Source organism: Scardinius erythrophthalmus, assembly GCF_964197995.2.
Source record: "Scardinius erythrophthalmus genome assembly, chromosome: 6".
In the NCBI taxonomy this organism is placed as follows: domain Eukaryota; kingdom Metazoa; phylum Chordata; class Actinopteri; order Cypriniformes; family Leuciscidae; genus Scardinius; species Scardinius erythrophthalmus.
The window spans coordinates 1,076,144-1,196,143 of record NC_138226.1 but is presented as its reverse complement, the minus strand read 5'-3'; the positions used below and the strand labels follow the sequence as shown (position 1 = coordinate 1,196,143).

The 120,000-nt window shown below is 37.4% G+C and overlaps 3 protein-coding genes across 3 annotated transcripts; 1 reads left to right on the top strand and 2 right to left on the bottom strand.

Moving 5' to 3' along the window:
• Nucleotides 1-5,911: 5,911 nt before the first annotated feature.
• mospd2 (motile sperm domain containing 2) lies at nucleotides 5,912-38,850 on the bottom strand. Its single transcript, XM_081369648.1, has 15 exons — nucleotides 38,577-38,850; nucleotides 38,431-38,488; nucleotides 37,251-37,406; nucleotides 35,681-35,767; nucleotides 35,320-35,474; nucleotides 28,372-28,432; nucleotides 27,743-27,781; nucleotides 27,393-27,517; nucleotides 25,946-26,119; nucleotides 13,535-13,650; nucleotides 11,039-11,132; nucleotides 10,286-10,382; nucleotides 9,225-9,348; nucleotides 7,835-7,937; nucleotides 5,912-6,562 (listed from the first exon to the last, which is right to left on the bottom strand). The coding sequence occupies exons 1-15, from the start codon at nucleotides 38,607-38,609 to the stop codon at nucleotides 6,422-6,424; spliced, it is 1,563 nt and encodes a 520-aa protein (XP_081225774.1). The 5' UTR covers nucleotides 38,610-38,850; the 3' UTR covers nucleotides 5,912-6,421.
• Nucleotides 38,851-38,903: 53 nt separating this feature from the next.
• On the top strand, nucleotides 38,904-49,200 carry fancb (FA complementation group B). The gene is made up of 10 exons (XM_081367892.1): nucleotides 38,904-39,004; nucleotides 40,920-41,830; nucleotides 43,521-43,676; nucleotides 44,372-44,464; nucleotides 45,134-45,262; nucleotides 46,050-46,228; nucleotides 46,848-47,209; nucleotides 47,754-47,982; nucleotides 48,117-48,507; nucleotides 48,848-49,200. Exons 2-9 carry the CDS (start codon nucleotides 40,943-40,945, stop codon nucleotides 48,505-48,507), a joined length of 2,427 nt encoding a protein of 808 aa, XP_081224018.1. The 5' UTR covers nucleotides 38,904-39,004; nucleotides 40,920-40,942; the 3' UTR covers nucleotides 48,848-49,200.
• Nucleotides 49,201-53,324: 4,124 nt separating this feature from the next.
• On the bottom strand, nucleotides 53,325-89,872 carry glra2 (glycine receptor, alpha 2; the record flags this gene model as incomplete). Its single annotated transcript, XM_081368036.1, has 9 exons — nucleotides 89,758-89,872; nucleotides 83,285-83,418; nucleotides 79,326-79,393; nucleotides 72,387-72,610; nucleotides 66,092-66,174; nucleotides 65,066-65,203; nucleotides 64,638-64,852; nucleotides 61,735-61,884; nucleotides 53,325-53,564 (listed from the first exon to the last, which is right to left on the bottom strand). Exons 1-9 carry the CDS (start codon nucleotides 89,823-89,825, stop codon nucleotides 53,325-53,327), a joined length of 1,320 nt encoding a protein of 439 aa, XP_081224162.1. The 5' UTR covers nucleotides 89,826-89,872.
• Nucleotides 89,873-120,000: the final 30,128 nt, after the last annotated feature.

Genomic DNA, 120,000 nt, shown 5'->3' with positions numbered 1-120,000 from the left:
TCTTAGTAGCCTACACCAGGGGCGTAGCCAGAATTTTATTTTTGGGGGGGCCAATCTTAAAATGAGGGGGCAACTAATATATTTAAATATATAGGCCTATATATATATATATATATATATATATATATATATATATATATATATATATATATAGGCTATATATAAATATAGCCTAGGCTGGCGACATAGCTCGGCGATTATTATCTTTAACGTGAAGTAGCCTACGAGGGCGATTATAAAGTGTCAATCATGTCATCTTACTCAGCAAATATATAAAGAGTTTGGTTCCAAAATTAAATATATAGCCTATATATATTTATAGGCCTATATATATATGCTATATATATATATATATATATATATATATATATATATATATTTAGTTCCCGCAAAAATCTGTATTGTAGGCTATCTGGTCGGTGTTAAAGTCCATTTTTAATTTTTCGTAAAATGCGATATCCGTGCAGTCAGCGCACCATTCCACGCTTTGTAACCCGTAACGGCGGCGCTTTGAAAAAACCCGGCATCCTAGTTTCCCTTCTACTTTGTAATCCACGAAATAATAATAATAATAATAATAATAATAATAATAGCCTAATAATAATAATTTTGACGGCACTGGTGACTCTATGGTGGTTTCTGCGGTGGGGGAGAAGCCATGATCGAAATCTAATAATTTAGGCTACTTGAGGAGATTAAGAAGATGAGGCACGCGGGAGGAGGACAAAATCTCGACTGTTGCTTGTTCTCACCATAGACTGTAAAAAAATGGTTCTCACACGACAGCATCAAACTTCTGTCACGCTGAAATTTTGACCCCAGGGGATCTTTTGAAAAACTTTCAATTGTTTTACTCAAAGTCAACGAAAAACCAAGCAGGACCAAGCCATTTTACAGCTGATCGCTGTAAAAAAAAGTTCAGGAGGTATTTCTTAGGGATGGTGATTTAATGTCGGCTATTTTTAGTCCAGTGCCTGTATAAGATTAGTATTGACCAAGTTCCGAGGCTGTCATATGTGGATCAACTTACTTTGTTGTGTATTTCAACAGTTAAAATATGAAAAATAATTTGTGTATTGATTCAATGGATTAATTGCATTTTGGAAAAAAAAAGTGTCATGAATTTATTGCATTTTGAGGGGAAACTAATCCTTTATTATATTTTAGAATATTTGAAAATCAAATATGGATTTAAATGTTTTTTTTTATTATTTTTATAACCTAAATATGCTATGTGAAAGTTTGAAACAAAAAATAGTGGTTTTCATCTTTCCACTCTCTTGGTAAAGAAAACACATTATTACTCAAATTAATCATAATGGATTTAAATGTGTGGTCATCACTGGTTGTGAAGGCGGTTCATCAATTGCAAACAAGTCATTGCCCATTGTGCCGATCTGAGTCGAAGTCTCACCGCTATTCCTGTGATGAAATATACGTTTCTGTCTCCTAGCCGCTTCACTCGCTGTCGTCTTGTAGTAAGCTGAAGCAAACTCAGATGTAGATGGCTTATTTTCTCCTTCTCGCTCATCTTTTCGTGCGTAATATTGCACTTTGCACAACGCTGCCATTCACCGCATGAACTCTCGATAATCTTCACGCGAAGATGACGGCATAGGTTACGCACAACACGTCAAATCAAGTTTGAAAACAGCCGCATTTTACCGCGCAGTATTTTGATTGGTCAATCTATCAATTAGACTAACACATCAACAATTTCTTATTTTTATTATTTTATTTTAAGCAATCAGAAATATGAGGGGGCCGGACATGTAAATGAGGGGGCCTAGGCCCACCCAGGCCCCCTCGTGGCTACGCCACTGGCCTACACTGTAAAATAATTGTACATATTGCTGCATTAAATGAAGGCCGCATTAAAAGTGATGAATTGCTTTGACTTGTGAAAGTGAAAACTGATAAACTTATGTTAATGTAAAAATATTTTGCCATGAGTTATTGATCACATTTTCCCGAGTGTAGTTCATTGTAATGACATTGTGTTTTCCTCTTTTGTGCACTTTTACATAATACACCAACACTTGTATCTGTTCCCAAGAAAGTGGTGGCTGAAATATGTGCAGTAAGTGGACATTTTCTACCTTTCCAAAGGAAAGAAAGTATAAGACCTTGTAATGTCCATTTGTTTCCATTGCACTGAATAACCCCTCTCAGATAACTGTCATATGGAGGAACTAGCCTATCTACAAGTGCATAAATAACTTTACTTCATTTATATGCTTTATGGCTGCAATATAAGTTGCAGGATTCCACATCTCCAGAAAGGCCTACAGAAGAGTCTGCACAGACAGAGGACACATAGGCCTACAGGTGTATAGCCAACTTTTCCTTTTTATTTGTTGCATGAGGCATGTGTCTAATATCTCTTGTTGCAGGCACTTTACCACTGGCTTTTCTTTACATTTAACGGCTCTGGACTCACCCAAGCGGCAACCTCCCCGTCTCTCTCTTGAAACCAACACGGAAGTGAGTTAAACTGTAATTCGTTGACTGGCCGCTTGAGGCTGTTGTCAGAAGTGAGTCAAATCTGTATCTCCCCCATGTTAAAATGACCAACTTTACAGCAGAAAAAAACGTGTTTAAAGCCTGGTGTCTGTATGTGGATTTGGTCTATACAGCTAATTTTGCCCTTCATAACAACTGTGAGGGGGGTGAATTATTTTATAACTCGTCCGTTTAGTTGATTAATATTTAAATTTAAGGGTGTGGCCAAGCCACTTGAGTGACAGATGGATTGCCGCTGTCAGTGCTAGCCGTTTGTCTGCTGTTACTAGCCGTCACTTCACCTCAGCAATGTTAGCTGCTGAACTTGCCATCTCTGCAGTGTTTGTGCTTTTTTCGGGATTATCATTTCATACAATTTTAATACTTGGGTAACGTTACAAAGCTCACGTCTTTGGATTCCGTCGTTATCGTTCGAGAGAACAACCAGCGCTGTATTTCAGTTGTTTTCCTCTGTGAACATGCACTAATGGATCATGGATGTCTGACAATTTCGTTGCTTTTTGGGGTTTTCAAATCTAAAACGTCAATAAATGCTCGTTCGTTCTGCTCCCATGGAACAGATGGATAATATGCTTATGTAGGTTACCGTCAGATGAAATCATGCGGGCGTCGGCGATTTCTCCGTCCGTGAATGAGCGCGGATTTTCTAGCGCATTTACTTGCACTTCAAAGGCAACATATCTATGGTTTAACGGTTAAACCATAACCCATTTGAGAGACGGCCAACATCAGAATTTAAAATGGACTGAATAATCTCTCTACGAACTTGAGCGATGCCGCGCTGACGGACCATGAAAGAGTGACGGACATGTATGCACATAAATCACTGTCACACACAAACACTCTTGAAAGACACAGTCTCACTTGTAGCCATGTCTTTTAACTATTACAATATTTCGAAGGGCATAAATAGGAACGTTTAATTGGCTTTACATCATCAGCTAACTCGATCACGTCGAGCTAGGTGATTTCAGATAGCCAGGCTCCTCAGCTCCACTCACGCCATTTTCTGTTATCCGGGAGTGAGGGAGCAAGGCCAAGATGGCGACGGCCGGCTCCGCCCACTTTAGGCTTCAAAAATGCTCTTCAGAAACCTACGGGTGACGTCACGGACACTACGTCCATATTTTTTTACAGTCTATGGACTCACCCCTTTTGTTGCCCGTTCCCGGGGGCGGGGTTTATGTAAATTCTAGGGTTGGTGATGTCACTTACCCGGGAGGAAGCTCGTGTAGTCTCTACCAGCCGTTTGTTGTAGTCCTTTTCTGTAAAAGCAAATATCTCCCTTTGCTTTGAACTTTGAGCGTTGTAACTTTGCAGATGTTGTTTATGATCAAACAGCAACATTACACACTAACTAAAGTTAGAAAAGTCAAATCATAATCAATATAACTCTTTTTAAAAATCAACCTAACTCTTTTTTGAACTTTTATTCCAGCTTCATGCATTATTTTCTGTGTAATAGCGCCCCCTACCGTATAACAGTGAAAACACGGATCAGTGGCGGGAAAGGGTTAAAAAAACTATCTAAAGCAACACTTGTTCCCGGGAAACACGCGCTGGTGTGTCGCCAGGGCAACAGCTGCTAATATGAGCCATGATTACAGGAGTCAGTCTCTCATTAACTCTCTGTTGGTCCGTCAGCTTCATTAGCGACTCGAGTGAGTCAGTTTAATCAGAAGAACAGCAGGACTGAACAGTAATCAGCGAGGAAATCAAGAGAACAGCGTTATAAAACACACTGTTGTGATTCTGTCTTCTGATTGGCCAATGCAACACTTTCATATTTCTGCTGAGGACTGTGAAGCGATTAATCGCATCCGAAAAAAGTTTGTTTACATAATATGTGTGTGGACTGTGTCTAATTATTTTTTAGATATAAATACACACTTATGCATGTATACATTTAAGTAATATTTGCATGTATATATTATTTATATTATATGAATATATGTATTTTATATATAAAGAAAGAAAAAAACTTATATATTAAAAAATATATACATGCATGTGTGTGTATTTATACAAAATAATTCTACACAGTACACACACATATATTATGTAAACAAACTTTTATTTTGGATGCAATTAATTGTTTTACAGCCCTATTATTAAGTTTTCGATCAAAGAATTGGGTTTTGGCGACTTTTTATTAGTTAAATATTAACCCTGTAAAGTCTGACTTTAAAATAATACTCAGAAATGTATACATATACATATATTTTTTAACTTTTTAGACAAAATTGCACTTGTTGTGCATCATATCAGGCTTTTATGGCTCATATAGTGAGAATACGGAGGACATTTTATTTAGAGCCTCAAACTGAGCAAAATTAAGCTGTTTTATATTAATGTGAAATGCTGATGCTTGTAATGTACATCAGTGAGATCTTATAACAGTAAAGCAGGACTGCAGGAGATCCAGTGCAACGGTTTGATCGTGTGTGGGATTTATAGGGTTAAGAAACACACACACACACACATTCCAGTGCAACCAGTGTCGTTTAATATGTGAAAATGTCGTTTGGGATTTCCTTTTTAATTGTGCATGAGCTGCTCAAACTTGACCTCTGACCTTTTGACCCCAAACACTGCAGTCTCTGCTCTTCATTGGCTCACTGTACGTGACGAATCATAACGACTCCAGATAATGAGATATAATATATTTGAACACTTTAAAACATGTTTTATTATTATTATTGGGAATCAAAACACTAGTGTTCACTTCACAGAATCAAATGTGAATCCCAGAAATGATCACTTTGTCAAGACAAAACACTTACCGTCTTCAGGTTTTCCAGGTTATTAATTAAAACTATAGAATAACTTGAATAACTACAGAAAGGATATCAAAACAAACTACAGTTTCTTCTTCTGTAATATGAATTAGTCTGACAATAATAACAGGATTTAATGGAGTTATCACACAGAAACGGCCCAGTTTAAAACAAATCTTGAATATTTACTTGATGAGAATCCTTTAAATTACTGTAAATGATTTGCCAAGAAAGTTTCTGTATTTTGACTTTACTGTAGTGTGATTTATTAAAAAATGTATTTGACTTTATATGTTCTTTATTCTATACTTTATTATCCTTCCTATAATAATAACACATGGGCTGACGCATCATCATTCAACATTTAACATTCAATCATTCAATCTAAATATGTTACAATTTAAAGGTATAGCGGAGGATCTTTCCGAATTTTAGATAAGACCCGCCCTCTCCACTTTTTGAAAAGTTTGATTGATTCACCAGAATGATTGACAATTAGGAGGACCAATAGTATAGGTGATCCACCCGGAAGTAAAAAATCCTCCACTATACCTTTAAAGTAAATACATTAATTTTATCGAGGCACAAAAAAGCACACAGAACAGTGATGATAAAAGTGTCGACAAAAAGTGTCATTTTATTGTTTATACATTCATACTTTTATAAAATACTATATATATATTAAAAATTGAGTTAATTACATTTGCATGATATTGAGAATTTTACACAACGTGTTTTATAAATTAATCTGGAGTATTCTCTGAGAGTGAGTGATAAAAACACATGATGTCGTCCGGGACCGGTTCTGATGACATCATCGCGGTGTTCTGGGTAAAAGCGCACAGTGACCCGATATATATTAAAAAATCAAACTGAGTTAATTACATTTGCATGATGGTGTTTTATAAATTAATCTAGTGTATTCTCTGAGAGTGAGTGATAAAAACACATGATGTCGTCCGGGACCAGTTCTGATGACATCATCGTGGTGTTCTGGGGTAAAAGCGCGCAGTGATGACATCATCGCGGTGTTGTGGGTAAACGCGCGCAGTGATGACATCATCACGGTGTTCTGGGTAAACGTGACCCGGCGCGGTTCAGTCTTGAGCGTCGGGCCGGCCTCAGGACGTCCACAGCGAGTAGGCCGTGGTGAAGCTGAGCGCCAGGAGGAACGCCAGCAGAACCAGCAGAACCTTCTGCGTCCACACACACCAGTCCAGCTTCTGCTCCAGCCGAGAGTTCGTCAGCATCACGCGCATCAGCTGAGGACACACGAGGACACACGAGGACAACAAGAGGTTAATGCTGGAACATGCGGCAGATTCACTCCTCCTTCTCTCGGGTCGTTTTGACCACAAACTCATTAAATACATTTTTTTTAAAAGTTAAACCTGGAGTGTTCATCAGAGGGTCCAAGACTTTTGATGCACTTGAACCACGAATACACCAAAAAAAAACATTTTTTTTTTATGTATTTGAGGAGTTTTGTGGTTGAAATTTAAAAAAAGTAACAAACCCTTCCCTCGGGTCGATGACTCCCTTAGGAATGAGTGGAATACGAGGAATACTTCAGTACACATAGAAAAACATAAAAATGTTGAAAATTCAGGCTAAAACTTTACCAAAAAACAATTTTATAATGTCTACATGTATGGCAAGCCGTTTTAGCTTAAATTGTACCCAGCGTTACTCGTCATAATTGCATTTTTACTAGTAATAATTCAATTAGAGAGCTCTACAATTCAATTATTACTAGAAACAATTACATTTAGAGAGCTCTCTTATTCAGTTGTTACTAGTAAGAATGCAATTGCAGAACTGTTTAATTCAATTACAGAGCACTGCAATTATACATATCTTTAATTCGTTTTTTTACTAGTAACAATGCAATTGTAGAGCTCCGTAATTAAAAATGAATGGAAGTCAATGGAGACATATGACTAGTAAAAATTCATTTGTAGAGCTCTCTAATTGAATTCTTACTAGTAAAAATGCAATTACGACGAGTAACGCTGGGTACAATTTAAGCTGAAACGGCTTGCCATAGATGTGTATCTGATGCACACTGAAGGGAACTGGCTTTAGGACCCAGAGGAACAGCTCATTTACTCCATATAGAGATATAAGGCCATCTAGAGTCATCAAATGTCACCTTATATTATTATTTTCCACAAGAGGTCGGAAAATAAACACAATGTAAGATATTTAGAGTTGAATTAAAAGAGTTATGCATGAAATTGTGAGTTATTTTGAATTTAAGTTGAAAGGATGTGAGGAATGTGCTTAAATTTGACTATTTATTGATCATAACTAGTCATTTAAAGGTAAATAAAAGAAAAAATCTCCCCCCAAAAATCGCATTAAGAAAAAATATCAAAATTAACTAAAATTTGCTTTCTGGATAAAAAAATAGTTTAGTTTAATTTTACGGCGAGGGAAAGATGTTACAAAGTGCGAGGAAAGGATAATCAATTATTAACTAAAATAACCTTTCGCCTAATGAAAGTAAATGGAGTGAGTGTTGACGTTCTCACCATCGTCTGCAGATCCTGATGCTCATTGGTGGACGTCACTGACGAACTATCAAATGAATTGCTCAGAATAGACTTGGGACTCTCGAGGACGTGACAGCGCAGCCTGTGGGAAACATGGGAAACGGCGTATTAATGTAGTTGAACTCGTGGTTAAAGCAGCGAGAGCGTCACTGAACAGCGTCTCTCTGATCTCAGTATGCATCGATTATGATATTTATGCATTAGTTCTGACATAACTGCTGTCGCATTCCCAGTCTGATCGCATAAACCCACTCAATCTCCAGTTGAAGATTCATGGGAAATATAGAGCAACTACAAACCGGGCTGAGGTGAGGCTGGGTTTGTGAGAAGGGAGTCCACTAAGGGCTTAGCGAATGTGCTGGTGTCGCCCAGCCCACAGCTCTTAGTGCGACTCTTTCCCTGTCTCTAGTTGACCTCAGGGAATGCGTGAGAAGGCGACACCGGGTCCTCGAGCCGCACCCAACTGCTGGCTGGTGAACAAGAGGTAGCTGCAGGTTGCAAGGCTGTCCTCTGGAGGGATCCCGAATGAAACGGCTGGTCGGTCCACTACAGAGGGACCAGCACATTCCCCGGGGAGCTCCACCGGCTGCGGTGTAAGAGAGGAGGGAGGTTTGCCGGGCGGATTTTCCCTCACCGTAATCCTCAGATCACCCAAACCATGCGGCACTCCAGGCTTCCCCTGGGAAGTTGACCCAGCCCTACCAAACCAAACTGTGCAGCCCTAATTCTCTGAGAAGTGGTTCTGTGCATATAAATACAAACCCTGTCGCCTAATTCACTATATGTGCATTTGTTCACCTTGACATTTGTTCATGAATATGGCAAACCAAACATTATTCAGACACCAGATATCATTATTGATATTTCTTCACTAGTGTGATCAGGACACTACAGTTCATTTCTGTAAGTGAGGAGAGCAGAATAAAGTAAACTGTGAGATATTACACCCAGATATTCTTCATACAGAGACTACCAGTGACATTTGGGAGCAAAACTGATTGGGACACTTTGAGCTGATGATGTTTTGCTGAAGTGTGTTGTCTTTAATTGCTAATGCTCTTTTTACACACAGACTGAACACAATGAAGCATTGCTTGGTGATTGGTTGAGCTAAACTGGTATTATCTAATTGTGTAGTTAAATTTAACAGCTGACAGATATTCAACATAATTCATGTGTGAGACAGTCTAACAGAAGGACGGACAAAACCAGTCAAATATCAACTGAGTTCTGCTCATATTTCATTACCGTTCTCTAAACTATAGCGAATACACTGAGATAATGTGAGACATGTTGAAGGTGTGTGAATAAATTGTGGTTTGACTGTGTGTGTGTGTGTGTGTGTGTGTGTGTGTGTGTCAGACGTCACCTGTGCTCCATGATTTTGGCTTTTGAAACCTCCTTCCAGAACTGGGATAACTCTGGGACTCCGGAGCCGCTCTCCGTTTCTGCTGCCATGACCAGGAACCGGTCCTGAGGAGACGCCTGGAAGCCTGACACACACACACACACACACACACACACACACACACACACAGACACAGATACACACACGCACACACATCAATTGATGCCGTAGTAGATGAAACACTATTCAAAATGATGTCTTGTTAAGATTATTTCACGCACATTGCGTTGTTAATGTGAAAAAGGGCGGGAAACGGCTCTTCCTGCTGAAGAAAACCCTCTCAGGTGGAGGAAACAATCGTGCAACGACACACTTGACCAAACCTGCACATCGGTCAGAGCTCAGCGTGTGTGAGTGTGTGTGTGTGTGAACGCTCGGATCAAGCTTTGATCAAGATTTATATTCGCTTGCGCCCTCTTGTGGACACAGGAGACAACACAGTACTTTTATCCTCTAACATTAACGATTGTCTTTAGAATTCTAATATAATTAGAATTTTGCTAATATTTAAGAAAGAAACTGGAATTTATCTGTTCAGCCACACTGACAGCCCTAGGGTTACGGTTAGGATGGATCTCATGTTAAAGTGTAGTTAGTGCACGTCCCATTCCTCTCGCCACTCGTTTAGTAAAGATTCGGAGTCGGTGTGACGGAGTGATTTGATATTTCACTGCTTCCACATTAATAGCCTCATTTGCAGTGATATCAGCATGTTCATATCTTGATGAGACTGACCAGGGCGCACTAAGACTTAAGTGGAATCCGTATGTTCATTTGGCTGCAAGCTATTTTACAAATATGAATATTTTTCTTACACAAACTCATGGTGTTGCTTCTGAAGGCCTTTATTAACCCCTCAGAGCCTGTGAAGTCCGTTTATGATGATAGATGCACGTTTATGAGCTTCGATCTGTTGGTTGTGATCCACTGCCATTATTATGCCACTAATTTTCATGTGAAAGTGAACTATCCCTTTAAGACTACAGACAGAACGTTTCTGTAATACTTCTGTTCATGTTCACCTCCGTGAAGAGAGACCACGATGTCCACACTGGATCCGGGCTCACAGCTGCTGTTACTGGGCTTTACCCGGTACTTCTCTGGAGCCGTGGTCCGTACCTGCGCACACACACACACACACACACACACACCACAAATGAGACCTAATAAAGCTACATGAAGCCTGTATTCTGGGAAGGGAACGCTGTCAGAATGTTGTGCAAACAAAAGCCTCTTTTGTAACAGAGCTACTGCTAAACTACACTAAACCAATAAAACACAGAACAGGCTCTGATTGCACAAACACACACACACACAGACTTATGAACTTCCAAAGAAGTGTTCTGCAAAGCGCCTGAGTTTATAACAGTAGACAGAAGTCGAGTCTCGAGTCATTTATACAGCGCTTTAACACTATAGAGTTTCACAGCAGCTTTACAGTGATAACAGGAGATTACAGTAACAGAGAGTGTTCAGGCTTTACAGCAGATCTAGAATAAAGTTATTGTCCAGATAAAGTTAGTTTGATTGATTCACTTCCGTTGTAAAGATCATTAGTTGTTAACTTAGCAGCCGCTAACACGTTAAAATGGTGTAGTATTTATGAATTTGGTTGTTTATTGGTTGCGAGTTTGCTTGAAGTGAGACTCCGCCCACACACTCTTCTGATTGGCTGTGATGTGTGATTGATTTAGTCGCTTCTGTTGTGGACAGATGAACTGTAATCGCATCACGTCTGGTCGGGATACACTTCGAAAGTGATGATTGAGTCTCACCTTAAAGGCCACGTGGTTTTTGGTGACATTGTTGAGGACGATCAAACACCTCTTCTCTGATTCTTTAGCACCGAAGCTGAGCTCCTCTGCTGGACTGGAGGAAAACACACACACACACACGATTATCAAGAACGCACACACAACCTTTACTAACGGTTAACAGAAAAGATTCATTTCTGTGAGTCGGTTCAAACTGTCAGTGAACTGATTCAAAACTCTGATTCATTGTAATTTGAGAAATGTTCTCTGAAATCTCCATGTGTCATTTTTCATATATTGTAAATATTTAGGGACGCACGATATGTCGGCCACTATATCGGTATCGGCCGATATCGGTTCATTTTTAATGTTATCATTATCAGCCCAATAGGAAAATTTGTCTGATATATTAAAGCCGATAAATACTGTATTATGTCCTTCAGCTGAGACTCTTCAGATGCGACTGTTCATCATGATGGCTTTGAATTGCTTGAAATATGATTGGAATCACTTCAGAAAAGGAAAATACAGTAAAGTGCAACAGTCCGTCATATCGGCTACATAATATTATAAGAACATCATTATAATTATGTGTTTGAGTGTCGCTTTTACTGGTGAGACTTTTGCTTTTGTAATCAGGCTCTCAAAAATGACACAAATTTTGATTTACATTTATCGGCCGATATATCGGTTATCGGCTTTTAAATATAAAGAATTATCAGTTATCGGTATCGGCCAAAATGTTCCTATCGGTGGATCCCTATAAATATTGCTGTTCATGACTATTTATTGTGATATTGGTGCATATAAATGAAAATGATTAAATATGACTCTTACTTTAGTAAAACATGCATTGATTATTTTAAGTAGATTGTGACAGTATTTTCCCTGAACGCGAGCGCAGTGTGCAGTGTGTAGAGTGCAGTGTGTAGTCTGCAGTGTGTAGTGTGTAGTGTGCAGTGTGTAGTCTGTAGTGTGCAGTGTGTAGTCTGCAGTGTGTAGTGTGTAGTGTGCAGTGTGTAGTCTGCAGTGTGTAGTGTGCAGTGTGTGGTGTGCAGTGTGTAGTCTGTAGTGTGTAGTCTGCAGTGTGTAGTGTGTAGTGTGCAGTGTTGAGTGTGTAGTGCGCAGTGTGTAGTGCGCAGTGTGTAGTGTGTAGTGTAGTGTGCAGTGTTGAGTGTGTAGTGCGCAGTGTGTAGTGCGCAGTGTGTAGTGTGCAGTCTGTAGTGTGTAGTCTGCAGTGTGTAGTCTGCAGTGTGCAGTGTAGTGTGTAGTCTGCAGTGTGTAGTCTGCAGTGTGTAGTGTGCAGTGTGTAGAGTGCAGTGTGTAGTGTGCAGTGTGTAGAGTGCAGTGTGTGGTCTGCAGTGTGTAGTGTGCAGTGTGTAGTCTGTAGTGTGCAGTGTGTAGTCTGCAGTGTGTAGTGTGCAGTGTGTAGTGTGCAGTGTGCAGTCTGTAGTGTGTAGTCTGCAGTGTGTAGTGTAGTGTGTAGTCTGCAGTGTGTAGTCTGCAGTGTGTAGTGTAGTGTGCAGTGTTGAGTGTGTAGTGCGCAGTGTGTAGTGCGCAGTGTGTAGTGTAGTGTGCAGTGTTGAGTGTGTAGTGCGCAGTGTGTAGTGCGCAGTGTGTAGTGTGCAGTCTGTAGTGTGTAGTCTGCAGTGTGTAGTCTGCAGTGTGCAGTGTAGTGTGTAGTCTGCAGTGTGTAGTCTGCAGTGTGTAGTGTGTAGTGTGCAGTGTGTAGTCTGCAGTGTGTAGTGTGCAGTGTGTAGTGTAGTGTAGTGTGTAGTCTGCAGTGTGTAGTCTGCAGTGTGTAGTGTGTAGTGTGCAGTGTGTAGTCTGCAGTGTGTAGTGTGCAGTGTGTAGTGTAGTGTAGTGTGTAGTCTGCAGTGTGTAGTCTGCAGTGTGTAGTGTGTAGTGTGCAGTGTGTAGTGTGCAGTGTGTAGTGTAGTGTGTAGTGTGCAGTGTGTAGTCTGCAGTGTGTAGTGTGCAGTGTGTAGTGTAGTGTAGTGTGTAGTCTGCAGTGTGTAGTCTGCAGTGTGTAGTGTGTAGTCTGCAGTGTGTAGTCTGCAGTGTGTAGTGTGTAGTGTGCAGTGTGTAGTGTAGTGTAGTGTGCAGTGTGTAGTGTGTAGTGTGCAGTGTAGTGTAGTGTGTAGTCTGCAGTGTGTAGTCTGCAGTGTGTAGTGTGCAGTGTGTAGTGTGTAGTGTGCAGTGTGTAGTGTGTAGTGTGCAGTGTGTAGTGTGTAGTGTGCAGTGTGTAGTGTGCAGTGTGTAGTCTGCAGTGTGTAGTCTGCAGTGTGCAGTGTGTAGTGTGTAGTGTGCAGTGTGTAGTGTGCAGTGTGTAGTCTGCAGTGTGTAGTGTGCAGTGTGTAGTGTAGTGTAGTGTGTAGTGTGCAGTGTGTAGTGTGTAGTGTGCAGTGTAGTGTAGTGTGTAGTCTGCAGTGTGTAGTCTGCAGTGTGTAGTCTGTAGTGTGTAGTCTGTAGTGTGTAGTGTGCAGTGTAGTGTAGTGTGTAGTGTGCAGTGTGTACCTGATGTGAAGTAATGTGCCCTTGAAAGTGGTTGTGGGTTTTCTCGCCCCCCTCAGTCGTCCAGGTTCTCCTCGGTCGAGATCATCTGACCTTTGACCGTCTTCAATGAAGTTCACCTGTGAAACACAGAACATGAGGATGCTTTGTATTTTCAGAATGTGATAATAATGGAAATGCATGACATCAGGTCCGCTTGTGGCGCATGAATGTGTTCAAATGTGCAAAAAATCAACAAACTGATGAACTTTAACATTTTACAATCAAGAAATCATACAAAAGGAAGACATTTAAAGAGAGGCTTACAATGCAGATAACTATATATATATATATATATATATATATATATATATGTAAAAAAAAATTAATAGATAAATGTGCTTTTCATTTTTAATGAAAGTTATGGCAACAAAAAAAACAGTTAAGCAACAAGTAAATACCAATGAGATCAATGATCAATGCATCACTAAAGTCAAACATTATGCTAATTTCAATGGTTTTATGATTTTATATTATGGTATTCATTATTTATTTATCTGGAAATTAATGTTTTGTATATTAAACAGTGCAATTCATTTGTCAAACATGTTGTTGTTGATCTTAAATATATAATTTGAGTAGCAACATTTATGCAATTACTGACGTCCGTCTTCACCCTTCATTCAAATATTATTATAGATCTTGTCGTCATATTGCGTAGTTGTGTTTGCGGTCGATTGTTTTATTAGTGATAACGCAATGGAACGAGACACATTTCTGGCACATGCAAAAATAAGAGAGAACCAACCAAATATTTGATAACTGTAATGGTAAAAGTTTACTTTTTCCTGTCAGCTTTTTGTTTTTCTGTGCTTTTTTTTTTTTGCATATAAAGCAAAATGTTTAATTCGAGTTATGGAGAGTAGATGAAATGCCACAGAGTTAAGCAGGACACAACTTTACACACATGAGCAGCAACACAACGTGATTCCCAATAGGATCAGCAACACAGAACAAAGGGCCAATGTGAACACGCCCTCATGTCATGTGACTTCACACACACACCACTTAACCCTTGCAGGAACTTTTCTCCACTTCAGTCTCGAGCCGAACACACACACACACACACACACAGACACACACACACACACAGACACACACACAGACACACACACAGACACACACACAGACACACACACACACACACACACACACACACACACACACACACACACACACACACACAGACACACACAGACAGACAGACACACACACACACACACACACACACACACACGTGGGAGAAGCGAAACTGCTGAACACACACTTTCTTTGGGCTCGTGCTGCAGAAGTGTGTGAAACAAAGTTGAATCGAATGTTGGCGTGACCGAACCACAGATGCAGTGTGTCGGGGGTTAAACGGTCAAAGGTCACATCGATTGAACAGGCAGGCTTGATTTGAAATGTTCTGGACTTTATTCAGTGTTTGATTGAAAATGTAAAGAATTAAACAGCTGAACTAGATTACATGAAATGTTTCCACACAAGATTACATCTTACAGTACGTCAGCAAATCAACCAATCATCATTTATTGGTAACTCTTTTACAGTAAGATCCCATTAGTTAATGTTGGTTACAGTGTTTAGTTAAAACACTCAAGCTGATCATAGTTAGTTCATTAAACAATATTAACAGACACAACTTCTGATTTTAATCAAATATTCATCAATTTTGGAATTAACAGAACTATTGCTAGTTCATGTTAACTAATGTGAACCTAAAGTGTTACCTGTTAATTGATCATTAGTGATGAAATGATTATATTGTATTATATATATATATATATCCATCTTTGGCAAACACTCAGTATTGAATCACAGTATCGATCAGAAAAATCACTCATAATAAGAACAAACATTTTCTAAATAAAAACAGATCTAATATATGAAATGTTAAAAATGTGTAAAAGTCACATTCATCTTCACCTGGACGGAGTGTTAGTGCTATACTAACAGTAGCTGGAGACACAGACGCTTGAGTGTTAGAAATGGTTAATTATCATAACGATACAGTAATGAAGAAGGCAGTCACATGACAGTGGTGCGCTCTCAGGGCTCCGACACACTCGTCGCGTCAGCGGGAGATCAGCTGCGTTTCTGAAAGCACTGAATCTGTCCACAAAACCCACAGTTTATCCCTCTACGGCCTGGAATCCACTGATTCGCTGAGTTTCTGACAGTCAGACTCAGGAAATGTAACCATAATTGTGTTTGAGGAACCAGAATTATGCTTTTAGAGTATTTTTTTTAACAAGCATTAATTGGTTTTTACTGTATTCTATTTTTTAAGCATTATTTATTAAAAAAAATCTTCGCTCTGAGTATGTTTAACTACATGCGTTCATAAGAAGAATCGGTAACTACACTGATTTAAGTCTTTTGAGTCTTAAAGCGTTCATTTTAAATAAAAATACAGATATTTTGAAGAAATTTGAGGTTCAAACAACACTTCAATTACTTTCATTATTTGGACGAAAAACACCAAGATGTTTTTGAAATATCATCTTTTGTTTTCCACAGATGAAAGAAAGTAGCGGGTAATCGAATCATTCATTCAAGAGATTCGTTCAAAAACGCTGATTCATCCAGTAATGAAACAAGTATTTGAGTGAGTCATTGAATCATTCATTCAAGAGATTTGTTCAAAAACACTGATTCATCCAGTAATGAAACAAGTATTTGAGTGAGTCATTGAATCATTCATTCAAGAGATTCGTTCAAAAACACTGATTCATCCAGTAATGAAACAAGTATTGGAGTGAGTCATTGAATCATTCATTCAAGAGATTCGTTCAAAAACACTGATTCATCCAGTAATGAAACAAGTATTTGAGTGAGTCATTGAATCATTCATTCAAGAGATTCGTTCAAAAACACTGATTCATCCAGTAATGAAACAAGTATTTGAGTGAGTCATTGAATCATTCATTCAAGAGATTCGTTCAAAAACACTGATTCATCCAGTAATGAAACAAGTATTTGAGTGAGTCATTGAATCATTCATTCAAGAGATTCGTTCAAAAACGCTGATTCATCCAGTAATGAAACAAGGATTTGAGTGAGTCTCTGAATCATTCATTCAAATTAATTAAACATTTTCTAAATGACTAGCAATGAACATTTTGTCAGAACCTCTAGTAAATTACATGTTATTTTGTTGTCTGTTCAGAATCATGGGAGAATCACATCAAATTCGTTATTCTCAATTTATCCAGGATTGTGCAGGATCTCTTTTTACACATTTGATTCAGACTCGCGTCTCAGATAAAACATTTTCATTTTCTGTGACGTTGCAGATTGAAATGAATCTAAATGGTTTCATAATTGACTAATTTTGCAAGATATTTTCGCTGTAGAAATAAAGCTGACTTGACTTGTAGATTCAGAAACGCAGATGCTCAAGGACCGGTTCTCGATCTCCGACAACAGCAGACTTTAGTGTGTTTGAGCCCTTATGAGTTTAACATCAGAACACAAAAATAACAATGTAAAACTGCAACAAAAAAAAATTAATTTATCTTTGATTGATCAAAGTGAACAAACCCCGTAACCAGACGGTAGTTTGTTAAAGAGAAATCAATGGAAGTGATTAAAATCATGTGCAATGCCTCTGAAATGCTTTAAAACATCTGAAACGGGAGCGTTGAACAAACACGAGCGTCTTGAATGGAGTTGAAATGGGATGGACGGATGAATCTGGTTTCGCTCTGGAAACTTCAGGCACTTGAGGGTGTAGAAACATCTACAATGTCTTACCCGTCCTTGTTTTAGACACACAGACAGAGAGGGACATCAGAAACACATGCTCGAGGAAAACGCAGCGCATTGAGGAATCCTCCAAATTCTTATGGAAAAAAGAGTTAAAAGCCGGGAATCAAATCAAACATGAACCTTTGATTCGAAGCAAAATATAATGTTAGGAAACTTGCAGTCGAGAATCAGTTGCTCTGTGGAGAATGACGGGATTTTACATCGGAGTTGATTAGAGCTGCACGATACTGGGGAAAACTGACTTTGCGATGTTTTGCTTTTCTGCGATTATATATTGCGAAATGAATATACATGAATATACAGTTGACTATACTTTACAACACGCAATTGCGACTATCACACAATTCTGACTTTATAACACGCAATTGTGACTTTATAACACGCAATTGTGACTTTATAACACGCAATTGCAACTTTATATCACAAAATTCTAAGTTTATCACACAATTCTGACTTTATAACACGCAATTGCGACTTTATAACAAACAATTCTGACTTTCACACAATTCTGACTTTAACACACAATTCTAACTTTATAACACGCAATTGCGACTATCACACAATTCTGACTTTATAACACGCAATTGCGACTATCACACAATTCTGACTTTATAACACGCAATTGAAACTTTATAACACGCAATTGTGACTTTATAACACGCAATTGCAACTTTATATCACACAATTCTAAGTTTATCACACAATTCTGACTTTATAACACGCAATTGCGACTTTATAACAAGCAATTCTGACTTTCACACAATTCTGACTTTAACACACAATTCTGACTTTATAACACGCAATTGCGACTATCACACAATTCTGACTTTATAACACGCAATTGTGACTTTATAACAAGCAATTCTGACTTTCACACAATTCTGACTTTAACACACAATTCTGACTTTATAACACGCAATTCTGACTTTATAACACGCAATTGCGACTTTATAACAAGCAATTCTGACTTTCACACAATTCTGACTTTAACACACAATTCTGACTTTATAACACGCAATTCTGACTTTATAACACGCAATTGCGACTATCACACAATTCTGACTTTATAACATGCAATTGTGACTTTATAACAAGCAATTCTGACTCACACAATTCTGACTTTAACACACAATTCTGACTTTATAACACGCAATTCTGACTTTATAACACGCAATTGCGACTATCGCACAATTCTGACTTTATAACACGCAATTGTGACTTTATAACAAGCAATTCTGACTTTCACACAATTCTGACTTTAACACACAATTCTGACTTTATAACACGCAATTCTGACTTTATAACACGCAATTGCGACTATCGCACAATTCTGACTTTATAACATGCAATTGTGACTTTATAACAAGCAATTCTGACTCACACAATTCTGACTTTAACACACAATTCTGACTTTATAACACGCAATTCTGACTTTATAACACGCAATTGCGACTATCGCACAATTCTGACTTTATAACACGCAATTGTGACTTTATAACAAGCAATTCTGACTTTCACACAATTCTGACTTTAACACACAATTCTGACTTTATAACACGCAATTCTGACTTTATAACACGCAATTGCGACTATCGCACAATTCTGACTTTATAACACGCAATTGCGACTTTATAACAAGCAATTCTGACTTTATATCACGCAATTCTGACTTTAACACAATCCTAACTTTATAACACGCAATTCTGACTTTATAACACGCAATTGCGACTATCGCACAATTCTGACTTTATAACACGCAATTGCGACTATCGCACAATTCTGACTTTATAACACGCAATTGCGACTTTATAACACGCAATTCTGACTTTCACACAATTCTGACTTTAACACACAATTCTAACTTTATAACACGCAATTCTGACTTTATATCACACAATTCTGACTTTAACACAATTCTGACTTTATAACACGCAATTCTGACTTTATAACAAGCAATTCTGACTTTAACACAATTCTGACTTTAACACACAATTCTGACTTTATAACAAGCAATTCTGACTTTATATCACGCAATTCTGACTTTAACACAATTCTGACTTTATAACACGCAATTCTGACTTTATAACACGCAATTGCGACTATCGCACAATTCTGACTTTATAACACGCAATTGCGACTTTATAACAAGCAATTCTGACTTTCACACAATTCTGACTTTAACACACAATTCTGACTTTATAACACGCAATTCTGACTTTATAACACGCAATTGCGACTTTATAACAAGCAATTCTGACTTTCACACAATTCTGACTTTAACACAAAATTCTGACTTTATAACACGCAATTGCGACTATCGCACAATTCTGACTTTATAACACGCAATTGCGACTTTATAACAAGCAATTCTGACTTTCACACAATTCTGACTTTAACACACAATTCTGACTTTATAACACGCAATTCTGACTTTATAACACGCAATTGCGACTATCGCACAATTCTGACTTTATAACACGCAATTGCGACTTTATAACAAGCAATTCTGACTTTATATCACGCAATTCTGACTTTATAACACGCAATTGCGACTATATCACACAATTCTGACTTTATATCACACAGTTCTGACTTTATAACTCGCAATTGCGACTATTTCACGCAATTCTGACTATTACACGCAATTGTGACTTTATATAACACAATTCTGACTTTATAACTCGCAATTGCGACTATTTCACGCAATTCTGACTATTACACACAATTCTGACTTTATAACTCGCAATTGCGACTTTATAACAAGCAATTCTGACTTTCACGCAATTCTGACTTTCACGCAATTGACTATTACACGCAATTGACTATTACACGCAATTGCGACTTTATAAAGTCAATTCTGACTTTATATAACGCAATTCAAGACTTTATAACTCGCAATTGTGACTTTATAACAAGCAATTCTGACTTTATAACAAGCAATTCTGACTTTCACACAATTCTGACTTTAACACACAATTCTGACTTTATAACACGCAATTCTGACTTTATAACACGCAATTGCGACTATCGCACAATTCTGACTTTATAACACGCAATTGCGACTTTATAACAAGCAATTCTGATTTTATATCACGCAATTCTGACTTTAACACAATCCTAACTTTATAACACGCAATTCTGACTTTATAACACGCAATTGCGACTATCGCACAATTCTGACTTTATAACACGCAATTGCGACTTTATAACACGCAATTCTGACTTTCACACAATTCTAACTTTATAACACGCAATTCTGACTTTATAACACGCAATTGCGACTATCGCACAATTCTGACTTTATAACACGCAATTGCGACTTTATAACACGCAATTCTGACTTTAACACACAATTCTAACTTTATAACACGCAATTCTGACTTTATATCACGCAATTCTGACTTTAACACAATTCTGACTTTATAACACGCAATTCTGACTTTATAACAAGCAATTCTGACTTTAACACAATTCTGACTTTAACACACAATTCTGACTTTATAACAAGCAATTCTGACTTTATATCACGCAATTCTGACTTTAACACAATTCTGACTTTATAACACGCAATTCTGACTTTATAACACGCAATTGCGACTATCGCACAATTCTGACTTTATAACACGCAATTGCGACTATCGCACAATTCTGACTTTATAACACGCAATTGCGACTTTATAACAAGCAATTCTGACTTTCACACAATTCTGACTTTAACACACAATTCTGACTTTATAACACGCAATTCTGACTTTATAACACGCAATTGCAACTATCGCACAATTCTGACTTTATAACACGCAATTGCGACTTTATAACAAGCAATTCTGACTTTCACACAATTCTGACTTTAACACACAATTCTGACTTTATAACACGCAATTCTGACTTTATAACACGCAATTGCGACTATCGCACAATTCTGACTTTATAACACGCAATTGCGACTTTATAACAAGCAATTCTGACTTTCACACAATTCTGACTTTAACACACAATTCTGACTTTATAACACGCAATTCTGACTTTATAACAGGCAATTGCTACTTTATAACAAGCAATTCTGACTTTCACACAATTCTGACTTTAACACACAATTCTGACTTTATAACACGCAATTCTGACTTTATAACACGCAATTGCAACTATCGCACAATTCTGACTTTATAACACGCAATTGCGACTTTATAACAAGCAATTCTGACTTTCACACAATTCTGACTTTAACACACAATTCTGACTTTATAACACGCAATTCTGACTTTATAACACGCAATTGCGACTATCGCACAATTCTGACTTTATAACACGCAATTGCGACTTTATAACAAGCAATTCTGACTTTATATCACGCAATTCTGACTTTATAACACGCAATTGCGACTATATCACACAATTCTGACTTTATATCACACAGTTCTGACTTTATAACTCGCAATTGCGACTATTTCACGCAATTCTGACTATTACACGCAATTGTGACTTTATATAACACAATTCTGACTTTATAACTCGCAATTGCGACTATTTCACGCAATTCTGACTATTACACACAATTCTGACTTTATAACTCGCAATTGCGACTTTATAACAAGCAATTCTGACTTTCACGCAATTCTGACTTTCACGCAATTGACTATTACACGCAATTGACTATTACACGCAATTGCAACTTTATAAAGTCAATTCTGACTTTATATAACGCAATTCAAGACTTTATAACTCGCAATTGTGACTTTATAACACGCAATTGCGACTATCACACAAATTGCGACTATATCACACAATTCTGACTTTATAACTTGCAATTGCGACTTTATAACATGCAATTGCGACTATCACACAATTCTGACTTTATATCACGCAATTCTGACTTTATAACTTGCAATTGCGACTTTATATTACGCAATTCTGACTTTATAACACGTAATATTGACTTTATATCACCCAATTCTGACTTTATATCACGCAATTCTGACTTTATAACACGCAATTCTGACTTTATATCACGCAATTCTGACTTTATAACACGCAATTCTGACTTTATATCTCACAATTCTGACTTTATATCACGCAATTCTGACTTTATATCTCGCAATTCTGACTTTATAACAAGCAATTCTGACTTTATAACTCGCAATTCTGACTTTATAACACGTAATATTGACTTTATATCACCCAATTCTGACTTTATATCACGCAATTCTGACTTTATATCACCCAATTCTGACTTTATATCTCGCAATTCTGACTTTATATCACGCAATTCTGACTTTATATCTCGCAATTCTGACTTTATAACAAGCAATTCTGACTTTATAACTCGCAATTCTGACTTTATATCACCCAATTCTGACTTTATATCTCGCAATTCTGACTTTATATCTCGCAATTCTGACTTTATAACGAGCAATTCTGACTTTATAACTCGCAATTCTGACTTTATATCACCCAATTCTGACTTTATATCTCGCAATTCTGACTTTATAACAAGCAATTCTGACTTTATAACTCGCAATTCTGACTTTATATCACGTAATTCTGACTTTATATCTCGCAATTCTGACTTTATAACAAGCAATTCTGACTTTATAACTCGCAATTCTGACTTTATATCACCCAATTCTGACTTTATATCTCGCAATTCTGACTTTATAACAAGCAATTCTGACTTTATAACTCGCAATTCTGACTTTATATCACGTAATTCTGACTTTATATCTCGCAATTCTGACTTTATAACAAGCAATTCTGACTTTATATCACCCAATTCTGACTTTATATCTCGCAATTCTGACTTTATAACTCGCAATTCTGACTTTATATCTCGCAATTCTGACTTTATATCTCGCAATTCTGACTTTATAACAAGCAATTCTGACTTTATAACTCGCAATTCTGACTTTATATCACCCAATTCTGACTTTATATCACCCAATTCTGACTTTATATCTCGCAATTCTGACTTTATATCTCGCAGTTCTGACTTTATAACAAGCAATTCTGACTTTATAACTCGCAATTCTGACTTTATATCACCCAATTCTGACTTTATATCTCGCAGTTCTGACTTTATATCACGCAATTCTGACTTTATATCACGCAATTCTGACTTTATAACAAGCAATTCTGACTTTATAACACGCAATTCTGACTTTATATCTCGCAATTCTGACTTTATATCTTGCAATTCTGACTTTATAACACGCAATTCTGATTTTATATCTTACAATTCTGACTTTATAACACACAATTCTGACTTTTTACACACAATTGAGACTTTATATGAGCCAAAGCATTCTGAAACCGCTAACGCATATATTTACCTGGATTTGACAATCACACAAAGCCATATCGCAATATACATATTTTCCCCAATATATCGTGCAGCCTTATGGCCTGTTCACACCCAGGACGATAACTATAACCATAAAGATACAGTTCTAAAAAAAGATAATTCTAAATATGAAAAAATAGCAGTCCACAGTACAACAATAACACTAACGGCACAGAGAAACGATATCGTTGGCATCATTTTCAGAAAGATTTTTTTCAGCTGATGAACAAAAAAAACATTTACAGCCAATCAGAATCCATCCTGCTTTAAAAAGCTTGAGCATTTACAGAATAAACAGAATATCTCGATTCGTGAGTTGGTGTGGACGCTAATATAGTACTGTATCTTTCTTGGTGTAAACGGGCCTTTCAACTCAAAAATGAGTGAAGATCTCAATCACAAATCAATCATCTGAACCTGAGCTCATGCTGAGAGTTTGAGAGAGTCACATGATGAATCTGCAGTGATCAATGAGATGTTTGAGCGCATTAGCCGTCGCTATCATGATTAGCATGTTCGCTCAATGTGACGTCAATCAACACATCTGCTACTAACAGCACAGAAGATTTGATCAGATCAGAGCTGGGTGATGATGACGGATAACAGCACAATGCATCGCTTTGAAACGGGGTTAGTATCGTAAATATAAAGCTATTTAAAAAATGTGTTAAATAAAGCTGCAAAAAAATTAAATAAAATATAAATAGTTGAAAAACGTAAAAATTTAAATTAAAATAAAAAAAATTTTGAGAATAATCTTACATAAGTTTAAGTTGAAGCACTAAAATTATTAACTTGAAAAAAAAAAAAAATAAAACATAAAAAAAAAAAAAAAATTGCCCTGGCAATAAACTGATATGTTTAAGTTGAAGTATTAAAATCATTAACTTGTAATAAATCAACTAATACTAAACTAAAACATAAAAATAAAAGCATATAAAGAAAATCACAAAAATGAATTACCGTTTAAAAAAAAATAAGTTGCCAGCGTTTTTGATAATTTTCTTTTGTTGTATGAAAGTCTGAACATGCAATAAATCAAAACAAAGAACAAAAGCCTCTGCTTTTAAACAAAAAATCTAAATGTTTTATTCAAGCTTCATGCCTTCTTTTTTTTTATCAACACTGAATGTGTGGATCAGCTGCATTATTGCTAAAGTTAAAAACAAAATCTTAAATGATTTGTTTGTCATTACTTTTTTAAAATGTTTTAGTAAAAAAAAAAAACACATGGGAAAATACTGATATTTATCATTGAACATTTATTGAACATTGTCTAAATAATGCTAAAAAACATCACACATTTTATTATTATTTTTATTATAAATATTGTCCAGCCCCAGTTAGGAGTCGATTCACCTGATATTAACCTGATCACACGTGATCATCATCTCACTGAGAAGACAGCGAGAGATTAACAGGGAGAGTGGAGCTTCAGAACAAGGTCTCGGCCGCGTTATTAAAGCCGCAGCATCAGCATGCTTTGAGTTGAACTCACAGACGTTGTTTTGATTTAGAAGCAAATGCATGCGTTATTGCATGATTTAATCAGTATGAGAAGAATGCACAGAAGCTCAGAAGAAATAATCACTGTTAGAAACGGCTGTAAATCAGGCATAGAGGAGTTAAATCTCAGGAAACCGATCAGGAGCATGTCTGGGCCACATTTCAAAATCAAAAGAAAATAAATCATATTTTGCATAATTTTTTTTTACATTAGTTAATATGGACTAACTATGAGCAATATAGTTTACAGCATTTATTACCTTTGTTAATGTTAGTTAATAAATATACAGCTGTTCACTGCTTGTTCATGTTATTCACAGTGCATTAACTGTTAACAGATGCAACTTTTGATTTTAATAACGTATTAGAAAATGTAGAACACAAACTAAGATTAATAAATGCTGTAGAAGTATTGTTTATCGTTAGTTCATGTTAACAAACCGCATTGTAAAGTTTCACCAGAAAATTGCTAATATTTTGTGCACTTTTTTTTTTTACCAAGATCTAAAAAATGTGCGTTGCAAAAAAACGCAGCAAAAAAAAAAAAATCGTGCAAAATATAATTTCAAGTTCATGTAAAAAAAACAAATAAAAACGCATTGTAAGGTTTTGCCAGAAATTAAGTTGATGTTTATTGCACTATTTTTGCCTAATTCAAAAGATGCAAAAATGTAAAATGCATTGCAAAATAATCTTGCAAAATATAATTTCTTTGGATTTTGGGGGGAAATGTGACCTAGACGTGAGGAAACGAGGAATACCTTCTTTGGTCTGATGGATTGCTCAGCATTGAAACTGGACTCGAGAGTTTCTTTGGAGTCTGACTCTAAATCCTTGATGTCACTCTCATCCTCGCTGACGATTGGACCGTTTTCACAGATTGGAGACTGGAAGTCGTCGTCCGGGAGAGGCGGATAACTGTACTTGAACTGATCCTATCAGATAAAACAAAAGAAAATTACCACAAATCTTAAAGCCATATTTTACTTAAAGTCCCCCTGTGGTGTAAATCCAGCTTTTAATGTTGTTTATGTGTCTATGTGGTGTTTTTAATCTGCTTTAAGACAAAGCATGTGTAAGTTCATAAGTCGACAGCATTGCTGAGTATTTCCTCCTTAAAACTGCAGTGAACCAAAGACAGTCTCAAAAACACGCTTTGAAATCGCTGGTGTTTCTGACGTCACAAACTACCTTGTAACCAATCAGATCAACGTGTGATCGTCAACCAGTGGATCTCTGAACTGAGTGAGTGGAGGCGGGGCTCATTTGCATATTCATAGAACCGCGAATACTAAATGAGGCAAGGGTGTCGAGTTACATACAAGATATTTTAAGGCATGAAGACATTTTTTTCCCAGGGAAAAAAATTAAATATGTAATTTTGATGATCAAAGATGAGTTTTAAGTGATAAAATGATCGACTACAGGGGGACTTTAACACTACGGCTGGGCTGAAAATATTGATTCTTCCCTAAACATGATTTGTAGCGCGCCTCCCATCCAATAAATTGCGTTAGGCTTTGTTACTTTTGATATGAAGAAGTCTCAGCTTTCAAATACTTTCAATTTTATAACAAAATTCAAGCAATAAATGTGTGTTTGCGTCTCTTTAATGTGTGCTGACAGATCAGTTGTTGAACCGATCATCTCTTCACTACTAATTACAGCAGCAAATAATCATGAATGAACATCAGAAGGAAGATACAGAACAACTTACTGAAATCAATCATGTCTCATGTAATCGCTCAATCAGTGTTTGACACACACAAACACACACACACACACACACAACCTGTTGAAGCTCCACACCCTGAGCCGGGAGCAGCAGCTCATTTGCATTTAAAGGGACAGACACAAAAACAGCGTGTTTTTGCTCACCCTCAAAAAGAGACAATTTTAACATGCTATAAAAATATCTGTGGGGTATTTTGAGCTAAAACTTCACACACACACACACACACACACACACACACACACACACACACACACACACACACACGCACACACGCACACACACACGCACACACTCTGGGGACATCAGAGACTTATTTTACATCTTGTAAAAAGGGATTTTCATCGAAACGATTCATCGAAAAATCTTTTTTTTTTGCCCAGCCCTAATAGTTAGATTAGCTTGTGAATTGAAATGGAGACGTGACATTTGTGCCAAAGCCCAGTTAAAGTAATCCTCCTCTTATAATAACGTACCGTTCCTCCCATGTACGTGGGAAGGTGTTCGGGGCCGATGTACGTCTGGATGTCACTCTTGGTGACGAACTTGAGTTTACTGATGGCATCAGGGCCGAGCCACGTCTTCACGATCTTCCAGGCGGCTGCCACACACAACACAAGCCAGTCAAGTCACGTCACATGTGTTATACAGCGCTTTTTACAGTACAGAGTGTTTCAAAGCAGCTTTACAGAGATAACAAAGATACAGAGATAACTTTAATAATAGCGTCACAGTCCAGTCTTAAGTAAGTTCAGTGATGGTTCATAGTTAGGACAAATGAACATCATTACTCAGATCTGTCAGTTATCAACCAATCACAACTCACCGTTCATGATCCAGGGCATCTCGTACATGATCATTTTGGCTGTGATTAAAACAGAAAATACATAAATGTTTAGACAAACAAAGTGACTGTGGAAAGTTATATGTAAAATGAGGACATTTTGGAAATCTCTTTCTACAATACAGGGATTCCCAAACTTATTTCTGTCAGCCAATCCCTTTGAGCTAAAAAGTCCCCTGAGATTTTAAGTTAATATTTCGGTAATGCTTTACAATAAGGTTCATTACTCTGTTAACATAAACTAAGAATGAACAATACTTCTTCAGCATTTATTAATCTTAGTTAATACTGATTTCAGCATTTACTAATACGTTATTAAAATCAAAGGTTGTATTTGTTAACATTAGTTAATGCACTGTGAAGTGTGAACTAACATGAACAAACAATGAACAGCTGGATTTTTATTAACATTAACAAAGATTAATAAATACTGTAAGAAATGTGTTGCTCATTGTTAGTAACTAATGAACCTTATTGTAAAGTGTTACCAATATTTCAATAATTTATCAGCACGTTGGAATCTTTTTTTAGTATTTATTACACTTGATTTAATTATTGGCTTTTCATCAAGTCTGCTATAACAGAAGGTTGAATATACAGAATACACTCACAAAGAAACTTTGGATAGTACACTTTGAAGCAGTTAATGATGTATTTCACAAAGTCCATATCCTAGAAGAGAAAAACACGGGAAAGAACGTTAGACGCAGAGTCAAGAACAGCAGATTTGTGTTGCCAGGCGGGATTTGTCCAATTCAGAATTTATAATCCAAAAAAAAATGTAAGTCACAATTTAAGCTGATGGTGGCGCTAGAGAGTTTTAAGCAGAGACCCTAAATTTGGTGTGAATAATGTTCAGATCCTTTGCAATAAATGTGCCAAATTTCGTGATGTTTCTCCAAACGGTTCTAGGAGTTTTACATTTTTTTCATTGATTTAATGTCTATAATTTATAGAACTGGATGCAGAGTCCTGCACGGGTCCATTTTTGGAGACCCGCCCCCACCCGTACCCGCAAAGTTCAGCACCAGATCCGACCCGTCACCCGTCATAATATCAAAATGAAATCCGCACCCGCCCAGACCCGTTAATTTTCGGCCCGTTACCCGACCCGTGCCCGCGATAAATCACACACAAGCTAAAATCTATGGAGAGGTGGGGAGGCGTTCATAGGGTGCGCTGCCAATAACGCACCTAAAAGCTGTCACAAAGAACTGGGAAAAGTAATGATTATTAATGTCAAATATATCAAGGAGACATTTCAATTTTTTTATTAATAAACAAGTGTTTTCTGTGTCAAAGTTGAAGTTGACGATGCTGACTGACTCGCGATCTTCGCAGTAGTGAGCGCGCCATGAGAGAAATTCACATTACAGATTGCATAAGTAGAGAGCAGTCTGTTTTCTTTTTTTATTGTTTTGTTTAAAAGTAGACATTTCATGATTACTATTTCTCAGGTATGTGAGGCAAGTAGCTTATACGCTGAGTTGCGGTTCATTTAAGAGACGAGCCTCAAGTTCACGCGCCCTGCCTCGTGTCGTGATTATTGCCTGCTATATTTACCTCTTAGGCCTATTTATTTAATCCAAGAAATTGGTTGATGAAACATTGATTAAAATTAAGATACAATTAATACGAAACGAAATTCACTTTAAAGAAAGGTTTTCTACATAAACAAACTTAATGAAATGTTCAAAATCATGTCTGCCCAATTTGTCTCCCGATATTCGGGATCATCTTATCTTATTCATGCTTTTCACTTTTCATATAATCAACATGAAATTTAAAAAAAAATATATATTATTTTATTTAAACATGAATATGAAACTAAATCGTTTTTAATGACAGGGCTACAACACATACAGAACAGAGAAATTTAACGTCGGAGCATTGCCGGTGAGCATGTGGAGGGGGAGATAGGCTACGATTTTCGATCATTTATCGAATATTATTTTGCTTGATATGCCAATTCTTAATATTTGGTGTTTTTAATGTCTGTTTGAGATCTCTGTGAAAGTTTTAATTGTAGGTTCGTGGCCCTGAGTGTCGCGATTTCAGTTTCATTTCGCATACAGCCCTTATAATCATAGATGACGCCACCGGTTTTTATTTAAAAGAAAGACCGTATATGTTTGTATGTAGGCCTATATATGGGCAATTTATATACACAATACTTACTAAAATATAATTAATATCATTTTATTGCATTTGTATTAGTTGTTTGAAGAGTAAAAAAAAAATCGGTAGGTCTTAACACAAGTTCACTACCGGCAAGTCGGTCGGACTAAAAAGGAAAAAATAAATAAATAATTGGGTCGGTCCTAAATTGACAGGGTCGGTCGGGTTACGGCAAACAAGAATATTTTTAAGGATGGCCTGACTAAAACACATATTTGCGTATGTGTAATGGTAATTTAGACATACAAATATTGCACATATTTTTCATCCGTTACCCGCCCGCAAGGAGTTCATTATCCGCCCGCGCCCCCGCCCGTTAATTTTAGGAATGTCACAATCCACCCGTTTTAGCCACTTTTGTGCGGGTACCCGACCCGTTGCAGGACTCTGACTGGATGAAATGACGGTGTATACTGTAATTTTGCTATACCATTCATACCGCCGTAAATATATAATATAATATAATATAAATATAATATAAAACATGGATTTTGGGGTAAGAAGGTTTTAGATTAAAAAAAAAAAGTTTTCGTTTGTAAAGCATTTTATTCACTGGGATTATACAAAAAAAAAGACATCCAAATTTACCACCAAATTTATTTAAAATATCAAGCATTTCTCATTGAATTGTTGAATACTGGAATGTATTTCAGTGAGAGTGTTTGTTACTGACCCACTTCATAAAGACTAAACCGTTGCCTCATGTTAAACTATAAAGCTGCCATTAATCCATTAGTTAACTAACTGTTAAAGGTCACCACGGGGTCAGATCTAACCGCTAACCCATACAGCTCAACCAGCACTGAACACACACACTGATCAACACGACTAGTACACTGTGCACAACCGGTGAGTCCTTCTGATCTGAACAGATTGTGCAACCCTGGTGTTTACTGAGCGCTCGAGTAACCTTTAGCTCCGTTTGTTGTTTACGCTTACATTTGCTCTCCATACTCGTTCCTGGAAGCAACAACCTTTTGCATTACTGACTCTTCAATGAAAGATCATTACAAGAACACAACAGAATGGGTTTTATATGCAAGATTTATTTACTTGGCAAACAACTTCGCCTTTGTTGACTTTGGCTTTTGGCTTGCTTAGTTGGGGACATTTAATTTAATATTCATCAATATTATTGATCTCCTGCATTGACTCCATTACATGAAAACTGAGCTGAGCTGGACGATGACATCACTGTTTTCTCCAGAGCGGCTATATATATATATATATGCAATAAATTAATAACTTTTCTCAAATTTCATTTGAATTTCAATTATGAGATGAAAAGTCAAAATTATGACATTCTAAGTCATATTTATAACATAGAAAGTCGAAATTATGATATATTGAGACAATTATGAGATGAAAAGTCAAAATTATGACATTCTAAGTCATATTTATAACATAGAAAGTCGAAATTATGACATATTGAGACAATTATGAGATGAAAAGTTGAAATTATGACATTCAAAGTCATTTATAACATAGAAAGATGAAATTATGACATTCTAAGTCATATTTATAGCATCAAAAGTCAAAATTATGACATACTGAGTCAATTACGAGATGAAAAGTCGAAATTATGACATTCTAAATCATATTTATAACATAGAAAGATGAAATTATGACAGTCAATTATGAGAAAGTCGAAATTATGACAGTCAATTATGAGATAAAGTCGAAATTATGACAGTCAATTATGAGATAAAATCGAAATTATGACAGTCAATTATGAGATAAAGTCGAAATTTACATTCTAAATCATATAACATAGAAAGATGAAATTATGACAGTCAATTATGAGATAAAGTCGAAATTATGACATTCTAAATCATATTTATAACATAGAAAGATGAAATTATGACAGTCAATTATGAGATAAAGTCGAAATTATGACATTCTAAATCATATTTATAACATAGAAAGATGAAATTATGACAGTCAATTATGAGATAAAGTCGAAATTATGACATTCTAAATCATATTTATAACAGAACTGCACTAAGTGTCTGAATAATTTTTGGTTTGACTGTATTTTACAGAGAAGCGTTAAACCCTAGTCGCCATAATGAAGACACTTCCACATGACAGTCCTTCATATTATTAACATGCAAAACCAATTTACAGTCACATAAGATAAGCATTAATTAAAGCGCGCTGTAATTCTGGCATTAGGTTTGATTAGGCTGTGGCTCTGGCCGTTTCTGCGGCAGAAACATGAGACGAGGAGATCTGCTGTTTGACGGGAGGTTCTCTTGGATTAAGCGAGCGAGTTGGATTGACCGAAGAGATTTAAAGGCCACGTTAATCTGCGAAGTGTTAAAGCAGTGAAGGGCGTCTGTCCCTCCGCACCTTCGACTCGCACAGCACGTAATCATATTTATATAATACAGATAATGACCTTAAAATGACTGCCAGAGGGTCAAGAACGGCCAAGACTAATCAGAGCAAACGCAAAACGAGGTTCACGTTTCTTCATCGGTTTATGTGAGAAACATCCATGCACTCTTCAGACTCTGGGAGGGAAAAAAACACTAAAACTAATTCTGAACTATTATATTTGGCGGTAAGTAACTATTATTTGTGCTTCATGTTCTTTTGAAAGAGGAATGCTCTAAATATTAATGTTATTTGTAGTGCTGGGCAACGATTAATCGTATCCAAAATAAAAGTTTGTTTACACAATAAAAGTTCTGCTTGTATGTACTGTGTATATTTTGTATATATAAATACACACATATGCACGTATATATTTAAGAAAAATTTGTTATTTATATATAAAATATTTATACTTTATATAATTTAAATGTATTAATTATGTATAACTATATATACAGTACATGCAAATATTTCTTCAATATATATGTTCTTTTGAAAGAGGAATGCTCTAAATATTTGTAGTTCTGGGCAACGATTAATGGCTTCCAAAATAAAAGTTTGTGTTTACATGATATATGTGTGTGTGTGTGTGTGCTGTGTATAATTATTTTATATATATAAATACACACATATGCATGTATATATTGAAGAAAAATGTGTTATTTATATATAAAATATTTCTACTTGCGTTATATATATACAGTAGTCAACATTTGAAGTGGACCAAAGTTGTCCTAAGACAAAATTAATGCATAACTTTGATGAAAGATTTTGATCCACTTCAAATGTTGACTACTGTATATATAAATTATGTATAGATTACAGTATATCCATGCAAATATTTCTTTAATATATACATGCATATGTGTGTATTTATATATATAAAATAATTATACACAGTAAACACACATATGGCGCTTTTCCACTGCATGGTACGGCACGGTTCGGCTCGGTACGGTTCGACTCGGCGCGGAACGGTTCGGCTCGCTTCGCTTTTCCACTGCGTGGTACGACTCGACTCGGTACGGCACGGTTCGGTTCGCTTTAGCTCGGTTGCTTTTCCATTGCAGTTAGTACCGCTTCAAACTGGGTGGGACTGATCGTTATAGTTGCCGCCTCTACTGCCATGACATCATCGTAAAAGCGCCACATTTCAAACGCACAACACAGGGGATGGTGCTCTTGATTCTCGGCATGTGGATGTTTTTAAATTAAATTAAACGTTCTTATAATGGTTTACTATATGGAAGGAAAATTCTTAAAGTGTAATTAAACGTTGTGTTCATATTCTGGGCTCATCTGATTTTTTGTACATAGCATAGCCTACTTTGTTATGATTTTAGTATCATAATGATTAATAAATGCACGCACAATTATCCGTGAACTTGATTTGAACAAATGCCTTTCAACTTGTGTGTGCAAAATTCAGAATTAAATGAATGTGCAGCAATCTTTACAAATAGAGAGTCTAGGCCTAATGTACTGTTTTAGCCTACTGCCATTGAAAAAGCGCATTTAGTTAATGTTATGTTATTTTTTTTCCATCTGCCTATGTTGATTATGAAAAGTGAACAGCACGAGTAGAGAGACATGGAGTGAGTCAGACATAATTTTGACCACTTCATTAAGTTTTGTTTTGTAGAAAGCATTTCTTTAAAGTGAATTTCGTTTTGTATAAATTGTATCTTCATTTTAATAATTTTTTCATCAAACAATTGCCTGGATTGAATAAGATGCAAAATAGACAATTTAATCATTGAGGCGCCCGAGCGGTCACTTGCATTGTACGTTAACTGGAGCGCATCTCATCCTCAAATACACAAAGCTTGAAATGTCTTTAAACGAAATAATTCAAAACAAAAAGAAATAGGCTACTCTCTTATGTAATCCATTATGTGCATTTCTCTACGAATATGGCGATCGTCAACTTCATCTTTGCCATGCACAGACACTGACAGAAAACACTATTTTATAAATAAAAATCAGTGCACGCGTTTTAATAAAATTAAAACTTTAATTGTGATCATTAAAATAGCCTAATTGGATATTAAATATTTTGTGGCCAAGTTTTGCTAATTTATTAATAGTATAGCCTATATATAGGCTATATATAGGCCTGATTTTATTAAATTGAACAAGCGCAAAATTCAGCATTCAATCAAATATTCAAAAAGACTTAATAATAATGTTATTTCAACATAATATCTCGTTATTTCGACATAATGTGCGTGCAACAAGCAAGATGTGCATTTGTAAATCCGGGGACGCGTGCACTGATTTTTATTTATAAAACAGTGTTTTCTGTCAGTGTCTGGCAAAGATGAAGTTGACGATCGCCATATAGTAAACGCGCCTATAGAGAGAAATAACATTATTATTAAGTCTTTTTGAATATTTGATTGAATGCTGAATTTTGCGCTGTTCAATTTAATAAAATTAAAACTTTAATTGTGATCATTAAAATAATTGAATATTAAATATTTTGTGGCCAAGTTTTGCTCATTTATTAATAATATATATATATATATATATATATATATATATATATATATATATATATATATATATATATATATATATATATATATATATATATATACACACATATGTGTGTGTGTGTGCCCTCAGAAACTACAGCGTTGGCTGTTGTCTACTGGCTATTTAAATCTAGCGGGTTTGTCTCGTGCATGGTCTCGTGTCGCAAATACAATGACACTGGTAGTGACGATTCTGTCTGACCAATCAGTGATCTTCAGTGTTTTCACGTCACATTTTAGTATCGGTACGGTACGCTTGCAACCTCAACAGAGGTGGTACCATTTAAAGCGAGCCGAAGCGAGCCGTACCGTACCGTACCATGCAGTGGAAAAGCGCCAATATATTATGTAAACACAGATTTTTATTTTGGATGCGTTTTGTAGCATTTTCAGGATTGAAACATTTTTAGTCCTGATTTTGGTCATTTTATCTAATGAGTGTGTGGAGTAAAGTGAAGAACTCACTATATTACTGAGTCCGGACTCGGACATGTCGAACACGACCGTCAGTGGCATTCCTGGCTCTCGTTTAGCGTAGCGCTCCAACCAGAACGCCACATACCTCTTCTTATCCACGGTCGTCTTGGCATCCTTCACGTGGAGTTTCACTCGGAACCAGACTAGATTAAAAAAAAGTGTTTCAAGGAAGAAGAAAAAATCTATAATGTATGTTTTTGTAGTAAGTAAATCAATAAAAAAAAATCTATTTTCAGATAACTAAGGCATGATTTCCACAGTGTTTGTCACTGAATTTCTGAAAGCTTGTTTTATATTGCGATTAAGAACGGTGTTTATAACATGCAAAGGCGGATTAACCTCCACATACAGAGTTTGTTTCCCTCTCTGTCGTATCCGTGAAGGTAAACCGCACCGCTCTCGAACATCCAGCGGGGAATACTGCTCTCCACCAGATCTACAGGAGCAAGAGGAAAACCAAAACTAAATACCATTCATTCATCACATTCTTCTCCGTCATCAGAACAGAGTCAGTTTAGCAACACACTGAACCCTTGATAAGAGAAAACAACACGGACTGATTTGGTTTGTGGCAATGAAAGTTACTTTGTTCAACAAATCCGCTGAAATGACTGAATTAACACACTGAAGGTTTGAAGGACGGAAGACGGACAAGAAGAGGATTGTGCCGCTCAAGATCAGCTCAGAATACATACAATAATCGTCTCTACTGGAAAGGAAACTACAGGGAATTGTTTCTCAGGAGCACAAAAGAGTTACGATCCCATTGCCATTCTGTAAATCTCTATAACTGTTAAACAGACGAAGCATATAGTCCATAATCACCCATAAGGAACTCATGTTGTCATTGGGATCAAGAGGAAAATACTACTTCTAATAATAATGATAATAATATGATATGGACCAGTATTACAGGATCATTACAGTCTTTTGATCATGTCCGGCTTATGTTTTCTGAAATAGTTTTTATGGGGTTGGGAACTGTCATTAAAATAATTTCACACTGCAAAAGATCGTATTAGTCCTAAAATAAGTTTCATTTTCTTTTTGGTAAATGTGGCCTGGACATGTTTTGACAAGTCGAAAAAATTATGACATACTTAGTAATATTTATAACATAAAAAGTCAAAATTATGAGATGAAAAGTAGAAATTATGATATACTAAGTCATTTATAATAGATGAAATTATGACATACTAAGTCATATTTATAACATCGAAAGTCGAAATTGACATACTAAGTCATATTTATAACATAAAGATGAAATTCTGACATACTAAGTCATATTTATAACATAAAGATGAAATTCTGACATACTAAGTCATATTTATAACATAAAGATGAAATTATGACATACTGAGTCATATTTATAACATCGAAAGTCGAAATTGACATACTAAGTCATATTTATAACATAAAGATGAAATTATGACATACTGAGTCATATTTATAACATCGAAAGTCGAAATTGACATACTAAGTCATATTTATAACATAAAGATGAAATTATGACATACTAAGTCATATTTATAACATAAAAAGTCGAAATAATGAATGAGTCTGAGATGAAAAATTGAAATTATGACATTCGAAGTCATTTATAACAGATGAAATTATGACATACTGAGTCATATTTATAACATCAAAAGTCGAAATTATGACATACTAAGTCATATTTATATGGAAAGTTGAAATTACATCATATTTCAGAAATATTTTTATGGGGTTGGAAACTGTCATTAAAATAGTTTCACACTGCAAAAATTATTAAATAAGCAGAATTTTCCTTTTGGTAAATGTGGCCTAGACATGTTTGTTTTCACGAGATTCACGCAACAGGAACCGTTGAGCATGTGAGTAACTTCCTCATGTCAGCCTGTTTCTGTGAAAGAGCATCTCACACACACACACACACACACCGTTGAGCTGAAACTCTCTCCTCCACTGCAAGCTCTCGTCGATCATCTTCAGGGTGTCGTCCACCACGAAGTGTCTCCACGTGAGGTATCCCTCCAGCAGAGCGTCGTCTCGGAGGAGCTTCTCCACGTCTCGGCTGTCATATTTGTCTTGGGACTCTGTGAGATTGAGTTAGAGACAGCAGGGCACGGTTTCAATCAGCTGAAGTACATACACAGACATGCATAAATCTGTGTTTATGCATATAAATATATATATAATTATTTATTTTTATTTTTAAGGATGCACGATATATCGGCCACCATATTTAGTATTTTATATTTTTCATACTTTTGTTTTTGTAATCAAGCTCTCAAAAATTATATAAAAATTTGGATTTAGATTTATCGGCCAATATATCAGTTATCGGCTTTCGAATATAAAGAATTATCGGTTATCGGCAAAAATGTTCATATCGGTGCATCCCTATTTATTTTACACACATACTGACACATACAGTACCGGTCAAAAGTTTGGAAACATAACTATTTTTAACGTTTTTGAAAGAAGTCTCTTATGCTCATCAAGCCTGCATTTGTTTGATATATACAGAATACATATAAATAAATGAAAAAAAGAAAAGAAAAACAGTAATATTGTGAAATATTATTACAATTTAAAATAATGGTTTTCTTTTTAATATACTTAAAAATGTTGCTTTGCATCACAGCAATAAATTATTTTAAACACACTACTCTGACACTGCACAATACAAGTTAACCTGGTTATAAACTATTTACAAGGAAATGTAATAAAAAGCGTAACGTTACATGAGAGTATATTTTCATACTTCATCCCAGGAAATGTCATAAAACAATATATGCAAATACTGTAAGACTGACTTTTTGCACGTATTGCTACTTGTTCCTCACTAGTGCTACTTTAACAACAGCAAAACAAAAATCAACATTTTGATTAAAACATGAATTTTGACTTCTGACTGACAGTTGAATCCAACAGCTGTGATATCAAATATTAAACATCTGTTCTTATAATGAATGACACGTGATCCTCTAAAGTCCTAAACGTCATTGTGGATACTTTTTCATATTTAATATCTGAATTAATAAGCAATCATGAGATCAAGACTTCAGTGATGAATGTTATTGTGAAGCTTGAGAACTTAGCGCACTGCTAACTCACCCTCAACATACTCGCTTTTAAACCTCTGTCGTGTTTCTTCGATCTTGCTCTCGATGTCCTTTTGGAGAGAGTGAAATATTATTTATAAATCCGTTTCAGATGAGAATAAAACGCGAAATGCTTGTTTTGTTTAGCTGTGTGATTACCTGCTCTGATTCCGTTTGTCCTGCGTCCGCCATGATGGTGCGCACTGTCCGTCAGCAGTGGCCTGGTCTTCAGTGGAACTGACCGCAGACTCCGCGAAACTGGACGAGGGATGACGCCATGTTGGCTCGGAGATGTCAAACTAACCTTTGAACAGGCTTTTGCAGCAAGATAAAGTTCATCTGATGTGCTCTGTCAATTAAAGGCAAATGATTGCATCATGTGCACAATCTAAAAACAGTAAAAGCCTATGACAACATCACTTATTTGTGAAACGGTGATTGAACTGTAGCACTGTTTCTTTAAGAGATACCCGGAAAACGTGACGTGATGCAAACACGCGCGCACTTTGAGGAAGAGAAGAAGCGTTTGAGAATAATACACACACATATGCATTCCAGAGTAAAAACAGTGTGAGAGTCATGCAGAGGTACAGTATGAAACCAGTTTTGTCACATATTATTTCCTGGATTTAATAGTGTATCATATGCTGTATCAAATGGAAGCCCATTTCCGCCACATTAGGGGAAAAAGCATTATTTCGTAAACCATTATGACATAAAAAGTCTGAATTGGTGCATACTGAGTCAATTATGAGATGAAAAGTCGAATTTGTGACACACAACGGCATATTAATAACATAAAAAGTAGAAATTAGTGTATACTAAGTCCATTATGAGGTGAAAATTCGAAATTGACATACTAAGTCATTCATAACATCGAAATTATGACATAACGTTACTTTTGACATATATTTATAATATAGAAAGTAGAAATGATGGCAAACTAAGTCAATTATGAGATGAAAAGTCGTAATTACGACAAACTAAGTCTTAATTAAAACTTTGTCATAATTTTGACTTGGTATGTCTAATTTCGACTTATTCGACTAATTTCTAATTTCGACTAATAATCGATAATTATGATTTATAAAAGCATGATTTTATTTTCTTATGTGGCGGAAATGGACTTCCATATTAATATTAAAGGCACAATTTTCACTATATCAGTTGAAAACTAATTGAAACTAATAAACGATGTACATAAACACTATTAACTGTAACTTAATAGTGCATACAGAATGTTAAATATTCTATATTTGTTATTTTCAATATGTAAAAAAAATTATTGTAAAAGTTTATTGGTTCATCAGTGTATTGCATTGCATTATATGTTAAAACTACAGAGCTTTGATCATAAAACTAAGCATTAAAATATCATCTGACTAAGACATATTATTGACGGATATTGATTTTTATATGCAGTTTATGCTATACTGTTATAAAGATCTCATTGATTTACATTACAGGCATTAGAATTTCATATAAATATCAGCATTTTTTAATAAAACCGAGCTGTTTTTTCCTTCATATTCTCACTATATGAGCCATAAAAGCCTGATATCAAATGTGTCTCAACACAAAAAGTGAACTTTACATGAACTCCTTTCAAGATTTCAACCAAATTATCATCATTCTCAGTGTTATACTGTAGGGATGCAGCGATTTGAACATTTACGCCGATACCGATAACCGATAATTCTTTATTTTCGAAAGCCGATAACCGATATATTGGCTGATAAATTAAAATCCAAATTTTTTTATAATTTTTGAGAGCCTGATTACAAAAACAAAAGTCTCACCATTAAAAGCCATAACCCAAACACATTATAATGTTCTCATAATTTTATGTAGCCGATATGACAGACTTTTCAAAGTGAGTCCAATCATATTTCAAGCAATTCAAACCCATCATGATGAACAGTGCACATCTGAAGACTCTCAGCTGAAGGAAATAATACAGTATTTATCGGCTTTAATATATCGGCCAAATTTTCTTATCAGGCCGATAACGATAACATTAAAAATGAATTTTTATCGGCCGATACCGATATGGCGGCCGATATATCGTGCGTAGATAGATGCTTCTGATAAAGACGTCTGCCAAATGCATGATCTCGCAACTATTGTTTAATAGTAACCATTTATATTTTATAAATTTTAGATTGTTCGTTAAATTTCTCAGGTTCTTAGTATATAGAGCTCCTGTATTCTTTCTGTTATATAAACAATAAATAAATCCTTTTTTAGCACTTCGTAGCATTATTTGAAAATGAAACACATTATCAGCATAATTTTCAGAAGTATTAAAGAATGTAATCAAAATCGACAATGTTTTGTTGTTGTTGAATATTGCAGTGTTTATTCTAAATGATTAATCGTGCACATCTCATGCATCCCTATTAAACACAGAACGCTTTGCAAATGTGTCGTGTTGCAATGCTTTTCCTATCGAATGTATTCATGTTAAAGTTGTAAGTGTGTTTTCTCTTCTTTTTCCTCCAGCTGATCTTTCGAGTGATAAGACGATGGCGGCGGAGCGGCTCGTCTCGACGCTCGCGTTCGGGGGGGAAGTGCTGGCGTTCCAGTGCAAGAGTTCGAGCTCAAAAACCCGAGATCATCGCAAAGGCTCAGAAGTTTCTGTCCTCCGTCTTTCCTTCGATCAAACCTCGCAGACCTTCTCCGTTACAGATCATAACACACACCTGATCCACAAAGAGAACTCTTCGGAGACGCTCGTCGTTCACTGCGCTTCTGCGTTCGATGTGCAACTGAGGCAAAAAGTGCCTTGTGTTTTACTGAAAATATGCAAGAAAAGGACATCAGCTTTTAAATACATGCTTTACTCCATCGAAGGAAAGCTTCATGTTGAGTTCGCGTTACCGTACGAGATTAGAGACCATGTTTCAATATTGCAGGGTCCCACGTTGATTTGGAGTTATGAAAACTCAGTTTTCTACGTGTCGTCGCAGAGCGGCGGCGTAAAAGAAGTCCCGGTTCCTTTTAAATCGATCAAGTTTATTGGCGAACTTCCTCTTCGTAAAAGAAAAATAGTGATTCAAGGCACTACGACTGATTCCTCTGATGTGAAAAACACACTTTATTTCATCGAAGACGCCGACGGACGCTGTGACGCCGCATGCTTCGTGCCGAACGCTTACGTCTCTGTGGTGCAGTGCATGATGGTTCTCTCCGCGGAGGAAGACGGCGGCGGATCGTTTAAGTCACGTGTTCTGGCGGCCACGAGCACGAGACAGCTGGTCCGCTTTGAGGACGGACTCCCTCGGGATGTGTGCGCTCTTCCGTACGAGCATCCGCTGAGCGTTCAGACGGTTCACACGCTGAGGAACGAGTGTCTCGTCGTCGTGAGCTTCAGTCACGGGAACGTCTGCGCCGTGTGGAACCACACTTTCCAGGTCAGGTTTTTTTTTGTGATTTAAAAGCATTAAAGGTGACATATTATGCCCCTTTTCACAAGATGTAATATACAGTCAAACCAAATTTTATTCAGACAATACATTTAAATACATTTATTCAAAATTCCCCCCAGATCATTTATTACAGCTTGTCAAATTTGCCCCTTTTTGGGTGTGAGCAAAAACACGCCGTTTGTGTGTGTCCCTTTAAATGCAAATGAGCTTTAGCTCCGCCTCCGTTCAGAAGAGGGCGGAGTCTTTACTCGAGCTTCAGAAACTCCGGCAATAACAGAACAGGCCAATCTCCCTCATCCAGAATCCCAGAATAACCAGTAGCGAGTGCAGCCTTACGGAGAGACTCAGGAAGAGCTTCTGAATGTTAGTGGAGACATTTCTGTAGTTGTTGTGGAGTTACACTGATCATCTCATCATCATGTTGAACTTCTCCACAAGTGTCCACAGTTCCTGAGGTGTTTATAAGACAGCGGTGACATGTTCTGGTCAGTAGTGTTCAGTGCTCGTCTGTGCTCAACCACAGAACAGCTTCAGGCTCTGCTGGATCTTTATCAGTGCGTTAGAACTGGTCTCTGTTGGCGCGTGTGGAACCAAATGTCGGCTGGTGTGTGTAAACGTGCAGATTAAGGGCCGGGAATATTATAATGAGATCCTCTTCATACGTCAGAAGGAGAGCGAAATCTGATTGGCTTATTTTATAACATGCTTGCAGAGAAAATATTATTTACATTTTTGTAATTATTTTAATTCATATTACAGGATAAGGTTCTTAAAATTAGTTTTTTAACCTTATTAAAATTATACTGTACAATAATAAACAAAAATATTATTTCTGGTACCACTGAATTTAACGGTTTATTATTATTATTATTATCATAACTTTTATTATTAAATAATATTATATAACTATATAATATATAATAACTATATATTTGTATAATAACTATTATTAAATAATATTTTATAATTAAAAATAACAGATAATTAAAAATAAAGTATTGTGTGATTTGATTTGATTTTTTGTCTATTTATTGTATTTTTCTTTTATTTTGTTATTTTTTGTTATTTTTTATTTATTTTTTCATTACTTTTAATTATTTTCTTTTATTTTTATTTATTTAATTTTTTACTATTGGTGTCGACCAATATCATTTTATTTATTTTCATGACTTTTTCAGGTCTAGAAATCACACTTTTCAAATCCCCTCATGCGTTGTCCAGGTTTTCCAAAACCGTGGAACATAAAATAAAAGATCAATATAAAAATGTCAGTCGTTGAGGTTACAAATTAAAGTAAGGAGCATGATATAGGTGGTTTAGCTTTCTTTTGTCTCATTTTAAATCATTTTAAGTCGTCTTTCGTCTTCAATAAACGATAAACATAAGCAGACTGTGGTTCTTTGAGAGCTTGTGCTGTCAATCACAGCTCAGGAGTTTATACTGTACAGGATTTACCACTAAAACTTGCATTTAAAGGTTAGCGTTTCCACCGGAAACATTTCAAAGCAGAAGAAAATGTCAGATTATATATTATCTGTCTCGATGCATCGCAGCGTATGCTAATCCAGGAGCTCTTTCAAGAGACGAGAGGAACGTCTACACACAAACTGGAGTTAAACTTGTCAGTGTTATGTCTAATGTTTCAGTGTCCTGAAGTGTGTTGTGTGTGTGTCAGGTGGCGTGGTGTTGGACAGGAGTGTGTTCGCTGCTCGTCGACGACTTCGTGAGGTGCGGGTCGGATCAGATGCTGCTCGTGTTCGAGGACCAGAATGCACCTGGAGATCTGCTCAGGAACTTCACGCTCACCGATCTGTGCGCCGTCACTTATTCTGTGCGTCAACGGTTTCATTCTTAAGCTTTTGCTTCATGACACAACGTTTATATTGCACACCCAACTTGTTTAGCCTCTGTAGAGTTTGATAGAATGCACTGATATTTATTAAAGTCCCCCTGTAGTCAATCATCTTATCCCTTAAAACTCATGTTTGATCACCAAAATGACATATTTAAAAGTTTTTTTCCTTCTTCATCTCTTAAAATATCTTGAATGTAACTCGACACCCTTGCCTCATTTAGTATGCGCGGTTCTATGAATATGCAAATTAGCCCCGCCTCCACTCACTCCCTCAGCTCAGAGATCCACTGGTTGACGATCACACGTTGATCTGATTGGTTACAAGGTAGTTTGTGACGTCAGAAACACCAGCGATTTCAAAGCGTGTTTTTGAGACTGTCTTTGGTTCACTGCAGTTTTAAGGAGGAAATACTCAGCAATGCTGTCGACTTATGAATTTACACAAGGCTTGTCTTAAAGCGTATTAATAACACCACATAGACACATAAACAACATTAAAAGCTGGATTTACACCACAGGGGGACTTTAAGGAAATTGTCATTTGCAACCAGATTGTGTCAATTTGATACAAATTAACCATGTGATAAAGTACAAGACACTGACATTTAAATTAAATGCGTTCTATTAAATAAATGAATTTGCTCTTTGTTGTAACTGCGAGTGCTTTGCAGTGTGGACGATCAGACGGAGCCGTCCTGAACACATCAGACACAGCGCAGGAGAACTTCCTTCTCACAGTTCAAGCGCTAGAATCCAGACTGCAGGTAATTCAGCTCCACTGACCAGATAAAGCTCCAGTGGGGTTCTGGACACAACTCTGGGGTTCTAGACTCGTTTTAAAGAACACTCTCTATACAAGGATACATGATTCTAGTGATAAAGTATCATTGTTAGTTAATGCATTAATTAATGTTAAAAAATGAGAGCTTGTTGAAAATGTTACAATAGTTTTTATGTAAAAAAAATCCATTTTATTTTTATTTTGTTGTGTGTTATAGTATTTGGTTTTAATTTTAATTTTAGTAATTTTAGTACATCAAGTTAAACTGAATGAAAATGAGAATGTCCTAAATGGAAACTAGCTGAAATAGTAATTTGTTTCATATTTTATTTTATCTCAGTTTTGTTTTACTATTGTTTTTATTTAACTATAATAACCCTGTTCCAAAGCTCCAAGAAGTACACAATATGTATAATGCATGCATTTTTAAAAACAAAATATAATATAAAATGTTTAAAAACAAAGTAATTTTTTTTTTCAGTTATGCACTTGTAGTTGCATTCTAAAAGCATTTTTTTATACAAGCTCCAAAAAAGTTTTGTACAATAAAAGTATCATATAATGAATTTTTATTTGTTTTTAGACATGCATTGAGATATTCCTCTGAAATGTCTTCCTCTCTGCTGCTGTTCTTGGTTTGTTCTGACTTTAGAGCGGCCTGAACTTCCTTGAAGACCTTCAGAGAGACGTGGAGGTCAAAGACAGACTCATACTACAGTCTTTAGTGGCCTTGACTGACCTGGTATCAGGACGAGAACATGTGATATTCCCTCCAGAACAGGTTCTTCAACTTTCATAGTAATATCAAAATAAAAATGGATTAAAGATGGCCTATTATAAAGTGTTTTCAGGCTCTACTAGAACAGGTTTTCCTGCTTGAATGTTGATTATTCTCCTCATATTCTCCATTGTTGCGGCTCCTCTCTTCCCAGTCTGTCAGTAACACTCTGTTTACTTCCTGTCTCTTTGAAGCCCCTCCTTCTGAAAAGCACACTGTGCTCTGATTGGTCGGCTGGATCAGTGTGTTGTGATTGGTCGAGCGCTTCGAGTGTGTTTGGGAAATGTCCCGCCCCTTACCATAACCGCCAGTTTAACACACTACTAACTAACTCAACCAGGCCCCGCCCCTTTATTCTGCGTATTAATTATTATAATGAGGAATATTGTGACGTGTTCCCGGTAGAAACTTAAGACTACAATGGAGGCGTTTCAGGAGTTCACTGACACTGATATAGAGAAGTCGTCACTTTTTAATGCTCTAACTTCAACATTACACACTGAAGACAGATGAAAACGTTAAAAATCATAATAAGAGCCCTTTAAGACTAGTGAAAGATGTCTTCAACTGGTTCTTGAAGGTCGTGATGTTTGATCCACCGCTGAACATCAGAGACAGTGAAGGTTCTGGAAAGCGACTTTGTTTCTTGTTGTAATGGAGGGACTTTTTGATGCTCAAACATCAACACTACACACTAAACAGATGAACATGAATAGATGCTCTTTTAGAAGTGCTGAAATTTAAAGTCAACACTTGAACACTCTTTTTATACCCGGTGTGTGTGCCGTAGGAAGGGCTTGTTTCTCTGTGGGATGAAGATGATGAAGCTGGAGATGAAGAGCTCGATGTCTTGGATGATGGGATGGAGACTGAATGTGCCGAAGCTCTTCTGAAAGTGGACAGAGTTTGGCAGAGAGTCATTGGACAGAGTTTGATCGTCGGTGTCGCTCTGAAACCCACGAATAACACGTATGTCACGCGGATCACGAGATTTAAGTCTTTAAAAATCAATCCTAAGAATAATAATCAAGTTGTTTTCTACAATGATTTTCACTAAAGAATGAATCAGATTTAATCTTTTTTTATTTAAACTACTGTATGTTTTTGAAAGTCTCTTCTGCTCAACAAAGCTGCGTTTAATTGATCAAAAATACAGTAGAAATTGTGAAATATTATTATAATGTAAATCAGCTGTTTTGTATGTGAATATACAGTAAAGCTGAATGTTCATCATCATTACTCCAGTCTTCAGTGTCACATGATCCTTCAGAAATCACTCTAATATGCCGATAATCGGATAAATTGATGATTTGCAGATTTAGGGCCCTATTTTAACGATCTAAGCGCATGATCTAAAGCGCAAGTTCACTTAGGGCGTCCGAATCCACTTTTGCTAGTTTAGCGACGGGATAAATGGTCGGCGCTCCCGGCGCTGGTCTAAAAGGGTCGTCTCTATTCTCTTAATGAGTACTGGGTGTGTTTTGGGATTTACATGCGTTAAACCAATCAGAGTCTCATCTCCCATTGAGAATGCATCTGAATGCATCAATATCAAGACATATAATAACAGCTTTGTCTCTTCCGTCAGGTCTGTAATGAACATGAGTGTTTCAGTCGTGGATTCTGGAGCCGCTCTGGTTATAAACACTAAGATCCTGCAGTTTCCGGAGTCAGATGTGTGTGTTGCTCACGGCCCGTTTGATGAGAGGACGAAGATCAGGCGCTCCGACTGTCCCGGACCAACACTTGCTCTGGTCGCCGTCACTGATTTGGCTCCTTTATTAACCTCCGGCTGCGCCAGATGTCCCATCATGCTCCATTACAGCACCAGAGAATCATCCGGGTCTTCTCGGGTTTCTCAGTTCTGCGGGCAAATCTCAGTGGATCTCAAAGATATTTCCAAGGGGAAGTTTCATCCGCGTCTGTTAGAGGACAGCAAACTCAACACAGGTCAGATCCGGAAAGGAGTAGTTCACTTCAGAGATAAAGTTTCCTGATAATTTACTCACGTCATCCAAGATGTTATAGTGTCCAAGATGTCCAGGTCCAGATGTGAGTTTCAGTGCAGCTTCAAAGTCTCGACACGATCCAGCCGAGGAATAAGAGTCTCATCTAGACAAACCAGCGGACATTTTAGAACAAAATACACATTTATATACTTTAACCACTAATGCTGGTCTTGCACTCGCTGTGATGCGACACACATTACGTGATCACGATGAAAGGTTACCGATGTTTATCCATAATGTGAGCTAATAGTTTCCAATTAAAGCTTGTTCTCTCTGAGCTGCTTTTTTTTTATGTTTGTTTTGCATATATTGTTAATCTATTCAGTCAATAAATGGAAGTTGTTTGAGTTCTAAAAAATGCACACAAAAAAGCAACTAAAAAAAGCTAGACTTTCACCACAGGGGGACTTTAAATTTGATTTGATGTGTGATTAGTATGAGAGTGATGTTGATGTGTGTGTGTGTGTGTGTGTGTGTGTGTTCAGACGAGGCCAGAGAAGATCTGCTCAGTCTGACTGCGCTGTTGGACTCCTGGTTGTTCCTCATCGAGTGTCCGGATCACACGCTGGCGGATGTTCAGGGGTTTCTGCGCGGGTCTCTGTGTGTTTCGGTGCTGGACGTCGACCCGCGGGTCATCGCTGACCCCACTGACCTCAGGCTCTTCCACTGGGACCAGAGATCCCCGTTTCAGGCGCTGTTGAGCGTCCAGTGCAGGTGAAGACATCAGTGTGTGTCCGTTCATGAAAATACAGAAACACCTCAACAATATATATAACGATCTATGACAAACAACATATCCACGATCTTGAGAACCTCTTTGAAATGCGATGTGTTTTCCTCCTCCACAGAGACGACCTGCGTTTGCTGCAGTTCCTGCACTCGCTGTGTGACTTCCTGCCTGCGTCGCATCATATCCGGTTTCTGGAGAGCCCGAGGTCACACGGACTCGGGCTGGATCTGGGCCGGACTCTGGAGACGGAGATCAACACGGTAATACAGGAGCTGTCGCTCGTGCTCCAGTGTGGAGAGAGAGGAATGACGGGACCGGAGGAATCAGACCCCGAATCCTCAGAGCCGCTCCAGAGACGGAGGGAGGCGTGGCTTAGGGAACGGGGGCGGAGCCACACAAGGCTCCGCCCCCTGGTGGATGGCTCCGCCTACAGCAGACTCGTGGAGCGGATGATTGACAGGCAGCTGGACGCTGATGAAGTCGCTCTGAGGGAAGCGGCTCGTCTGTAGGTAAAGGAACACATCGCTGTCAAGCTTTAAACTTGTCAAATTAAATTGCTTTTGTTCCTCCGGTTATTATATGGATAATGTTTGTAATAGTGTGATAATGTAATGACTAGAGTTGGGATTTGACTAGAGTTACACTTTTTTGATGTTCTTAGGGTCAATTGTAGGGGATAAAATAATGTCATACCGGTTTGAAATGATGAAAGTGTGATTAAATGTGACAGAAGTGACATTTTTAATTGAATTATTCCTTTTAAAACAACTTGGTAAAGATGCAGGAAAAGCATGAGGAACATCACCAATAATAAAATAACCCATGTTACTTTGCACTTTCTCTATGAAGGAAAGGAAAGACTGAAGCAGTTGTTCTGCGTGTTCCGGCTCGCCGTCGGTCCAGAGCTTGAGTCTCCTCTTCAGACTCTGATCCTCCAACACTTCTGTGACACTTCCACAGAAAACTCTCCAGCTTTCCCACACGACCCCGTCGGTCCTGCAGGGGGACTCGTGATGAAACATGTTCAGATCATCCATATCTGTCCTTTACCTACAGGAAATATGTGTGTTTACTGTTCACAATAAATAAAAAGCTGTTTGTTCTCCATTGAAGACCTTATACATGTGTTCAAAGTTGTAAAGAAAGCAAATATTATTGGACTACGTTTGACCAAAATATATGGTTTTATTCTTTCTACTTCAAAATCAACGTCTCATTTTATTCAGTGTTGCAAATTTACATCTATATATAAATACGTGTGTGTGTGTGTGTGTGTGTGTGTGTAATATACACATATATACACACAAACATATATGTACATACACACACCTATATATACATACATACACACACCTATATAAACACACACATGTACATGCATAGACACACCTATAAATATACACACACATATATACACATCTATACACGCACATCTACATACATACACACCTATACACATTTAAACACACATATCTACATACACAGACACCTATATATACATACATACACACACCTATATAAACACACATGTACATGCATAGACACACCTATTAATATACACACACATATATACACACACATCTACACACATATACACATTTAAACACACATATCTACATACACAGACACCTATATAAACACATGTACATGCATAGACACCTATAAATATACACTCACACACATTTGTACACATACACACCTATACACACACATATCTACATAGACACCTATATATACATTCATACACACATACTGTATATGTACATACACACCTATATACAGTATACACACACATATCTACATACATACACACCTATATACAGTATATATACACACACACCTATACAGACACCTATATTCATACACACATGTACATACATAGACACACATACACAGATATATATATACACACAAAAACACAAAAAACTCTGACAAATGTCAGTTTGTTCGATGCTACTCTTGAGTTGATTGCATCAAATATTTGATTATTGTGTGTGTTTGTTTACTGTTGCTATTTCTGTCAGTAATCGCCCCCATGATGTGCTGTTTAATAACAGTCCACATGCGTCTCACTTAATCTGTGCACTTCATTTCATCCGCAGACTCTCTGACACCGACGAGATAACCCGTGTTTTCAGACAGACCACAGCAAATATTCATAATCATCCTCTTCAAGTGTCCTCGCAGCTGCCAGCGTTACCATGGCAACCAGCATCCGTCTCCGCCTGGAGATCGTGTCTGAGATCCGTCAGGATGGTGAGTGCGGGGGGCTTGGAACACTTTTCTTTTTTGAAGAATTTCTTTGTTGCATTTATTAGTTGAAAAAACAGCATTTTCACTGTAATAAGTTTTAGTTTGACTATTTAAAGACTATACATTAAAAACATTATATACATATATATATATATATATATATATATATATATATATATATATACATAAAAAAACACATATACAGTACTGTGTAAAAGTCTTAGGCATGTTAATAGAAACTGAGTGGATCTCAAAGATAAGAAATTTGATAAGTTAATAGAAGTTAAATCATAAATAAATTCAATGTGTGATTTTATTTTTGAAAGCATTCTCACTTTACAGCATTTTAACACAAGTGCCAGTACTCTTCACAGTACTGTAGCTTTGCAGGAAGGTTTCTTCAAGCGTCTCGGAGACGTTCCCGCAGTTCTTCTGGATTTAGTCTGTCTCAGTTTCTTCTGTTTCTTCATGTAATCACAGACGGACTCGATGATGGTGAGATCAGATCACACCGGCTGTTGTCAGACACAAATCTCACTGGATTATTAAAATTAATGGCAAAAAGAACGTTTGGAAACGTAAACTGATATTTCCTACTGACACACTACAGCAAAAGACATAAATAACTTACTTAAAAAACGGGGGTATTAACATGCCTAAGACTTTTACACAGTACTGTATATATGCATAAGAACACACACACACACACACATATATATATATATCTGGTACACTATCAATTCAAAAGTTTGGGTTCATTAGTTTTTTTTTTTTATTAATTAACACTTTTATTCAGCAAGGACACATTAAATTGATCAAAAGTGACAGTAATTTAATTGATCCACTGTATCAAATAAATATCTAGGGTTGTGTTTGTTTGTTTGGCCTCTCTGTATGCAGTGACGCTTTCCTTCCACGAAATGCGACATACCTCTAGTGTTGTTTCTTGCGCTGCGCTCCCTGTTATCGGGCGCTCTCGTGCGCTCGTTCACCGCGGCATCCGGCTATCCTTAATCTTCTTCAAGCGCACGAGAGCTACTGTGTCCAAAGTGCTGGAAAACAATAGTTTCTGTTGCAACTTCCAGTTCCTCTAAGCCATCTGGTAAATAACGACTATATTACGACTGTAAATAACGACTATCACTATCAAAGCCAGTTCCTAATGACATTATCCTGCAGGAAGTGACATCATTTTGTTTGTTCGACCTTTTTGATCAAATTACGGCACGGATCAGTTTGAGATCAAAATGAAACTTTGGCTCAACATTGCTCATTGTCTTTTCATCCTGTAAATAACCAAGTTGTAATTCATAAAGTATCTAGTCTAATATATAAATGCTTTTAGAGCAGGAATAATCCAGACACTTTAAACTCTTATCTTGGTGAACTAGTTTATCTTAAACTCTTAAGGGTTAACAGTAGTTATTGCATCACTAAACTGTTGCAAACTCAGTTTCTCAGCTTGAGTTACAGGATGATGCAACATTGATCACATGATCTGAGAGGATTTTACGTTAGTGTTCCTCTGCTTTAGTCTGGTGAACCCCTGCTGGAAGAGGCTGGAATTACACCATCTCTCTCCATTGACAGCCACTCAAAAGTTGAATTCTGATTAAATACATTTTTATGCAACTGCAAAACCACAAATATTTTAAATTACTCTTAAAAAGTTAAATGGATTAAAGGTTTTTGCAATATTTTTATTACCTAGCAATTTTTTTAAAATAATTGGCTCAGTAGACTTGAAATATGAAAATGTTCTTCGGAATATGCAGCATTTAATAGGTTTATGCCATTTGATAATGCGTCACAGCCATGAGAAAACTGACAAATCTACATCGTACCGTACATTAATGAGAGACAACGTGACAAAGATGCTTTTCATCTGCGATCTTCACTATTGTGTGTTCTTTAAAATACAAAGAAATTGAGACGACAGTGTGTGTGTGTGTGTGTGTGTGTGTGTGTGTGTGTGTGTGTGAGTGTGTGTGTGTGTGTGTGTGTGTGTAAAAAACACAATATATATTTAAATATTATTTTACATTTTTAAATATTAATATAGTATATATAAATATGACACTATTTTGTTTAAATCTATATCATGTAATACATATTTTAAAAATCGTATATCAAATTGTATATATATATATATATATATCAATTTAATTTACTTTTTAAAATGGATATTTAAAAAAAATTAGATTGTGAAATCTATATTAAACAATATTCATATTGTATAATTTGATATATTAATGTATGAATAATATTATATTTTAAAATATTATATATATATATTACACTATAATATATTTAATATATACAGAATATAAAATACATTAATAATTTAACATTTAACATAATATTTTAAAATATATTATTTATACATTAATATTATATCAAATTGTACAATATTAATATTGTTTAATATAGATTTCACAATATATGTATTTAAAATAGTGTAAGAATATACTGTGTATATGTATATATATATATATATAATATTATAAATATTTTCTATATAATATAGTGTTATATATATATTAAATTGTAAAATAACTATATAAATATTACAATTTAATGTATTTTAAACATATATTTTCAAATAATAATATTTTTTTTTATTAATTTGTAATTTGGTCATATTTCCTGACTTTTCTAACATTTTATAGTACATTATTTAATAACATATATTATAATATTTCTCTTGATTTGTGAATGACATATAACCTGAACATTGATGTGTTTAGTGAGATTTGGATATATGGTGTGTGTGTGTGTGTGTGTGTGTGTGTGTGTGTGTGTGTGTGTGTGTGTGTGTGTGTGTGTGTGTGTGTGTGTGTGTGTGTGTGTGTGTGTGTGTGTGTGTGTGTGTGTGTGTGTGTGTGCAGTAAATGTGCAGCTGTGTGTAGAAAGAGGAGGAGAGTGACGACTCGATTCATAAAAACTATCAAGATCCAAAAGACAATCATATAAAACAGTGTCTTTCGTATGAAACCTTTCAACAACAACATCAACACAAGCTGATCACGTACACGTCAGATATTCACGTTAACTCGATAAATGTCCTCGGTTTTCAGACTTTCCTGGCGCTCTCGTGTCGGATGATCTTGTATGTGATCCAGTAAAAGACGTTAAAGATCAGGAACACCATCGGGAACGCGGCTCGGGAAATGGTGTCGATCCGCTTGGCTCGGTCCACAAACTTCTTCCGGTTGGGTTCCGAGTCCTTCGGGATTGACGGCTCCTGGATGGCGTTGGTCGCGGGGCTTTTGCTGTAGCCGAAGTGCAGGCGGCCATCTTGTAACTCTTCCTCCTGTGTGTTCAGGAATAAAGAGGGAATTTGTGTTATAGGGATAATGTACATCCAGCCGGTTGTTATCTCTCTTAAAACTCATCTCTGATCACCAAAATGACATATTTAAAAGTTTTTTTCCTTCTTCATCTCTTAAAATATCTTGAATGTAACTCGACACCCTTGCCTCGTTTAGTATTCGTGGTTCTATGAATATGCAAATGAGCCCCGCCTCCACTCCCTCACTCAGCTCAGAGATCCACTGGTTGACGATCACACGTTGATCTGATTGGTTACAAGGTAGTTTGTGACGTCAGAAACACCAGCTGGTATCTGGGAATAATATATCGCTGGATAGTGCGATCGACCAATCAGAATCAAGTATTCCACAGAGCCGTGTAATAACGAGCTGTAACGAACAACTTTAATGAGCGCCTGTAGCGTCTTCATCTTCACTGAGTCAGTCTCAGGTGTTTCCGTCAGGAACAGAACGTTTCCTCAGACATTATTCACTGAACAAGATCAGGATTATTATCGTCTTTCTTTGCTGCCATGTTTAGGTCTGGTTTACAGTCAGGTCTTCAGGCATTAGCTATCATCCACTAACAACGAGCAATATACTATTCTTAAAACCCTAAGATACTATACTATCATTTTTAACATTATTAAGAGGCCTCATATCTCTTTGCCTTCATCATAACATACTATTATATGATGCTTTATGTGAGGAACAGACTAAAGTTATGTTGTTATTCTTTGAACATTTTTCCTTTATGATCATATATATTCAAATATGTCATATGAAAATACATTACATCAAGTTTGAGCAAGAGTTTGAGCGAATAACAACTTAAATGTGTTCCTCACAGAAAGCATCATATGACAATTATAGATAATGTGTCATTTTTATTTTATAAATATATTATTTTATAATATATTTATAAAATATATATATATTTTTTATACATTATGTGCTGTAATTCACAATTTTATAAAATTGACTTTAGAAGACTAAATCATGTTAAAAAATATATTTTTTTATTTTATTATAATTAATGCACACACATAGTTTAATATATTATATGTCAAGTCAAGTCAAGTTTATTTATATAGCGCTTTTCACAACACAGGTTGTATCAAAGCAGCTTCACAGTAATAAATTAGAACAATACATCAATGTTTGTTTCTAGTGGAACGTCTACGTTCGGTAATGCTGATCAATAGTATCGTTGATTGATTAATTTAATTAAATATCCCCAAATATCCCCAACTGAGCAAGCCAAAGGCAACAGTGGCAAGGAACCGAAAAACTCCATCAGGTGACCTAATGGAGAAAAAAAAAAAACCTTGGGAGAACCCGGGCTCAGTCGGGGGCCAGTTCTCCTCTGGCGTTTATGAACTAGAGGTCGGATTTAACTGTAGGATTAAAAGTATTATATGAATGCCTGGCTGAAGAGATGCGTCTTTAATCTAGTTTTAAACTGGGAGAGCGAGTCTGAGCAACGAACAGTATCCGGAAGGCTATTCCAGAGTTTTGGTGCTAAATGTGAAAATGCTCTCCCTCCTTTGGTGGATCTGGATATCCTAGGTATGACCAGAAGCCTCGAATTTAGTGACCTTAAAGAGCGCGATGGATTATAGGGCGATAGAAGATCGGTTAAATAGACTGGAGCTAAGCCGTTTAGGGCTTTATAAGTCAGTAGCAATACCTTGTAATTAATACGGGACTTTATAGGTAACCAATGTAGTGATGATAAAATTGGTGTTATATGGTCAAACTTTCTTGATCTAGTAAGAACTCTAGCGGCAGCATTTTGGACTAACTGTAGCTTGTTTATTAAGGATGCAGGACAACCGGCTAATAACGCATTACAGTAATCTAGTCTCGAGGTCATGAATGCATGAACTAACTTTTCTGCGTCAGAAACAGATAGCATATTACGTAGCTTAGCAATGTTTCTAAGGTGGAAAAAGGCTGTTCTTGTAACATATGAAATATGATTTTCAAAAGACAGGTTGCAGTCTAATATAACACCCAGGTCTTTTACTGTAGAGGATGAAGTAACAGGACACCCTACTATGTTAAAGTTGTATTGTGAGAGGTTTTGTGGGTGGTTTTTTGAACCGATGATTAGTACCTCTGTCTTGTCTGGATTTAATAAAAGAAAATTATGCGTCATCCAATCTTTTATATCTTTAACACACTCTGTCAATTTGGATAATTTAGCGTTTTCATCTGGCCGTGATGAAATATAGATTTGAGTGTCATCAGCATAACAATGGAAACTAATTCCATGTTTCCTTATAATATTTCCAAGTGGCAGCATATATATTGAGAATAATAGAGGGCCTAACACAGATCCCTGCGGCACTCCATAGTTTACTGGAGTTATGATCGATTTTTCTCCATTTAAATAGACAAAATGGTAGCGGTCAGATAAATACGATCTAAACCAGCTTAATGCTTGTCCTTGAACACCAGTATAATTTTGTAGTCGATCTAAGAGTATTGTATGATCTATAGTATCGAACGCAGCACTAAGATCAAGTAAAACTAGTATTGAGATACAGCCTTGGTCAGAAGCTAAGAGTAAATCATTTGTGATTTTAACGAGCGCAGTTTCAGTGCTATGATGCGGCCTGAATCCAGACTGAAACTTTTCATAGGTGTCATTTTCTTGCAAGAAAGAGCCCAGTTGAGCGGACACAACTTTTTCTAGTATTTTAGACATAAAAGGTAGATTTGAAATGGGTCTATAATTTACTAGATTATTCGGATCTAATTGTGGTTTCTTAATGAGAGGTTTTATAACTGCCAATTTAAATGTTCTTGGAACATGACCTAAAGATAAAGACGAGTTAATAATATTGAGGAGAGGCTCTTCCACTACAGGTAACACTTCTTTCAATAGTTTAGTTGGTATAGGATCTAATAAACATGTTGTTGTTTTAGAGGAAATGATAAATTTATTTAACTCTTTTTGTTCTATAGTTGTAAAGCACTGTAATTGTTCTTGCGGCGTGATAATTGAGGCTGAATTATAAGGCGCGATTGAGGATTGAACGTTTACAATTGTGGTATATATATATATATATATATATATATATATACATACATACGTTTACACACATATATAATGTATGTAATTTTTATTTTATAAATATTCATATTATTTTAGAATATATTTATAAAATAAAAATGAATATATATTTTTATGAATTTAATTCATAATTTATGTGCTGTAATTTATAATATTATAATTATAAAAATATATTTTTCACTTAATTAAATTAAATTTTATTTTTATTAAAACTTTCTTTTTTATTTAATTAAAATATATATTATTATTTATTTACCTAGAACATTTAGTATATTAAAACAGCGTTTTAATATACTAAATGAACAAATGAAATATTTTTATATACTGAATAATAACAGGTTTTGACCAATGAACATTTTAAACAAAATCAATCCTTGAATCAGTTTTGAACTAATTCACGGAAATAAATCAAACTTACCAACTCTAATGGAGAATTTTTGCAATCATGTATTAGCACATTACTCATTTTAATTCGCTAATCAATATTTTACCAGCTAATTACCATAAGCAGCAGTGAAGTCCAACTTTTAAAAAAACAAAACCTGAAAATACATGAATTCTATGAAGTCTAATAAAGTGCAATAATTTTATGATAGTTTTATGATAGTGTGTTTTTGTACATTTAACTGGATGGAAAACAGCTTCTGACTAACATCTCGTTAGCGTTCCAGAGAGGAAATAAACGAGTGAATGACGACAAGCTTTAATCACTGGATAAATTATTCCTTTAATGTTATTTTTGTCCCATTGGAGATTCATTTCAGCCCCAGATATGAGCAATTCTTCCACATGTTTGTGAATAATTAACGAGTAAACAAACTGACTGGATGAAACCGCCTCGAGATGTCGAAGTAAACGGCGATTATGAAGCGTGTGAGTGATCTGTAATTGACTCTGGTGTTAATGCGCCGCTCGTTAAAGCTGGTGACGCTAATGTCGTTTTAGTCACACACATGCTCTTCTTACTCAGTGTGTTTGTCTGGTTTCCAGTCCAAATATCTACAAATCAAGATGGATTTACTAAAGTAGTGAAATTCCATTAGTTTTCTGGGGGAAAATCAAAATGAAGTGAGTTTTTGCTTAAAGCAAGATAAATGATCTGCCAGTGCGGTCAGAGAAATAATGCTAATTCAAACGGAAACAAGATTATTTCTCTCACCCCATTGGCAGATCATTTATCTTGCTTTAAGAACGAGTGTGTTCCCGAGTTTCGGTAGCCTGGTTAAAACCAGGCCCTTCTCAGTAGTAACTGAGTTATGGTCTGGCAAAGCTTCATTAATAACCCATTCCCAAAGGGGCGTCACCAACGGGCGTCGCTCAAACGCCTCTGGGCACAATTGGATAGACCTAAAACCAATCAGAGCGATCGTCATCGTGTAAAGCCCGCCCCACCGTTTCTGATTGGTGCCGTGATTTCGACGGATTAGAAATGGGCTTGAATGAGCTCTTTGCCAGAGCAAATCCAAATTTGCCGGAAGTTGTCTGGGTTTTCCCAGGCTAGAGAGTTCTGCCTGCGCTTGAACATGAGTGTGTGTGTGTGTGTGTGTGTGTGTGTGTGTGTGTGTGTGTGTGTGTGTGTGTGTGTGTGTGTGTGTGTGTCACACCTTGGTGTGTCGCCTCTGCCTGCGCTTGAACATGAGTGTGTGTGTGTGTGTGTGTGTGTGTGTGTGTGTGTGTGTGTGTCACACCTTGGTGTGTCGCCTCTGCCTGCGCTTGAACATGAGTGTGTGTGTGTGTGTGTGTGTGTGTGTGTGTGTGTGTGTGTGTGTGTGTGTGTGTGTGTGTGTCGCACCTTGGTGTGTCGCCTCTGCCTGCGCTTGAACATGAGTGTGTGTGTGTGTGTGTGTGTGTGTGTGTGTGTGTGTGTGTGTGTGTGTGTGTGTGTGTGTGTGTCGCACCTTGGTGTGTCGCCTCTGCCTGCGCTTGAACATGAGTGTGTGTGTGTGTGTGTGTGTGTGTGTGTGTGTCACACCTTGGTGTGTCGCCTCTGCCTGCGCTTGAACATGAGTGTGTGTGTGTGTGTCGCACCTTGGTGTGTCTCCTCTGCCTGCGCTTGAACATGAGTGTGTGTGTGTCGCACCTTGGTGTGTCTCCTCTGCCTGCGCTTGAACATGAGTGTGTGTGTGTCGCACCTTGGTGTGTCTCCTCTGCCTGCGCTTGAACATGAGTGTGTGTGTGTCGCACCTTGGTGTGTCTCCTCTGCCTGCGCTTGAACATGAGTGTGTGTGTGTGTGTGTGTCGCACCTTGGTGTGTCTCCTCTGCCTGCGCTTGAACATGAGTGTGTGTGTGTCGCACCTTGGTGTGTCTCCTCTGCCTGCGCTTGAACATGAGTGTGTGTGTGTGTGTGTGTCACACCTTGGTGTGTCGCCTCTGCCTGCGCTTGAACATGAGTGTGTGTGTGTGTGTGTGTGTGTGTGTGTGTGTGTGTGTGTGTGTGTCGCACCTTGGTGTGTCGCCTCTGCCTGCGCTTGAACATGAGTGTGTGTGTGTGTGTGTGTGTGTGTGTGTGTGTGTGTGTGTGTGTGTGTGTGTGTGTGTGTGTGTGTGTGTGTGTCGCACCTTGGTGTGTCGCCTCTGCCTGCGCTTGAACATGAGTGTGTGTGTGTGTGTGTGTGTGTGTGTGTGTGTGTGTCACACCTTGGTGTGTCGCCTCTGCCTGCGCTTGAACATGAGTGTGTGTGTGTGTGTCGCACCTTGGTGTGTCTCCTCTGCCTGCGCTTGAACATGAGTGTGTGTGTGTGTGTGTGTGTGTCGCACCTTGGTGTGTCTCCTCTGCCTGCGCTTGAACATGAGTGTGTGTGTGTCACACCTTGGTGTGTCTCCTCTGCCTGCGCTTGAACATGAGTGTGTGTGTGTGTCACACCTTGGTGTGTCTCCTCTGCCTGCGCTTGAACATGAGTGTGTGTGTGTGTGTGTGTCGCACCTTGGTGTGTCTCCTCTGCCTGCGCTTGAACATGAGTGTGTGTGTGTCGCACCTTGGTGTGTCTCCTCTGCCTGCGCTTGAACATGAGTGTGTGTGTGTGTGTGTCGCACCTTGGTGTGTCTCCTCTGCCTGCGCTTGAACATGAGTGTGTGTGTGTGTGTGTGTGTGTGTGTGTGTGTGTCGCACCTTGGTGTGTCTCCTCTGCCTGCGCTTGAACATGAGTGTGTGTGTGTCGCACCTTGGTGTGTCTCCTCTGCCTGCGCTTGAACATGAGTGTGTGTGTGTGTGTGTCGCACCTTGGTGTGTCGCCTCTGCCTGCGCTTGAACATGAGTGTGTGTGTGTGTGTGTGTGTGTGTGTGTCGCACCTTGGTGTGTCTCCTCTGCCTGCGCTTGAACATGAGTGTGTGTGTGTGTGTGTGTGTGTGTGTGTGTGTGTGTGTGTCGCACCTTGGTGTGTCTCCTCTGCCTGCGCTTGAACATGAGTGTGTGTGTGTGTGTGTGTGTGTGTGTGTGTGTCGCACCTTGGTGTGTCTCCTCTGCCTGCGCTTGAACATGAGTGTGTGTGTGTCGCACCTTGGTGTGTCGCCTCTGCCTGCGCTTGAACATGAGTGTGTGTGTGTGTGTGTGTGTGTGTCACACCTTGGTGTGTCTCCTCTGCCTGCGCTTGAACATGAGTGTGTGTGTGTGTGTGTGTCACACCTTGGTGTGTCTCCTCTGCCTGCGCTTGAACATGAGTGTGTGTGTGTGTGTGTGTGTGTGTGTGTGTGTCGCACCTTGGTGTGTCGCCTCTGCCTGCGCTTGAACATGAGTGTGTGTGTGTGTGTGTGTCACACCTTGGTGTGTCTCCTCTGCCTGCGCTTGAACATGAGTGTGTGTGTGTGTGTGTGTGTGTCGCACCTTGGTGTGTCGCCTCTGCCTGCGCTTGAACATGAGTGTGTGTGTGTGTGTGTGTCGCACCTTGGTGTGTCGCCTCTGCCTGCGCTTGAACATGAGTGTGTGTGTGTGTGTGTGTGTGTGTGTGTGTGTGTGTCGCACCTTGGTGTGTCTCCTCTGCCTGCGCTTGAACATGAGTGTGTGTGTGTGTCACACCTTGGTGTGTCGCCTCTGCCTGCGCTTGAACATGAGTGTGTGTGTGTGTGTGTGTGTGTGTGTGTGTGTGTGTGTGTGTCGCACCTTGGTGTGTCGCCTCTGCCTGCGCTTGAACATGAGTGTGTGTGTGTGTGTGTGTGTGTGTGTGTGTGTGTGTCGCACCTTGGTGTGTCGCCTCTGCCTGCGCTTGAACATGAGTGTGTGTGTGTGTGTGTGTGTGTGTGTGTGTGTGTGTGTGTGTGTGTGTGTGTGTGTGTGTGTGTGTGTGTGTGTGTGTGTGTGTGTGTGTGTGTGTGTGTGTGTGTGTGTGTGTGTGTGTGTGTGTGTGTGTGTGTCACACCTTGGTGTGTCGCCTCTGCCTGCGCTTGAACATGAGTGTGTGTGTGTGTGTGTGTGTGTGTGTGTGTGTGTGTGTGTCGCACCTTGGTGTGTCGCCTCTGCCTGCGCTTGAACATGAGTGTGTGTGTGTGTGTGTGTGTGTGTGTCGCACCTTGGTGTGTCGCCTCTGCCTGCGCTTGAACATGAGTGTGTGTGTGTGTGTGTGTGTGTCGCACCTTGGTGTGTCTCCTCTGCCTGCGCTTGAACATGAGTGTGTGTGTGTGTGTGTGTGTCGCACCTTGGTGTGTCGCCTCTGCCTGCGCTTGAACATGAGTGTGTGTGTGTGTGTGTGTGTGTGTGTCGCACCTTGGTGTGTCTCCTCTGCCTGCGCTTGAACATGAGTGTGTGTGTGTGTGTGTGTGTGTGTGTGTGTGTCGCACCTTGGTGTGTCTCCTCTGCCTGCGCTTGAACATGAGTGTGTGTGTGTCGCACCTTGGTGTGTCTCCTCTGCCTGCGCTTGAACATGAGTGTGTGTGTGTGTGTGAGTGTGTGTGTGTCGCACCTTGGTGTGTCGCCTCTGCCTGCGCTTGAACATGAGTGTGTGTGTGTGTGTGTGTGTGTGTGTGTCGCACCTTGGTGTGTCGCCTCTGCCTGCGCTTGAACATGAGTGTGTGTGTGTGTGTGTGTCGCACCTTGGTGTGTCGCCTCTGCCTGCGCTTGAACATGAGTGTGAGTGTGTGTGTGTGTGTGTGTCGCACCTTGGTGTGTCTCCTCTGCCTGCGCTTGAGCCGCAGGAACTCCTTCTGTTGTCTGGAGACGAAGTTCACTCCGGCGTACTCCAGCAGGGCGGCGAACACGAACAGCAAACACACCGCCATCCAGATGTCTATCGCCTTCACATAGGACACCTAAAACACACACACACACACACACACACACACACATCGCATCAGATCAGGGGGAAATATTCATTTATTTATTCATTATAATATTTTATTTATAATTGCAATATTATATATATATTTTTTGTATGTATATATTGTTATACAGTTATAAAATATTATAAAATAAAAATTATATATATTTATTTATATATATGTGTGTGTGTGTCATTTTTTATTTTATTCTTTTACTTTAAAATATTTTTTATTTATGCATTTTTATATATATACACAGTATAAATTTACACATATATATTTATAAAATAATTCAATTTTATTTGTGTGTGTAAACTTAAAATTAAATTTTTATTTACATTTTAAATTATTCGTTTTTATTTATGTATTTTTATATATCAGAATACAAAAAAATATTATATATATATTATTTCATGTATATTTATACAATAATTCAAAAATATATATATATAAATGTTGTCTTTTTATGCTTATTTAAAAATATTATGTATTTTTAACTAGAACATTTAATATATATATATATTTACATTTTATTTTATTATGCTTATTTAATTTTACAATTATTTATGTATTTTGAAGTAGAACATTTAATTTTAAAGCAAGGTTTGTTTGTTTTTTTACATTTTAATATACTGAAATAGTAACACAAACAGTTCGATCTAATGCACAGAAATGAATCAAATTTACCAATAATGGATCATTTGAAGTTTTATTACACTGATCAATATTTTACCAGCTCTAATTCCCATGAGTAAGCCGCAGAAAAGTCCAACTTTAAATAAACAAAACCTGCAAACGCATGAATTATCACGTATTTCCAGGTTTACTGTGAACTGCCGATGTTCATTATATCTATCAGGACACACTAACTCTCTCCCTGATTTACATACGGAGTCACATGATCCTGCCGTACGTCTGGAGAAAACAACAGCCGTCATTAGAGCAATAAAGCAGGAGCAGGGATTATGGGATTATTGGCTGTCTATTAATGAGCGCTTTCATTTCCACATAATAATGTGAGTATCAGATTATCATAACTCGATGAGTTAGAGCGAGCCGCTTCTCTCAGGAAAGGTCATTTGCATTATGTGTTCTGGAACAGAAAAGCGAATCTCCCTGATAATTGTGTGTTCCAGCTCCTGTTGTCGTGAATCGGGACTCTTTCCTTTTGATATTAATAGTCGCTGACATCACGCAACTCTTGATGATGCGGTGATTCATCTGCATAAACCGGATCTCTCATTTACATTACTGGAGAAACACTGAGGATGTGATCCTGATGTGGAGAATAACTGGTGTTTTTATTTTATTGTCAATATAAATGACATTATAGTATTTAATTCACCGTTTACTGAATATAGAATTAGTTTTATTAATTTTAAAATATATGAGTTATTCTGATTCAGGATTATTATGACCGCCGTTAGCGTAGCTAGCGAAAGCGGTCATATAGGGATTGTCAAAGTTTTTTTTTTTTTTTTTTTCGTCACCTTACTGAATTTTTCGTCAACGATACCAGGGACACCGAAGCACCGGGGAACATGAAATTTGGTGGGCATGTAGCCCCACTAGACTTCTAAGGAAAAATTTCGTTTGGTCCCCGGGGGCCACTCCCCCCCCCCGCGCTGGGCCCCCCCAAAACCCCCAAAAATGCAGTTTTTCCTAAATAACTACCTGAACCGTGGCACAGAGGATGAAGACATTTTTATGGTATGTTGCTCTTAAGGGCCCACATCAACCTAGCCCATAATCACTCATTTGTGATTTGCGCCCCTCCCATAAAAAATGAAAATGCAATATTATTCTGCTTTAATCGCCCCTATCTTCAGTGGAGATGTTCAGAACTGCACCATATTTCATGTGTATGATTAACTTGACATCCTCTGGGGGTATCCTCTGCTAAGTTTTGTAGAATTTCATCCATGGGGGGGTATAAAATAAATTCATTTATGTGCACATTTAGTGACTGTACACTCATCGGCCTGTAGATGGTGCTGTTGAGCAAAGGGTTGCTGGTTTAGGATGATACTGTCAAACACACACATGCAGGAATACAAACAAACGCAAGCATGCACACACACTGACATCCACACGCACAGACACACACCCATACACACACATACAAATCCACATGCACAGACACACACACACAAACACACACGTGCACACATGTACGCACACATACATACACGCACAGACACACACATACAAAGACACACACATACACAAACACACACACACACACACACACACACACACACACACAGACAGACATGCACATACTACTACTTTTTTTAGGTATATACATAAACATGCAATACAGCCAAATTACTCCACGTCATTTATTTTTGTGGAAAGCCAGTGCAGGCCTGAGCGGCGGTCATATTTTGTACCGCGATGCGGTACATCTAGTTAAAACAATAATGATGTGTAAACGATATATCAGTTGTATACATCATCATTATCGTGTTAATAATGTTGAATGAGAATAAGTTCCTCTTGCAGCATCTCATCTCTTCTCTGATGAAGTGGGCGGGGCTATAACCTGTCACTCACATGAGATCAGCCAATAGCAAACCACAACCATCCAATCAATTCCCACAGACACAATCAAGCCCCGCCCACATCTTTCACTGGGATATAGGGACCAATAGAGGAATAAAGACGAGTGCATCAAATGAAACCTCTCTGTGTACTGTTCCAGACCCTCATATTTCTGGCTGTGAGTGAGTGACGGGTCTGACCTTCGGCAGCGAGGCCCGTGACCCCGAGCTCTGGGTCGTCATGGTGAGGACCGTGGTGATGCCGAGCGCGACCCGGGCCGGAGCCGCGTCCATGTTGATCCAGAAGGAGACCCAGGAGAGGATGACGATGAGGAGGCTGGGGATGTACATCTGGATCAGGTAATAGCCCATCTGCCGCTCCAGGTGGAACTTCACCTCGATGCACGTGAACTTCCCTGAACACCAGCAACGGCTCACATCAGTGTCTACATCTATAACCCTTTATCCAGTGCTTCTGCGATCATGTGGATTATTGTAAGACGGAAATAACGATACTGTGTGGTTGAAAAGACGGTTTCATATCTATACATGACAACGGCTCAGATCTGAATGTTCCTGTGTTTCACAGACTCTGGTCCAGGATCAGTCATGAGTGTGTGTCCTCTGACCTGTGTTATAGTGTTTGGTGCAGTAGCCCAGGTCCTTCTCGTCTCTGATGAGGAACTGCGGTAGAGTCAGACCATCAGCCACCTGAACCGGACCTTGATCCAGCCACTCGAATATCAGGTCGTTCATGGTGTATCCGACTGGAGGACAGAAACACGGATTCAGAGCCAGAACGTACATTTCCTGAAGGAAATGTGAGTGGTGCTTGCCGTGGCAACACTCGCCACTCGGTTGCTAGGCTGTTTCTAGTGGCTTGCTGAGGTGTTCTGGGTGGTTGCTAAGTGGTTGCTAGGGTATTCTGGCTGGTTGGTATGGTGTTGCTAGGTGGTTGCTAGGGTATCCTGGGTGGTTGCTAGGTGGTTGCTAAGGCGTTTTGGATGGTTGCTAAGATATTCTGGGTGGTTGCTAGGTGGTTGCTAAGATGTTTTGGGTGGTTGCTAAGATATTCTGGGTGGTTGTTAGGGTGTTGCTATGCAGTTGCTAGGGTTTTCTGGCTGGTTGCTAGGGTGTTGCTATGCGGTTGCTAGGGTTTTCTGGGTGGTTGCTAGGGTGGTTGCTAGGCTGTTTCTATGCGGTTGCTAGGGTTTTCTGGGTGGTTGCTAGGGTGCTGCTAAGGTGTTCTGGGTGGTTGCTAAGATATTCTGGGTGGTTGCTAGGGTGTTGCTATGCGGTTGCTAGGGTTTTCTGGGTGGTTGCTAGGGTGTTGATATGCTAGGGTGTTGATATGCGGTTGCTAGGGTTTTCTGGGTGGTTGCTAGGGTGTTGCTATGCGGTTACTAGGGTTTTCTGGGTGGTTGCTAGGCTGTTGCTAGGGTTTTCTGGGTGGTTGCTAGAGTGTTGCTATGCTAGGGTGTTGATATGCGGTTGCTAGGGTTTTATGGGTGGTTGCTAGGCTGTTTCTATGCGGTTGCTAGGGTTTTCTGGGTGGTTGCTAGGGTGTTGCTAGGCGGTTGCTAGGGTGTTGCTATGGTGTTCTGGGTGGTTACTAGAGAGAGAGAGAGAGATAAAGACACTCCTGAGGCACTCACAGCTCTCCAGCTGCATCGTACAGGTCTGGACGTCCATCGGGAAGTTCTTCAGATCCATCGGACAGGACAGGATTAACGTCAACCTGTGAACAACGGGACACAGTCAACACTGCAAAAAAAGGATTTTCTTACTCAGTATTTTTGTCTTGTTTCCAGTCCAAATATTTTAAAATTCTTAAATCAAGCGCCATTTACTAGATGAGTAAAATGCCATTAGACATTATGTCTAGCATAATCTTAATGAAGTGAGTTTTTGCTTAAAACAAGCTAAATGAGCTGCCAATGCGGTGAGAGAAATAATCTTCTTTTCCATTTGAATTAACATTATTTCTTTTACCCCGCTGGCAGATAATATTGCTTGTTTTACAGTTTTTTTTATTCGCTTTGGTACTATTTTCACAAGTTAGGTGTACATTTTCCAAACTCTTAGTGCTAATATCACAACAGATCATCAAAAGTGCACTTTTTCAAACATTTCATTATGTTTTCAATTGTGTTAGCACAATACACAAAATCACAAAGTATCCTTTTCACAACACAAAATAAGTGTTTCATCTACATAAATGTTTCATTCACAGTAACTGCCTTTCATAAAGCTCTTACTACCAAACTTTTGATTTGCATCTCTTCTTGTTCAGTTTAATACATTTGTCTATTATTTAATCCAACTGATCTTAATGGTTAATCAATGAATCATTTGGTACACCTATAGATTTCAATAGATATTGATTCTATATACAGTTTCTATAGAACTTGTTTGCAATTTCTGATATGGAAAACCAAATGTAATGAATTATTTTTACATAAGTGATTTATAGATAATAACTATGAAGGTAAAACAGTAGCAAAACTCGAGAGCTTGCTAATTTGAATGTGAGAACTTGTAAAATTAATATTTGTATTTGTAAGTTGAAATTTATACTTGCAGCTCTGATGTGAAAAGCTGCATCTATCGATTTGCACACACAGACAATACTCAGAACACCTGTGTTTTGAATTCGAAGTTGCAGATTAATAGTTACAAATGTGTAAAGTGTCATTTACATAAACAAAATGACAGGCACAATTGTGTACTACACATTTATCTTTGTGCTTTAGTTCAGTTTCGTTGTACAACCACAAGTCGGCACTCACAACCTCTCATATCTGGCAGTACAGCTTCAAATCCTAGCGCTTTGACTTTTGCTACTCTTTTTGCGATATGCCTGTAGCAAAACTCACTCGTGCACTTGTAAATGCAGACTTGAGAGAGAGCAGAGTCGGGGGCGGGGCTGGGGTCGGAATGAAGTCATTTTATTGGTCGATGCCTCACCAATGAACAGAATATGAACGCAACGCGTTTAATTGAGACAGTGGTATTAAAAGACCAAACAGGAAACACCATAAAGCATAGCCTATACAGAAAAAAATTGAGCACAGAATATGAACGCAACGCGTTTAATTGTACGTTTTCCTCGAAACCCAAGAAAACGCTTAATGAGGCTTAATGGACCAACAGTTATAAAATAAAAATTAAAAACAATAAAAAAAACACATAATTTGTTACTTTATTAATAAAACACTAGGCAGCAAGTTTATTTGCACTGAACACACATTTGCTTATATATATATATATATATATATATATATATATATATATATATATATATAAATGAAGAGTTCAGATGCTCGTATATTTAAATTCAATAATTTCACTTAAATGGCAGTGAAGATTACCTATTAATTATCATTTAAGTGAAATTACTGAACTTAAATATACAAGCTTGATAAAAATGATCATTCTATAAGAAAATTTCAAATGGCATTTAGAGGCTTTTGCATCTGAACTCTTCATATATATATATATATATATATATATATATATATATATATATATATATATATAGCCTATATATATATATATACATATATATATATGTGTGTGTGTGTGTGTGTGTGTGTGTGTGCCAATTCCATTGCAATATGAAAATGCACCTAAATTATCTGATAAGAATGTAAAATGTATACCTTAATATGCAATGTAAGTCGCTTTGGAAAAATGTAAATGTTTTAAATATTCACCCTAGCCTAACTGTTGGACACACAAAACTCTTTTACAGTCTATGGTATATATACCATATATAGGGCATATATATATATATGGCATACGTCATATGTTTTACGTCATATTCTGTGCTCATCTGCTTTTCTGTAGTATGCATTAGCATTGTGTCTACTGAGTTTGATAATTTCGTTTATTTATTTTAATATCAGTCTAATGCATTAAGCCATGTTAGTGTTTCAGTGCACGCGGGTTTCGTGACATCATCGAACTCCCATTTCATTGGCTAGGTGCCAACCAATAAAACGGCTCCTTTGACCCCCCCCTCCTCCCGCCCCCCTTTCTCTCTCACCGCCTCTGAGTTTCAAGTGCACAAGTTAGTTTTGCACCTGATATATTGCGAAAATAGTAGCAAAAGTCAAGGCGCGAAATTTGAAATTGCAGTGACAGATTTGAGAAGCTGCAAGTGCTTAATTGAGGAAGTACCGCGAATGTGAACGTAAGATTAAACGCAAAATATATATTACAAGTTTGTGTCTGTCGTTGTATTTCTGTGAATGGCATTTTACACATTTGTGACTACTTGTCTGCAGCTTCAGATTCAGAATACAGGTTTGTGACTATTGTTTGCGAGTGCAAATTTCAACATTCAACTTCAGATTTTTATTTTACAGGTTTTCACATTGGAGCTGTGAGTGTAAATGTTCATGTACAAGTACGAATATTTATTGTACAAGTTCTCAAATTCACATTTACATGCTCTCGAGTTTTGCTACTGTTTTACCTTCATAATAACCTCCATCATGTTCAAAGTGTGTGAACACGCATGTGTGTGTGTGTCTGTGAGAGAGAGAAAGATACAGAGAAATTTGCCATTTGTGCAAATACTGTAAAGCAGAATAGAGTATAAGGGAGAGGAGACAGTCAATGACTGTAAAACATTAGATCGATCAGAGAAGCATCAGTAGAAGGGAGACAGACGGCATCAAATACAGCATTTTACATTACAGTATGTATGCCATGTGATACTGTAAACATGGTAGAGACATGGCTGTTACATTACTGTAACTCAACCTTCATCTGTAAAGGTCCACTACAGTATATTCAGTCAAATAGTCAAAATCATTTACTGTATTCATTGCCAGCAAACTCTGTTCTAGCACAGAACATCATGGCTGTGCTTCATCACACCTTTTGATAACACACTGGATAGATACTATTACAAACATGGATAAAATTAAATAAGTCAGGTTATGCACGTGTATTTTCTAATGTGGCATAGCCTGTTTTACTGTAATTATTTCAGCAACAACGGTGATTTGAAACATGTATCTTGCATTGTTTGCTGTTGGATGAACTGATTGTTAAAAGTACTAAATGGAAAGAAGATCATACTGTTGTGTTTCTGTGATTAAACCAAATGTTCTCATTACATATTACAATAATCTTGTGTTTGAAACGATGATTATGTGGACTGAAAACATGTGCAACTGACTGAAAGCATTACATCAGGTTTTGAAAGAATGACTCGCTGTGTTACAAGTGTGATCGGTTTGGATTTTTGTACTAAGATTTTTGAAAATGTACACCTTACTTGTGAAAATAGTACCAAAGCGAATAAAAAAAACTGTAAGCAAAAACTCAATTCATTTAGATTTTTTCCCCCAGAAAACAACATCTTATGGCATTTTACTACTTTAGTAAATCCATCTTGATTTAAGAATGTTAGATATTTGAACTGGAAACAAGACAAAAAGCATTTTTTGCAGTGAAGGCGCTTGTATTTCTAAATGCAGCTTGACAGTGATGAACAGAATCAGTGATGCAGCTCTAAATAGATTCGGATCAATTAATTGTTGATTCAGTTCAGTCCAACAATTCAGCAATTATGAAACGAATTTGTAAATGTTAGTTCAATGCAGTTAAAGCATTAGTTCACTTCAGAATTAAAATCTCCTGATAATCTACTCTCCCTCCACGTCATCCGAGATGTTCACGTGTTTCTTTCTTCAGTGGAAAAGAAATGAAGGTTTTTGAGGAAAACGTTCCAGGATTTTTCTCCGTATAATGGACTTCAATGGGGTCCAACGGGCTGAAGGTCCACATGTGAGATCTATATGAAGCGTCACCTGGAAGCTGAAGCGACACCATGACTTATGCATGAATTCAGACACTGACGAGGAGCTGATGTCTGCAGATTTATATAAATAGACCATCATTTATGAAAACTAGGACAGCATCATATCAGCTTATTTGCACAACAGAACGTAACAGAGATTCTGTGTTTCTCCAGACGAGTGTGGATTTACAATCAGAGCGACTGAAATCCCCTGAAGAGCAGAAGAGGAAAGCGTGTTTGAGAGATAAACCTGATGACACTTCACTAATAATTACAAGAAAGCTAAAAGCAAGTGACACTGAATTAGAAGTGAAATGAAAAATATAAAATAATTTTACAGTAGAGCTCAATCAGAACGCTTTATGAATAGTTTATGTTAGAATTTAAAACTTTATTTTAAAACCTTAGGCTTACATAAAAAAAAAAAAAAAAAAAAATCATTGTGGTCCAGTGTTATTTTAATATTATTTCTAGACTTTTGTAGTATTAATTAATATTTTTAATTAACATTTATTTTGTATGTGGTATTGTCATTTTTATAATTTTTTTAAATATATATTTATATCAGTTTTAGTAATTATAGTTTTTCATATAATTACTATATTAAAATCTATAATTTCAATATATCATTTCTATAATTTAACTTAAAATAAAATAAAAATCAATTTAAAAAAAAAAAAATATTTATTGTATTAATTTTATTTCAATTGCAATTTTTGCAAAGGGCAAAACTAATATATGACAGTAATATCTAGTGATACAAACTACTTTCAGGCAAAAACTACAAACTGCAAATCAAATTTAGTCATTTTTTCATGTGATTCATAAATGAATGTGACGAAACAAGTGCATGTTTTTTTTGCAAATAGTTCCTTCACAACTACAATTAGACCTAGAACCTCTTGTGCTGTTCTTATTTATTTTTCTGTATTTCCTTAAATCATTTTGATCCTTTAATTATTTAATTCCTTTAAATTGACAATCCCCCAAAAAACTTTAATTATGACCTTGTTTTTTCCATTTATTTCAATCATTACATTTTATACATGTTTACAATATCAGACTCTTGCTCTCACTGTGTGTGTGTGTGTGTGTGTGTGTGTGTGTGTGTGTGTGTGTGTGTGTGTGTGTGTGTGTGTGTGTGTGTGTGTGTGTGTGTGTGTGTGTGTGTGTGTGTGTGTGTGTGTGTGTGTGTGTGTGTGTGTGATTTCTTCATCTTCTTCTAACACTTCGAGGTGTTGAAGTCAGCTTTAATTTATAATGACTACGCTCTTTTTATGCGACGTGATTAATAATAATAATGTTTATTAATAATGTCTTTATATCTGATCAGTGCAGAGTTAAAGAATAAACCGCTTGATTATCAGTATTAGCAATGGATTTGACGAATTATGTGATGTTAGTTGGTTTCTGTTACTCTAAAACTTTAATATTGTTGTTATATTGTTATATTTTATAAGTGAGGCTTACTTAATTATCCAGACACATAATTTATTAGAAAAGAGTATCAAATATGATCATCAGGCTTTTGAGGAAGGTTTATTATTTGTTCGTCTCTCGATCATCATTGTATTGTATTGCATTATATATTTTAAAACTACAGAGATTTGATCATTTAAATATCATCTGACTAAGACATACTATTAGCAGATATTGATATTTATTTGCATTTTATGTAAGTATCAGCTACACTGTTATAAATATCAGCATCTGCAGAAAATTGCATAATTTTGCTCAGTTTGAGGCTCTGAATAAAACTGAGCTGTTTTTATCCATATTCTCACTATATGAGCCATAAAAGCCAGATACGATTCTTAACAAAAACACACATGCAGACTCTTTCTTTTATACTGTATTTTGGTTCAGAAATGGGTTCCATTTCATAAAATATTTTTTTTCTATTGATCTATTCATTTGATCAAACAAGGCGAATTACTTGATAAAATCAGATTTAAAGGCACGTGAAGCACGAGCTGAAGGAGGACGCTTGTACAATTAAAGACCTTTACCTGATAAACCAGTGTGAACTATCCGTCAGACACAGGAGGACTGGAGAGATTGAGTGTTTTGATCATTTTAAGGCATTTTGCGCATCAAATATGATCCGGTAGATTAAAGCGCTGAGATCTTCATACCTGATGCTGTACAGGACGGTTCCGTCCTTAAAGATCCTCAGGAGCTTGTTGTCCGTCGTGACGTCGTGGAAATTGGCTCCTTTCTCGTTGGCGAAGAACAGGTCTGGTTTCCAGATGGAGTCCAGCATGGACGGGTCCAGATCCAGAGACGAGTCCGGATACTCGCTGTACGCCAGTCGAGGGTCGTTCCACTTCTGCCGGAGGAAGATGTTCACCCTGTAGTCCTGAAACACGTACAGTCAAACCAATTATTATCCAAAAACTCTTCATCCAGAGACTACCAGTGACATTTGGGACCAAAACTGATTGGGACACTTTGAGCTGATCATGTTTTGCTGAAGTGTGTTGTCTTTAATTGCTAATGCTCTTTTTACACACAGACTGAACACAATGAAGCATTGCTTGGTGATTGGTTGAGCTAAACTGGTATTATCTAATTGTGTAGTTAAATTTAACAGCTGACAGATATTCAACATAATTCATGTGTGAGACAGTCTAACAGAAGGACGGACAAAACCAGTCAAATATCAACTGAGTTCTGCTCATATTTCATCACCGTTCTCTAAACTATAGCGAATAAACTGAGATAATGTGAGACGTGTATGAATAGATTGTGGTTTGACTGTGCGTTTGCTCTGACCTTCACACACTCTTAGAAATAAAGGGTCTTTATTGGCATCAGTGAAGATCCTTTAACATCCGTGGAACCTTTTAAGAACGACTCACTTCTTCGGGGAACCAGAAATAGTTCTTACTGCGAAAACCCCATTATATTTAAGAGTGCATGAAGCTGAAGGTCATTTGTGCTTATAGTGGAGGAATTAAATGATATTCAGCCTTCAGTCTAACTAGAATGGAAGTAAATGGGGTCATTTTTAATTAGGGGCCGAGCAGCAGTTCTATTGTAATCGTTAGTGTTCCCATTATTAGTCTTGAAGTCCATAGAACCGCTTGCAGGAAAGTTATGAAATTTGGCACACAGATAGAGGACAGTCTGAACTGTCACCATACCAAATCTGCAGTCTGTAACTCAATCCCTCTAGCGCCACCAACTGTCCAAATTTTGTACTCACGTTTACGCTAATAAATTTTGAACCATAAAGGCTAGAAACAAAATTCTACTTTTTTGATCTCCGCCATTTTGATTTTCTTTAAAAACCTACTTTTTCAAACTCCTCCTAGACTGTTGGTCTGATTTTCATCAAATCGAGTCAGATCATCTTCAAACCATGCCAGCAAAAAGGTATGGAATTCAAGTTGATTCGTCAAACCGTTCTTGAATAACGCGCGAACAAATTTGACGAAGAGTTAACACGCCGTAATGGACACAAGGTTATATCTCCGCAACGCTTTAACGTATTCTGACCAAACTTGGTGTGTGTTTGGACAACTATGACCTGAGGCCACCTGCACAGTTTCGGCACAGTGCCACCTAGTGGTCAGGAGATATGAAAAATCTAACTTCTAATGGGTTTGGCCAAAACTCACAAAACGGGTCTCTTTAGATTCGGTGCAGCATCGAGTCGAACAACGCCCAACTTTCCCATATCGACAATTTTGGGAGTCGGCCATTTTTTACAATGCGTTTATAAAAAATGCTATTTTATGAACGTGCGATTTTTTTGGCGTATCGTTACGAATCTCGGAACATGTCTTCGGCACCATGCCCTGACAGCACTCAAAACATTTCGGGACAGTGCCACCCTTTTGGTCAAAAGATATAAAGAAATTACCAAAAATTATAATAACTTTTTATTAAATTGGCCTGTTGTGACGAAACTGGTCTTGCTGAGAACATTGATACCAATTTTGCCACAGTCGGCCGAACTTTCCTGTCCGCCATTTTGATTTCCTTTTAAAAATGTACGTTTTCGAACTCCTAGACCGTTGGTCCGATTTTCATCAAATTCGAGTCAGATCATCTTCAGATCCATGCCGGCAAAAATGTATGGATTTTGTGTCTATATAGTTTTCGATGGCATGATGCCAAACCGACTCTGAGGCTTTATCTCTGCAATGATTTGGTATATTGACACCAAACTTTGCATGTGTCATTGTCACCTCACTCCGACCACAAGACATCAATTTGGTCCCAGCGCCACCTATTGGTCGGAAGTGATAAACCATTAAATCATATGACTAATGACTGTATTTGTAGTTTTTCAGCCATGCTGCCTGAAATAATCTTAATACGTATTTCATTTCTCAGTATTGCAGCTGGTCTGATGCTCCCAGCTATGCTAGCATGACTTATCGTGCCTTCTTTGTGCTTGGCCCATTAACGGCTGCTTGCAGCTATATTTTCATGTTGACTTTGTGATTCAGAAAACACCCAAGAGACGCTTCATGGCTGGCATGCAGACAGAAGATCAGCAGACCTTCTGGTAAAATAAAAGCCTCTAACAGCATTTGTGAATGAGCATTTGTGCTTTCAAGCATGACATTTCATAAAAGACCGCCATCAATAACAAAACATGCATTGCTAAAATTTTTCCTCTTCTCTGAACGAACGACATGATTTAAACGTGCATTGCAAAGCCATTCAGTGACTTTATAAACATTTCTGTGTGTTTTTGTTAAAAGTTTAGCCATAGAAATCCCTTCAAGGTTTTCATGAGATGAAGCTCTTTGAAAACTGTGTTGAATGAATGAATTAGCAAGACCTTTTGTTCCACTCGAGCATATTGTAACATTACAAAAAGATTCAGCCAAGTTAATAAGCTGCGTATATAATAACCAAGATAAATAATGTACTCATCAAAACATGAAACGGGTGTGTGTGTTTTAAATTACTGGTATAAATGAGTAGTTCTTACATTTGTTTATCATTTGGATACAATAAACAATTTTTGCTCATAAATTGCTAGTAAAAAAAGGCAAACAACACATTGAATTAAATATATCATTTTGAAGTATAAATACTTAAGCTTACTCCAGTAATCTGTGCAAAATCATTTTTTACAGCGTAAATGCTAAAACACTGTCGCTTTTGTCCGAATTCATTTTAATTTCTCTGGACTGTTCATTAACGATTGGTTGCTCTAAAACATGTAAACAAAATTAGCATTTGATCAAAGCAGCTTCTCTTGTTTGTGCTGGATATCCACTTGAGATGTTGGGATTTTGGGCTGCAGTAATATTCCCTGGAAAAGAAAAATGAGGCTTGACTCCAGATTTGGGAATTGTTTACCCCTGAAGCGTCTGAATATCTCCAAACATTAAACTAATCAATCTGAATTGCAGGCCTGCTAGCGAATCGAGAGGATCGTTTGCCATTTGACTAATTAAAACAAAACAGATTGAACGGGAAACGTCTGGGGAATGGTTTGGAACAAAGTTAGTAGAGTCTCGATTAACCGTTTCCACAGTCTTGCTCATTTCCAAATGTAAGTGGGATTTAATTGGATTTATCCAGTTTATTGAGAAGTACATTCTGATTAAACTTTATGAAGACAATTGCAAAAAAAAAAAACATGTTAGTACTAGTAAATTGAGAGTTTAGCCTTGTTTCCATCCACCTATTTTTATGTGCGTTTTGGGATATTGCATACAAAAAAGTGGATGGAAAAGCATAAATTAAGAAAATGTGCATAAAAATGACTTTTTATTCGATAAGAAGACGAGCATAAACTACGATGGAAACATATTTACTGAATGAATCCCTCAACGACCTCATGTGACTGCCCCAGCGGAGGCTGTGATTGGATAACTGGAGTTGATATGTTCAGATATTGAGTGTTCGAGTCGTCGTGTCTTCATGCCAAGCAGAGATTCATGCATTTCATAATTATCATACAAACTGTTCACACTGAACACACATTAGCCGTGTTTCCATCCAACTATTTTCATGAAAATGTGGGATATTGTATAAAACAGAAATGCTGGATGCACCGTAAAAAGTGTTCAGTTCACTTACTTAAAAAAATGTAGTAAACCCGTTGCCTTATTACAGTTTTTTTCAATCGCTAACAAGCGCTTACCCATACTTCCGATACTTTTTCTAAACTCTTAACACAGACTCACACCTACAAAACACAATTGGCCAAATGGTTAATTGTCTTCTCAAAAACACATTTTGTTAAATATATACTAACTCTTCATTTCAAAACAGAACACATGTTTCTCTGCGCACACACTAACTTTACCAAAACACTGGAAATCTGACTCAAAATGAAATAATTCTGTCAAAGAATAACACTTGTTTTCACTTCACGAGGTACATGCAGTCAATCAAAGTACACCAGGTTTCAAAATCCTGGCTATTGTTGACATTTCTAAAACTGCATAGACTTTTATGTTTCAGTTTTACAGGTATTTGTTTGGTTGGGAACTGTATGTCCACATGTACAGTACAGTCACATTCATAATCATTCCAGTAAAAAGCAAATCAGTTTTTATTCCTTTACTGTTTACTACAGGAGGTACAGTAGAAACACGGTTTGATAGAACAGAAAAAGTTTTACAGTATTGCTTACAGTGAACAAAATATCCATTAAACTCACAAGAGCATTGTGAACAAAAAAAGAACAGCAAAAAAAAAGGGGACAAAAAAAACATAAAATTACTGTATCTTATCTATGCGATCTTCAGGGTTAGGCCACATGTTTTCATCAAGATCACATCTGATATCATCCAAGGCGATGCACCTGGGATAAAACCGTTTGGTATGTCGGATCCACCCTTGGAGCCAGCATCCATGGCTTCAAGGAGGGACATCTGATCATGTGGCTGATGGTCATACAGTTAACCTTCCACCTCCACATTACATTTCGTCCAGATCGACGCCTTTTGGCCAGATTGAATCCTGCCTCATCTATGTATATGAATTCATGAGGGGCCTGTTGGCCTCCAATTCCATAACTTTCAAAACAAAGATTATGTAAATCATGTCATTACTGTATACTATACTGTACTGTGTAGGTTACCTACTTGCAAAGTGCAAAGCTTATAGAACTGGACATTGAATTGAATATACTACACTATACCTGGACATATTGTCGTTGTAGCTCCTTGACTTTCTCACTGATATATTGTTTTTGAACTGATATCATTGCAGAAGCAGAGGTTTTTATAAACTTTCATATTGTAAAATATTAGTACAATTTGAAATAACTGATTTCTGATTAAAAATTTGTATGCCATGTAATAAATTGTGTAAAATGTCATTTATTCCTGTAATGAAAAGCTGAATTTTCAGCATCATTACTCCAGGAAGATGCATATGGACTCGAAAAGCTTGTTTCTTCATGACATTGTTCAAAAGCAACACATTTTGCTAGCAATCAAAATCACATTTTGCTAAAATCATGAAATTTACAAAAATGGTAAAAGTTTCATGTAAATGGTAAATACAGTAAATATATGCAGTCCATACTGTATCTAAGGTTTGGAATATTGTTTTTGCTATTGTGGGATGTTGTGTGTTAACATTTGTAAATACTACAAAAACAATCCATAATTTTGTTGGGAGGTATAGATTGTCTGTTAAGAAAATTTAAGCATTATGGAAATGTGTTCACTGACTGCATATTGTGTGAAAACGACAAGAAATGTGTGAATGGTATGGCCACAAAAGGCAGATGCTGTGCTAATTGTGTTTAGAGTTTTGAAAATATGAACACTGGCTGGACAAACGCTTGTTAGCGACTGAAAAAAACTGTAAGTAAATAAACGTAATGCTTAATTGAAAAAAATAAGTTTTGTGAACTTGACAATTCCACATTACTTATTTTTTTTTATTAAGCATTAAGTTTATTTAGGCTACTTAATAATTATAAGGCAACTGAAAAAGCAAAGTTAAGTGAACTGAACACTTTTTACAGTGTGAAAAAAAAAAAAACTGGAAACAATTGTAGGAAAAACATTTATTAAATAAATCCCACAATGTGCAACAATAACCTCGTGACGATAAACTCAGCATCAGCTGTGATTGGATAACTGGTTTAACCAGTGGACCAATGGCGTCGCAGCATCTCTAATGTTGGTTTGGTGTTTCTGAAAGTGTGTGATGAGAATGATTTGGTGTAATTCCCTCCAGAAGCGTCACACACACGAGTGTGTTCCCGAACACCAGCATCCGAACGCTAGAGAACATGACAGCGTTTACTGTGTTTCGTCTGACGCTCTGAGACACACTCGTTTATGATGGAGGGAAAAACAGCCACATTTAAGAAACGTACAATTCATTACTGATATTTTGCACCAGTTTCCCAGCAAGTGTCAATTTTGTTCTCTTGAACACATGGGATGGAAGCGCTGCTGTGTTTTATGCAGGCGGCAACCTCCCTGTCTCTCTCTTGAAACCAACACGGAAGTGAATTAAACGGTAATTCATCGACTGGCCACTAGAGACCGGCTTCAGAAGTGAGTCAAATCTGCATCTCCCCCATGTTGAAATGCCCAACTTTACAGCAGAATAAAACATGTTTACAGCCTGGTGAAAAAAGTGGCTTTGGTCTATATAGCTTATTTTTCCCTTCATGACGACTGTGAGGGGGGTGATTTTTTTTTATAACTCATCCGTTTAAATTATATTAAGCCTTAAATTTCTGCATAATTAAGGGTGTGTCCACTTTTGAGTGACAGGTGGATTCCCGCTGCTGTGGTCATTAGTCATCGTTAGCCGTTTGTCTGCTGTCTGTTAGCCATCACGTTACCTCAGCTAACTGTCTGACTGTAAAAATAAATAAATTCGGGAGTGACGCGCTGCCAAGATGGCGACGGTCGGCCACGCCCACTTTAGGCTTCAAAAACGGTCTTCAGAAACCTACAGGTGACGTCACGGACACTACGTCCATATTTTTTTACAGTCTATGATTTTATGCCATATTCCGACTTAGTTAAATTTGCACCTTTGAATGAGCTAATGTCATGTTGAGTTCAGAGGCAATACTCCTGTTTTTAGCAAAGTAAAGGCGTAAACCACACATACACACTCACCATAGTCGTCTCCGTCACTGAGCCGAAGCTGTTGATGAATATATTGCATGTGACGTTCACAGGTGGACCTGCAGGAACACATGATGTTACAAAGAACTGCAACATATTAAGACAAAATTCACCATTCAAGCCTATAGCTGACATATACAACCATTCAAAATTTAGCTTTTCTTGATCAAAATTACAGTAAAAATTGTGAAATATTATTCCAGTGTAAATCATCTGTTCTCTATGTGAATATACAGTAAAGTGTAATTTATTCCTGTGATCAAAGCTGAATGTTCAGCATCATTACTCCAGTCTTCAGAGTCACATGATCCTTCAGAAATCACTCTAATATGAGGATTTGATGATCAAGAAACATTTATGATTATTATCAGTGATGAAAATATTATTTTTTTAATGAAAACTGAGGATTCAGGATTATATGATGAATAGAAAGTTCAAAAGAACAGCATTTATTTTAAATAGAATCTTTTGTAACATTATAAATGTTACATTATATTGTCACTTTTGATACATTTAATGCATCACCGCTGAATAACTGAACAAATGGTTTTGTTTTAGTGTAACTAAAATAATACATATCAATGTTCTGCTTCACTTTGATCTTCTGAAGAGTTTGAGTTTTTGAGGCTTGTATTAAAGCATCTCATGTTTCTGCCTCTTTAATCAATAACTTTGTTTTATCTCTCATTTGTAAGTCACTTCACATTAAAGCTTCTGATAAACAAATCAATGGAAATATTAATTTATAAATAATAATATTGCTCTGAATGTTTTTTTTAAACCGTTTGAAAGTTGTTGTTTTTTTTCTCAATCAGAAGAAACATAATTTCAAGAGAGCAATCATCAAAGTTTGATGCAAGAAATAAAACACAGTAAATATCTATTTAAAAATGATCATTGTGAAACTTGTTTCCGCATCAAACTCTTTTCAGTGAATATCTCTCCGCTAATTTCTAGATCATATACAGTCTGTCATTCTTGTTGAAAATCATGAAAGGAGTTTATTAAAGTACTCTAGGTGCAGGTTACTAAAAATACTCCTTTAGATGCGCCTCGGAGGTATTCTGAACCTCATGAATGTTTTCTAACAAGATTGCATTTTAATCACTCCTGGGCTTCAGCTGGACTGTGATGCTACTTTCTTCTGGAAACAGACTTTGTTGCATTATTTTCCTGTTATCTCTGTAAATCTGCTTTGAAACACTCTGTGTTGTAGAAAGCGCTGTATAAATAAAGGTGACTTGACTCAAACATCCATCCGTGCCAAAAGCACAGAAGCGGCCGCTCGTCCGTGACAGACATATTCAGATTCAACTTTAATAGCAACAAATAAAGCCAGGTGTGTGTGTGTGTGTGTGTGTGTGTGTGTGTGAGGAAGAGTTCTGCTTCTTCCTCATGTTCATCTGTGTTTAGTGTGTAGTGTTGATGTCTGAGCATCAAAAAGTCCCTCCATTACAACAAGAAACAAAGTTGCTTCCAGAACCTTCACTGTCTCTGATGTTCAGCGGTGGATCAAACATCACGACCTTCAAGAACCAGTTGAAGACATCTTTCACTAGTCTTAAAGGGCTCTTATTATGATTTTTAACGTTTTCATCTCTCTTCAGTGTGTAATGTTGAAGTTAGAGCATTAAAAAGTGAGTTATTCTCTATATCAGTGTCAGTGAACTCCTGAAACGCCTCCATTGTAGTCTTGAGTTTCTTCCGGGAACGAACACGTCACAATATTCCTCATTATAATAATTCATGCGCAGAATAAAGGGGCGGGGCCTGGTTGAGTTAGTTAGTAGTGTGTTAAACTGGCGGTTATGGTAAGGGGCGGGACATTTCCCAAACACACTCAAAGCGCTCGACCAATCACAACACACTGCTCCAGCCGACCAATCAGAGCACAGTGTGCTTTTCAGAAGGAGGGGCTTCATAGAGACAGGAAGTAAACAGAGTGTTACTGACAGACTGGGAAGAGAGGAGCCGCAACAATGGAGAATATGAGGAGAATAATCAACATTCAAACAGGAAAACCTGATCTAGAGCTCAAAAACAGCATCAATATTTGTAATATCCTCTTTAAATAATACATCAGAAGAACTCCACTGTGTTCTTTAGCCTGTCCTTTGGTTTGACAGGCACCAAAAAAACATTTTATACTTTAACCAAAGTCCCACCAGCTTCCAGGAACCTTCTCAATATCGCATGGGCAGATGAATGTGGAATATATTTGTGTGGATTACTGCAGTGATGCTTTTATGTTGTTTTATGGTGTGTTTGGGAACACTTTACATTAATGAACAACACTTCTACAGTATTTATTAATCTTAACTCAACATTTACTCATCTTCACCCTTTATTCAAATATTATTATAGATTATGTAGTCATATTGTGTAGTTGTGCTTGTTTTATTAGTGATAATAACGCAATGAAACATCGTGCAACATCATTTTTGTCCAGGCAAAGAAATTATGAACACATGCAAAAATTAGAGAATCAACCAAATATTAATAACTGATTATGTTGTAGTCAGTGTTTGCTTTTTCCTCTCGGCTTTTTGTTTCTCTGTGCATTTTTTTGCATCGTAAAATAAAACACTTAGCTGTAGTTTGCCTAATAATTTTGTCAGATAAATACCTTCACCAAGTTTAGTGTTTGTTCTTCCCTCATATTTAAAATATTTTAAAATATCTAATGTTTTCCTTATATTTTGATGGTTTGATCAAACTTGTAGAGTCATTAAAAAATATCCTAAATGCTTTAAAAATGTTATTGCTTATTGTTGGTTCATGTTAGTTCATGCATTAATCTATGATAATAAACTAGACCTTTTTTGTGGGGTTTTCCGTTTAAAACAAAACAAATGAAAAGTGAATCTGTTAATAATCTGTTCCGGTCATATTTCACCCAAAACTAATAAATTATATTTTGCATAATGAAAGGAAGCCTTTAGATTTTTTTGCATTGTGACATTAATCTAATCAATTATGCACATTTCATCCCAAATTCTTGTTGCTGTAATTGAACAAAAAATCTGTTTAATATGAAAAAAAGTCATTTACATTATGGTTGTATTTGTTGCACTAAACAAAGCATTAAAGCAAGTTAGGGAAAATATGTAAAGAAAAATATAATTCTATTTTTACCAACATTGAACATTCTTTGAAAATTCTTCTTTTGTGTTTCACAGAAATACATAACAGCATATGGATTTGGAAAGACATCACGAGGGTGAGTAAATAATTACATAATTATATATTTCTATCACTATCGTTCAAAGGTTTGGGGTCAGTATTTTTATTTATTTATTCTATTCAAGGATGCATTAAATGTATCAAAAGTGACAGTAAAGACATGTATAATGTTACAAACGATTCTGTTTCAAATAAATGCTGTTCTTTTGAAAATTGAAATTTTCATCGAATGAAAATGAAAATCCTTTTTAAAATGTGAAAAATATTAACTGTTTTCAACACTGATAATAATCATAAATGTTTCTTGATCATCAAATCCTCATATTAGAGAAGGATCTGCTATCTCCTATTTCTGAAGGGTCATGTGACACTGAAGACTGGAGTAATGATGCTGAACATTCAGCTTTGATCACAGGAATAAATTACACTTTACTATATATTCACATAGAGAACAGATGATTTACATTATAATAATATTTCACAATTTTTACTGTATTTTTGATTAAACAATTGCAGCCTTGTTGAGCAGAAGAGACTCTTTAAAAAATATTTTAAAAATCATCCCGCCCCCAAACTTTTGAACAGTAATGTGTGTGAATATATATATATATATATATATATAAAGAATATTGTTGGCTCTTTGACGTACATTAAATGTATGTGTAGAAATACCTGTAAATCAGTCTGAAACTCTTGATGTCTGAAAGCAACATCAGAATGTTTGACTGATTCACATTCAGGAGATAGTAATCCAGAACTGAACCTGCCTTTGAAGTTGGGTCGAATCCGCGCATCATATCCCGAAGTTCGGCCCATCAGTTTGTCTAGGAAATCTGAGGGCGACATCGAGGATGAAGATTCCCGAGCGAACAGTCTCTCGTTCTCTTGACCTGCCGTTATCCTGAGACACGGAGTCAGTAAACATCAGTAAACATCACTAAACATTCAGTAAACATCAGTAAACATCACTAAACATCAGTAAACATTCACTAAACATCACTAAACATCAGTAAACATTCAGTAAACATCACTAAACCTTCAGTAAACATCACTAAACATCAGTAAACATTCACTAAACATCAGTAAACATTAACTAAACATCACTAAACATCAGTAAACATTCAGTAAACATCACTAAACCTTCAGTAAACATTCACTAAACATCACTAAACATCACTAAACATCACTAAACATTCACTAAACATCACTAAACATCACTAAACATTCACTAAACATCACTAAACATCAGTAAACATTCACTAAACATCAGTAAACATTTACTAAACATCAGTAAACATCAGTAAACATTCACTAAACATCACTAAACATCAGTAAACATTCACTAAACATCAGTAAACATCACTAAACATCAGTAAACATCAGTAAACATTCACTAAACATCAGTAAACATCACTAAACATCAGTAAACATCAGTAAACATCAGTAAACATTCACTAAACATCACTAAACATCACTAAACATCAGTAAACATCAGTAAACATTCACTAAACATCACTAAACATCAGTAAACATTCACTAAACATCAGTAAACATCACTAAACATCAGTAAACATTCACTAAACATCACTAAACATCAGTAAACATTCACTAAACATCACTAAACATCAGTAAACATTCACTAAACATCAGTAAACATCAGTAAACATTCACTAAACATCAGTAAACATCAGTAAACATTCACTAAACATCACTAAACATCAGTAAACATCACTAAACATCAGTAAACATTCACTAAACATCACTAAACATTCACTAAACATCACTAAACATCAGTAAACATCACTAAACATCACTAAACATCAGTAAACATTCACTAAACATTCACTAAACATCAGTAAACATTCACTAAACATCAGTAAACATCACTAAACATTCACTAAACATCAGTAAACATCACTAAACATTCACTAAACATCAGTAAACATCACTAAACATCAGTAAACATTCACTAAACATCAGTAAACATTCACTAAACATCACTAAACATCAGTAAACATGCACTAAACATTCACTAAACATCAGTAAACATTCACTAAACATCAGTAAACATCACTAAACATCAGTAAACATTCACTAAACATCACTAAACATTCACTAAACATCAGTAAACATCAGTAAACATTCACTAAACATTCACTAAACATCAGTAAACATTCACTAAACATTCACTAAACATCAGTAAACATTCACTAAACATCAGTAAACATTCACTAAACATCAGTAAACATCAGTAAACATCAGTAAACATTCACTAAACATTCACTAAACATCAGTAAACATTCACTAAACATTCACTAAACATCAGTAAACATTCACTAAACATTCACTAAACATCAGTAAACATTCACTAAACATCAGTAAACATTCACTAAACATTCACTAAACATCAGTAAACATTCACTAAACATCAGTAAACATCACTAAACATCAGTAAACATCAGTAAACATTCACTAAACATCAGTAAACATCAGTAAACATCAGTAAACATCACTAAACATTCACTAAACATCAGTAAACATTCACTAAACATCAGTAAACATTCACTAAACATCAGTAAACATCAGTAAACATTCACTAAACATCAGTAAACATTCACTAAACATCAGTAAACATCAGTAAACATTCACTAAACATCAGTAAACATTCACTAAACATCAGTAAACATCAGTAAACATCACTAAACATCAGTAAACATCAGTAAACATCAGTAAACATCAGTAAACATCACTAAACATTCACTAAACATCAGTAAACATTCACTAAACATCAGTAAACATTCACTAAACATCAGTAAACATCAGTAAACATTCACTAAACATCAGTAAACATCAGTAAACATTCACTAAACATCAGTAAACATTCACTAAACATCAGTAAACATCAGTAAACATCACTAAACATCAGTAAACATCAGTAAACATTCACTAAACATCACTAAACATTCACTAAACATCAGTAAACATTCACTAAACATCAGTAAACATTCACTAAACATCAGTAAACATCAGTAAACATTCACTAAACATCAGTAAACATTCACTAAACATCAGTAAACATCAGTAAACATTCACTAAACATCAGTAAACATCAGTAAACATCAGTAAACATCACTAAACATCAGTAAACATCACTAAACATCAGTAAACATCAGTAAACATCACTAAACATCAGTAAACATCAGTAAACATCAGTAAACATCAGTAAACATCAGTAAACATCACTAAACATTCACTAAACATCAGTAAACATTCACTAAACATCAGTAAACATTCACTAAACATCAGTAAACATCAGTAAACATTCACTAAACATCAGTAAACATTCACTAAACATCAGTAAACATCAGTAAACATTCACTAAACATCAGTAAACATTCACTAAACATCAGTAAACATCAGTAAACATCACTAAACATCAGTAAACATCAGTAAACATCAGTAAACATCACTAAACATTCACTAAACATCAGTAAACATTCACTAAACATCAGTAAACATTCACTAAACATCAGTAAACATCAGTAAACATTCACTAAACATCAGTAAACATTCACTAAACATCAGTAAACATCAGTAAACATCACTAAACATCAGTAAACATCAGTAAACATCAGTAAACATCACTAAACATTCACTAAACATCAGTAAACATTCACTAAACATCAGTAAACATCAGTAAACATCAGTAAACATTCACTAAACATCAGTAAACATTCACTAAACATCAGTAAACATCAGTAAACATTCACTAAACATCAGTAAACATCAGTAAACATCAGTAAACATTCACTAAACATCAGTAAACATCACTAAACATCAGTAAACATCAGTAAACATCACTAAACATCAGTAAACATCAGTAAACATCAGTAAACATCACTAAACATTCACTAAACATCAGTAAACATTCACTAAACATCAGTAAACATCACTAAACATCAGTAAACATCAGTAAACATCACTAAACATCAGTAAACATCAGTAAACATCAGTAAACATCACTAAACATTCACTAAACATCAGTAAACATTCACTAAACATCAGTAAACATTCACTAAACATCAGTAAACATCAGTAAACATTCACTAAACATCAGTAAACATTCACTAAACATCAGTAAACATTCACTAAACATCAGTAAACATCAGTAAACATTCACTAAACATCAGTAAACATTCACTAAACATCAGTAAACATCAGTAAACATTCACTAAACATCAGTAAACATTCACTAAACTGGAAACTCTATGTTCTGGATATAATTTATGGGGGGGGGGGCTTGCATCACTAGAATAGAATAAAGTAGAATAAAATATAGATTTTTTTTTTCAATGTCATATCAAGGCACACAAATAACAGAATACATATTCTGCTTAACAGAATTAAATGAGGCTATACAGCGGGGCTAGTTGTCACAGTGGGGCTAGTTGTCACAGTGGGGCTAGTTGTCACAGCGGGGCTAGTTGTCACAGCGGGGCTAGTTGTCACAGCGGGGCTAGTTGTCACAGCGGGGCTAGTTGTCACAGCGGGGCTAGTTGTCACAGCGGGGCTAGTTGTCACAGTGGGGCTAGTTGTCACAGTGGGGCTAGTTGTCACAGTGGGGCTAGTTGTCACAGCGGGGCTAGTTGTCACAGCGGGGCTAGTTGTCACAGCGGGGCTAGTTGTCACAGCGGGGCTAGTTGTCACAGCGGGGCTAGTTGTCACAGTGGGGCTAGTTGTCACAGTGGGGCTAGTTGTCACAGTGGGGCTAGTTGTCACAGCGGGGCTAGTTGTCACAGCGGGGCTAGTTGTCACAGCGGGGCTAGTTGTCACAGCGGGGCTAGTTGTCACAGCGGGGCTAGTTGTCACAGCGGGGCTAGTTGTCACAGCGGGGCTAGTTGTCACAGTGGGGCTAGTTGTCACAGCGGGGCTAGTTGTCACAGCGGGGCTAGTTGTCACAGCGGGGCTAGTTGTCACAGTGGGGCTAGTTGTCACAGTGGGGCTAGTTGTCACAGCGGGGCTAGTTGTCACAGCGGGGCTAGTTGTCACAGTGGGGCTAGTTGTCACAGTGGGGCTAGTTGTCACAGCGGGGCTAGTTGTCACAGTGGGGCTAGTTGTCACAGTGGGGCTAGTTGTCACAGCGGGGCTAGTTGTCACAGCGGGGCTAGTTGTCACAGCGGGGCTAGTTGTCACAGCGGGGCTAGTTGTCACAGCGGGGCTAGTTGTCACAGCGGGGCTAGTTGTCACAGCGGGGCTAGTTGTCACAGTGGGGCTAGTTGTCACAGTGGGGCTAGTTGTCACAGTGGGGCTAGTTGTCACAGCGGGGCTAGTTGTCACAGCGGGGCTAGTTGTCACAGCGGGGCTAGTTGTCACAGTGGGGCTAGTTGTCACAGCGGGGCTAGTTGTCACAGCGGGGCTAGTTGTCACAGCGGGGCTAGTTGTCACAGCGGGGCTAGTTGTCACAGCGGGGCTAGTTGTCACAGTGGGGCTAGTTGTCACAGCGGGGCTAGTTGTCACAGCGGGGCTAGTTGTCACAGCGGGGCTAGTTGTCACAGCGGGGCTAGTTGTCACAGTGGGGCTAGTTGTCACAGTGGGGCTAGTTGTCACAGTGGGGCTAGTTGTCACAGCGGGGCTAGTTGTCACAGCGGGGCTAGTTGTCACAGCGGGGCTAGTTGTCACAGTGGGGCTAGTTGTCACAGCGGGGCTAGTTGTCACAGTGGGGCTAGTTGTCACAGTGGGGCTAGTTGTCACAACGGGGCTAGTTGTCACACTTTCACTGAATATTTTTCAGGGAAGGTTTATTTTTGAATGTCAGTTTCTGTTTAGACACACATACATAAAAATGTCCACCGTTGTTGTCCAGGAAATAAGAAACAGGCATTTAACACACACTGACCCTCACAGTGGGGCTATTCACACACACACACACACACAAATAAATCATAATTAATAAAAAAAAGTGACACAACTTGATATTTTATGCGAAATACCTCCGCTTTATTAAATAGTGACTAAATGTAGTTTTATTTGTTTACTTATTAACCAACATATATTACAAAAATATGCTACAGAATTCACACAGATAATACAAATTTGCTTTGAAACCAACAAACTAAAGCCCTGCTAGAGAAGCAAGCGTTGGTTTGACTGGACTTTTTGATATTTTCTTTGACATTGTAATGTTTCACCTTATGCTTTTTAACATAAATGTTCTTTGTTTGACATTGATTATTCCGTGAAGAACCTTTCAAATGCATCAAAGGTTCTTTATAGTGGGAAAAGGGTTCTTTAGATTATTAAAATGTATAGGGAAAAAGCAGTACTATTCAATAAAAGGATCTTTATGGAACCAAAAATGTTTTTTATATGTATAGTATACAGTGAAACCAAACATTATTCAGACACCAGATATCATGTTTGATATAGTTTCACTAGTGTGATCAGGACACTATAGTTCATTTCTGTGAGTGAGGAGAGCAGAATAAGAAAACTGTGACATATTACACCCAAATATTCTTCATACAGTGACTACCAGTAAAAATTATACAAATTTGGGAGCAAAAATGATTGGGACACTTTGAGCTGATCATGTTTTGCTGAAGTGTGTTTTCTTTAATTGCTAATGCTCTTTTTACACACAGACTGAACACAATGAAGCATTGCTTGGTGATTGGTTGAGCTAAACTGGTATTATCTAATTGTGTAGTTAAATTTAACAGCTGACAGATATTCAACATAATTCATGTGTGAGACAGTCTAACAGAAGGATGGACAAAACCAGTCAAATATCAACTGAGTTCTGCTCATATTTCATCACCGTTCTCTAAACTATAGCGAATAAACTGTGATAATGTGAGAAATGTTGACGGTGTGTGAATAGATTGTGGTTTTGTCTGTATGTGTTTGGAACCAACAAGACGATCTAGATTATGATTAGACCTGTGACAACTAGCCCCGGTCTCCTTTAGCATTACAGAAACAGAATGGAATCCTCATCTCTGGTTGTAACTGTAACTTCCGATTCTTTGATGTTTTCTTTGCCGTTCTCATTTTCATTCGAGCATTCCTTAATTGCCATGGCAACGCACGTCAGCATCCGCGCACAAGAGAGCGAGCCGAAACGCTCTTATAAACGATATGTATACTAATATACGGCTAATGTTGACTAATATATATAAGCTAATATATGACTAATGTTGCTTTGACAGTCGCGTCTGGAAGTAATAACTGAAGTACATACCTGAAGTTGTGCATTCCTATCAAACACGCGAGTAAAGTTGAGAGGAGTTTCACAGAAGGGCGAGTCATTCCCGAACACCCGTCGTGTTTTCTCCAGAACTAAAGCACAGTTTTCCTCAGGTGAACCCAGAACCACTTCAGCCCAGATTCTCATGGTTTATCCGACACCGAGACGCACCGCGTCCACGAAAAAACCCGCAAAGCTACCAAAATCATTCCGCGCTTGAAGCAAACACCATTAGAGATGACAAGAGAAATCCTGCTTGTGATGAAACGGTGTGTGTGTGTGTGTGTGTGTGTGTGTCGAGTGTGTCAGTGCAGGAGCATCTCTTTAAATCACAGGCGCGCGCGGGGTTCAGCACTCGGGCAGCTCCGCGCCTCTGTCTGCGCATGCGCAACTGTTTCAAAGTGGCAGATCGTGAGTGGATTTTGATCAGGGAGGGACATTGGAATATTATAAGGGTACGAGGGTTTCGTTAAGGCTTGAACCAGGATCTTCATATACAGGAGATTTGCGCTCGTCTTGAATTCCTTATAGTGCCGAACAAGAACAAATGTAGGCGGGGCTTGATTGTGTCTGTGGGGAATTGATTGGATGATTGGATGGTTGTGGTTTGCTATTGGTGGATCTCATGTGAGTGAGAGGTTGCCCCGCCCTCGTCATCAGAGAAGAGATGTCACTGTTATTCTGATTCAAGATTATTAACACAATAATGATGTGCACCTATAAATCATTTAGAATAAACACTGCAATATTCCATAAAAAACAAGTTATTCAATAGTTATTTTGAGTTATTCAGTAATTCGCACACTGATTCGATTCACTTAAACATATGTTTTTGTACATAAAAATGAATAAACATCATATATTCTCTATATTGCAGGTAAAGTAGTCATCTTAAAAAATAAAGAATATTGTGCTCAACCTCCGTATTTCATTATTGTTTTCTTCTTCTTTTTTTATATCTATCAAATTAAAAAGGAAATAAACAATAGGCTCACCAGCACACACCTCTTGGGAATTTAGCGGGAACCCAGGTTGCCTTGGAAACAGATTCACTTAGCACATGATTGCAGATGCTAAAAGGTTGAGCTTGTTGCTGAGTGACAGACGGGGTCACGCCTGTGTGACCGACAGAATCACATTACCGGCCGAGGAAAGCGCTTTCTCGTGTTTCGTCGTGTGGACCCTATTATATCTGAGAGTCTATATGGGGAAACTTATCAAATCTGGAGATTTTTATTTGTTTGTTTGACTTGACACTGTGTTTCTGTTCTAAACAACCTGTTAGCTATATTACTTGGCGGAAGAATTGACCATTATCATTATCAAATATAACTTATTACGGCCGGTAAAATCACAGAATATGCAGCTTCTCGTGGCTTATTGCTTTATTAAATAGCGTCAGATATTAAAATATTTTTTGTCTCTCTGAGTATATGAAGTGTCACACAAACGGCGCCACACTGAGAACATTTTGATGTAAATTAATAAAAAAATAAATAATAATTAAGTTGGACCAACATAAGAAAATCTAGTTTGACGATTGTAATAAAGTTAAACATACTAGAGAAAATTAATGTAACCTGAATCAAATAAATTGTGTTAACCCAACTAATTTATGTTGAATTGTGTGTAAAATTCAGTCAAATGAAGGGTAATGAATTATTATTTTTTTCTAGTGTGTGAATGTTAAGAAAACATTCCATTCGATCATTTTGCAAACATGATAATGTTACTTTTAAACGTTCTATGAACATCCTGAAACGAGTGGCAACATTTAAAAAAGTTCCATGAACGATACATAAATAATGTTTTAACATTCTGAGAACAATTGTAATAAAGTTAAACATATAGATTAAATTAATTTGACGTAAAACAAATAAATTGTGTTGATCCGACTAAACTAGAAGAACATTTGTCCATAACTTTGAGGAAACCTTGACAGAACATGAATCAGAATGTGTTATTAATGTGTTATTAATGTGTTATTAATGTGTTATTAATGTGTTATTAATGTGTTAGCAGAGCCGGCCCTAGACCTTTGGGGGCCCTTATATGCAAAATTTGGTTGGAGGCCCCTTTGATCATTTTAAGACCTAAAGAAAAGCAATGACTACCTAATAACTAAACGGTACATATTATTATTATTATATCTACTATGTTTGATGTCTAAAAGAAAAAAAAAAATGATACCACTGACTGAGCTGAGTGGCAGTGCAAGACTGAACACACACTGAAGAACTTGCTGAATAAAAAGACTGATAAAGTGATTTTCACTGACCAAATATAATTTATTTGACAACAGAGTTTGAGTCTCAAACTACAGCATATATATATATATATAATTTAAATTAAATAGAGCAAATAGAATAACATTTAAATAAAATATTATATAATATAATAAATAGAACATTCAAATGTTTGAATTTTTCAAATAAACAAAACAATAACATCTAAAACACCACAAACAAGATCAATAGTAACAATAATAATAATAAAAACAATAAGAATAAGGTAACATTTCAATAGAACTATTCAAATCCAAACTTATTTAGTACTTATGTATTTGTGTGCGTCTCCTTGGGAAAAAGTAAGTCTATTTCTAGGTTAAACTAAAACACAGAACTTACCAACATTGTTAGCTTCTTGAGTGACATGACTGTGTTGTGAACTAGGAATATATGTGGTTGATGGAGCTGCAATGACATAAAGAAAATTATTATTTTATTATTTTATAAGAATTAATTTTTAAAATGCAGAAGGTTATCATTTTACAAGGTGCTTTGTTTACTGGTAGCATGTAACTTAACGTTAACGTTACTTTAAAAGTGCTCCTGGACATAAGGAATAAATTAATGTTAACGTTAGCCCTTTAGTGTAGAAGCCAAACTGGGTTTATATTGCTGTTAAATGCTTTAACACCACATCGAATGATATAGGCATGATACTAAACTAATTTCATGCAGCAGCATGTTATTAGCATGTAAACAATGTTAATGCTAATGTTAATATGAAGCAATTCCTAACGACTTTTGTTAGTGCAGATAGGTTAACGTTATCCATACAAGTATCGGAAAATTAGGCTTACATACCTTTATCTTCTTGTTTCTTCTCTTCTTCCAGTCTCTTCTTTTGACGTTTTTCATGGCCAGAAAGATGTTTTCTTTTCTTGTCAGACATCGTCAACGTCGGAGTCACTGTCTGACTGACCGACCAAGCGAATCTTTTTTTTTTACAGTCTATGAGCGACAACGAGTGACATCATAGGGTCAAGACTCGCGGTCGCGGGAAAATTGCCAATCGCCATAATAAATAAATAAATAAATAACTACTATGCTTATGATGCCAGATAAAGAGCGCTGTAGGCCCATTTCTTTTTATTTATTTATGTTACTTTTGATGTGTGCTTTTTTTTTTTCACCCACTAGCTAGCAGTGACTCTAAGGGGCCCTCTGCTGGTCGCGAGGCCCTTTGCAATTGCAAAGGTCGTTTAGTGGCTGGGCCGGCTCTGTGTGTTATTAATGTGTTATTAAACGGCTGCTCTCTGAAATCATTATTTGGCAGCATTATATGTGTAATCTAACACAAAAACATGCAATTATGTGTCTTTCAGACTCATGTCAATTAGAAGAAAATTTTTTCATAACTTTGAGAGAACCTTGAACATGAATCAGAATAACTCTGATGTGTTATTAAACTTCTGCTCTCTATGAAATCATTATTTCATTATGACTTTCTGACACCAGATTGTGTCAATTTGATCCAAAGTAACTATGTGATAAAGTTCAAGACACTGACATCTGAGACCAGAACCGTTTAGTATCAGGTGGTTTGTATTGTTTAGCCTCCAGTTTTCCAGCGGAGCTCGTTGGATATGATTTTAGTGTCGCTTCAGGCACTGAATAATATCAGTTTGCTCTGACAGTCGCTGTCACTGACGCTCTGATGCCGTCCAAACTCATTTACTTCAACAGATTTAAACCCAACACCGTCTGACCCACAAAACTCCTGTCGTGTGTGTGTGTCAGTCAACAGATCATACGCTCTGTGTGTCAAAGCTTTTCTCCGTGACAGAATTACAATTCATCATTTCAAATCCATATGCTGTTATTTTATCAGGAATGTGAAAGGAGGAGTTTTCCAGGTCATTTGTGAATGAACTCCCAGCTCACAGAAACATGTTCAGATCATTTCCCATTACACGTTATTTAAATTCTCTGTTCATCTTGTCAGAAACCGCTGTCCGTTAAAAGAGGAAGGAAGAAAGAAAGAAAGAAAGAAAGAAAGAAGGAAAGAAAGAAAGAAAGAAAGAAAGAAAGAAAGAAAGAAAGAAAGAAAGAAAGAAAGAAAGAAAGAAAGAAAGAAAGAAAGAAAGAAAGAAAGAAAGAAGGAAAAAAGAATGAAAAAAGAAAGAAAGAAAGAAAGAAAGAGGAAGGAAGGAACAAAAAATGGAAGGAAGCAAGAAAGAAAGAAAGAGAAAGGAAGGAAGAAAGAAAGAAACAAAGGAAGGAAAAAAGAAAGAAAGAAAGAAAGAGGAAGAAAGGAAGAAAGGAAGAAGGAAATAAAGAAAGCAAGAAAAACAGAAGAAAGAAAGAAAGAAAACAGAGGAAGGAAGAAAAAACAGAAGGAAGAAAGAAAGAAAAAAGAGCAAGAAAGAAAGAAAGAAACGAAGGAAGGATGAAAAGAGGAAGGAAGGAAGAGAGAAGGAAAGAGAGAGGAAGAAAAAACAGAAGGAAGGAAGAAAGAAAGAAACGAAGGAAGGAAGAAAAAAGAGGAAGGAAGAAAGAAAGAAGGAAGGAAAGAAAGAAAGAGGAAGAAAATACAGATGGAAGGAAGAAAGAAAGAAAGAAAGAAAGAAAGAAAGAAAGAAAGAAAGAAAGAAAGAAAGAAAGAAAGAAAGAAAGAAAGAAAGAAAGAAAGAAAGAAGAGGAAGGAAGAAAGAAAGGAAGAAAAAACAGAAGGAAGGAAGAAACAAATGAAAGAAAGAAAGAAACGAAGGAAGAAAAAAGAGGAAAGAAGGAAGAAAGAAAGAAGGAAAGAAAGAAAGAGGAAGAAAAAACAGAAGGAAGGAAAAAAGAAAGATAGAAAGAGGAAGGAAGGAAGAAAGAGGGAAAGAAAGAAAAAACAGAAGGAAGGAAGAAAGAAAGAAACGAAGGAAGGAAGAAAAAAGAGGAAGGAAGAAAGAAAGAAGGAAAGAAAGAAAGAGGAAGAAAATACAGATGGAAGGAAGAAAGAAAGAAAGAAAGAAAGAAAGAAAGAAAGAAAGAAAGAAAGAAAGAAAGAAAGAAAGAAAGAAAGAAAGAAAAAACAGAAGGAAGGAAGAAACAAATGAAAGAAAGAAAGAAACGAAGGAAGAAAAAAGAGGAAAGAAGGGAGAAAGAAAGAAAGAGGAAGAAAAAACAGAAGGAAGGAAGAAGGAAAGATAGAAAGAGGAAGGAAGGAAAAAGAGGGAAAGAAAGAAAAAACAGAAGGAAGGAAGAAGGAAAGATAGAAAGAGGAAGGAAGGAAGAAAGAGGGAAAGAAAGAAAAAACAGAAGGAAGGAAGAAGGAAAGATAGAAAGAAGGAAAGAAAGAAAAAACAGAAGGAAGGAACAAAAACGGTAGAAAGAAAGAAAGAAAGAAAGAAAGAAAGAAAGAAAGAAAGAAAGAAAGAAAGAATATTCTTTGAATGTTAATTCAAGTCAAGTCAAGTCAACTTTATTTATATAGCGCTTTTCACAACACAGATTGTATCAAAGCAGCTTCACAGTAATAAATTAAAATAATACATCAGTGTTTGTTTCTAGTGTAAAACGTCCACGTTTGGTAATGCTGATCAATAGTAATTGTATTGTAACTAAATGTTTTAAGGAAACCTTCCATTGTCTCCTTCTTCAAACATTACCTGTACGTTACTTCTGAATGTTCTCGGAACGTTCTAGAACGAGTCGTTACATGTACAGAAGCAAGAGTCCAGCAAGAGTCCAGCTGATCCTCCTGATGAACGACGGCAGATTTACACATCACTCCTCAGAGCAAACACTGCTGCTGTAGTTCAGGCTTATGGAATATGAGAAGAGCGGCGGCCATTAATCCTGAGCGATGACCTTTGGTCTGGAGAGGAGGGTTATTATATACAGACGCCTGATATCATAAACCCGTGGACACAGACCGGCCTTCTTATATATTCTTATGCAGTACGGTCATTAAATGTGAACTGGATGCTGTCATGATCTCAGAGTGTGAAGCTGTACTGAAGCATCACTGAAGGTCTGTGTGTGTGTGTGTGTGTGTGTGTGTGTGTGTGTGTGTGTCCGTCCACAGCTCTCACGACACATGTTCCTCAGTTCGCTGCAGTTATGAAGTTATGTACAGACATAAATAACATTTCTGCTTTATTATTGGCGTGAAAGTGAAGTTGCGTCTTTTCTTCAGTAAATAAAATGAAACAAATGTACACAGTAAAAAATATACGGTAGCAACATTTTAGGTTTTACAGACTTAACAAAAATGTACAGTAAAAAATACATATTTCATTATCTGATATAATGTTAATTTACCGATCTACTGACGTACTAATATCTGTTTTGTGACACACTGATATGCACCAATCGGAGCAGAGATGAGAGTCACATGATCAATCAAAGCTCATCACAAGCAGCTTTTCCACAAGAGAGTTAATATTAATATAGAAGCTGGACAGTGTCACTCACACACACACTAAACACCATCATTATAACACACACGACATTATAAAAATGCAATGAATATTAATTTAACAACTTTAAATGTAACATAAAACCTAATAGAATTTTAGTTAAGTCTGTAAAACCTAAAGTGCTGCTACCGCATTTTTTACAGTAGATTTCCACCACTGCCGTTTTTTTACCGTAATTTAACAGATTTATTTTAGTGACAGACGCTGTGTTTCTGTGCAGTAAATCTGACTGAATCTTGATGATTTTAATGGTTTAGCCATAGCTTGTGTATATTACTCATTATTAGGGTGTAAGTGTGATTGTCCTCTTTGAATGGTTCCTCAGGACGCTTAAGCTCTGATGCCGCAGAAACGGTGTTGTGTGAAACGCATGATGTGTGAATCAGGCCTGGAGGTCCAGCAGTCAGAACGCATTATTTTACAGTATCGGTGTGAAGAAAAAAGGTTTTATCATTCGCTCAGCTGACTGACACAGAGATGCATGTTGATATGTGAAATATGCATATAGATCTGGCACTTGTGCATATGCTAATGACTTTTCATTGGGAACGGTCATGATAATGACAGATATTACAATATTTTCCCTAGTTGATTAATCACAGTATACATTGAGAAAATTGTTTTGTGGTCCGTGTACTTTTTCATTCATTCATTATTCTATTTCGGAATGAAAGATGAATTTTAAAAAAGGGCGCAGCTTGGTTTTTGTTTAAAAGAAAAAAAGCAGAAATGGCTGTATTTTGTTTTCCAAGTGTATTGTTGTCATCAAATAATAGTCTTAGAAAATTGGACGACATTTCCGATCGTTTTTTAATCTGTAATATTTATTTGTACGTTTATTGTATTTCATTTGACTGATCCTATCTTTACCCGGAAGTAAATTACACAAGCGTGCGAAGTCATAGATATCTACACTAGATGTCGCCTTGGATACGGCAGTTCATCGGAACGAATGCGTCAATAGAGCCGCCATCTTGGAACAGGGGAGCTCCTCCTCTTTAATGCATCAGCGTCAATGTAGGCAAAGGTCTAACGGAAATAAAATCACCATAAATCGTCATGAATGCGATTTTCTAGTTTTTATGGTTCGTTCCAACGGTCAGACATGTATTTATCATTGAGTCCAGAGAAAATTTAAGGTTTTGATATTAAGATAATTACTTCTTTTTCAAAATATAATGCATAGTGCTAGTAGGCCTAAGTTTATTAGTCACATTCCTCCACTTGAGTAAACTTCGAATGAACTATCGCTACTATAATATATATATAAATGAGCAAAACTTGGCCACTAAATATTTAATATTCAATTATTTTCACGAGTTCACATCTACATATAATTAATAGAATAAGTTTATGCGTATTTGGCGTGCTGTCCGGGGGGAGGGCTCCGTGCTCGGAGTTAGGCCCGAACCCAAAGTACTCCCCCCAGTTGGTAAGAGTAGATGGAACTGGAAGAGTAGATGGAACTGGAAGTGAGGAGATGGGGTGGAGGAGGGATGCTGACAAACTTTCAATGAACAGAGACAGGTCTGCTGTGAATTTATACTCTGTCATTGAGTTGATTACTGATTAATCAACAGCTGTGCATGATTTGGTTAATTATCTGAACCTGCTCCTCCCGAACTTTGTTAAATAAAACCTCATTTAATGATCACAATTAAAGTTTTAATTTTATTAAATTGAACAAGCGCAACATTCAGCATTCAATCAAATATTCTTAAAGATGTATTATTATTAATAATGTTATTTCAACATAATATCTTGTTATTTCGACCAAATATGTGTGCGTGCAACAAGCAAGAAGTGCGTTTGTAAATCCGTTGACGCGTGCACGTCTAAACCGGGAAAGAGCTTTGAGATCGACTGAACAACTAGATTTGACAAGAAATTGGGTATATTTTTACAGACTGGCGAAAGCTATAGAACAGAGAAGCGAATGTATCGGTGCGATTCACTGGATCCAGGCGGAGAAAGCTGGATTTGCAGTTATTGTGTGTCGATATGCTGAATTTAGGGGTAAAATCATTCCCTATATATTGTTGTTATGTATTGTATTGACAACTCATCAATTGAATATTTACCATCATATATTCTGCATAATTGGATGTTTTTAAATAAACACTGACAAAAACTATACAAGTTTTCAGGCTGGACGATATGATGATATATATAACATTGATATGAGTGATCATATGGATTTAGACATGATTCCGGCTGCATGTCAATATCCCCGATCACTGGATCTGTGGCGAGTTGTAAGGAACACTAGATCGAATCCAACCTTCAGTTTAAACTGATAATCATATGTTTTACTGGCATCTCCTCAGTTTTCCCTGTTAACTCCAGTCACTCAGCACTCTTCTGACACTCCGGATGAGGGAGTGTGTTCCCGCGGGAAACTGACGTCAATGCATTCCCTCTATACGACAGAGGAACCATATCGTTGGAATCGTTTTTCTAGCTGATAATAATAAAAACATTGATAGCCAATCATAATATAGTTATTGTTATCGTTATTGTTGTCGTTATAGTTATTGTTATCGTTATCGTTATCGTTATCGTTATCGTTATCGTTATTGTTATCGTTATTGTTGTCGTTATAGTTATCGTTATCGTTATCGTTATCGTTATCGTTGTCGTTATCGTTATAGTTATTGTTATAGTTATAGTTATTGTTATTGTTATTGTTATCGTTCTAGTTATTGTTATCGTTATTGTCGTTATAGTTATAGTTATTGTTATCGTTATCATTGTTATCGTTATACTTATAGTTATCATTAGTTATTGTTATCGTTATCCCTCCCTCCATCACTCCATCACTTCATCACTCCATCACTCCATCACTTCATCACTCTCTTACTCTATCCCTCCATCACTCTATCCCTCCATCACTCCATCACTCCATCACTCCATCACTCTATCCCTCCATCACTCCATCACTTCATCACTCTCTTACTCTATCCCTCCATCACTTCATCACTCTATCCCTCCATCACTCCATCACTCCATCACTCTATCCCTCCATCACTCCATCACTCCATCACTCTATCCCTCCATCACTTCATCACTCCATCACTCCATCACTTCATCACTCTATCCCTCCATCACTCCATCACTCCATCACTCCATCACTCTATCCCTCCATCACTCCATCACTCTATCCCTCCATCACTCCATCACTCCATCACTCTATCCCTCCATCACTCCATCACTCCATCACTCCATCACTCCATCACTCTATCCCTCCATCACTCCATCACTTCATCACTCTCTTACTCTATCCCTCCATCACTTCATCACTCTATCCCTCCATCACTCCATCACTCCATCACTCCATCACTCTATCCCTCCATCACTCCATCACTCCATCACTCTATCCCTCCATCACTTCATCACTCCATCACTCCATCACTTCATCACTCTATCCCTCCATCACTCCATCACTCCATCACTCCATCACTCTATCCCTCCATCACTCCATCACTTCATCACTCTATCCCTCCATCACTCCATCACTTCATCACTCTATCCCTCCATCACTCCATCACTCCATCACTCCATCACTCTATCCCTCCATCACTCCATCACTCCATCACTCCATCACTCTATCCCTCCATCACTCCATCACTTCATCACTCTATCCCTCCATCACTCCATCACTCCATCACTCCATCACTCTATCCCTCCATCACTCCATCACTCCATCACTCCATCACTCTATCCCTCCATCACTCCATCACTCCATCACTCTATCCCTCCATCACTCCATCACTTCATCACTCTATCCCTCCATCACTCCATCACTCTATCCCTCCATCACTCTATCCCTCCATCACTCCATCACTCCATCACTCTATCCCTCCATCACTCCATCACTCTATCCCTCCATCACTCCATCACTCCATCACTCTATCCCTCCATCACTCCATCACTCCATCACTCCATCACTCCATCACTCTATCCCTCCATCACTCCATCACTTCATCACTCTCTTACTCTATCCCTCCATCACTTCATCACTCTATCCCTCCATCACTCCATCACTCCATCACTCCATCACTCTATCCCTCCATCACTCCATCACTCCATCACTCTATCCCTCCATCACTTCATCACTCCATCACTCCATCACTTCATCACTCTATCCCTCCATCACTCCATCACTCCATCACTCCATCACTCTATCCCTCCATCACTCCATCACTTCATCACTCTATCCCTCCATCACTCCATCACTTCATCACTCTATCCCTCCATCACTCCATCACTCCATCACTCCATCACTCTATCCCTCCATCACTCCATCACTCCATCACTCCATCACTCTATCCCTCCATCACTCCATCACTTCATCACTCTATCCCTCCATCACTCCATCACTCCATCACTCCATCACTCTATCCCTCCATCACTCCATCACTCCATCACTCCATCACTCTATCCCTCCATCACTCCATCACTCCATCACTCTATCCCTCCATCACTCCATCACTTCATCACTTCATCACTCTATCCCTCCATCACTCCATCACTTCATCACTCTATCCCTCCATCACTCCATCACTTCATCACTCTATCCCTCCATCACTCCATCACTCCATCACTCTATCCCTCCATCACTCCATCACTTCATCACTCTATCCCTCCATCACTCCATCACTTCATCACTCTATCCCTCTATCCCTCCATCACTCCATCACTTCATCACTCTCTTACTCTATCCCTCCATCACTTCATCACTCTATCCCTCCATCACTCCATCACTCCATCACTCCATCACTCCATCACTCTATCCTTCCATCACTCCATCCCTTCATCACTCTATCCCTCCATCACTCCATCACTTCATCACTCTATCCCTCCATCACTTCATCACTCTATCCCTCCATCACTCCATCACTCCATCACTCTATCCCTCCATCACTCCATCACTCTCTTACTCTATCCCTCCATCACTTCATCACTCTATCCCTCCATCACTTCATCACTCTATCCCTCCATCACTCCATCCCTCCATCACTCCATCACTCCATCACTCTATCCCTCCATCACTCTATCCCTCCATCACTCCATCACTCTATCCCTCCATCACTCCATCACTCTATCCCTCCATCACTCTATCCCTCCATCACTCCATCACTCTATCCCTCCATCACTTCATCACTCTATCCCTCCATCACTCTATCCCTCATCCCTCCATCACTCTATCCCTCCATCACTCCATCACTCTATCCCTCCATCACTCTATCCCTCCATCCCTCATCCCTCCATCACTCTATCCCTCATCACTCTATCCCTCCATCACTCCATCACTCTATCCCTCCATCCCTCATCCCTCCATCACTCTATCCCTCCATCCCTCATCCCTCCATCACTCTATCCCTCCATCCCTCATCCCTCCATCACTCTATCCCTCCATCACTCCATCACTCTATCCCTCCATCACTTCATCACTCTATCCCTCCATCACTCTATCCCTCCATCACTCTATCCCTCCATCACTCCATCACTCTATCCCTCCATCCCTCATCCCTCCATCACTCTATCCCTCATCCCTCCATCACTCTATCCCTCCATCACTCCATCACTCTATCCCTCCATCACTCTATCCCTCCATCCCTCATCCCTCCATCACTCTATCCCTCCATCACTCCATCACTCTATCCCTCCATCACTCCATCACTTCATCACTCTCTTACTCTATCCCTCCATCACTTCATCACTCTATCCCTCCATCACTTCATCACTCTATCCCTCCATCACTCCATCCCTCCATCACTCCATCACTCCATCACTCTATCCCTCCATCACTCTATCCCTCCATCACTCCATCACTCTATCCCTCCATCACTCCATCACTCTATCCCTCCATCACTCTATCCCTCCATCACTCCATCACTCTATCCCTCCATCACTCTATCCCTCCATCACTTCATCACTCTATCCCTCCATCACTCTATCCCTCATCCCTCCATCACTCTATCCCTCCATCACTCCATCACTCTATCCCTCCATCACTCTATCCCTCCATCCCTCCATCCCTCATCCCTCCATCACTCTATCCCTCATCACTCTATCCCTCCATCACTCCATCACTCTATCCCTCCATCCCTCATCCCTCCATCACTCTATCCCTCCATCCCTCATCCCTCCATCACTCTATCCCTCCATCACTCCATCACTCTATCCCTCCATCCCTCATCCCTCCATCACTCTATCCCTCCATCACTCCATCACTCTATCCCTCCATCACTTCATCACTCTATCCCTCCATCACTCTATCCCTCCATCACTCCATCACTCTATCCCTCCATCCCTCATCCCTCCATCACTCTATCCCTCATCCCTCCATCACTCTATCCCTCCATCACTCTATCCCTCCATCACTCCATCACTCTATCCCTCCATCACTCTATCCCTCCATCCCTCATCCCTCCATCACTCTATCCCTCCATCACTCCATCACTCTATCCCTCCATCACTCCATCACTCTATCCCTCCATCACTCCATCACTCTATCCCTCCATCACTTCATCACTCTATCCCTCCATCACTCTATCCCTCCATCACTCCATCACTCTATCCCTCCATCACTCTATCCCTCCATCACTCCATCCCTCCATCACTCTATTCCTCCATCACTCCATCACTCTATCCCTCCATCACTCCATCACTCTATCCCTCCATCACTCCATCACTCTATCCCTCCATCACTTCATCACTCTATCCCTCCATCACTCTATCCCTCCATCACTCCATCACTCTATCCCTCCATCACTCTATCCCTCCATCACTCCATCCCTCCATCACTCTATTCCTCCATCACTCCATCACTTCATCACTCTATCCCTCCATCACTCCATCACTCTATCCCTCCATCACTCCATCACTCTATCCCTCCATCACTCTATCCCTCCATCCCTCATCCCTCCATCACTCTATCTATCTATCTATCTATCTATCTATCTATCTATCTATCTATCTATCTATCTATCTATCTATCTATCTATCTATCTATCTATCTATCTATCTATCTATCTATCTATCTATCTATATGTCATCCATTCATCCATCTATCCAGCTATCGTTCCATCGATTGTTCTCTGCATAATCAGTAAATAACATAAAATACAGTAAAGCCGTGTCTGTGTGCAGAGAGAGTGTGTGTGCTGGTACTGTCCGAGTTCTGTCACTTCTGTCTAGTCTATATCTTGGTTTTGTGACAGAGTTCTGACACTCCTGTTTTGTCTTGTCTCGTGTTTTACACTGGCCGTGTGCTTTCATGTTTTGTGTGAACTCGTGGCTGGTGACAAGTTTGACTGGCCATGTGCTTGTGTTTGTCTGGTGTGAACACTGGCTTGTCGTGTGTTTCCCTGTGCTCTCCTGTGGATTGTCTAACCCCGTCCATCTCATTCATTTGCCTCACCTGTCCTCCCTCATTACCTGCCTTGTTTGCAGTCCTGCGCTGGTTCGTCGTCTGTACACGGTGTTTCCCTGCTGTGTGCTCAAGCCAGTCTAGTTTTTCCCCTCGGGTAGTTTCTGTTTTGTTTTATTTTATAATCATTAAACACCCATTGTCCTGCACTTGAGTCCTCGCTCCCTTCACCCCCCCAAAACCTGACAGGTGCTTTCTCTGCATGGATTAACAGTAAACTGTTTCTGAGATATTCTGCAGTCCTTCAGCCCTCGAGTGTTCATCTTCCTCGATCTGTCAGTGGCGTCTCCATCAGTTCGCTTACAGGAGTCGAGGCGCTGTCAGATTCACACAGGTGCTGTCTTTGGATTGGCCATCATCACAATAGCTTTACCGCTTTTACTGCCGTGCCCCGGTCAAAACCAAGATTTGTCACATGAAATAAAACAACCTGGCAAACACATTACAATGATTGTTTTGATTTAGTTTTGAATTTGATTGAGTTGAACATCCACACTGTCTCATACTGCTGAACACCAGTGACTGTCACTTCTTCTTTATTCCAGGAGCTGAACGTCCAGTTTTAGTCGAATACTGCAGTAAAATGGGTAAATATCTGGCATTGGTCAAAAGCGGCCTTCAAAACTCCTAAAACAACAAAGAAATGAACATGTCAATCATACATTTTACCTTAACCACAAATCACATTATTTATATGTGTGTGTGTGTCATTGCAATCAAGCAAATTCAAAATGTTTCATGTAAGAAGTAAAAATTACTGAAGAAATGGTGTACAATGTAAACAATGTTTTCAAAAATTGTAAATAACTCAAAGATTACCTGAGGACATTTTACAAGAAAATGCTCAGTCTTTCTACTACAAAATGTCACATTTGATTTAATATCACCTGCCAATTACTTGTTTTCACATGGTTTGTTAGTATATTCTGAACACAAGAAGAATCATTTTCACTTATATGCACCAATGCCTACTAACCTACGAAAACATTTTAATTCATAGTCATAAACAGCAATATTTACCTACTAAAACATTTTAATATACTCTACCGTTAAATTTTTTTGGGTCGGTAAGATTTGTTAATGTTTTTGACAGAAGTCTCGTCTACTTCACCACAGCTGCATTTATTTGATCAAAAATACAGTAAAAATTGTGAAATATTATTATAATGTAAATCATCTGTTTTCTATGTGAATATATAGTAAAGTGTAATTTATTCCTGTGATCAAAGCTGAATTTTCAGCATCATTACTCCAGTCTTCAGTGTCACATGATCCTTCAGAAATCAGTATAATATGAGGATCTGATGATCAAGAAACATTTATGTTGGGTCTACGCTAAAACTGCTCATGCTTCACCGCAGGACAGCATGTGAGTGTTTTCTGTCATCTTTGCAGGACTGTGAAATGAGCAAAGTAACATTTTAGCAACTGTGTGAATGTGAACAGCACATAACAGGCACAATACCACTATAAACATCAATATCTATGGGTTCAATTTGCATAACATGACAACATTTACATCATCGTTTTTAAATACCTCAGTTTTGACAGTCCACACAACAACGCGAAAACATCGTTTTCAAATTTATCCACTTTTGGTTTTCAAAAATCTTCGTTTTCATTAATAGAAACGCCGTCTCAGTGATGGAAGGCCAAAACGGAGAGAAAAAGATGATTTTCAAATGAAAACTTATTAGTGTGGACAAGAATTCTTAATTCATGGCCACGATTTACTAAAACGAGGGAACAAATTTAGTCAAGTCATCAGAACTAATTATTAATTTATGGTCCTGATTTACTAAAACGAGGGAGCGAATTCTTAATTTGGTCCTGATTTACTAAAACGAGGGAGCGAATTCTTAATTTATGGTCATGATTTACTAAAAGGAGGACCTATCTCTGAAGTGAGTGAAACTAGAGAGTCTTTAGGAAGCTTTAAGGCCAGAAATGTCATGCCATCATTGAGACTGCGCTGAACGTCTTGATGAAGAAGGGCCACGGGCTTCAGTGTAGATAAACACTGTCCTGAACTCCTGCTTCATTCTCTCAGATGCTGGAAGAGATGAAACACCGTCATCAAGTGCGCTGGAGATTTGATGGCATAGAGTGCTGTTTTATCTCTCTATAAATAAAGGATGTGACTTCACTTATAGCAGCCGAAGCTTTAAGAAGCATATATTTCTGAATGTGCAACCGTTCGGAATCAAACCAGTGTTCAATTATTAAGCGAAAAGCATCACTATAAACTTTCAAAAACACAAACCCGTCCACCCGAGCTCTGAGATGATATTTGCACATTCAAATGTGTGTCGTGAAGAATCTTTTTATTAACGAACAATTAAATTTTTTTCAGTGAACTGTTGTACTGGAAAGAGCTGCATAAAGAGTGTGTGTTTGACAGAAAATCAAGTCAACTTTATTTATATAGCGCTTTTCACAATACAGATTGTATCAAAGCAGCTTCACAGTATTAAATAAAATAGTACATCAGTGTTTGTTTCTGGTGTAAAACATCCACGTTTGGTAATGCAGATCAATAGCACTGGTGAATCGATTAATCAAATTAAGTATCCCCAACTGAGCAAGCCAAAGGCAACAGTGGCAAGGAACCGAAAAACTCCATCAGGTGACCTAATGGAGAAAAAAAAACCTTGGGAGAACCCAGGCTCAGTCGGGGGCCAGTTCTCCTCTGGCGTTTATGAAGTAGAGACCGGATTTAACTGTAAGATTAAAATATTATATGAATGCCTGGCTGAAGAGATGCGTCTTTAATTTAGTTTTAAACTGGGAGAGCGAATCTGGGCAACGAACAGTATCAGGAAGGCTATTCCAGAGTTTTGGTGCTAAATGTGAAAATGCTCTCCCTCCTTTGGTGGATCTGGATATCCTAGGTATGACCAGAAGCCTCGAATTTAGTGATCTTAAAGAGCGCGATGGATTATAGGGCGATAGAAGATCCGTTAAATAAACTGGAGCTAAGCCGTTTAGGGCTTTATAAGTCAGTAGCAATACCTTGTAATTAATACGGAACTTTATAGGTAACCAATGTAGGGATGATAAAATTGGTGTTATATGGTCAAACTTTCTTGATCTAGTAAGAACTCTAGCGGCGGCATTTTGGACTAACTGTAGCTTGTTTATTGAGGATGCAGGACAACCAGCTAATAAAGCATTACAGTAATCTAGTCTCGAGGTCATGAATGCATGAACTAGCTTTTCTGCATCAGAAACAGATAGCATGTTACGTAATTTAGCAATATTTCTAAGGTGAAAAAAGGCTGTTTTTGTAACATATGAAATATGATTTTCAAAAGACAAGTTACAATCTAATATAACACCCAGGTCTTTTACTGTAGATGATAAAGTAACAGGACACCCTACTATGTTAAAGTTGTATTGTAAGAGGTTTTGTGGGCGGTTTTTTGAACCGATAAGTATTACCTCTGTCTTATCTGGATTTAATAAAAGAAAATTGTGCGTCATCCAATCTTTTATATCTTTAACACACTCTGTCAATTGGGATAATTTAGCGTTTTCATCCGGCCGTGATGAAATATATAGTTGAGTGTCATCAGCATAACAATGGAAACTAATTCCATGTTTCCTTATAATATTTCCAAGTGGCAGCATATATATTGAGAATAATAGAGGGCCTAACACAGATCCTTGCGGCACTCCATAGTTTACTGGAGTTATGATCGATTTTTCTCCGTTTAAATAGACAAAATGGTAGCGGTCAGATAGGTATGATCTGAACCAGCTTAATGCTTGTCCTTGAACACCGGTATAGTTTTGTAGCCGATCTAAGAGTATTGTGTGATCTATAGTATCGAACGCAGCACTAAGATCAAGTAAAACTAGTATTGAGATACAGCCTTGGTCAGAAGCTAAGAGTAAATCATTTGTGATTTTAACGAGCGCAGTTTCAGTGCTATGATGCGGCCTGAACCCAGACTGAAACTTTTCATAGGTGTCATTTTCTTGCAAGAAAGAGCCCAGTTGGGCAGACACAACTTTTTCTAATATTTTGGACATAAAAGGAAGATTTGAAATGGGTCTATAATTTGCTAGGTTATTTGGGTCTAATTGTGGTTTCTTAATGAGAGGTTTTATAACTGCCAATTTAAATGTTCTTGGAACATGACCTAAAGATAAAGACGAGTTAATAATATTGAGGAGAGGCTCTTCCACTATAGGTAACACTTCTTTCAATAGTTTAGTTGGTATGGGATCTAATAAACATGTTGTTGTTTTAGAGGAAATGATAAGTTTATTTAACTCTTTTTGTTCTATAGTTGTAAAGCACTGTAATTGTTCTTGCGGGGTGATAATCGAGGCTGAATTATAAGGCGCGATTGAAGATTGAACGTTTACAATTGTGGATCTGATGTTTTCTATTTTCTCAGTGAAAAAAATTCATGAAATCATTACTACTAAACTGTAACGGAATATTTTGTTCAGGTGACGCTTGTTTATTTGTTAGTCTAGCCACGGTGTTAAATAAGAACCTAGGATTGTTTTGGTTATTTTCTATTAGTTTGCGGAGATGCTCAGCCCTGACCGCTTTTAGGGCCTTTTTATAGCGTGACGTACTGTCTTTCCAAGCGATTCTAAAAACCTCTAAATTAGTTTGTTTCCATTTACGCTCTAAATTACGGGTTTCTCTCTTTAGAACACGAGTAGTATTGTTGTACCATGGTGCTTTAATTTTCTCTCTGACCTTTTTTAGTCTCATAGGTGCAATAATATCCCATTTTCCAGAGAGAACGGTGCTCAAAGTGCTGGTTAGTTCGTCTAGTTCATCTGTTTGTTTAGGTTCAGGCAGCAGCTGAGACAGATCCGATAAGCAATTTGAAAAATTATCTATGGTGGATGGAAGGATTGTTCTGCCTAATCGATAACGCGGCGCAGCATGATATATTACCGGGGTACGTAATATGCAAGTTACCATGTAATGGTCAGTTACATCATCACTTTGCGGAATGATATCTATATCGGTTGGATCGGTTCCATGTGATATAATTAAATCGAGTGTATGATTAAAACGATGAGTTGGTCCGGTAACGTTTTGCTTAACCCCAAAGGAGTTTAATAAGTCTATAAACGCAGCCCCTAACGTATCATTTTGATTATCTACGTGTATGTTAAAATCTCCAACAATTAATATTTTATCGACATTGACCAATAGATCTGAGAGAAAATTTGCAAATTCTTTTAGGAAATCAGCGTAAGGCCCTGGTGGTCTATATACGGTAGCCAAGGCTAAAGATAATAGGGATGTTTTTCTATCATCTAAGAGCGTAACATTTAGTACAAGTACTTCAAATGAAATAAACTTATAACCCGTTTTCTGAGTAACATTGAGAATATCTCTATAGATAGTTGCAATACCGCCGCCACGACCAATCAGACGGGGCTCGTGCTTATAGGAGTATCCTGATGGAGTAGACTCATTTAGACCGAAATAATCATTTGGTTTAAGCCAGGTTTCAGTAAGGCAAAGTACATCTATGCTATTATCTGTGACTATTTCATTTACAATAACTGCCTTAGGTGTGAGTGATCTAATGTTTAAGAGACCTAGCTTTAGAAATTGTTTTTGTTTACTAATAGCAACATTTTCTGTTTTAATAACAATTAGATTTTTCCTAGATCCTGCAGTAGATTTATTATTTGATCGCACTAAACGAGGAATAGACACAGTTTCTATGCAATGTTCTACACTAGTAGAACCAGTAATATCAGTTAATTTGGTGCAGCAGAGACTATGATTTGGACTTAGAAAATAAGGGGTTTAGTGTGTAATGCAGCGTTGCTTCTCTTATTTCAAGGACTTTGAGATTTTTAATTGACTAATAAGACTTACACATTCATTAAGAACAGGATTGTTTTGCTGTGTAAGTTTGTTGTTTTGATCATAAATCAAATGCTTTTACTGTCATTATGGACTTTCTTTTGCTTCATTTTCCGCTTATACAACAGTCTCAATATTACAGAATGAAATTAATATTGCAATTAAGAGACTGAAGCCTGTAATTAGAAGCATGATAAAGTAATATCAGGGCTTGCTGTGGTGTTTTTTTGCTATGGATAAATGATCTATTATCTTGATTGCTCCACATTGCTGAGAGTGTATCCCGGTAATGACTGGAAGGATCCCCGCTGTGAGTGTAATGAGGAAAATGACACGGAACACACACGGAAAAAAGATAAATGTAATTCTGTGATCGAGAACATCAGCGGAAAACAATTCTGCAATTAAATGTAGTGGCCACTTTATCAGGTGCATCTATCTAATAGCTGTGGGTGGAATGATGAAAATCACAGTATGAGTCGTTATATTACAGCAACACTTTACAAGAATGTTCCATTAGTTCTTAAAATATCTTATTTTGTGTCCACAGAACAAAGAATGTCATGATGATTTTGAATGACGTATGGGAGAGTAAATAATGACAAAGTGTTATTTTATTTGTTTGATGGGGATGAGGATATGTTCCTTGAGGTGTGTATATATATATATACAGTATATATATATACACGAGTAGGTGTTTTGACACCATTATCCATATAAAACTGTCATTTCCAGACAAAGCATTAAGAAATGACTTCAGATTCAATATAGTTGCTGCTTAACTTCTGTCAACAGAAGTTTTCTATGTGAACTCTTCATTACACTGTGTCTCAGTCAAACGCTCCGAACAAACAGATAATCCAGTGATGCGATCCGGGACACCATTAAAATAAACCATATGCTTGTTTCTGACGCTGGGATCTTCTGAAATCTCTACAGAGATTCAAACCAGATGTTTAAACTGGATGAACATAGTTTCTTTCTTCCATTTCAGAAACTGAACACACATCTGTATCAGTGTAGACAGCGTCAGTCATTATAATCTGAACACACATCTGTATCAGTGTAGACAGCGTCAGTCGTTATAATCTGAACACACATCTGTATACTGTATCAGTGTAGACAGCGTCAGTCATTATAATCTGAACACACATCTGTAACGGTGTAGACAGCGTCAGTCATTATAATCTGAACACACATCTGTAACGGTGTAGACAGCGTCAGTCATTATAATCTGAACACACATCTGTATCAGTGTAGACAGCGTCAGTCATTATAATCTGAACACACATCTGTATCAGTGTAGATAGCATCCATCATTATAATCTGAAAACACATCTGTATCAGTGTAGACAGCGTCAGTCATTATAATCTGAACACACATCTGTATCAGTGTATCAGCGTCAATCATTATAGTATGAACACACACCTGTATCAGTGTAGACAGCATCAGTCATTATAATATGAACACACATCTGTATCAGTGTAGACAGCATCAGTCATTATAATCTGAACACACATCTGTATCAGTGTATCAGCGTCAATCATTATAGTATGAACACACACCTGTATCAGTGTAGACAGCGTCAGTCATTATAATCTGAACACACATCTGTATCAGTGTAGATAGCATCCGTCATTATAATCTGAAAACACATCTGTATCAGTGTAGACAGCGTCAGTCATTATAATCTGAACACACATCTGTATCAGTGTAGACAGCGTCAATCATTATAGTATGAACACACACCTGTATCAGTGTAGACAGCATCAGTCATTATAATATGAACACACATCTGTATCAGTGTAGACAGCATCAGTCATTATAATCTGAACACACATCTGTATCAGTGTAGACAGAGTCAGTCATTATAATCTGAACACATATCTGTATCAGTGTAGACAGAACACACACCTGTATCAGTGTAGACAGCGTCAGTCATTATAATCTGAACACACATCTGTAACGGTGTAGACAGCGTCAGTCATTATAATCTGAACACACATCTGTATCAGTGTAGACAGCGTCAGTCATTATAATCTGAACACACATCTGTATCAGTGTAGATAGGATCCGTCAATATAATCTGAAAACACATCTGTATACTGTATCAGTGTAGACAGCATCAGTCATTATAATCTGAACACACATCTGTATCAGTGTAGACAGCGTCAGTCATTATAATCTGAACACACATCTGTATCAGTGTAGACAGCGTCAGTCATTATAATCTGAACACACATCTGTATCAGTGTAGACAGCGTCAGTCATTATAATCTGAACACACATCTGTATCAGTGTAGACAGCGTCAATCATTATAGTATGAACACACACCTGTATCAGTGTAGACAGCATCAGTCATTATAATATGAACACACATCTGTATCAGTGTAGACAGCATCAGTCATTATAATCTGAACACACATCTGTATCAGTGTAGACAGAGTCAGTCATTATAATCTGAACACATATCTGTATCAGTGTAGACAGAACACACATCTGTATCAGTGTAGACAGCGTCAGTCATTATAATCTGAACACACATCTGTATCAGTGTAGATAGCATCCGTCATTATAATCTGAACACACATCTGTATCAGTGTAGACAGCGTCAGTCATTATAATCTGAACACACATCTGTATCAGTGTAGACAGAACACACATCTGTATCAGTGTAGACAGCGTCAATCATTATAGTATGAACACACACCTGTATCAGTGTAGACAGCGTCAATCATTATAGTATGAACACACACCTGTATCAGTGTAGACAGCATCAGTCATTATAATCTGAACACACATCTGTATCAGTGTAGACAGCATCAGTCATTATAATATGAACACACATCTGCATCAGTGTAGACAGCGTCAGTCATTATAATCTGAACACACATCTGTATCAGTGTAGACAGTCAGTCATTATAATCTGAACACACATCTGTATCAGTGTAGACAGAACACACATCTGTATCAGTGTAGACAGCGTCAGTCATTATAATCTGAACACACATCTGTATCAGTGTAGATAGCATCCGTCATTATAATCTGAACACACATCTGTATCAGTGTAGACAGCGTCAGTCATTATAATCTGAACACACATCTGTATCAGTGTAGACAGAGTCAGTCATTATAATCTGAACACACATCTGTATCAGTGTAGATAGCATCCGTCATTATAATCTGAACACACATCTGTATCAGTGTAGACAGTCAGTCATTATAATCTGAACACATATCTGTATCAGTGTAGACAGAACACACATCTGTATCAGTGTAGACAGCGTCAGTCATTATAATCTGAACACACATCTGTATCAGTGTAGATAGCATCCGTCATTATAATCTGAACACACATCTGTATCAGTGTAGACAGCGTCAGTCATTATAATCTGAACACACATCTGTATCAGTGTAGACAGCGTCAGTCATTATAATCTGAACACACATCTGTATACTGTATCAGTGTATCAGAGTCAGTCATTATAATCTGAACACACATCTGTATCAGTGTATCAGCGTCAGTCATTATAATCTGAACACACATCTGTATCAGTGTAGACAGCATCAGTCATTATAATCTGAACACACATCTGTATCAGTGAAGACAGCGTCAGTCATTATAATCTGAACACACATCTGTGTCAGTGTAGACAGTCAGTCATTATAATCTGAACACACATCTGTATCAGTGTAGATAGAACACACATCTGTATCAGTGTAGACAGCATCAGTCATTATAATCTGAACACACATCTGTATCAGTGTAGACAGCGTCAGTCATTATAATCTGAACACACATCTGTATCAGTGTAGACAGCGTCAGTCATTATAATCTGAACACACATCTGTATCAGTGTAGATAGCATCCGTCATTATAATCTGAACACACATCTGTATCAGTGTAGACAGCGTCAGTCATTATAATCTGAACACACATCTGTATCAATGTAGATAGCATCCGTCAGTATAATCTGAACACACATCTGTATCAGTGTAGACAGAACACACATCTGTATCAGTGTAGACAGCGTCAGTCATTATAATCTGAACACACATCTGTATCAGTGTAGATAGCATCCGTCATTATAATCTGAACACACATCTGTATCAGTGTAGACAGCATCAGTCATTATAATCTGAACACACATCTGTATCAGTGTAGATAGCATCCGTCATTATAATCTGAACACACATCTGTATCAGTGTAGACAGCATCAGTCATTATAATCTGAACACACATCTGTATCAGTGTAGACAGCATCAGTCATTATAATCTGAACACACATCTGTATCAGTGTAGACAGCATCAGTCATTATAATCTGAACACACATCTGTATCAGTGTAGACAGAACACACATCTGTATCAGTGTAGACAGCGTCAGTCATTATAATCTGAACACACATCTGTATCAATGTAGATAGCATCCGTCAGTATAATCTGAACACACATCTGTATCAGTGTAGATAGCATCCGTCAGTATAATCTGAACACACATCTGTATCAATGTAGATAGCATCCGTCAGTATAATCTGAACACACATCTGTATCAGTGTAGACAGCATCAGTCATTATAATATCTTCTGTTTGCTTCTGACGCGACGCTTACATCCAGCAAATATCAGCCGTTAAGTGATTGAACGCCAGTGGGCGGAGCCTACGGTGTGATGATGTATAACTATTGGTCGAAGTCTTGCTCTGGAGGCGGGCTTATGCAAATGTGTTTGTTTGAGTGACGTCACAAATCCCTCAGTTTCAAAACGAGCCGTTTCTAGAGATTAATTACCGTAAATAAATGCTTTGTTTCGTAACGAGTCCACTGAAGGCAAGTTTGTGGAGAACCCAAGTGCAGTTTAATAGACAAAACAAGATCAAACATAAAACAAAAGAATGGCGTGGCATGAAACTCAAGACCAGAACATGAACATGGCTGTGGAACTTACAAACCAGAGGTTACAGAAAACATGACATGAAACAAGAACATGAAACCAAACCAAAACAAGACATGACATGTTTATAATGAGGAGGATATTTTAAGTTCTGAAACTTACAGGATGTTTGGTGCAAATATCTATAATATGTCAAAAGATCAAAGAAAATGACATTTCTCATGTCATCACCCCTTTAAACATGATGTGTTTCACCACTAGCGCCAGACTAGTAAAAATAAGGATGATTTTCATAAATGTTTACAGAATGAGATTCAAGAGCTCTGAACATATTTTAACAAGCAAAATTTCATTTTTAGAAATTTTAAAGGGGGTAATGTTGGGGTTTGGTTGCCAAAAAAATTGTGAACCCTATGATTAAATAATTCATTAAAGTGGATTTTGGAGTTCATTTCGTGCAGAGTATTTTTACATACACTTGACTTAACATATATATATACAGTCAAACCACTGTACTGCACTGTACAAACCAACTTCAACATGTCTCACGTTATCACAGTTTATTCGCTATAGTTTAGAGAATGGTAATAAAATATGAGCAGAACTCAGTTGATATTTGACTGGTTTTGTCCGTCCTTCTGTTAGACTGTCTCACACATGAATTATGTTGAATATCTGTCAGCTGTTAAATTTAACTACACAAATAGATAATACCAGTTTAGCTCAACCAATCACCAAGCAATGCTTCATTGTGTTCAGTCTGTGTGTAAAAAGAGCATTAGCAATTAAAGACAACACACTTCAGCAAAACATGATCAGCTCAAAGTGTCTTTATCAATTTTACTGGTAGTCACTGTATGAAGAGTTTTTGGGTGTAATATGTCACAGTTTACTTTATTCTGCTCTCCTCACTTACAGAAATGAACTATAGTGTCCTGATCACACTAGTGAAGAAATATCAAAAATGATATCTGGTGTCTGAATACTGTTTGGTTTCACTGTGTGTATATACACACACACACACACACACACACACACACACGTGACATTCCTCTTGTTTAATTTCCTCTCCCGCTGGTTGCCTTGGCAACATCCAGAGCTTGAAGGATATTGTAGATGGCATTAGACAAGCGTCTTTCATTCGCTCGCATTGAGTGTAAGCAAACAGCCGGTTTCTGTTTCTGCATCACAGTCACTTTCCTCTAACAACCGCATTCTGTCATTCATTCACACACACTTCCTCAGCTCGAGACTCAGTCTTCACTGAGGGGGAATACAGTAACACTGCGTTACGCTGCCGTTCGAGAGGAGAAGAGAAGTGAGGCCTTTTGAAGTCCTTGTCTTTCCAGCAGTTGAACAAACACAATGCCATCAGTCACGTGATGTTCAACCCTCGGGAGCTCTTCTGTCATTTTACGTTTTCTTTTTTAGAATTGTTTACTTCACCGGAATGGTACGAAACTTGGTAAAGGATTTGGCACTTGTTATGTGACATTTTTTTTTAAATCACAGATATGGTTTGAAAGAGTTAAATGGCCCTTAAAAAATTGTCCCTCTTGTGCTCCTCGCAGAAATGAATTTCCTCTAGTGGAAGCGTCTGGTACTGCAGCCCTAACAAAATATTACTGAAGGCTAATTTTTTGAGTTTTAGAGTTAAACATGTTTTGGAACATATACATTTCATAAAAAAAATTGGAAATAGTATTTTTATGCATATTTTATATCAATAAACGTAAAATTCTTTACATCTTCTAATGTCTTTTTCATTTTTGTAAATCACTTTTTTAAACTTTTTTCACTTCTGCAATAATCTGCAGGTTTCGTCTTTAAAAAGAGACCGAATTTCAATCTGTGATCCAAAGCGTTTTGTTTTATATTTGATCACGTTGTAAATAAACTGCACTATGTTTTTTTCAAGCTTGCCTCCATTGGACTTCATAACGTTACAGCATTCATGATTTACCAGTTTAACTTGGAAATTTCATTTTCAGGTCTGTGCTCAAAAAGTGAGTAAATGGTTTGTAACTACTTGCAATAATATAATTTAGCAGCATGAAATCCCCTAAAAATACAAAATATTATTGAACCAAAATATAGTGCATTAAAATAAAACAAAATCGACAATGTCTGACCCCCACGTGAGGTGTATAAATCAGGTGTTATAAAAGATAGAAGCCTTTTAAATGTTAGGATGAGGGATCTAAGAGTGAAATCCCTGCTTTAAAGGGTTAGTTCACCCAAAAATGAAAATTCTGTCAGTAATTACTCACCCTCATGTTGTTCCAACCGCGTAAGACCTTCGTTCATCTTCGGAACACAAATTAAGATATTTTTGATGAAATCAGAGCCATGTCTCACTCCTCCATAGGCTGCTATGTGACCGAAACTTGCTGGCCCAGAAAAGTTATTAAAGAGATCGTTAATATAGTCCAAGTGACTCCAGTGGCTTAATCCTAAGTATATCAAGCGACGAGAATACTTTTTGTGCGCAAAAACAAACAAAAATAACGACTTTATTCCACTATTCATTTCCTTCTCTCTGGACCTCTAGTTGGTTCGCGTAGTGTTTTTGCGCAGCGCGTCTGTGTTGCACGTCACCACGTAGGCTCACTATTGGCCGACGCCAGTCATGTGTGTGATGCGTGATGACGTGCAACACAGACGCGCAGCGCAAAAACACTACGAGGTCCAGAGAGAAGGAAATGAATAGTGGAATAAAGTCGTTATTTTTGTTTGTTTTGCGCACAAAAAGTATTCTCGTCGCTTGATATACTTAAGATTGAGCCACTGGAGTTACTTGGACTATATTAACGATCTCTTTAATGACTTTTCTGGGCCAGCAAGTTTCGGTCACATAGCAGCCTATGGAGGAGTGAGACATAGCTCAGTGTAGGAGCCATACTTACCACTTTATTTAATTTGTATAAATTTGTTCATTTAAATATCAGTTTGTTGTGTATTGTTAATTTTGTTTATTTCTCTGAGTGTGTGCCCTCTATAGGTGAGAGGTGAAAGGTTGTATAAAGGATAGGCCACCCCTGACAGGAAGGGGGCGCTGGTGCAAGAGCACACAGTCTTTTGACCGTACACATGGAGCTAGGGTGGCATGGTGCAACAAACCTGCAAGCGGCCTAAAAGTTGTTTGTTTTGTTTTATGTTACAATGCATCTTTATTTTTGATTTAATAAACTTCAGTTATTTGTTTGGAACATCAGCACGCCTCTCTGGATCTATTTATGGTACGCGTCAGAATCATAGCATCAGCATCTCCCACAGTGGACAAGAAACAAGGATTAAAAATAGGAGACTTGTTTTTACCACTAAACTCAGATTTAATCAAAAATATCTTAATTTGTGTTCCGAAGATGAATGAAGGTCTTACGCGGTTGGAACAACATGAGGGTGAGTAATTACTGACAGAATTTTCATTTTTGGGTGAACTAACCCTTTAAGACGTCCATGAATCAGCCGAACTTTTATTCATGACATCAGTTTTTGTTAACCTGATTCTGAAGGTATCAGGTGTTTTATGAGGGCCTGGTGTTGATTGTGAAGGGAAAATGACATTTCTTCATCGTTCACATTACCCAACATGCCTCTGCCATCATCACAGTGCCATTTATAGAACACCAGCAGGCTGTAAACAGTGTTACCATGGCAACGCCACACACACACACACACACACACACACACACACACACACACACACACACACTGATAAAGCAAACTGATCCTCATCTGATGACAAATAGATGTTTAAAGCTGCAGCACAACTCCTCGAGTCTCATGGCTTTGGCTTTCACACCTGAGCTCTTCATGCAGATCTGAGGCCAGTTCGTTTGATCAGTGTGAATGATCTCGGACATACACTGCGTGAACACAATGTGATGCGACTATTTTAAACACTGCAAAAAAATTATTTGTAGTGCAAACATCTGAACATTCTGAAATCAAGATACATTTACTGGAGAGGAAGCAAAATGACTGACTATATTAATAATTGTTTACTTAAAAATGCATCAAAAATAAGCGAGTATAGGCTAATGCTTAAAATAAGAAAAATATCTGCCAATGGAGTCAGAAAAATAAACTTAATTCAAAGGGAAAACAAGATTATTTTTCTGACCTCATTAATAGATATTTTTAGTTTATTTTAATCACAGTCTTTTTTTTTCTTTTCTTTTTCCAGAAAACAAGTCTTAATATCTTCAGTCATTTTCCTTCTCCAGTAAATGTATCTTGATTTAAGAATATTTAGATATTTGTGGTGGAAACGAAGACAGAAACACTGAGGAAGAACATCATTTTTGTCTGTAAACAATATCCCTAATCATTTCAGTCTGATCTAAATAATTTGAACATCACTTTTCAGATTATTTAATGAGCGTCACAGTGTGATGCAGCTTTTCAAGTTATTGAGGAATGAAGCAGATCAAAAACAGATAAAAAATCTGATCAAAACCTGATGAAGACTCACAAAATGTTTATATATATTTATATGTTATGTATTATCTGCGCTTCCCATTCGCGCAGAATTCAAATTCACGATCGCGTTGATTTTACCCGCGAAAATTCAGAACAAATTTATCAGCACCTTAAAATGATTATTAAAAACGACATTATAGCACAAACTTTACAATTATAAGTGGACATCGGGGAAGAGAAATGTCCCTGTTTAATAATCTGTAGTGGATTTCGTATGATCGTACGAAACCATAGCTAAGAATTTTATTTATTTATTTTAGAAAAAAAAATAAGCCCTCTGTTCGGGTGTGTGTGAGCATAAGAAAACAAATGATTGCAATAGTTTCCTACAAACTCGCCACCAATTCGCCAAAATGTAACTGCCATGAGATTGTGTTGTAGTATCTGTGATGTTTGACTAAACTGTCAATCATTTTCATGTGAATCCTGAAATGTAGAAGGAAAGTCTGTTTGATGTAAGTAAATGTTCTTCTTCCCTCACACACACTAATGGACAGATGCGCAGTGTTTTACTGCTACTCCTGAGGCATTAATATTTCAGATCCATCAGAGGTAAGTCAAGTTATTATTTAGAGCAGGGCTTTCTGTCTTTTACCTGCTTCGGATCATTCGAGTGATAAAGCCTGAACCCGTTGTGAAGTTTGCGCGGGAAATGTTTCGCCCTCTCATCGAAATTACCGATCGCGTGGAGTTCCGATCGATCACATGACTGAGGGACTGTTTACACGACACCGTTTTCAACTAAAAACGTTAAAATTTGTATGCGTTTCTGCCGTTTGTTTACACGACAACGGTGTTTTAGGAGCCTGAATAAACAAACTTTTGAAAACGGGTTTCAAAGTGCAAGTTTTTGAAAACGGTCTCCATGTAAACAAC

What these genes read in the sequence shown, in the direction of transcription:
- fancb (XM_081367892.1), top strand. Translation starts at nt 40,943, where the DNA reads ATGGCGGCGGAGCGGCTCGTCTCGACGCTCGCGTTCGGGGGGGAAGTG. An exon ending in TGTGGAACCACACTTTCCAG is followed by an intron (nt 41,831 to 43,520) that starts GTCAGGTTTTTT and finishes TGTGTGTGTCAG; the next exon opens with GTGGCGTGGTGTTGGACAGG. An exon ending in TGATATTCCCTCCAGAACAG is followed by an intron (nt 45,263 to 46,049) that starts GTTCTTCAACTT and finishes TGTGTGCCGTAG; the next exon opens with GAAGGGCTTGTTTCTCTGTG.
- mospd2 (XM_081369648.1), bottom strand. Translation starts at nt 38,609, where the DNA reads ATGGCGGACGCAGGACAAACGGAATCAGAGCAG. An exon ending in AGTCCGGACTCAGTAATATA is followed by an intron (nt 28,433 to 35,319) that starts GTGAGTTCTTCA and finishes TTTCTCTTCTAG; the next exon opens with GATATGGACTTTGTGAAATA. An exon ending in GATGCCCTGGATCATGAACG is followed by an intron (nt 27,518 to 27,742) that starts GTGAGTTGTGAT and finishes TGTGTGTGGCAG; the next exon opens with CCGCCTGGAAGATCGTGAAG.